Below are 144,179 nucleotides of genomic sequence, written 5' to 3'. Positions count from 1 at the left end.
CGTAAATATACTATATACATACAATATAGTATATATACACATTTATATATATACATGTATGTATATATTTTTATATATTGTATGTATATACAGACATGTATAGAGAGAATAGAACTGAGTTTGTATCTCTGAGTAGAATGTCCCTAGGTTCACTCCCTAGTACCCCCCCAAAAATGTTTTTATATTGTTTTCAAATAGTTTTTGTGGCTGGACATGGTGGCGCACACTTGTAATCCCAGTACTTGGGAGACCAAGACAGGAGGATTACAAGTTCAAAGCCAGCTTTGCCAATATAGTGAGGGTCTCAGAAACCTAGGGAGACCGGTTTCCAAATAAAAAAATAAAATTGGGCTGGGGGTGCAGCTTGGAGGTAGAATGCCTCTGGGTTCAATCCCCAGTACCACACATACACACACAAAAAAAGATGGAAAACCATTAGTATGAACTCAATTACCTATGTTTGTGTTTATGTGTATATCAGAGCGGGGGAAGGAAAATACATCAAATGACAGTTCTTTCTGGAACAGATTGTAGAATATGAGTTCTTTTTTTCTCCAGGTTTTCTATAATGAACATATATAAAAAAAATATTTTTTGGTACTAGGAGTTGAACCCACTCTACCTCCAAGCTACATCCTAGTCTTTTCTATCTTTCTTTCTATCTTTCCTTCCTTCCTTCCTTCCTTCCATTTATTTTTACAGTACTGGGGATGGAATCCAGGGCCATTCTACCTCTGAGCTACACCCCCAGCCCTATTTTTTTATTCTTTATTTTGAAATAGGGTCTCACTAAGTTGCAAAGGGCCTCACTAAACAGCTGAGGCTGGCCATGAACCTGAACCTTTGATTCTCCAAGAATGTGCCATTTCTCCCAGTTGAAAAAAGTTTTTGAAAAAGATAATTTTGAGCCAGGTCTGGTTATAAAATTGCAAATCACTCACATGGAGTTAATGGCTAAAGTCATGGAAATAGATCCAATTGCATAGAGTGAAAACAGGATGCTGGACCTGGCTAAGGCAAACATCTGCATTTATGAGGGGGAAAAAAAGAGAGAATATAGAGAACTGCATAGTCACATGGAGAAAACCAAAGGAAAGGAAGAACCAGAAAAGTTGTTCACTAAAAGCCGGGCATGGTGATGCACGCTTGTAATCCCAGTACTTGAGAGGCTAAGACAGGAGGATCATGGTACTTGGCCAACCTCAGCTACTTAGGCCCTCCACAACTTAGTGACACCCTGTTTTAAAAATAAAAGAGTACGTGGTGGCGCACACTTGTAATCCCTGCACTTGGGAGGCGGAGACAGGAGGATCACTCAGGTTCAAAGCCAGCCGTGCTGGCTTAAGAGACCCTGTTTCCAAATTTAAAAAGTATAAAAATAGATCTGGGAGTGTAGCCCAAAGGTAGAAGGGCTTCTAGGAACCCCAGTACCACCAAAAAATAAAAAATAAAAAAATAAAGGCCGGGCGTGGTGGCACACGCTTGTAATCCCAGCATTTGGGAGGCTGAGACTGGAGGATCACGGTTCACAGTCAGCCTCAGCTACTTAGTGAGGCTCTCTGCAACTCAGTGAGACCCTGTTTCAAAATAAAGAATAAAAAAATGGGCAGGGGTGTAGCTCGGAGGTCAAATGCCTCTGAGTTCCATCCCCAGACCTGCAAAAAATAAAAAAATAAAAATAAAAAATAAAAAATAAATAAAATAAATAAAAGAGTAAAATAGGGCTGGGGATGTAGCTCAGAGGTAGAATGCCCCTGCATTCAATCTCCAGTTCCACAAAAATAAATAAATAAATAAATAAATAAATAATAAGAAAGAGAAAGAGAAAGAAAAAGAAAAAGAAAAGTTGTTCATTTCATCAAATATTGCCAAGTGGTAACCGGAAGACAATGATGAGGCCATTGGAAGTAAATCAAAGGATACTATGCCTGAATCAAAAGGTTTCCTCTAGCGCTAGAGATAAGATCCAAATCTGAGTACATGATACCTGTTTAGTAAAATTGACAATGAGGAAACAGTCCTGAGGCATTAGTTTGAATTTCCATTTATCAAAAAAAAAAAAAAAAAAAAAAGGCCGGGCGTGGTGGCGCACGCTTGTAATCCCCGCGCTTGGGAGGCAGAGACAGGAGGATCGCGCAGGTTCGAAGCCAGCCGCGCGCGCTGGCTTAGGAGACCCTGTTTCCAAATAAAAAAGTATAAAAAATAGGTCTGGGAGTGTAGCCCGGAGGTAGAAGGGCTTTCAGGAACCCCAGTACCACCAAAAAAAAAAAAAAAAAAAATATGTATATATATATATACATATATGGATGATGGCTGGGACTGGGCTGTAGCTCAATGGTAGAGCTCTTGCCTAGCATGTGTGAGGCTGTGCAAAGAAAAAAAAATTGGTAGTACTTTAGTGTGCAAGACAAAATACCTTTTAGGGATTATAAGTTTTCTGTATCATTAACTCTGGAATACATATGGGAAAAAGCTCCACACAAAAATGTTGCATCTTTAAGATGAAAGTAAGCCGGTCGTGGTGGCACACATTTGTAATCCCTGCATTTCGGAGGCTGAGACAGGAGGATCTTGGTTCAAGGCCAGCCTCAGCTACTTAGTGAGGCCTTTTGCAACTCAGTGAGAACCTGTTTCAAAATAAAGAATAAAATATAAGGCTGGGGTGTAGCTTGGAGGTAGAATGCCCCTGGGTTCCACAAGGGGAAAAAAAAAAGTTTGAGGCCAATTTAGTCTACTTAATGAAATTCTGTATTAAAACAAAAAAAAGTCAGGGCATGATAAAGCATGCTTGTAAGCCCAGTATTTGGGAGGCTAAGATAGAAGGATCATGGTTCATGGAAAGCCTCAGCTACTACTTTGTGAGGCCCTTTGCCACTCAGTGAAACCCTGTTTCAAAATAAAGAATAAAAAATATAAGGCTGGGGGTGTGGATCAGAGGTAGAATGCTCCTGGGTTCCATCCCCAGTACAGCAAAAAAAAAAAAAAAAAAAAAGTCTGGGATGTAGCTCAATGATAGAGCACCCCTGGAATCCAATCCTCAGAAGGAAGAAAGAAAAGAAAAGAAAAGAAAAGGAAAAGGAAAAGAAAAGAAAGAAAGGGCTTTAAAAAAAATTAAAAATGTAAAATTCCATAGTATCATGGTAACATCTTATGAATGTATTTGTGAAGTTTCTAATTTTTTTTTGTGTGTGTGGTACTAGCGGTAGAACCCAGAGGCTTTCTACCTCCGGGCTATATTCCCAGACCTATTTTATATTTTATTTGGAAACAGGGTCTCACTAAGTTGCTGAGAGCCTCACTAAGTAGCTGAAGCTGGCTTTAAACCTGTGTGATCCTCCTGTCTCAGCCTCCCAAGTTGGGGGGGGGGGGATTACAAGTGTGCCCCACCACGCCCGCCCGGCATTCTAAAATATTTTTAAGCATCAGGAAATCATTTAACATGTTGAATAATGGATTGCTTGTTGGGTCAGACCTCATCTTTCTTATGAAAAGAGGTTTGCATTAACACAATAATTGAATCTCCAGGGTTTTGCATACAGATTCATCAGTATGGTCCTACCATGAATACCATTTACCACAGAAGCTCAACTTCACAATTAAGTAGAAATTACTCTTTTTTTTTTTTTTCGGTATTGGGGATGAAACCCAGGGGCATTATACCTTTGAGCTACAGCCCTATTTTTGTCTTTTTTTTTTTTTTTTTTAAACTGGGTCTCAGTGAGTTGCAAAGGGCCTCTCACTAAGTAGCTAAGGCTGTCACAAACCTCAATTTATTTATTGTTATTTATTTATTTATTTATTTATTTATTTATTTATTTGCAGGTCTGGGGATGAAACCCAGGAGGATTTGACCTCTGAGCTAAACCCTCTGCCCTATTTTTTATTCTTTATTTTGAAACAGGGTCTCACTGAGTTGTTGGGCCTCATTAAGTAGCTGAGGCTGTCCACTAACCGCCAATCCTCCTGTCTCAGCCTCCGGAATGCTGTAATTACAAGAATGCGCCACCACGCCCGGCTACAAACCTCGATTTATTTATTTTATTTTGTGTGTGTGTGTGGTACTGGGGGTGGAACCTAGGGGCGTGTTCTATCTCTGGGCTACACTCCAAGACCTATTTTCTACTTTATTTGGGAACAAGGTCTCACTAAGTTGCAGAGAGCCTCACTCAGTAGCCGAGGCTGGCTTTGAAACTGTGAGATCCTCCAGTCTCAGCCTCCCAAGTGCTGGGATTACAAGCGCCTGCCACCACCGGCTACAAACCTCAATTTAAAAGCACTGGTTTGCTATAATGAACCTTGAGAGGATATATTAAGTAATTTAGCCTCACCTTGAGATTACTGTATACAACCTAAAATTAAGTTCTTTAAATTGGGCGTTGAGGTGCATGCTTGTAATCCCATCATTTGGGAGGCTGAGACAGAAGGATCTGGACAACCTCAGCTACTTAGTGAGGCCTTTCACAACTCAGGGAGACACTGTTTCAAAATAAAGAATAAAAAATAGGGCTGGGGGTGTATCTTGGAGGTAGAATGCCCCTGGGATCGATCCATCCCCAGTACTGCAAAAAATTAATTAAGTACTTTATTTATTTAATTTATTTAATTAAGAACTTTATAAAGCAAAATAATAAATAAAATTTTGTACTTTAACTTTCTGTCAGTGAAAGACCATAGCAACCTCAAAAAAAAAACCAACCTTTTCTTATGGAAATTATGATTTAGGAACTAAGTTATGCATTTTACTATTTGTAAAAGGGTGCAACTCCAATGCAAATGAGAGTCATCTATTTTATAGTACAGGGAATTAAGACAGCTTGAAAACTAGTTTCACTGTCAACTTAAATAATAACAAATTCAATATGTGGCCAGCTGACCATTCATGATAAAAGTATCTAATGATCTTAATAGACACATTTGTGTGTGTGTGTGTGTGTGTGTGTGTGTGTGTGTGTGTGTGGTACTGGGGACTGAACCCAGGGGCATTCTATCTCTGAGCTACACCTCTTTAATCTTTATTCTGACACAAAGTCTCACTAAGTTGTGGAGGGCCTCACTAAATTACTGAGGCTGACCCTCCTTTTTCAGCCTCCCAAATTCTGGGATTACAAAATGTGCCACCGCACTTTCAACATTCTTTTGTGCCTCTGTGTGTCTTTGATGAATGTCCTGGTAAAGAGGCTCTAAGTACATTACAATTAATTGGTGAAAAATAGCAAAGGAAAGCCAAGAATTTTAAATCTTTAACAGAAACAGTACGTAAAATTATACTTGGAAACAGTCTAAGAAAACAAAGCATCATTGTAGAGACCAAAAATACATGCAACTAAACCAGGCATGATGGCGCAGGCTTGTAATCCAGCATTTGGGAGGCTGAGACAAGAGGATCGCGGTTCCCAGACAGCCTCAGCTACTACTTAGTGAGGCCCTTTGCAAGTCAGTGAGACTCTGTCTCAAAATAAAGAATAAAAAAATAGGGCTGGGGGTGTGGCTTGGAGGTAGAATGCCTCTGGGTTCCTTCCTCAGTACTGCAAAAATAAAAAATAAACCACGCAACTATAGCTGCTGACTTTCCATAAATTTCTGGAGGAGACCTCTTTCCTGGAGTATAAACAGAAGGAAAAGAGATAAGCAATGTCAAAGAAATGTGTTCACCAAATGCCATGGCTCATTCCCAAATGAACCAACTACAATATGTATTATTAACTCAAAACCTCTACTTTAAGCCGGGCCTGGTAGCGCACACTTGTAATCCCCGCGCTTGGGAGGCTGAGACAGGAGGATAGCACAGATTCGAAGCCAGCCTCAGATACTTAGTGAGGCTCTCAGCAACTTAGTGAGACCCTGTTTCCAAATAAAATAGAAAATGGGTCTGGGAGTATAGCCCAGAGGTAGAAAGCCTCTGGGTTCTACCCCCAGTACCACCAAAAAATTTAAAAAAATAAAAATAAAAATAAAAAGCCTGAAGTTAGGGGAGTGGTGAGTTGGCCCGGACCACCCTCCCCCCTCATGCCATTTTGGCATGGGGCTGTAATTATTTTCTGTATTTCTATTTTCTGTATTTCTATCTTTTTAATAAACTTTTTTAAATCTTCAAAAAAGAGACTTCCGGGAAGATGGCGAACGAGAAAAGCGGGGCTTAAGAGTCCCGCTAACAACCAATCTCCATTACCACAAAAAGAGCGACTTTCATAGCCAGAAAACACCATCACCAGAAAAACAAAAAAAACCACCAGGCTCCAGAGAGAAAGCGGACTGAGAACAGAGCTCAGGGCCACAGAAGAGACACACGCGCCCGAGGACGCGGCAGCAGCGCCATACTGCCGGCGGCAGCGGCGAACTCAACGGACGGCTACAGCAAGCCAGGAGAGCCGCTGCGGAACAGCCAGGCGGGATCTTTCGGCGCAGACAGCATTTAAAGCTCCCAGTGGCTGAGCTCAGCACACGCTGCAGGGATTCAGAGTGGAAATCAAAACCAGAGAAGAAAAAATACGCCAGCCTCATGGCCGAGGGCGTGGCAGAGGCGCCAATATTGCCACCGGCGGCGGCAGCAGCAGTGAATTCACCGAGTCCAGTACAGCTACATCTGCGTACTCAAGAACAGTGAGTCAAATTGCGGGCCACAGAGGAGAAATCGCAGTATTGGGCCTCCTGGGACTTGACCCAGTGAGGGAGTGGTGGTGGCAGAGATATCACACCATAGGAGAACGTGCAACCTGGCACCCCCCATAGTTTAAAGCAGCCTCTATCGACTCCCTGGGTCGGAGACTCTGTGATACAACCCAGTAAAGGAGTAGTGGGGTCTGAGATAATACAGACTCGAGATCCAGAGCACCTTAAGTGAAGCCATAGTGACCCAAGGGAAGAACCCAGAGAAGGCACAAACCTCCGAAATCATGGGAAAGAGGAATAACACTGGAGCAATGAATGTGCACAACCCCACAACATCAGAACCTGATAAAACAGAAAATCAGAGATTTCTAGAAGATCAAATCAGGAAAATAACTGTAGAAATAATAGAGGTGCTTCGAAAAGAACTCAGAGAGAGCCAAAAAGAGATAAAGGATGCAATTAATGAAGTAAAGGCCTCAATTCAAAGCACAAACAACCGATTAGACCACATGGGGAACAGAATCTCGCTCTTAGAAGATGAGCAATCCAAAAATGAATGCATAGTTTCTAATCTAGAAAAAAATATCCGACAGCAGGAATCTGATATTGAAGAAATATGGGCCCGTTTTAAGAGAGCTAACCTAAGAATAATTGGAATAGAGGAGGGAAAAGAAAGTGATACCAAAGGGATCAACAATCTCTTCAAGGAAGTAATAGCAGAAAATTTTCCAAATATAGAGCAGGAGGTTGATGCACAGATCCAGGAAACTTATAGAACTCCCTTTAGACAGGATCCGAGAAGAGGATCCCCACTCCATATAATTGTCAAAATGACCAATGTGGAAGCCAAGCAGAGAATCTTAAAGGCAACAAAAACAAAGGGCCAACTGACATTCAGAGGCAAACCAATTAGAATCACTCCAGACTTCCCAAACCAAGTCATGAGAGCCAGAAGGGCTTGGAGTAACATATTCCAAACTCTGAAAGAAAACAACTTCCAGCCAAAAATTTCCTACCCAGCAAAACTTTCTATCAAATTAGATGGAGAAATAAGAAGCTTCCATGACAAACAGAAACTGAAGGAATTTATGTCTTCAAAACCAGCGCTAGAGAAAATACTCAAAGAGATTAACTACAAAGAAGAAATAGGTAACACTCACCAGAACCAGAGAAACAAGAGTTTCCATCCAACAGACAACTAAGATTGGTTATCTGTGGAGATTCATTATTTATGTTAGTCTTTTACCTATCTCTAAGTTGTATTGTTTGCCTTTATTGTTGTTAATTTTTAGGATTTCTAGTTGGAATATTAATATACCTTCAGATATAGCATTTGGAAATATTTTATCCAATTCTATTAGTAACTTTTAACTCTGTTTACATTGTCTTTGGATATACAATATTTTCTTTTATTTTTTAGGGAGTTTGTATATTCTTCTGTTGCCTGTGCCATTGAAATCATATCCAAGAAATCACTGCCAATTTCAATGTTGTGAGGTTTTATGACCCAGATTTTCTTCTAAAAGTTTATAGTCTTAAGATTTATATTTAGGTCTTTTATCTATTTTGAGTTAATACTTGTATATGGGATTAGGTAAAGGTCCAATTTTATTCTTTTCCATGTAATTATTATTTTTCAACAATATTTAGTTAAAAGATTATTATTTCCACCACCAAATGTTCGTGGAAACCTTGTCAAAAATAACTTGACAATATAGGGAAGAATTTAGCTCTAGGCTTGTATTTAACTCCAATGGTCTGTATATCTGCCTTTAGAACAGTACTACACTGTTTCAATTATTGTAGCTTTATATGGTTTGAAATCAGAAAATATATATCTGCTAGCTTTGTTCTTTTTCAAGATCGTTTTGGGTATCTAGAGTCCATATTCCATATTAGGATAGATTTTTTTCTGAAAAATAAATATATAAATATATGATAGTTTCACCTAAAAAAACAGAAAAAAATATGCTCTAGTAAGAAAGAAAGCAAAAAGAAATATTGAAATGCTATCTTTAAATCATCAAACGCTTGGTATCAGACAAATGAAACTGTTATGTGAGATTATCATTTTTAATTTTGGATAAATTGCTATAATACTAGATGTCAACCACTAAGCCAAGCATGGGAAGGAGGGATGGGGAGAGAATGGGGTGGGGATCGGGTGGGGGCTGACTGGGCGATGTGTGCATATATGTCTACAAAAGTTTGTATCCCACTATGATGTATGAATACAGTGCACCAATAAAATAAAATTAAAAAAAAAAATCTTCAAAAAAGAAAAAAGCCTGAAGTTATATTAAGAACATTCAAGGACACTATAAACTTCAGATCTTTAAAACTGCAAAGAATCTTCAAACACTTGAACCCTTTCTCTCTCTTTCTCTCTCTTCTTTTCTTTTCTTTCTTTCTTTCTTTCTTTCTTTTTCTTTCTTTTTTTTTTTTGCAGTATTGGGGATGGAACCCAGGGGCATTCTACCTCTGAGCTACACATTCAGCCCTATTTTTTATTCTTTTATTTTGAAACAGGGTCTTGCTGAGTTGCAAAGGGCCCCACTAAGTAGTAGCTGAGGTTGTCCACGAACCATGATCTTCTGTCTCTGCCTCCCGAATGCTGGGATTACAAGCGTGCGCCACCATGCTCGGCTGACCCTTTCTTCCTAGCCCATATACCTACATTATTTCTTCCACCCATTTTCCTGGTGCTGGAAATTGAACTCAGGGCTCATATATGCTAAGCATGAATTCTACTTCTGACCTACACTCCTAGCCAAAAAAGACATTTTGAGGGCACTTTAGCAGGGAAAAAAATCTGTCACCAAGATATGCTGGTAATAAATAGAACTGTTTTCACATCTGAAGCTTTCTCTTCCTAGAATTATTAAATTAAAATTCGGCCCCACCTTTAACCAGAGTCGGGAACAAAGCTTGGATGTACCAAATTAAACAAAGTTATACAATGAGGTAATTTTTACAAAATGGCCCTATTTTGCTAGTGTTGCCAGTATACTGATCTCTTCCCAGATCCTCTCCAGTTCAGGGACTACCTGATAACACTTCCCAGCCTAATATATTAACTGTGAAAATAGCTCCATCAACTCTTAGCTGCCACAAAAGGAAAGACACAATTTAACCCCACCTTCAAAAGGCCAAGATGGTGGAAGACAAGGTAAGAAATACGAGTGATACAAATATAGGTACTGAAGAGAACCATGCACTATTACTCAAATGTTTTTGTTATGTTGTTAGTGGTTTTTGTTTGTTTGTTTTTAAGGAAAACCAGAAGATACAATTTTTTTCTATCTATTTTTCTATTTTTTTCTGTACTCCTACATCCTGGAATGACCTCTAGTATAGAACTGACATCACTTAAATTATAGTGTATCTATGGTTCTACCTAACTAATTTGATTTTAAGCTCTTTTAGGTGGAAATGTTTGAAACTTTGAATCTATAGAATTGACACAAGAGGCACTCAATAAATACTTTGCTCAAAAAATGAGCCAGATGCCAGGCATGGTGGCGCACACTTGTAATCAGAATGCTTGGGAGGCAGAGACAGGAGGATCGTGCAGGTTTGAAGCCAGCCTCGTTGGCATAAGAGACCCTGTTTCCAAATTAAAATATATTTTAAAAAATGGATCTGAGAGTGTAGCTGGAGGTAGAAGGGTTTCGAGGAAGCCCAGTACCACCAAAAAAAAAAAAAAAAAAGAGCCAGGCATGGTGGCACACGTCTGTAATCCCAGTACTTAGGAGGCTGAGATAGGAGGATTGCAGATTCAAGGACAGCTTCAGCAAGTAGTGAGACTCTCATCAACCTAGCAAGACCCTGTTTCAAAATAAAAAATAAGCTGGGCATGGTAGTGCACACTTGTAATCCCAGTACTTGAGAGGCTGAAATAGGAGGATCGCAGGTTCGAAGCCAGCCTCAGCAACTTGGCAAAGCCCTCTGAAACTTAGTGAGAATGTTTCTAAGTAAGAAATAAAATCATAGCCGGGCGTGGTGCTGCACGCTTGTAATCCCTGCGCTTGGGAGGCGGAGACAGGAGGATCACGCAGATTCGAAACTAGTTGTGCTGGCTTAAGAGACCCTGTTTCCAAATTTAAAAAAAAAGTATAAAATAGGTCTGGGAGCATAGCCTGGAGGCAGAAGGGTTTCCAGGAACCCCAGTACCACCAATAAATAAATAAATAAATAAATAAATAAATAAATAAAATAATAATGATAATAATAATAATAAAGTATAAATAAAATCAGGCTGGGTATATAACTTGGAGGTAGAATGCCTATGGGTTCAATCCCCAATACCAAAGATAAATAAATAAATAAGCCGGGTGTGGTGGCACACACTTGTAATCCCCGTGCTTGGGAGGATGAAACAGGAGGATCAAAGCCGGCCTCAGCTACTTAGTGAGGCTCTCAGCAACGTATTGAGACCCTGTTTCCAAATAAAATATAAAATAGGTCTGTGAGTATAGCCCGGAGGTAGAAAGCCTCTGGGTTCAACCCCAAGTACCACCAAAAAATAAATAAATAAATATAATAAAATAGAGCTCAGAGGTAGAATTCCCCTAAATTCAATACCTAGTACCACAAAAAAATTACTAAAGTAATTACCTAGTACCACATTATTTGTTCCTAGCAATGTAAGATTCTCTTTCTCCCTCCCTCCCTCTCTGTATACATGCCTTTTAAAGAAACTTTTTCTTCTAGCAACTTTATAACTCTTGGAAGGTCTACCTAAACATGATCATCCTTCATTCAGGCTCCACAGGAATTTAAAAAATGTTTGTGAAGGGGATGGTGGTGCATGCTTGTAATCCCAGCATTTGGGAAACTGAGACTGGAGGATCACTGTTTGCGGACAGCCTCAGCTACTTAGTGAGACCATTGCAACTCCAGTGAGACCCTGTTTCACAATAAAGAATAAAAAATAGGGCTGGGGGTGTAGCTCCGAGGTAGAATGCCTCTGGGTTCAACCCCTAGTATCGCAAAATAAAATAAAATAAAATAAGAAAAAAGAAAAAAGAGAGAGAGAGAGAGAGAGAGAGAGAGAGAGAGAGAGAGAGAGAGAGAGAGAGAGAGAGAGAGAGAGAAAGGAAGAAAGAAATCCAGGCGTGGTGGCACGCTTGTAATCCCCGCGCTTGGGAGGCGGCTTGGGAGGTGGAGACAGGAGGATTGCACAGGTTTGAAGCCAGCCTCGCTGGTTTAAGAGACCCTGTTTCCCAATAAAAATATAAAAAATAGGTCTGGGAGTGTGGCCCGGAGGTAGAAGGCTTTCCAGGAACCCCAGTACCACCAAAAAATAAAAAAAGGAAGAAAGAAAAAAGAAAATGTTTGTTAAGGGTCATCTTTTGTATCTACGTGAGATATCAGAAGAAAGTGTAATTTCATCATTCCTGAAATATTTATCATTTGTGAATAGGATTCGTAACTATGTAGATTAAAAAGTATTCCATTTCACTATTTAAAGTGAAAGACTAATACAAACTAAGACCTCTCCCCCCAAAAGGAGCACTGTCTTTAAAACTGATAACTCCCTTTGACTAACTTGAAAAGTCAACTCAATAGAACCATCTGGATTAGGCAGATTTTGAAAGCTGGAATCAGGTGCAAGACAAGAGTAGTTTAATATCTCTCACTCGGATCTGTTAAACTTGTGAACACCAATAAAGGAGGTTAGGAAGCGTGCCAGATGGTTCGCTCCTAGCACCCACAACTTCAAACTTGAGTATGTGTAGCCAGGAGGGTACAATTACCGTATATTAACCCCTACATATGTGGGCGACCGCTGCCAGCATATGTACAGAATAGCGACTTGAGAATGAGAGATCAGCTGCAACGACTGCTGTATTCTCCACATACCTCAAAAGGGCGTGAGATCTTAAACCCAGATCAGGATATTGGAAGGGGGGGGGGCGAAGAGAGGGAGAATGGCTGAAAAATGAAGAAGGAAAAGGCGCAGTTGGATATTAGAGTATTTCTCGGGGAGCATATTTTGACTTGTGATGGGCTGCCACCTTACTCATAACCAAAAAAAATAAAATAAAATAAAAAGGTTGCGTTAGAAAGGAGTGTTCCCGAAGGAAGATAAGGGGGTCCTAAGAACTCCCGCCCCAGGCAGCAGAGACTGAGCCGCGTGGGATCACTCCACCCGCCGCGCGACGCCCAGACGCGAGGCGCGCCGAGGACGGGGACTCGGACCCTGACTTCCAGGCGAGCTCGCGCTTCTTCGCCCTCCCCTCGCCTCAGAACTCCGAAGTCGCGGGAGAAACAGGGTATGGAGGGAGGTCGGGGTCTCCGCGCACGCTCGGGCTGTGGAGGATGTGGAGCGAGAAGGCCCTTACCTGCCTAAAAGCCGTCAGCTCTCTGCACAGCCCCGCCGCGGGTCCCGGGCGCTCTGCCTGGCGCACCTGTCGCCACCCAGCCGCAACACCTACAGCTCCTGCGGCCCCGCCCCGGTCCGGCTCTGAGCCCCGCCCCGGACTCCGCCCATCGCCGCGAGTGCGCGCACGCACGCCCGCCTCCTGCACGGCCTGGGGCGAGCGTGCGCGCCGCCGGCTGCGTGCGCGGAGCTCGCGGCTGCTGCGGCGCCGGGCGCGCCGGCGTTGCGAGGGGCGTGGCCTTGCCTGAGGCCCGGCCCCCGAGTCGGGCTGCGCGGCTTTAGCCTTATCCTCCCTGACTCATGGGTACCACACTGTTGGACTCAGAGGTTTGGCCTAAACTCGGCTGTAGGTCACCTAGGTTCCTGGTGCCGTCAGGGTAAGTTCTGTGCAGGGAGGATGTTTTTTTTAGGTGGTACTGGGGGTGGAACCCAGAGGCTTTCTACCTCTGGGCTATACTCCCAGAGCTATTTTTTTTTTTATATTTTTATTTGGAAACAGGGTCTCACTAAGTTGCTGAAAGCCTCACTGAGTAGCTGAGGCTGGCTTCGAACCCGTGCGATCCTCCCAAGCGCAGGGATTACAAGCGTGCGCCACCACGCCCGGCTAGGAAGGCCGTGTGGTGTAGCGGAAGGAGCTTATAAATGAATCCTGCCTCTTCCTCCTGAACGAGTGAGTTGGACAAGAGCAGATAATGCCTAAGTTCTCAAACAGCTCTGTGTTTGTTTGATTGATTTTTTTTCCCTTTGTGATGCTGAGGATTGAACTCAGGGGCATTCTACCTCCGACCTACACCTCCAGCCTGATTTATTCTTTTTCTTTTTTTGATGTTGTTGCTCTTTATTTTGAAACAGGGTGTCACTGAGTTATGAAGGGCCTCACTTAGTAGCTGAGGCTGGCCACCAACCCGGAACCTCCTGTTTCAGCTTCCCAAGTACTGGGATTACAAGGGTGTGCCACCACACCTGGTTTATTTTCTTTTTTCTTTTTTTGGTGGTACTGGGGTTCCTGGAAGCCCTTCTACCTCCGGGCTACACTCCCAGACCTATTTTATACTTTTTTTTTTTTTAATTTGGAAACAGGGTCTCTTAAGCCAGCACAACTGGCTTCGAACCTGCGCGATCCTCCTGTCTCCTCCTCCCAAGCATGGGGATTACAAGTGTGCACCACCACACCCGACTTCCGGTTTATTTTCTGTTTTGTGTGTCTCTGCACAACTCCTCTTTCATCGTAATCAATAGTAACCATAAGCCAGGCATGTACTTGTAATACTAGTACTGGTAGGCTGAGACAAAACAATTACAGGTTTAGCCTCGGCAACTTAATGATCCACTCAGCAACCTAGTTAGACTCTGATTCCAAATAAATAAAATTGGATATTGTGGCACACACCTGTAATCCCAGGATTTGGGAGGCTGAGACAAGAGAATCACAGATTCAAAGCTAGTCTCAGCAACTTAGTGAGGTTGTTAGCAACTTGGCAAGACTGTGTTTCCAAATAAATAAAATATGGCTGGGGATGTAACTCGAAGATAGAATGTCCCTGGGCTCAACCCCCAGCACTACAAATAAAAAAAAAAAGAGCCATCATGTTCATCCAATTAAAATAGAAGTACATGCCCATATTCCTGAGAAAGGGATTTAGGGTTACAGAGAGAACACTGAGCCTCAAAAGAGAAACATTCATATGCCCGAATGCAGAATAAAAGTAAGCAAACCATCTGGTGTCCTTATGAATGTGTCCTTGCCACAGTTTGCCCTATTGGCTGATGAAAAACCACAAAACTGCACTGCATTGAAGACTCTTTGGTGTCCAAGAGATGATCCTAGGCTCATAATAGTAAGATGCACTCCCCTGCATGTAAATTTAAGATGTTAATGAGATACGAAGTAACAGGATCAGAACATTCAAAGATAATGTGCAATCCCAAAGAAAACTGAGGTAAACTGCAGAACACTGCCCTGACTCCATCTTCTAGTTCAGTCCCTTCAGTCCCTTAGCTACTGTCCCCCAAAAAATGTTAAAACCCCACACCAGCTGGGCAAGGTGGCGCATGCCTATAGTCCTAGTACTTGGGAGGCTGAGACAGGAGGATCACAGGTATGCAGCCAACTTCAGCTACTTATGCCTTCTATAGCTCAGTGAGACTCTGTTTCAGAGTAAAGAATTTAAAAAGTAGGGCTGAGAGCCAGGCGTGGTGGCGCATGCTTGTAATCCTAGCATTTGGAAGTCTGAGACTGGAGGATTGTGGTTCATGGACAGCCTCAGCTACTTACTGAGGCCCTTTGCAACTCAGTGAGACCCTGTTTCAAAAAAGTAAAAAATAAGCCGGGCGTGGTGTCACACACTTGTAATTCCAGCATTCAGGAGGCTGAGACCAGAGGATCGAGGTTTGCAGACAACTTCAGCTGCTTAGTGAGGCTTTCTGCAGCTTAGTTAGACCAAGTTTCAAAATAAGTAAAAAATAGGGCAGGGAGTGTAGCTTGGAGGTTGAATGCCCCTGGGTTCCATCCCCAGACCCGCAAAAAATATATAAAATGCCTGGCGTGATAGCACACGCTTGTAATCCCAGTACTTGGGAGGCCGAGACAGGTGGATCACACAGGTTCGAAGTCAGCCTCAGCTACTTAGTGAGGCTCTTGGCAACTTAGTGAGACCCTGTTTCAAAATAAAATATAAGGAGACTTCCGGGAAGATGGCGACGGAGAAAAGCGGGGCTTATGAGCCCCGCTAACAACCAATCTCTATTGCCACAAAACCAGCGCCTTTCATAGCCAGAAAACACCATCAGCAGAGAAACAAAAAATATAATTACAAGGGACAGAGAAAAAGAGGGCTGGAAAAACGAGACACCAGAAAGAAACCAGACCGCAGTGCTGTGGCCGGAGCCACGGCGTGGAACGGCGTGAGCGCCATCTTCCCTTGCAGCACCAGGCCCCAGAGAGGAGGGGGGACTCAAAACGGAGCTCAGAGCCAGAGAGGAGATACGCCGGCCTCACGGCCGAGGACACAGCAGCAGTGCCATACTGCCAGCAGCAGCGGCGAGTTCACCGGACGGCACCAGACCAACGCACTCAACAGCCCAACAAGCTCCAGAGAGGAGCAGCGGACAGCGAGCCGAGGTGAGCCACTGCAGAACAGCCGGGAGGGATTCAGCAGATTTTTCGGCACAGGGAGCATCTAAAGCTCCCAGTGGCTGAGCTCAGCACACCCTGCAGGGACTCAGAGCAGAGCTCAAAACCAGAGAAGAAATACGCCAGCCTCACGGCCAAGGGCGTGGCAGTGGTGCCATATTGCCACCAGCAGCAACAGCAGTGAATTCACCGAGTCCACTACAGCTCCATCGGCACACTCAACAACAGTGAGTCAAATTGCGGCCCCTAGAGAAGAAATCCCAGTACAGCATTCCCAGGTACTTGACCCAGTGGGGGAGTGGTGGTGGCAGAGATGTCACACTATAGGAGAACACACAACCTGGCACCCCCCCATGGTCTAAAGCAGCCTTGATTGACTCCCTGGGTCTGAGACTCTGCGATACAACCTAGTAAAGGAGTAGTGGGGACCGAGATACCACAGACTCGAGATTCAGCACCTTAAGTGAAGTCTTAGTGACCCAAGGGAAGAACCCAGAGAAGGCACAAACTCCTGAAATCATGGGAAAGAGGAATAACAATGGAGCAATGAATGCCCACAACCTCACAGCATCAGAACCCTATAAAACAGAAATTCAGAGGTTTCTAGAAGATCAAATCAGGAAAATAACTGTAGAAATAATAGAGGTGTTTCGAAAAGAATTCAGAGAGAGCCAAAAAGAGATAAAGGATGCAATTAATGAAGTAAAGGCCTCAAAAGTACAAACAACCGATTAGACCACATGGAGAATAGAACCTCGCTCTTAGAAGATGAGCACTCCAAAAATGAACGCATAGTTTCTAATCTAGGAAAAAATATCCGACAGCAGGAATCTGACATTGAATAAATATGGGCCCATTTTAAGAGAGCTAACCTAAGAATAATTGGAATAGAGGAGGGAAAAGAAGGTGAAACCAAAGGGATCAACAATCTCTTCAAGGACGTAATAGCAGAAAATTTTCCAAACATAGAGCAAGAGGTTGATACACAGGTCCAGGAAACTTATAAAACTCCCTTTAGACAGGATCGGAGAAGAGGATCCCCACGCCACATAATTGTCAAAATGACCAATGTGGAAGCCGAGCAGAGAATCTTAAAGGCAACAAAAACAAAGGGCCAAGTGACATTCAGAGGCAAACCATTAGAATCACTCCAGACTTCCTAAACCAAGTCATGAGAGCCAGAAGGGCTTGGAGTAACATATTCCAAACTCTAAAAGAAAACAACTTCCAGCCAAAAATGTCCTACCCAGCAAAACTTTCTATCAAATTAGATGGAGAAATAAGAAGCTTCCATGAGAAACAGAAACTGAAGGAATTTATGTCTTCAAAACCAGCACTAGAGAAAATACTCAAAGAGATTAACTACAAAGAAGAAATAGGTAACACACACCAGAACCAGAGAAACAAGATTTCCATCCAACAGACAACTAAGATTGGTTATCTGTGGAGATTCATTACTTATGTTAGTCTTTTACCTATCTCTAAATTGTATTGTTTGCTTTTATTGTTGCTAATTTTTAGGATTTCTAGTTGGAATGTTAATATACCTTCAGATATAACATTTGGAAATATTTTATCCCATTCTATCAGTAACTTTTAACTCTGTTTATATTGTCTTTGGATATATTTTTTTATTTTTTAGGGAGTTTGTAGACCCTTCTGTTGCCTGTGCCATTGAAATCATACCCAAGAAATCACTGCCAATTGCAATGTTGTGAGGTTTTATGACCCAGATTTTCTTCTAAAAGTTTATAGTTAAGAATTATATTTAGGTCTTCTATCTATTTTGAGTTAATATTTGTATATGGTGTTAGGTAAGGGTCCAATTTTATTCTTTTTCATGTAATTATTATTTTTCAACAATATTTAGTTAAAAGATTATTTCCTCCACCAAATGTTTGTGGAAACCTTGTCAAAAATAACTTGACAATATATGGAAGAATTTATCTCTAGGCTTTTATTTAACTCCAATGGTTTATATATCTGCCTTTAAAACAGTACTACACCATTTCAGTTATTGTAGCTTTATGTGGTTTGAAATCAGAAAATATACATCTTCTAGCTTTTTTCTTTTTCGAGATCGTTTTGGGTATCTAGAGTCCATATTCCATATTAGGATAGATTTTTTCTGAAAAATAAATAAATAAATATATGATAGTTTCACCTAAAATAAAGAAAAAAATATTCTCTGGTAAGAAAGAAAGCAAAAAGAAATATTGAAATGTTATCTTTAAGTCATCAAAAGCTTGGTATCAGACAAAGGAAACTGTTATGTGAGATTATCATTGTTAATTTTAGATAAATTGCCATAATACTAGATGTCAATTACTAAGCCAAACATGGGAGGGAGGGTTAGGAAGAGAATGGGGTGGGGATTGGGTGGGGGCTGACTGGGAAAAGTGTGCATGTATGTCTACAAAAGTATGTATCCTACTATGATGTATGAATACAGTGCACCAATTAAAAAAAAATAGAAAAAAAAAGAAAGTAAGAAGCTATTTTATTATCTTTCTCCATGAAAATGTTTTAATTCTTATCACCAAAATTTCTATACCATAAGGAAATATTTATTTATATACTTATATATTTAATTATTTTAAGGAAGTGATATGTGAAATCAGAGCCTTTTCTCCCCTTCTTTTACTGAAATCAAGATTTTTTTTCTTCTTCAGTACTGGGGATGGAACCCAGGGGCATTCAACCTCTGAGGTACACCCCCAGCCCTATTTTTTATTTTTATTTGAAACAGAGCCTAAGTTGCAAAAGGGCTCAATAATTAGTTGAGGCTGGCCACGAACCTTCGATCCTCCTGTCTCAGCCTCCCGAGTACTGGGATTACAAACCTGTGACACCAGGCCCAGCTGAAACCAGAACTTTGTGTGTGTGTGTGTGTGTGTGTGTGTGTGTGTGTGTGTGGTACTGGGGGTGGAACTCAAAGGCTTTCTACCTCCAGGCTATACTCCCAGCCCTATTTTATTGTTAATTTTGGATAAATTGCTATAATACTAGATGTCAACCACTAAGCCAAGCATGGGAAGGAGGGATAGGGAGGGAACGGGGTGAGAATCGGGTACACACACACACACACACACACACACACACACACACACAGGACAGTCTCAGCAAGTACTGAGACTCTCATCAACCTAGTCAGACTCTGTTTCCAAATAAAAATAATAGGGCTGGGGGTGTAGTTCAGAGGTAAATGCCCCTGGGTTCCAACCCTAGTACCACAAAAAATAAAATAGAGCTGGTGGTGTAGCTTGAGCCTGGGCTCAATTTTCAGTACTACACACACACACACATGAACATGAGCCAGGTATGGTAGTGCATATCTGTGATCTCAGTACCTTGGAGGCTGAGAAAGTAGGACCACAGGTTCAAGGATATCCTCAGCAAGTAGTGAGATTCTCATCAACCTAGCAAGACCCTATTTCAAAATAAAAATAAAATAGGGCTGGTGGTATAACTTGGAGTTAGACTGCCCCTGAGTTCAATCTCCAGTACCACAAAAAAATAATAAATAAAAAGGTCTGGGGTGTTACTTAGGGATAGAATGCCCCTGGGTCTCATTCCCAGTATCACACAAACACACAGACACACAGTTTCTAAAATTCAATATTTATAGCCAGGTGTGGTGGCACACCCATGTAATCCCAGCATTCGGGAGGCTGAGACTGGAGTATCATGGTTTGAGGACAGCTTCAGCTACATAGTGAGGTCCTCTGCAACTCAGTGAGACCCGGTTTCAAATTAAAAGAATAAAAAATAGGGCAGGGGGTGTGGCTCGGAGGTCGAATGCCCCTGGGTTCCATCCCCAGACCCACACATACCAAAAAAATTCAATATTATTTATTTATTTATTTATTTATTTATTTATTTATTTATTTTGTGAGTCTGGGATAGAACCCAGGGGCATTACACCTCCAAGCTACATCCCCTGCCCTATTTTTATTCTTTATTTTGAAGCAGGGTCTCACTAAGTTGCAGAGGGCCTCACTAAGTAGCTGAGGCTGTCCGCGAACCATGATCCTCTTGTAATTCCAGCCTCCTGAATGCTGGGATTACAAGAGTGCACAACCATGCCTGGCATTTGTGTGTGTGTGTGGGGGGGGGGTACTGGGGATGGAACCCAGGAGCATCCTACCTCTGAGCTACAACCCCAGCCCTATTATTTTATTCTTTATTTTGAAACAAGGTCTCACTGAGTTGCAAAGGGCCTCACTAAGTAGTAACTAAGGCTGTCTTCAAACTGCGATCCTCCTGTCTTAGCCTCCCAAATGCTGGGATTACAAGCGTTGGCCACCACACCAAACTAGCCCAATTTTTTATTCTTTATTTTGAAACAAGGTCTGACTAAATTGTGGGGGCCTCACTAGCTGAGGCTGGCTGCAAACCTGTGATCCTCCTGTCTCAGCTTCCAAGTACTGGGATTACAAGCATGTGCCACTGTGCCTGGCTCAAACTACTTCTATTTATGTATGTATGTATGTATGTATGTATGTATGTATGTATGTATGTATTTAAGCAGGGTTTCACTTAGTTGCTAAGGTTCTCACTAAATGCTGAGGTTGGCCTCAAACCTGTGATCCTCCTGTCTCAGCCCCACAGATACTGGGATAACAGACTTGTACCACCCTACTTTTTATTATTTTGAAACCGGTCTCACTAAGTAGCTAGCTGAGGCTGTCCACAAACCACGATCCTCAGATCTCAGCCTCCCAAATGCTGGGATTACAAGCATGTGCCGCCATGCCTGGCTTTATTATTTATTTTGAAATAGGGTCTCACTAAGTTGTGGAGGGCCTCACTAAGTAGCTGAGGCTGGCTGGGAACCTGGATCCTCCTATTTTAGCCTCCCAAGTACTGGAATTACAAGCGTGCGCCACTGAGCCTGGCTAGTAATGAATATTTGAAAGTGAATTTAATTGCATTTTGTTCTAACAAGTGGGAAAGAAGATGGGAGTGGCTACAAATTTGTTAGAAAATGTTTTTTTTTTCTTTTTTATTTATTTCTTTTTTTTTTTTTTCTGTAGTACAGGGGGCATTCTACGTCTGAGCTACACCCCGCCCTATTTATTTTTTTCTTTTCTTTTCTTTTCTTTTTTTGGTGGTACTGGGGATGGAACCCAGGGGCCTTCTACCTCCGGGCTATACTCCCAGACCCATTTTATATTTTATTTGGAAACAGGGTCTCTTAAGCCAGCTGAGGCTGGCTTCGAACCTGCGTGATCCTCCTGTCTCAGCCTCCCAAGTGCTGGGATTACAAGTGTGTGCCACCACGCCCGGCTTTATTCTTTATTTTAAAACAGGGTCTCTCTGAGTTGCAAAGGGCCTCACTAAGTAGTTGCTGAGGCTGTTTGCAAACCATGATCCTCCTGTTTTAGGCTCCCAAATGCTGGGATTACAAGCTTGCACCACCACACCCAGCAGGAAATGTTCCTTAAGTCATCATTTAGCACTAAGTTATCAATTGCAACTCAATATCTGAAATAAAACAAGCCAATAATTTAAAAATTTTCTGGATAGAATTCATTCTACTTATCATTCCAATTAAAATGAGGCTGAATTAGAAGTTGTAGCCAAACTGTGTGTGTGTGTGTGTGTGTGTGTGTGTGTGTGTGTGTGTGTGTGTTACTAGGAGTTGAACCCCAGGGGCATTCTACCTATTAGCAACACCCCTAGTTCCTGTTTTTATTCTTTATTTTGAAACAGGGTCTCACTAAGTAGTTGAGGCTAGCCGCCAACCTGCAATCCTCTTGTCTCAGTCTCCCAAATACATGCCCAGCTAGCTGAAATATTTGAAATTGATTTGATTAAAATTGAATTTAGGGGTGGGCAGGCGCTGGTGGGGCACTCTTCGGCAACCCCCTCTCCACCCGGAAAGACCCTGTGGTCCGGGTCTCTGGCCCCGACCCTGGGAGGCTGGGCAGGCGCTGGCGGGGCACCCCTAGGCGACCCCCTCCCCACCTGGAAGGACCCTATGGTCCGGGCCTCTGGCCCCAACCCTGGGCGGGTGGGCAGGTGCTGGTGGGGCACCCGTAGGCAACCCCCTTTCCACCTGGAAGGACCCTGTAAAAAAGGAAAAGAAAAATTAAAAAGGAAAATATCAGAGAGGGGTCAAGGAGGCCGTGGCAGATGCCAGGATACTGGAGATGCAGACAAAACTTATCCAAATGAACTGGAATTATTGGAAAAATTCCCCGTTAAGGAGGACTGCTTCTTCTCTACATTGTTAAGAATCTTGGACATCACCTGTAAGGAGAGAGACTTTAGCAGAGACCAAGGAGAAAGGCGGTGCTGAGAGCGGTCTCCGCGTTGGCGGTGGAGACTTGTATTCAGGAGAAGCAGAAATCGGATCCTACCAACCTTATTTTCTTTTGGAGAAATTACACCAAAGGTTGAATGCTACCGTCGCGCATGCTTAGGAACACTGGACAACATTCAGAGTGGAAAAAGAGCTTGGGAAAGATTTGAAATGATGGAGGCAGTGGCAATGGCAGTGGCCAGTACTCAGGGGAGGCAGAGATCTGATGCATTACACCTGGAACCTTTGAAGTAATGACACCAGAGGCAGAAGGCTATCACCACGCACCCTCGAGAACGTGGGACAATGGGCGAAGAGGGTGCTCGGATTAGAGCCTGCCGAGGGATGAGGCCGGCGACGGACACAGCAAAGCTGGGATTGGAGCCTGCTGTGAGGCAAGGCTGGTGCTGGAGCCTCCAAGGTCGGGATTGGAGCCTGCCGAGGGGTTAAGCCGGTGCCGGGGCCAATGGCCAGCATCGGAGCCAGCTGTGAGGCAAGGCCGCTACTTGGGCCTCCAAGGCTGGGATCAGAGCCTGCTGAGAGGTTAGGCCGGTGCTGAGCCCAGCAGCCGGCATCGGAGCCTTCTGTGAGGCAAGGCCGCTATTGAGGCCTCTGAGGCTGGGATCGGAGCCTGCTTAGGGGTTAGGCCGGTGCTGGGGCCAGCGAGGCTGGGATCGGAGCCTGCCGTGAGGCAAGGCCAGTGCTGGGGCCTCCAAAGCCGGGATCGGAGCCTGCCGAGGGGTCAGGCCGGTGCCAGGGCCAGCATGGCTGGGATTGGAGCCTGCCATGAGGCAAGGCCGGTGTGGGGCCTCCGAGGCCAGGATCAGAGCCTGCTGAGGGGTTAGGCCAGTGCCAGGGCCAGCGGCAGACATCGGAGCCTTCCGTGAGGCAAGGCCGCTCTGGAGGCCTCCGAGGCCAGGATCGGAGCCTGCCGAGGGGTTAGGCCGGTGCTGGAGCTAGCGAGGCTGGCATCGGAGCCTTCCATGAGGCAAGGCCGCTATTGAGGCCTCCGAGGCCAGGATCAGAGCCTGCCGTGAGACAAGGCCGGTGCTGGGGCCTCCGAGGCCGGGATCGGAGCCAGCTGAGGGGTTAGGCCAGTCTCAGGGCCAGTGAGACCAGAATCGGGGCCTCCCATGAGGCAAGGCCGCTGCTTGAGCCAGCGAGGTCTGGATCAGTCCACCGGGTAGCCAGGCCACAACTGAGGCCGTCAAGAGTGGGATCGGTACTTGCAATGCAGCATGCACAGAGAAATATCGCAGAAAATTAAAACCATATGCTTCCCCTAATCAGCAATAACTAGGAGGAAAGGGGCAACAGGAAGTGGTTGAGCTATAGAAAGGGCCCTATAGTGAAGCAAATAAGGTGACCAATCAGAGGTTATGGAATAGGGGAGTATGGAGCCTCTTTAAAAAGCAGGAAGTACATAAACAAATGTATCAAAGTTAATCACCAAACAAGCATGGGATCGAGGGAGGGGGAGGGAATGGGATGGGGGCTGGATGAGGGCTAATTGGATGATGTGTGCTTGTATATCCTCTCAAGTCTTGTATTCCAATGTGATGTATGATTACAATGCGCCAATAAAAATAAATTTTAAAAAATAAAAATAAAATTGAATTTATTAAAAGTGGCCAAGTTGAACATGAGATTCTCATCAACCAATAGAGGCCCTGTTTCAAAATAAAAATAAAGCCTGGCATGGTGGCACATGCTTGTAATCCCAGCATTTGGGAGGCTGAGACAGGAGGATCAGGGTTCATGGACAGCCTCAGCTACTTAGTGAGGCCCTTTGCAACCAGTGAGACCCTGTTTCAAAATAAAGAATAAAAAATAGGGTTGGGGGTATAGCTCAAAGGTAGAATGTCCCCAGCTTCCATACTCAGTACCACACACAAAAAAGTAGGGATTGTGTAGCTAAGAAGTAGAATGCACTGGGTTCAATCCCCAACAGGCAAAAAAAGATCAATAGCATGTAGTTTGTTAGTTTGTGAACTGCCTCTGTCATATGGCATATATTATGCATATAATAAATACATTGTACGTGCATTTTCCTCATCTTTTTTTTTGGGGGGGGTTTACTGGGGTTTCTGGAAGCCCTTCTACCTCTGGGCTACACTCCCAGACCTATTTTTTATATTTTTATTTGGAACCAGGGTCTCTTAAGCCAACGCGGCTGGCTTCGAACCTGCGTGATCCTCCTGTCTCTGCCTCCCAAGCACGGGGATTACAAGTGTGCGCCACCACGGCTTTCCTCGTATTTTAAAATTCTGGTTTGGCAAAGAGATCAGCTAACATTAATTTCTTAGGAGATCTTTTTATTTTCCCTTAATACTGAAAACTGAACCAAGAGGCATTCCACCTCCTAGCTATACTCCCTGCCCTTTTTTTGTTGTTATGAAAAAATTCTCACTAAATTGCTGAGAATGGCCTTGAACCTCCTGTTTTAGCCTTCCAAGTACTGGCATTACAAGTGTTGCACCACCATAACCAGCTTCTCCCCCTCCACTTTGGGTACTAGGGATTGAACCCAGGGGTATTCTACCTTTGAGCTATACCCCCAGTCCTTTTTTTTTTTTTTTTTTTGAAACAAGGTTTGAGACAGACATGGTGATACACACTTGTAATCCCAGCATTTGGAAGGCTGACAGGAGGATTGCAGTTCGCGGACTGCCTCAGCTACTTAGTGAGGCCTTTTGCAACTCAGTGAGACCCTGTTTCAAAATAAAAGAATAGGGCTGAGGGTGTAGCTCAGAGACAGAATGCCCCTAGTTTCCATCCCCAGTACCAAAAAAAAAAAAAAAAAAAAGCTAGACATGGTGGCACATGCTTGTAATCCCAGTACTTGGGAGACTGAGACAAGAAGATCGTGCTGGTTCGAAGCCAACCTCAGCTACTTAGGCTCTCAGCAAATTAGTGAGATTCTGTTTCCAAATAAAATATAAAATAAGTTTTGGAGTGTAGCCTGGAGATAGAGAAAGCCCCTGGGTTCTATTTATTGGTACTAATAAATGAATGAATGAATGAATGAATAAATAAATAAATAAAACAGGGTCTCACTAAGACTGTATAATGCTAGACTCAACCCTGCGATTTTTCTGTCTCAGCCTCCCAAGTATTGGGATTACAAGTGTACACCACCCTGCCTGGCTAAGATCTTGCTTCAATATTGGATTTTCTTCAATAATTTTCATATCTGTATGGGTACACATTGTAAACCCATCCTTTGGGAGGCTGAGAGAGGAGGATCACTGATTTGAGGCCAGCCTGAACAATTTAGTGAGACCCTGTTTCAAAATAAGAAAATAAAAAGAACTGAGAGTGTATCTTGGAAGTAGAATGCCCTTGGGTTCAACCCCTAGTGGGCAGGGGAGGAAAAAAAATTAATTTTCATTACTTTTGTGTTGTATTTGAGAAAATCTAACATTCAGAAAATAGAAAAATCAATCAAATACACCACAAAAGCTATGAAAAACTTAAAAATTAGTATTATAAAATATAAATCTCAAATCAAATATTTAATTAAGTTACACATTCCACTTAATAAAAAAAATGTAAAGCTCTGTCTAGAATTCTGTTACTAAAAGTAATAAATTTATGTGTTATTAGGAATAAGGCTAGCCAGGCATGGTGGTGCATGCTTATAATCCAAGTACTTGGAAGGCTGAGACAGGAAGATCCAGGTTCATAGCCAGCCTCAACTACTTAGTGAGGCCCTCTGCAACTTAGTGAGACCCTGTTTCAAAATAAAGAATAAAAGCTGGGCGTGGTGACACACACTTGTAATCCCAGCATTTGGGGGGCTGACACAGGAGGATATCGATTCGCAGAGAGACTCAGCTATTTAGTGAGGCCCTTTGCAACTCAGTGAGACCCTGTTTCAAAATAAAGAATAAAAAATAGGGCTGTTAGGTCTGGGGGTATAGCCCAGAGGCAGACTGCCCTTGGGTTTCATCCCCAGTACTGCCACAACAACAACAAAAAGAATAAAATATAGGGCTGGGGGTGTAGCTTGGAGGTAGAACGTCCTTGGGTTAAATGCCTGACACCACAAAAGAAAAAAAAAAGGAATGAAGTTTTTGTTTTTGTACTGAGGATTCAACCAAGGGGCATTCTATATCTGAGCTACACATCCAACCCGATTTTTTATTTTTATTTTGAAATAATAGAGTCACACTACTTTCTAAGACTGTCCTCAAACCTGAAATCCTCTTGTCTCGACCTCCCCAGTACTGGGATTACAGGCGTGTGCCACCACACTCAGCTTGTTTTTTCTTTTTTAGGTACTGGGAATAGAACCCAGGCCTCATTTGTTCTAGTCAAGCCCTCTACCACTGAGTCACATTCCTGTCCTGAATAGTGGTTTTATATATTTATTTATTTATTTATTTATTTATTTATTTATTTGTGTGGTACTGGAGATTGAACCTAGAAGCATTCTACTCCAAGCCACACCCCCCAGCCTGATTTTGTTTCTTATTTGGAAACAAGGTCTTGCTAGGTTGCTGAAAGCCTCACTAAATTGCTGAGGATGGCTGTGAACCTCTGGATCCTCCTGTCTCAGCCTCCCAAGTACTGGGATTACAAGCATGCACCACCATGCCTGGCTTCCTATATATTTTTTAAATTATTTATTCTAAAAAAGTGTCTTCCCACCGGGCGTAGTGGCGCACGCTAGTAATCCCAGCATTTGGGAGGCTGAGACCAGAGGAATGGCGGTTCGCGGACAGCCTCAGCTACTTAGTGAGGCCCTCTGCAACTCAGTGAGACCCTGTTTCAAAATAAAGAATAAAAAATTGGGCAGGAGGTGTAGCTTGGAGGTCAAATGCCTCTGGGTTGCATCCCCAGAAATGCAAACAAACAAACAAACAAACAAAAAACACTGTCTTACTAAGTTGCAGAGGATGTCACTAAGTAGCTGAGGCTGGCTCCACCTGTCTCAGCCTCCCAAATACTGGAATTAAATAATGCGCCACCACAACTGGCTCACCTACGTGAAATTTTAAACTATGAAATTAATTTTGTGTGTGGGGGGGTCTGGGGATGGGACCCAGGGGCATTCGACCTCTGAGCTACAACCCCTGCCCTATTTTTTATTCTTTATTTTGAAACAGGATCTCACTGAGTTTCAGAGAGCCTCATTAAGTATCTGAGGCTGTTCACGAACCACCATCCTCCTGTCTCAGCCTCCCGAATGCTGGGATTACAAGCGTGCGCTACCACGCCCGGCTACTATGAAATTAATTTGAATGATTTTCAGGTTTTTATAGATAATGTAAAATCAATGTTACAATCACTGCAACTATGCAAAAAGTTTAAAAATGTGTTTCTTTAATCAGTGCTAAAGCTAGAAAGTTTTCATTTTAATGAATTTGTGTGAGGATAAGAAATAGTAGCTTAATAATAGAGTTAATGACAAGTAATATGGTGAAAAAAAGTTTTTTTTTGGTACTGGGGAATGAACCCAGAGGCATTCTATCTCCAAGCTACACTCCTAGCCTAGTTTTATTTCTTATTTGGAAACAGGGTCTCACTAGGTGCTGAGAGCCTGGCTAAGTTGCTGAGGCTAGCTTTGAACCTGATCTCCTTCTATCTTACCCTCTCAGTTACTAGGATTACAAGCATGCACTACCATGCCTGGCTGAAAAATCTTAAAAATTAGAATTGTCTAATGCTGATTGAATTGCAAGCAAAGTTGGCTGTAGTTAGAAGAATTCAGAAAAATCACTGAAAGTATGTGGAATCAATTGGCTGTGGAACTGTGGAAATTACCAGAGTATATTTATTATTTCTTTGTGTGTGTGTGTGTGTGTGTGTGTGTGTGTGTGTGTGTGAGTGATACTGGGGATTGAACCCAGGGGTATTCTACTTCTGTGCTAGACCCCCAGCCCTATTTATTTTTATTCTTTATTTTAGAACAGGTTATAACTAAGTGATGGAGGGCCTCACAAAGTAGCTGAGGCTGGCCACGAATCTGCAGTCCTCTTGTCTCAGCCTCCCAAGTGCTGGGACTACAAGCGTGCACCACCACACCCAGCTTTTGAATATATTTATTATTCCTAAGGTATATGTTACACACACTTTATATCAGTAAATTTTTTGTAGCCGGGCATGGTGGCGCACGCTTGTAATCCCCGCGCTTGGGAGGCAGAGACAGGAGGATCGCGCAGGTTCGAAGCCAGCCGCGCGCGCTGGCTTAGGAGACCCTGTTTCCAAGTAAAAATGTAAAAATAGGTATGGGAGTGTAGCCCCGAGGTAGAAGGGCTTCCAGGAACCCCAGTACCACCAAAAAAAAAATTTTTTTTGTAAATATATGTATGTGTAAATACACATTATCTCTCTGGAGAGCTGGTTGTCAGCCCACCCATGAGTAGTATATATTTTTATATGTCTATAACTAGGGATATGGCTCAGTGGTAGAGCACTTGCACAGCATCCGCGGGGCCTTTGGTTCTGTCCCCCCAAAATAAACACTTGATATTGCATATTACAGAGTTGATACATGTTGATTCTGAGGGGATAGGTATGTAGCTCACTCAGCAACCCCCCTTCCAAAAAAAAAATCTGTTCTTTTTCTTTTTCTTCTTCTTCTTCTTTTTTTTTTTTTGCCTTAGTACAGATTGAGTGCAGACCTACACCCCCAGCCCTATTTTTTATTCTTTATTTTGAAATAAGGTCTCACTAAGTTGTAGAGGGCATTATGAAGTAGCTGAGGCTGGCTGCTAATCTGTGATTCTCCTATCTCAGCCTCCCAAGTACTGGGATTACAGATCTGGGCCGCCACACCCGGCTTTTTTTTTTTTTTTTTAAACAAGATCTCATTAAACTGCTGAGGGCCTCGCTAAATTGCTGAGGCTGGCCTCAATCTTTCTGTTTCAGCCTCCCAAGAACTGGGGTTACATGCACCACCACACTTGGTTTAATTTGGCACATTTTTGACACATTTGACAATGTGTACAACAGTGAAATCACCACCACAATCCTGATATAGTTGTCATTCCCCAAACTCCTTTTTACCCGTTTACCATCTTCTCCCCCAGTCCTTCTCCCTAACCCAGGTACGCACTGATCTGTTTTCTGTTCTTATAATTTTTGTATAAATTTCATATAAATACATGTTATTTTTGTTCTGTGTTTTTGCTTGTTTTTTCAAAATGGAGTTTCACTGTGTTGCCCAAGACTGGTCTTGGACTTGGACTCTTGGGTTCTAGCCATCCTCTTGCCTTAGCCTCCTGAGTATGGGAACCATAGGCACATACCACCATGCCTGGCTTTCATATAAATATAGTTGATACTTTGTGCCTGGCTCTTTTTTTCACTTAGCATTATCCATGTTATTATATGTATCAGTAGTTCATCTCGTGTGTGTGTGTGTGTGTGTGTGTGTGTGTGTGTGTGTGTGTGCACATGCACCACATGCATATGCATGGTTTTGGGGATTAAACCCAAGTTTTCTACCACTGAGCTATAACCCAGCCCTTTTTTTGTGTGTGTGTGTGGGGGGGTGGGTCTGGGGATGGAACGCAGGGACATTCGACCTTTGCGTTACACTTCTGTCCTATTTTGTATTCTTTATTTTGAAACAGGGTCTCACTGAGTTGCAGAGGGCCTCACTAAGTAGATGAGGCTGGTGGCGACTGTGATCCTCCTGTCTCAGCCTCCCAAATGCTGGGATTACAAGTGTGCGCCACCACGCCCAGCTTGTTCATTCTTCTATTAGTGGTACTGGGGTTTAAACCCAGGGGCATCCTACCTTGAGCTATACCTCCAGACCTATGTTATTTTATTTTGGTACTGGGGTTAAACCCAGTGGCGTTCTACTTCTGAGCTACCACTACCCCCACCCTGCTGCCCTAATTTATTTTTATTTTGAAATGGTCTCACTAGACTTGCTGAGGCTGTCCTTGAAACTGAGATCTCCTGTCTCAGCCTCCCAAGTACTGGGATTACAAGTGTGCACTACCACACCTAGTTCTATTTTAGTTTTTATTTTGAAACAGGATATCACTAAGTTGCAGATGGCCTCACTAAACTCCTGAGGCTGGCCATGATCCTGCAATTCTCCCGATTCAGCCTCCCAAGTACTGAGATTAGAGGTATGCACCACCATGCCAGGCTTGTCCATTCCTTTTGTGTGTGTGTGTGTGGGGGTACTGGGAGTGTAACCCAGGGGCCTTTTCTACCTCTGGGCTATATACTTCCAGACTTATTTTTTTATATTTGGAAACAGGGTCTCACTAAATTGCTGAGAGCCTCACTAAGTAGCTGAGGCTGGCTTTGAACCTGTATGATCCTCCTGTCTCAGCCTCCCAAGGGCAGGGATTACAAGCATGCGCCACCATTTTTAATGCTAACTTGTATATTCCATTGTGTGGACATAGCATAATTTGTCAGCTCACTAGTTGATAGACATTTGGTTTGTTTTGGGTTGTTTCTCTCTTTAGGTAACTTCCCAGTTAAGCTGTTATGAACATTTACATTACAGTCTTCATAAAGACATGTTTTCATTTCTCTTGGGTAAATATTTAGGAATGAGTTTGCTGGGTTGCTATGATATTGTGCTTTTTTTTTTTTTTTTTTTTTTTTTTTTTTTTTTTTTTGCTGTGAAGACGTTTATTTAGTGGGGGGGGGGGGCTCGGTCCTTCTTGGCCGCCGCTTTCCTCATGGCGGCCAGGACGCTGCTCAGCTCCTCCTGCTTCCTCTTGGCGCGGATGTGTGTGCCCACCCTTTTCTTGATGAACTTGAGGGTCCGCTTGTCCTTGGAGACCTTGAGCAGCTCCATGGCGCGGCGCTCATAGGGTGCAAAGCCGCACACCTCGCGGATCATGTCCCCGCACGAACTTGGTGTGCTTGGGGAGACGCCCGCGGGCGGCCGTGCCTCGGCCGGCTCACGTTCTTGGTCACCTTGTGGCCCTTGTTGAGGCCCACGGCCGTGGGGTAGCGCAGAGCCATGGCTGCCGCTCGTCAATGGCTGCTGGGGCGGAAGCGATATTGTGCTTTTAACTTTAAAAAAAAAAAAAAAAACACCGAAAAACTTTTCAGAAGTGGGTCTACTGTTTTTGCATTCCCATCAGTAATGTATGAGAGTTCTGTTTAGTTGCTCCTAATACTACTGAGTGGTTATTGCAGGTTTTTACATTTTCCACCTGCCGTTCTAGCAGGTGCCATGATATCTCTTTGTGGTTAATTTGCATTTTTTCTAATAACTAATGATGTTCCAATTTCAGTGTCTCTGCCTTCTTTTCTATAGTTTATCTTTCTAATTTTGTTAATATTCTAAACAAATGTTAGACTCATGCTTTTTATTTCTTATTTTCAAAGTAAATTCTCTAAAGCCGGGCGTGGTGGCGCACGCTTGTAATCCCCGCGCTTGGGAGGCAGAGACAGGAGGATCGCGCAGGTTCGAAGCCAGCCGCGCGCGCTGGCTTAGGAGACCCTGTTTCCAAATATAAAAATGTAAAAAGAGGTCTGGGAGTGTAGCCCGGAGGTAGAAGGGCTTCCAGGAACCCCAGTACCACCAAGAAAAAAAAAAAAAAAAAGTAAATTCTCTAAGTTGTTTACTGTAAAAACTAATGATGTATATATATTGATGTACATATATATACATATACATATACATATACATATACATATACATATACATATACATATACATATACATATACATTTCAGTACTGGGGATGGAACCCAGAGCCATTCTACCTCCAGTCTACACTTCCAGACCTATTTTTTAGTCTTTATTTTGAAACAGGGCTTCACCTAGTTGCAAAGGGGCTTTGTAGTAGCTGAGGCTACCCAGGAACTGCGATCCTTCTGTCTCAGCCTCCCGAATGCTGGGATTACAATTGTGTGCCACCACACCCGGCACTGTTGTACATATTTTCTTTTCCTTTTTTTTTTTTGTGGGTCTGGAGGTGGAACCCAGGGGCATTCAACCTCTGAGCTACACCCCCCCTGCCCTATATTTTTTTTATTCTTTACTTTGAAACAGGGTCTCACTGAGTTGCAGAGGGCCTCACTAAGTAGCTGAGGCTGTCTGCGAACCGTGATCCTCCAGTCTTAGCCTCCCGAATGCTGGGATTACAAGTGTGTGCCACCACGCCCGGCTTATATTTTCATGTGTTTATTTGCCTTTCATATGTCTTCTTTAGAGTATCTGTTCAAATTTTTTTCATTTATTAATTGGATTATTTGATTTATTATAGATTTATAAAAAGTTTGTATAATCTGAGCCAGGTGTGGTGACACACACTTGTAATTCCAGTACTTGGGAAGCTGAGAGAGAAAGACGTTGGTCCGTCTCTTCTTCCTTATATTTTAATTAGGAACTCATGGCTATAAATGTCTCTCTATATTGTCCCAATCAGATATTAAACCAAAATCTGATGTCTGGGGTTTCTCAGAGGAATACCTGTTCTATTTGGCCGCTGCCAGCTATTGTTGCTGCGGCCGCCGCCATCTTCCTGTCCATCTGAAGTTTTACAGTTTTAAGCCAGGGATGATGCTATACTCCTGTAATCCTAGTACTCAGGAGGATGAGACAGCAGGATTGCAGGTTTGAGGCCAGCCTCAACAATTTAGCAAGCCCCTCAGCAACTTAGTGAGACCCTGTTTCAAAAATTTTTAAAAATAAAATAACCAGCCGTGGTGGCTCACGCATGTAATCCCAGTCCCTGGGTTCCACTCCCAGTACCACCAATAAAATAAATAAATAAATAAATAAATAAATAAATAAATAAATAAATAAATAGGGCTGGGAGTGTAGCTCAGAGATGGAATACTCCTGGGTTCAGTCCTCAGTATCACACACACAGATGCCTAGAAATTTTATAATTTGTTTTTTATTGTTGGGGTTGTTGAGCTATACCTTCAGCCCTTTTCATTTTTATTTTATTTTTCTTAAACAGGGTCTCTCTAAATTGCTGATACTATGATCTTCGTGTTTCAGTCTCCCAATTACAGGTGTGTGCCACCATGCCCAGGAGAAATTTTATAGTTTTACCTCTTACCTATAGGCCTATGATCCATTTCAAATTAATTTTCGGTTCATGGTGTGAGACAGGGATCAAGTTTTTTCTATGTTGATATCCAGTTGTTTTAGCACCATTTGTTGAAAGGCTATCATTCCCTTCATTGAATACACTGATAATTTTTTTTCTTTTTTGCAATACTGGGGATGGAACCCAGGGACATTGCATCCCTGAGCTATACCCCCAGCCCTATTTTTTTAGTCTCTTTATTTTTTATTTTATTTATTTATTTATTTATTTATTTATTTATTTATTTTGTGGTATTTGGGGTGGAACCCAGGGGCTTTTGTACCTCCGGGCTATACTCCTAGACCTTTTTTATGCTTTATTTAGAAAGTCTCACTAAGTTGCTGAGAGCCTCACTAAGTAGCTGAAGCTGGTTTCAAACCTGTGCCATCCTCCTGTCTCAGCCTCCCAAGGCTGGGATTACAAGTGTGTGCCACCACGCCCAGTTTACACAGTTAATAAAAATAATTTATTTTAGTTAAAAAAGAAAATTCAGCTGGGCATGGTTATAATCCCAGTACTTGGGAGGCTGAGACAGGAGGATTGTAAGTTCGTGGCCAGTCTTAGCTACTTAGTGAGGCACTCCACAACTTAGTGAGACTCTGTTTCAAATATAAAGAATAAACCATAGGGCTGGGGGTGTAGCTTGGAGGTAGAATGCCTCTGGGTTCAGTCCTCAGCACCACACACACAAAAACTTCAGGCTATTTTTGGATATTATAAAAAAAGGGATGAATTTTTGTTGCTAAAAATGTATGAAACTTTTTTTGTGTGTGGTACTGGGGGTAGATCCCAGAGGCTTTCTACCTCCAGGCTATACTCCCAGACCTATTTTATATTTTATTTGGAAACAGGGTCTCACTAAGTTGCTGAGAGCCTCACTAAATAGCTGAGGCTGGCTTCAAACCTGTGCAATCCTCCTGTCTCAGCCTTCAAAGTGCTGGAATTATAACCATGCTTATTTATTATTATTATTATTATTATTATTATTATTATTATATTTTATTTTATTAAAATATTGCATAAAATATTACATAAAATATTAAATAAAATATTACACAGTATCACAAAATATTAAATAAAAAATAAAATAAAATAAAAAGGAGCCAGGCATGGTGGTGCACGCTTGTAATCCCAGCATTTGGGAGGCTGAGACAGGAGGATTAAGGTTCAAGGACAGCCTCAGCTACTTAGTGAAGCCCTCTACAACTCATTGAGACCCTGTTTCAAAATAAAGAATATAAAATAGGGCTGGGGGTATAGCTCAAAGGTAGAATGCCCCTGGGTTTCATTCCCAGTACCTCAAAACAAATAAGTAAATAAAAATAAATAAAAAGTGCTGGGGATAGCTGTGTGGTGGCCTACGTTTGTAATTCCAGTACATGGGAGGCTGAGACAGGAGGATCACAGTTCATGGCCAGCCTCAGCTACTTAGTGAGGCCCTATGCAGCATAGTGAGCCCCTGTTTCAAAATAAAGAATAAAAAGTCAGGCTGGAGGTATAGCTTGGAGGTAGCGTGTACCACGATGCCTGGCTAAAAAATAAATTCTTCTAATGTAGAAACTTTTAAAGTAACCAAAACTATGTTCTATTAAAGAAAAATGAAAAAAATGTTGAAAATTTCAAAGGGCAAAACATAAAAATTCTGTTCTTTGGGTAAAACAACCACATAAATACCACAAGTAAAGCCGGGTGTGGTGGAATATACTTGTAATCTCAGTACTTGGAAGGTTGAGGCAGGAGGATTGAAGGTTCTCAGCCAGCCTCAGCTACTTAGTGAGGCCCTCTGCAACTTAGTGAGACCCTGTTGCAAAATAAAGAATAAAAAGTAGGGCAGGGGGTATAGCTCGAGGTTGAATGCCCCTGGGTTCCATCCCTAGACCGGCAAACAAACAAACAAACAAATTGTAAACTAGGCGTGGTGGCACATGCTTGTAATCCCAGCATTCTGGATGCTGAGACCAGAGGATCACCTCAGCTACTTAGGCTCTTTGCCACTCAGTGAGACCCTGTTTCAAAATAAAGAATAAAAAATAGGACTGGGGGTGTCACTCAGAGGTAGAATGCCCCTATATTCGTTCCTCAGTACTGAAAAAAAATCTAATTGTTGGCAAGATTAATGTACTTCCTTTCACTTTTATGATTTTTTAAAATTATTTTTGTTTTGTTTTGTTTTGCGGGTCTGGGGATGGAACCCAGGGGCATTCGACCTCCGAGCTACACCCCCTGCCCTATTTTTTATTCTTTATTTTGAAACCGAGTCTCACTGAGTTGCAGAGGGCCTCAGTAAGTAGCTGAGGCTGTCCGTGAACCGCAATCCTCTGGTCTCAGCCTCCAAAATGCTGGGATTACAAGCGTGCGCCACCACGCCCGGCTCACTTTTAGAATTTTTTTTTTTTTTTTTTTTTTTTTGTGGTACTGGGGTTCCTGGAAGCCCTTCGGGCTACACTCCCAGACCTATTTTTACATTTTTATTTGGAAACAGGGTCTCATAAACCAGCGCGCGCGGCTGGCTTCGAACCTGCGCGATCCTCCTGTCTCTGCCTCCCAAGCGCGGGGATTACAAGCGTGCGCCACCACGCCCGGCCACTCTTAGGATTTTAAAGATGTGTATACTAATATTCCTGCAGGTCAATAAACCATTGTTTGAGATTTTTCAGATTCTGAATATGCAGAATTTTTATTATTATTTTTTTTTTAGTAAAAAGTTACCCTTGTATTGTGGAAATGATACCAAGCCAAAGTGACGGTGCATTACTAACAAAGATAAACATTCGGAAGCCAGGCATGGTGGCACAGACTTGTAATCCCAGTACTTGGGACGTTGAGACTAGAGGCTCACAGGTTTGCAGCCAGCCTCAGCAACTTGATGAGGCCCTCTGCAATTTAGTGAGACCCTATTTCTTTTCACTGGGGATGGAACTCATGATTGTTCTATCTCCGGGCTACACTCCCAGACCGATTTTATATTTTTTATTTGGAAACAGTGTCTCTTAAGCCAGCGGAGGCTAGCTTCGAACCTGAGTGATCCTCTTGTCTCAGCCTCCCAAGCATGGGGATTACAAGCATGCACCACCACACATGGCTAGTGAGAGCTTCCTTCCTTCCTTCCTTCCTTCCTTCCTTCCTTCCTTCCTTCCTTCCTTCCTTCCTCCCTCCCTCCCTCCCTCCCTCCCTCCCTCTCTTTCTTTCTTTCTTTCTTTCTTTTTTTTCTTTTTGGTGGTACTGAGGTTCCTGGAAGCCCTTCTACCTCCGGGCTAGACTTCTAGACCTATTTTTTTTTTTTATATTTTTATTTGGAAGCAGGGTCTCTTAAGCCAGCTCGGCTGGATTCAAACCTGTGCGATCCTCCTGTCTCCGCCTCCCAAGTGCGGGGACAATAAGCGGGAGCCACCGTGCCTGGGGAGACCTTATTTCTAAATAAAACAACAAAATAGGACTGGGAGTGTAATTTGGAGGTAGAGAGCCCATGGGTTCCCTCTCCAGTACCACCCCCCCCATACACAAAGAAAGAAAGATTTAGGCATAAACACTTACTGGGAGGACCCTTACTCTGGTAGAATAAGCCTAAGTTTTGAAATCAGAATTCATTTGCATTCTGTATCTTGGACTTCTAAACCATGAGTTAAAGGGCAAGTTTCTTGGCTTCTCTAAGCCTTAGCTTCTTCCTTGGCAATTATAATACTAGGTTGACAAGTATTATCATGAGAATTAAATTCAATGACACCCACTACTCTGCTTAGCTTATAGTAAACACTTAGTAAATAAAGATTTCTTTCTCACTTCTCCCAGGCTAAAGTTTTCTGGAGGTAAATTTCATGCCTCACAGCAGAAGCTGATCAGTTAGTTCTTCCTCATTCTTTTTAGTAACAGAATGATAGAAGTTTGAAAGGTACTGGAGAACAGAACACCTGAGCTCAGGGATCAGACTCGAGGATAAGAAACTAGTTCAGCAGGAAGAGTGCACTGTCAGCCCTCAAGGATCATATGCTCAAGGTGTCCAATCCCCTCTCACATGTTTAATACCTCAAATGTCACTTGATGGTGGAAGGCTCTCTGGGGAACTCTCTGAGAACAGTACCCACCTGTAGTAGAAGGCTGACCTGAGAGCACCTTTTAGTCTTTCTCTATCCCTCTTTGTCCTCATGTAATTTAATTATGTCCTCTCTTGCTACAGGTTTTAAATTCAAAGACACTTATTATTAGTGTCTGTCACCTTAAATTACCAGATTCTGGCCCTCTTCACCTCCTTCTACCTTTATCCTGTGAAAATGACAGTGGTACTAATTTAAGTTGCTTCTGGTTCTTCCCCCCATTTCTCCAATGCACCTATGCCCCTTCAAGATTGATTTTATTAAAAAAAAAAAAAAAAAAAAAAAGGAGCTTGGCGTGGTGGCGCACGCTTGTATTCCCAGCATTCGGGAGGCTGAGACCAGAGGATCGCGGTTCGCGGACAGCCTCAGCTACTTAGTGAGGCCCTCTGCAACTCAGTGAGACCTGGTTTCAAAATAAAGAATAAAAAATAGGGCTGGGGATGTAGTTCAGAGGTAGAATGTCCCTGCGTTCCATCCCCAGTACCGGAAAAAAAAATAAATAAATAAAAAGGGCTGATGGGGGGAGTGTAGCTCAGAGGTAGAATCCGCCTGAGATCCCCAGTACCACAAAAAGAGAACACCCCAGAACCAAGTTCATTGGATAAGAGGATTGTGTGGAACATTGGATCCTATTTTTTTTTTTTTTTTTGGTGGTACTGGGGTTCCTGGAAGCCCTTCTACCTCCGGGCTACACTCCCAGACCTCTTTTTACATTTTATATTTGGAAACAGGGTCTCCTAAGCCAGCGCGCGGGGCTGGCTTCGAACCTGCGCGATCCTCCTGTCTCTGCCTCCCAAGCGCGGGGATTACAAGCGTGTGCCACCACTCCCGGCATATTGGATCCTATTAAAGCATGCTGGAGCCGGGCGTGGTGGCGCACGCTTGTAATCCCCGCACTTGGGAGGCTGAAACAAGAGGATCGCACAGGTTCGAAGCCAGCCTCAACTACTTAGTGAGGCTTTTAGCAACTTAGTGAGACCTTGTTTCCAAATAAAATATAAAAAAGGTCTGGGAGTATAGCCCAGAGGTAGAACGCCACCCCCAGTACCACAAATAAAATAAATAAATAAATAATAAAGCATGCTGGAGTAAATATGTATGATCCCTTTCCAAGGAGTTGAGAAAAAAGGTCAGCAATCTCACCCAACCCATATCCTATGGGAACTGACTTCATCTGAAAGGCAGACTGTTTATTCCAATAATTTAGTTGGGATAGAAGTTTGTGGTAATCGTACTTGGGTAGATAGGGTTTTGTTTTATTTTGTTTTGCAGTACTGGGGATTGAACCCAAGGGCATTTTGAAATAAGGTCTCACTAAGTTGCAAAGGGCCTCACCGAATAGTTGAGGCTGTCCTCAAACCACGATCCTCCTGTCTCAGCCTCCCAAATACTGGGATTACGAGAGTATGCCACCATCCCTGGCTCAGGTAAATAGTTTTGTTGTCGTTGTTGTTTTGCGGTACTAGGGATTGACAACAAGGACATTCTACCTCCTTGCTACATACCCCCAGCCCTATTTTTTATTCTTTTTTGTTGTTGGTGGTGTTGTACTGAGGATGGAACCCAGGGGCTTTCTAACTCCGGGCTATACTCCCAGACCTATTTTATATTTTATTTGGAAACAGGGTCTCACTAAATTTTTCTCACTAAGTTGCTCAGGCTGGCTTTGAACCTGTGTGATTCTCCTGTCTCAGACCCCCAAGTACTAGGATTACAAGTGTGTGCCACCACACCGACTTATTCTTTTATTCTTTATTTCGAAACAGGGTCTCACTGAGTTGCAAAGGGCCTTACTACCTGGCCTAGGCTGCCTGGGAACCATGATTCTCCTATCTCAGCCTCCAAAATGCTGAGATTACAAGCGTGTGCCACCACGCACAGCTCTGGGTAAATAGTTTTAAAATAAGCTGAGCGTGGTGGCGCACACTTGTAATCTCAGCATTCGGGAGGCTGAGACAGAAGGATGACGGTTTGCGGACAGCCTCAGCTACTTAGTGAGGCCTTCCGCAACGCAGTGAGACCCTGTTTCAAAATAAAGAATAAAAAATAGGGCAGGGATGTAGCTCGGAGGTCAAATGCCCCTGGGTTCCATCCCTAGACCTGCAAAAAAATTAAAAAATAGTTTTAAAATAGTCATCTGTAGATGTTTTTTGTCCTGAAAGGAGTCTCAGATGTGTTCAAGTTATCTCTTTTCTCAAAAAATTTGGAATTAGATTAAAGGGAAGCATAGTACTATGCTTTAATGTTGCTTGATTGCTTTTTGGTTTTTGTTTGTTTAGGGTTTTTTTCTTCTTTTTGTTACTGGAGATAGAACGCAGGGGCGTTCTACTTCCAAGCCACACCCCAGCCCTATTTTTTATTTTTTATTTTGAAACAGGGTCTCACTGAGTTGCAAAGGTCCTCACTAAGTAGCTGAGGCTGGCCACGAACGGTGATCCTCCTCCTCTCAGCCTCCCAAATGCTAGGATTACAAATTTGCGCCACCACGCCCGGCTTGTTGTTGTTTTTTTAGGTGATAGGGATTGAGCATAGGAGTATTTTACCTCTGAACTACACCCCTGTCTTGTTTTTTAAAGTTTTATTTCAAACAGGATTTCCCTAAATTGCTGAGACTAGCCTTGAACATGTGATCCTTCTGTGTTAGCCTCCCAAGTACTGGGATTACAGGCATGTGCCACAATGCCCAGCTGTTTGTTTTTTAATATTAGATAATGCCAGAATCTTCTAAACCTGGGTGTTTGTAAAGCATGTGAACAGAATTAGAACTATGAACTCCATAGCTCATTTTTGTAGCCGAACTGGGAGTCAGGGCTTCAGTTTAAGCACTCATGTAATTATAAATTAGCATTTAAAAATAAATAAATTAACATTTTAACTAAAGGCTAGCCATAATTTAATATTGATTTTTATTAATTCATTTATTGAGCAGCTAAACTTGATAGTAAAGAAAGGAAGAAAAAATACAGTCTTCTATACATAGCTTTTATCCTAGTTGGAGATAATCACCACATACATGAAAGAAAGACTTAACACTTTTTACTTATCCTTAACATTTTACTTATTCTTAACATTTTTTACTTATTCTATCCTCTGCTGGAGGCTTGGATCAAGGCAAAACCCCTTTATCTCTCCTCCCCCAAATACCAAGTTCATATATTTATTTATTTATTTATTTTTGCGGGTTTCGTGATGGAACCCAGAGGCATTTGACCTCCAAGCTACACCCCCTGCCCTATTTTTTATTCTTTATTTTGAAACAGGGTCTCACTAAGTTGCAAAGGGTCTCACTAAGTAGCTGAGGCTGTCCGCGAACCGTGATCCTCCAGTCTCAGCCTCCCAAATGTTGGGATTACAAGCGTGCACCGCCACGCCCAGCTCAGATCTTTAAATTGTACTATGCCTTAAAGGTCTTTGCTTTCAAAGAAAATCCGGTAATTATGGAGCAGTCAGATTAGTGAGTAATGCTGACCGAGTGTAGTTTGTATAAAGTTGTGTGCATGTGTGCACATGCACAGAATTAAAAAACTTGCTCTTTGGTGTTTTTTGTTTGTTTGTTTGTTTTGTTTGTTTGATTTTTTTTTTCTTTTCTTTTTCTTTTTCTTTTTTTTTTTTTTTAGGTGGTACTAGAGATGGAACCCAGGGGCCTTCTACACTCCAGGCTACACTCCCAGACCTATTTTATATTTTTTTATTTGGAAACAGGCTCTCTTAAGCCAGCTGAGGCTGGCTTCGAACCTCTGTGATCCTCCTGTCTCAACCTCCAAGTGCAGGGATTACAAGCGTGTGCCACCATGACTGGCTTTTATTCTTTATTTTGAAACAGGGTCTCACTGAGTTGCAGAGGGCCTCACTAAGTAGCTGAGGCTGTTGGTGAACCTGCCCATCTCGGTCTCAGCCTCCCAAGTACTGGGATTATGAGCTCACCACCACGTCTGGCTCCTATTTTTTTTTTTTTAAATTTGAAATGAGCCTCACTAAATTGCTGAGGGCCTTGCTAAGTTACTGAAACTGGCCTCAAAATTATCATCCTCTCTCAGTCTTCCAATACTGGAATTACAGGCTTGCACCACCATGCCCGCTCCCTTCGTGTGTATATGAGGGCGGGAAGTGCACTGGAAGTACACTGGGCATTGAACCCAGGGGTATTCTACCTTTCAGCTACGCCAGTAGCCCTATTTTTAAATTTTATTTTGCTTATTTATTTTGGTACTGGGAATTGAGCCTAAGGACATTCTTTTTTTTTTTTTTTTTTTTTTTTTTTCAGTACTGGAGCTGGAACCCAGGGCATTCTACTTCCAAGTGACACCTCCAGCTCTATTTTTTATACTTTAGTTTGAAACAGGGTCTCTTAGATGCAAAGGGCCTCACTAAGTAGCTGAGGCTATCCGCAAACAGAGATTCTCCTGTCTCAGCCTCCCAAATCCTGGGATTACAAGTGTGTACCACCACATCCAGCTCTTTTCTTTTCTTTTCTTTTCTTTTTTCTTTTCTTTTTTCTTCTTCTTCTTCTTCTTCTTCTTCTTCTTCTTCTTCTTCTTCTTCTTCTTCTTCTTCTTCTTCTTCTTCTTCTTCTTCTTCTTTTTTTCCTGTACTGGGGATAGAATCCCAGGGCATTTTCCTATTTTTTATTCTTTATTTATTTTTTCTTTCTTTCTTTTTTTTTTTGCAGTACTGGGGATTGAACCTCAGGGGCATTCTACCTCTGAGTTACACTGGTAGCCCTATTTTTTATTTTAATTTTAAATTTTTATTTTTTGGTACTGGAGTTGAACTCAGAGGCATTCTATCTCCAAGTTATACCCTTAGCCCAATTTTATTCCTTACTTAGAAACAGGTTCTTACTAAATTGCTGAGTGCCCCACTGAATTACTGAGGCTGGCTTCAAACCTGCAATCCTCCTAGCTCAGCCTCCCAAGTACTGGGATTACAAGTGTGCACCACTATACGTAGCTTATTTTTTTATTTTGAAGCAGGGCCCAAGTTACAGATGTCCTCACTAAGTTTCTGAAGCTGGCTGCAAACCTGCAATAATCCTATCTAAGCCTCCCAAGTATTGTAAATTTGTGCCACCATGCCTGGTTAGCGCTTTTTTTTTTAATCTTTTTTTTTGGGGGGGGGTGTACTCAAGGTGGAACCCAAGGGCATTCTACTTCCAAGCTACACGCCCAGCCCTATTTTTTATTCTTTATATTGAAACAGGGTCTCAATGAGTTGCAAAGAGCCTCACTAAGTAACTGAAGCTGTCCTCGAACTGTGATCCTCCTGTCTCAGCTTTTTCTTTCTTTTTTTTTTTTTGGGGGGGGGGGATTGTACTGGGGATGAAGCCCAGGGACATTCTACCTCCAAGCTACACTCCCAGCCCTATTTTTTAAATTGTTTTTTATTTTGAAACAGGGTCTCACTGAGTTGCAAAGAGCCTCACTAAGTAGCTGAGGCTGTCTGCTAATCGCGATTCTCCTGTCTCAGCCTCCCAAATGCTGGGATTACAAGTGTATGCCACCATGCCCTGCTAACCTTATCTTTTTTTTTTTTTTTTTTTTTGGTGGGTCTGAAGTCTGGGGATGGAACCCAGGGGCATTCTACCTCCAAGCTACACCCCTGCCCTATTTTGTATTTTTATTGTTTTATTTTATTGCAGGTCGGGGATGGAGCCCAGAGGATTTTGACCTCTGAGCTACATCCCTTGCCCTATTTTTTATTCTTTACTTTGAAACCAGGTCTCACTAAGTTGCAGAGAGCCTCACTAAGTAACTGAGGTGTCTGCGAATCGCGATCCTCCAGTCTCAGCCTCCCAAATGCTGGGATTACAAGTGTGCGCCACCACACCCAACTTTGTATTTTTATTTATTTATTTATTTATTTATTTATTTATTTATTTATTTGTGTTTGTTTGTTTATTTGTTTTTGGTGGCACTGGGGTTCCTGGAAGCCCTTCCACCTCCGGGCTACACTCCCAGACCTATTTTTTATATTTTTATTTGGAAACAAGGTCTCTTAAGCCAGCGAGGATGGCTTCGAACCTGCGCGATCCTCCTGTCTCCGCCTCCCAAGCGTGGGGATTACAAGCGTGCGTCACCATGCCCGGCCTTTTATTTTTATTTTGAAACAGGATCTCACTAAGTTGCAGAGGGCCTCACTAAGTAGCTGAGGATGTTCTCGAACCGCAATCTTCTGGTCTCAGCCTTCCAAATGCTGGGATTATAGACGTGTGTCACCACACCTGGCTTTAGCCTGTGTGTGTGTGTGTGTGTGTGTGTGTGTGTGTGTGTGTGTGGTACTGGGGATGGAACCCAGGGGCATTCTATCTCTGGGCTACACTCCTAGACCTATTTTTTTTTTATATTTTATTTGGAAACAGGGTCTCACTAGGTTGCTGAGAGCCTCACTAAGTAGCTGAGGCTGACTTTGAACCTACGTGACCTCCTGCCTCATCCTCCCAAGTACTGAGATTACAAGCCTGCACCACCACTCCTGGCTTATTTTTTAATTAAAAAAATTTTTGTGCGTGTGTGTGTGTGTATGTGTGTGTTACTAAGAGTTAAATCCAGGGGAGTTCCCCAACCGTATTTTATTTTTTAGTTTGAAACAGGGTCTTGTCAGGTTGCTGAGTCTCGCTATATTGTCATGGCTGTTCTCTAACCTTCAATCCTCCTGTGTCAGCCTCCCAAGTGCTGGGATTACAAACGTGTGCTGCCAGGCCTGGCTAATCTTTTAATTTTTCTTGGTGCTTCTTATTTGCATCTGCCATACATTTTCTACCAACTGTTGTTGTTGTTGACTCAGATCTCATTCCATGAGACAGAAACACAGATGTGTATGCACAGAGTTTATTGAAGACCACCCTTGGGATTAACAATGGTGACAAAGTGAAAGGAGGTTTGGACAGAAGGAGCAGCTGAACTGCAGCTCTGCTGTATTGGTAAATGTGTAACAAACAGTACTCAGGGGAAAACCTTTGATTTGTAACATTCAATAATTTCCAGTGTGTAAAGACTTCCATCATGACATACATACATACACACACACACACACACTATATATATATATATATATATATATATATATATATATATATTTTTTTTTTTTTTTTTTTTTTTTTTCGGTACTGGGGATGGAACCCAGGGGCATTGTAGCTCTGAGCTACACTCCTATCACTATTTTTAAGTCTTTTTTTTTTTTTTTTTTTGGTGGTACTGGGGTTCCTGGAAGCCCTTCTATCTCCGGACTACACTCCCAGACCTATTTTTACTTTTTTATTTGGAAACAGGGTCTCCTAAACCAGCGCACACGGCTGGCTTCGAACCTGCGCGATCCTCCTGTCTCTGCCTCCCAAGCGCGGGGATTACAAGCGTGCGCCACCACGCCCGGCAAGTCTTTTTTTTTTTATTAAAAAAAATTTTTTTATTTGGTGGTACTGGGGATGGAACCCAGGGGCCTTCTACCTCCGGGCTACACTCTCAGACCTATTTTATATATTTTTATTTGGAAACAGGGTCTCTTAAACCAGCTGAGGCCGGCTTCGAACCTGCGCGATCCTCCTGTCTCAGCCTCCCAAGTGTGGGGATTACAAGCGTGCGCCACCACGCCTGGCATTAAGTCTTTTTATTTTTGAAACCGGGTCTCACTGAGTTGGGAAGGGCCTCGCTAAGTAGCTGAAGCTGTCCGGGAACTGTGATCATCAGGTCTCCGCCTCCCAAATGCTGGGATTAGAAGCGTGTACCATCACACCCGGGCATCATGATTAATATTAAACTAGCAACATGACATACTCTGCATGGAGCAGCCATTCAGATATGACAGACATGGCTTCTGGAACACAGATAAGCAGTAAAGGTTGGGAAGTGATAAATGTTTATTGCATTGATTTTCTTTTTCTTTTTCTTTTTTCTTTTTTTTTTTTTTTTTTTTTTTTTGTGGTACTGGGGGTGGAACCCAGAGGCTTTCTACCTCCGGGCTATACTTCCAGACCTATTTTCTATTTTATTTGGAAACAGGGTCTCACTAAGTTGCTGAGAGCCTCACTAAGTAGCTGAGGCTGGCTTGGAACCTGTGTGATCCTCCTGTTTCAGCCTCCCAAGCGTGGGGATTACAAGTGTGCGCCACCACGCTTGGCTCTACATTGATTTTCAATATAATTTTCCTTCCTTCCTTCCTTCCTTCCTTCCTTCCTTCCTTCCTTCCTTCCCTTGCAGTACTGGGGATGAAAGCCTAGAGTGTTCTAATTCTGAGCTACATACCCAGCCCAATTTTTAAAAATAATTTATTTATTTATTTATTTATTTAATTTGTAGTACTGGGGATGGGACCCAGGGACATTCTATCTCCGAGCTACAACCCCAGTCTTATTTTTTATTTATTTTTTGTATTTTTTTTTTGTTTTTTTGGTGGTACTGGGGTTCCTGGAAACCCTTCTCTGGGCTACACTCCCAGATCTATTTTATATATTTTTTAATTTTGGAAACAGGTTCTCTTAAGCCAGCAAGGCTGGCTTCGAACCAGCGTGATCCTCCCTGACTCCCAAGCTCGGGGATTACAAGTGTGCGCCACCATGCCCGGCTTTATTTGTTATTTTGAAACAGGGTCTCACTGAGCTGCAAAAGGCTTCACTAAGTAGCTGAGGCTATCCACGAACCATGACCCTCCTGTCTCAGCCTCCCAAGTACTGAGATTACAAGCATGTGCCACCACACCCGGAATTTTTTTTTTTTTTTTTTTAGATAGGGTCTCAGTAAATTGTGGAGGGCCTCACTAAGTTGCTGAGGCTGGCAACAAACTTGAGATCCTCCTGTCACAGCTTCTCAAGTACTAGGATTATAGGCTTATGCCACCATCCCGGCTGGTTGTTGTTGTTGTTGTTATTATTATTACTATTGCAGTACTAGGGATTGAGCCCAAGGGCTCTACCTCCAAGCTCCCCTCCCAGTCCTATTTTTTATTTTGAAACAGGGTCTCACTAGGTTGATGAGAGTCTCACTAGTTGCTGAAGCTGTCCTCGAACCTGCCTGTCTCAGCCTCCAAGTACTGAGATTACAAGTGTGCATCACCACCCCGGATATCTAGGTTAATTTTAATAGTGGCCACAGATTCCTTGCAAAGTTCCTAAGAAATTTAACAGATGGCTTTCACAGGCCAGTAGGAGCCAAGTCCCATACACCACTGGTCAAGGTACACTTGCAACAAAGGTCTCCACGCATCTGAGAAGCTCTGAAGTCAGGTTGGTCCTTCCAAGATGTCTACCTCTTGGCAAGGGCTTCTGTTTCCTGGCATGGGCCAGTCAGTTTTGTAGGTGAACCTTTGGGGAAGGGTGGAACCTTGGGTGAGGAGGTTCTCTTTGGCTCAAAGAAATTCCCAGAGAAGGATTCTGCTACCAACATGACCAGTAACTAGGGCATGAGAGCTTCCGCTTTCTGGGAAGCACATCAGAGAATTCTCCACAGTGCTGAAACTTGTAGTTTTGTCTTTATTTCTGCTTCCGAACGGGAGTTTTTCATGTTTTTATCTGTTATAACTTGTGGTTCTTCTCTTTCTTTCTTTCTTTCTTTCTTTCTTTCTTTCTTTCCTTCTTTCTTTCTTTCTTTCTTTCTTTCTTTCTTTCTTTTTTCAGTACTGGGGATTAAACCTGAGGCATTCTACCTCTGAGATACACCCAGCCCTATTTTTGTTCTTTTTTTTTTTGGGGGGGGGGTACTAGGGGTGGAACCCAGAGGCTTTCTACCTCCGGGCTATACTCCCAGGCGTTTTTGTATATTTTATTTGGAAACAAGGTCTTGCTAAGTTGCTGAGAGCCTCACTCAGTAGCTGAGGCCGGCTTCGAACCCGCGCCATCCTCCTGTCTCAGCCTCCCAACGCGGGGATTACAAGCGTGCGCCACCACGCCCGGCTTGTTCTATCTTTTGACACAGGGTCTCGCTGAGTTACAAAAGGCCTCACTGCGTAGCTGAGGCTGCCCGCGAGCCACGAACCTCCCGTCTCAGCCTCCCGAATGCTGCGATTATGAGTGTGCGCCGCCACGCCCGGCTTTTACTGTGGTTCTTGTTTCTGTGATTTTTTTCCTAATAGGGACTTTGAGTGGACACTGATGTTTTTGTTGTTATTGTTATTCATATTTGAGTATGTTGGATTTTTCTGGCCCAGCTTTTAACAGATCTTTTCGAGAAAATGGAGATGGTATTGAGGGTCTTTCCTGGATTTATAGCTCAAGAGCGCCCTCTTCTGTTGTTATGTTGAAGAGTTTTCTTAGTTAATGGTGTGCTTTTCTTTTTATGTAATTATGTGATTCTGTATTTATATAATTGTGTGTGTATGTATGTATGTATGTATGTATGTATGTATGTATGTATTTACTTATTTATTGTGGTTCTTGGGATTGAACCCACAGGCATCTACCTCTTAGTTGAATTCCCAGCCATATTTTTTTTTATTTTTTATTTGGAAACAGGGTCTTACTAAGTTGTGGAGGACCTAAGTAGCTGAGGCTGAGGCTGGCCTCCAACCTGAGATCCTCCTGTCTTTTTTTTTCGGGCCTGGGGATGGAACCCAGGGGCATTCAACCTCCGAGTTACACCCGCTGCCCTATTTTTTATTCTTTATTTTGAAACCGGGTCTCACTGAGTTGCAGAGGGCCTTACTAAGTAGCTGAGGCTGTCCGCGAACAGTGATCAGCCTCCCAAATGCTGGGATTACAAGCGTGACCCACCATGCCTGGCTATGGGGTTCTTTTCTTGTTTTTATTTATTTATTTTATTTATTTATGTGGGGGGTACTGGAGGGGCTTTTCTACCTCCGGGTTATACTCACAGACTTATTTTATTTTATTTTGGTGGTACTGGTGTTCCTGGAAACCCTTTTTACCTCTGGTCTACACTCCCAGGCCTATTTTCTTTTTTTTTTTTTCTTTTTTTTTGGTTTTTGTTTGTTTGTTTGTTTGTTTGTTTGTTTGTTTTTTGGTGGTACTGGGAATGGAACCCAGGGGCCTTCTACCTCCAGGCTACACTTCCAGACCTATTTTATTTATTTATTTTTCTTATTTGGAAACAGGGTCTCTTAAACCAGCTGAGGCTGGCTTTGAACCTGCTCAATCCTCCTGTCTCAGCCTCCCAAGCACAGGGATTACAAGCGTGTGCCACCACGCCCAGCTCCAGACCTATTTTCTATTTTTATTTGGAAACAGGGTCTCTTAAGCCAGCGAGGCTATCTTCGAACTTGCGCTATCCTCCTGTCTCTGCCTCCCAAGTGTGGGGCTTACAAGCATGCACCACCACTCCCGGCTCAGACCTATTTTATATTTTATTTGGAAACAGGTTCTCACTAACTTGCTGAGAGCCTCACTCAGTAGCTGAGGCTGGCTTTGAACCCGTGAGATCCTTCTGTCTCAGCCCACCAAGTGCTGGGATTACAAGCGTGCACTACCACGCTCGGCTCATTTTCTTGTATTTAAACTTCCAGATCTCTTTTTTCAGTGGGATTTGTGAGTGTGTGTGTGTGTGTGAGTGTGTGAGTGTGTGTGTGTGTGTGTGTGCATGCGCACAATGAGGATTGAAGTCATAGGTGTTCTATTTCTGAGGTAGAACCCCTAGTTTTATTTTATTAATTAATTGATTTATTTATTAATTTATTTATTTTATTGCAGTACTGGGGATGGAACCCAGGGGCATTCTACCTCTGAATTACACTATACCTTTTTTTTTTTTTTTTTTCAGTACTGAGGATGGGGTGTTGCTCGGAGATAGAATGCCTCTGGGTTCCATCCCCAGTACCAAAAAAATTAAAAAATAAAAAATAAAGAAGCCGGGCATGGTGGTGCAAGCTTGTAATCCCAGCATTTGGGAGGCTGAGACAGGAGGATCACAGTTCATGGACAGCCTCAGCTACTTAGTGGAGGCCCTTTGCAACTCAGTGAGACTCTGTTTCAAAATAATAAAAAGTTCAGTTGGGGGTGTAGCTCGGAGGTAGAATGCTCCAGGGTCAACCCCAGTACTGCAAAAATAAACAAACAAACAAACAAACAAACAAATAAGGCTGGGGATGTAGCTGAGAGCTAGAACTCCCTGGGTTCAGTCCCTAGCACCCCCCTCCAAAAAAAGAAAAAGAAAATTTCCTGAATCAAACAGATATCCTTGTACATTTTCTTCCCTGAGCATCACAGTTTTATTTTTCCATTCATATCTTTAATCCACATAAAGTTCATCTTGTATTTAGAGTATTAGAAGGATGTAACTTGATTTTTCTTCACATTACGAACCAGTTTTATCAACACAATTTCTAAACAATGTCCCTTTCTCATAAAGATGGCTTTGCCCCCGCCCGCCTTATGGTGCCATGTTGGGTTCTGTGTTTCATGATCTATTCCTGAACTTTGCGTTTGTTTACTTGTCCTTGTGTCTGTCTAGTGGTTTTTGTTTTGTTTTACAGTGTTGTGGATGAAACCTCGGCCTTGAGCATGCCTGGCAAGCTCTAAACTATATCCCCAGACCTAGGTTTTTGGTTTAATTTTTTATTTTTTGTTTTTTGGGGTGTGTGTGTGTGTGTGTGTGTGTGTGTGTGTGTGTGTGTTACTAAGGATTGAACCCAGGGATTGTGTGGTACGGAGGATTGAACTCACCTACATCCCCAGCCCTTTTTTATTTTATTATCTGGAAATAGGGTCTCAGTAAGTTTGCTGATAGCCTCACTAAATTTCTGATGCTGGCGTTGCTTCGAACTTGTGATCCCTGTTTTAGCCTCCCAAATACTGGGATTACAATTGTGCACCACCACGCCCACCTTCGTGTGTGTGTGTGTGTGTGTGTGTGTGTGTGTGTGTGTGTGTATGTGGCAGTAGGGATTGAGCATTCTACCCCAACCCTATTTTTTTAATTTATTTTGAAACAGGGTCTCAATAAATTGCTGAGGGTGTCACTAAGTTACTGAGGCTGGCTGCAAACCTGTGATCCTCCTGTGTCAGCCCCACTCCACTCAGTTGTTTGTTTGTTTGGTACTAGGGATTGAACCCAGGGCATTTTACCTCTGATCTCAAGACTCACTAAGTTTCTAAAGCTGGGCTTGAACCTGTAATCCTCCTGTTTTAGCCTCCCACATACTCAGATTTCAAGCATGCAGCACCACACACATTCCTCACATTGACTGCATATATGTGTGTGAGTGTGTGTGTGTGTGTGTGTGTGTGTGTGTGTGTATGTATGTATGTATATATATATAGCGGGTCTGGGGATGGAACCCAGGGGCATTCACCTCCCATCTACACCCCCTGCCCTATTTTTTATTCTTTATTTTGAAACAGGGTCTCCCTAATTTACGGAGGGCCTCACTAAGTAGCTGAGACTGTCCACGAACTGCAATCCTCCGGTCTCAGCCTCCCAAATGCTGGGATTACAAGGGTGCGCCACCACACCTGGATTCTAAATACATTTTTTTCTTTTTTTTTTAAATTTATTTATTTTTATTGGTGCACTGTATTCATACATCATAGTAGGATACATACTTTTGTAGACATACATGCACACTTTTCCCAGTCAGCCCCCACCCAATCCCCACCCCATTCTCTCCCTATCCCTCCCTCCCATGCTTGGCTTAGTAGTTGACATCTAGTATTATGGCAATTTATCTAAAATTAAAAATGATAATCTCACATAACAGTTTCATTTGTCTGATACCAAGCTTTTGATGACTTAAAGATAACATTTCAATATTTCTTTTTGCTTTCTTTCTTACCAGAGAATATTTTTTTTCTATTTTTTAGGTGAAACTATCATATATTTATATATTTATTTTTCAGAAAAAAATCTATCCTAATATGGAATATGGACTCTAGGTACCCAAAACGATCTTGAAAAAGAACAAAGCTAGGAGATATATATTTTCTGATTTCAAACCATATAAAGCTACAATAATTGAAACAGTGTAGTACTATTCTAAAGGCAGATATATAAACCATTGGAGTTAAATAAAAGCCTAGAGCTAAATTCTTCCCTATATTGTCAAGTTATTTTTGACAAGGTTTCCACGAACATTTGGTGGTGGAAATAATAATCTTTTAACTAAATATTGTTAAAAATAATAATTACATGGAAAAGAATAAAATTGGACCCTTACCTAATCCCATATACAAATATTAACTCAAAATAGATAATAGACCTAAATATAAATCTTAAGACTATAAACTTTTAGGAGAAAATCTGGGTCATAAAACCTCACAACATTGAAATTGGCAGTGATTTCTTGGTTATGATTTCAAAGGCACAGGCAACAGAGGAGTATACAAACTCCCTAAAAAAAAAAATTGTATATCCAAAGACAATGTACACAGAGTTAACAGTTACTAATAGAATGGGATAAAATATTTCCAAATGCTATATCTGAAGGTATATTAATATTCCAACTAGGAATCCTAAAAATTAACAACAATAAAGGCAAACAATACCCTTTAGAGATAGGTAAAAGACTAACATAAATAATGAATCTCCACAGATAACCAATCTTAGTTGTTTGTTGGATGGAAAATCTTGTTTCTCTAGTTCTGGAGTGTGTTACCTATTTCTTCTTTGTAGTTAATCTCTTTGAGTATTTTCTCTAGCTCTGGTTTTGAAGACATAAATTCCTTCAGTTTCTGTTTGTCATGGAAGCTTCTTATTTCTCCTTCTAATTTGATAGAAAGTTTTGCTGGGTAGGAAATTTTTGGCTGGAAGTTGTTTTCTTTCAGAGTTTGGAATATGTTACTCCAAGCCCTTCTGGCTCTCATAACTTGGTTTGGGAAGTCTGGAGTGATTCTAATTGGTTTGTCTCTGAATGTCACTTGGCCCTTTGCTTTTGTTGCCTTTAAGATTCTCTGCTTGGCTTCCACATTGGTCATTTTGACAATTATGTGGCGTGGGGATCCTCTTCTCCGATCCTGTCTAAAGGGAGTTCTATAAGTTTCCTGGACCTGTGTATCGACCTCTTGCTCTATGTCTGGAAAATTTTCTGCTATTACTTCCTTGAAGAGATTGTTGATCCCTTTGGTTTCACTTTCTTTTCCCTCCTCTATTCCAATTATTCTTAGGTTAGCTCTCTTAAAATGGGCCCATATTTCTTCAATATCAGATTCCTGCTGTCAGATATTTTTTTCTAGATTAGAAACTATGCGTTCATTTTTGGATTGCTCATCTTCTAAGAGCGAGATTCTGTTCTCCATGTGTTCTAATCGGTAGTTTGTGCTTTGAATTGAGGCCTTTACTTCATTAATTGCATCCTTTATCTCTTTTTGGCTCTCTCTGAGTTCTTTTCGAAGCACCTCTATTATTTCTACAGTTATTTTCCTGATTTGATCTTCTAGAAATCTCTGATTTTCAGTTTTATCGGGTTCTGATGTTGTGGGGTTGTGGGCATTTATTGCTCCAGTATTATTCCTCTTTCCCATGATTTCGGATGTTTGTGCCTTCTCTGGGTTCTTCCCTTGGGTCACTATGACTTCACTTAAGGTGCTCTGGATCTCGAGTCAGTAGTATCTCAGAGCCCACTACACCTTTACTGGGTTGTATCACAGAGTCTCTGACCCAGAGAGTCGATAGAGGCTGCTTTAGACTGTGGGGGGGTGCCAGGTTGCACGTTCTCCTATGGTGTGATATCTCTGCCACCGCCCCTCCCACACTGGATCAAGTCCCAGGGAGTACAGTACTGGGATTTCTCCTCTGTGGCCCGCAATTTGACTCACTGTTCTTGAGTACGCAGATGGAGCTGTACTGAACTCGTTGAATTCTCTGCTGCTGCCGCCGGTGGCAATATGGCGCCGCTGCTACGCCCTCGGCTGTGGGGCTGGTGTTTTTCTTCTTGGTTTTGGTTTCCACTCTGAATCCCTGCAGCGTGTGCTGAGCTCGGCCACTGGGAACTTTAGATGCTCTCTGCGCGGAGAAATCCCGCCTGGCTGTTCCGCAGTGGCTCACCTCGGCTTGCTGTAGCCGTCCCGTGAATTCGCCAGCAGTATGGCGCTGCTGCCGCCGCGTCTGCCGCGTCCTCGGGCGATAGGCCGGTTATCTCCTCTGTGGCTCTGTTCTCAGTCCGCTTTCTCTCTGGAGCCTGGTGATTTTTTGTTTCACTGGTGATGGTGTTTTCTGGCTATGAAAGGCGCTGATTTTGTGGTAATGGAGGTTTGTTGTTAGCGGGGCTCTTAAGCCCCGCTTTTCTCGGTCCAACATTTTTTAAATTTATTTGGTCATAGGAAATTGAACCTAGGGTCTACCCCTGAGATACAACCCCAGCCCTATTTTATTTTTTATTCTGTAACAGGTCTCACTAAGTTGCTGAGGCTGGCAGAAAACCTATCATCTTCTTGTCTCAGCCTCCCAAATACTGGGATTACAAGTGTGTACCACTACACCTGACATATTTCTTTTTTTCCTTTTTATTTTTCTAGGTGGAGAAACGGAAAATGGAGCCAAGTGTGGTGACCCACACTTGTAATCCCAGTACTTGGGAAGCTGAGACAGGAAGATTGCAGGTTCGAGGACAACCTCAGCAAGTAGAGAGACTCGCATCAACCTAGCAAGACCCTTTTTCAAAATAAAAATAAAATAGGGCTGAGAGGGTAGCTCAGAGGTAGAATGCCTCTGGCTTCAATCTCCAATGCCACACACACACACACACACTGAAAACTGGGATAAATGATATGAGAGAGAATGTGCAATTACTGAAGCTGTGTCCTTGAATTGAAGAAATGGGATCTAGTGGCAAGTAGAGAAACTGCTATCACCTGAGAGTCAGACAGCTCATCCGGGTAACAGGAGGAGTAGAAATACATGGATACAGTGCAGGTATGCTAACGAGATGTTGAGATGTATGTGTAGTTAATAATGATTGCTTCCAATGCAATAAAGAGATAAGTCTTAGCCAGGAATAAAGATGGAAGAGGTCTTAGATTGTTAAGGAGACAGGAGAAAATGCGAAAAGTCAGTGAGTAGATTAGAGAAATAAAGTATGTTTTCCAGGCAGCATTCTGGGGCCAAGAGAGGTTAGTGATTACTTAAAGGGAGACCAGAGCTGGGTGTGGCAGCACACCCCTGTAATTCCAGTACTTGAGAGACTGGGACAGGAAGATTGCAGGTGAGTTTTTTTTTGTTGTTGTTTGTTTGTTTTTGTGCAGTACTGGGGATTGAACCCAGGGGCATTCTACCTCCCAGTTACACCCCCAGCCCCCCCTTTTTTTAAAAAAAAAAAAAACAAGGTCTCACTAAGTTGTGAAAGACCTAAGTAGCTGAGTAGCTGAGGCTGGCTGCGAACTTGCCATCCTCCTGTCTCAGCCTCCCAAGTACTGGGATTACAACTGTGTGCCACCATGCCTGGCACAGCAGGGCGTGGTGATGATGCATGCTTGTAATCCCAATACTTGGGAGGCTGAGCCAGGAGAATCACAAGTTTGTAGACAGCCTCAGCTACTTAATGAGGCTCTCCACAATTTAGAGAGACCCTGTTTCAAAATAAGATAAAAATCGCCAGGCATGGTGGCCCACGCTTGTGATCCCAGCATTCGGGAGGCTGAGACAGAGGATCGCGGTTTGCAGACAGCCTCAGCTACTTAGCGAGGCCCTTCACAACTCAGTGAGACCCTGTTTCAAAAATAAAATGAAAAAAGAAGACTAAAAACTAGGGCTAGGGATGTAGCCCTACCCCAGGGTTTGATGAAGTGGTTGGTTGTTTTCATAATCTAGAGCAGAAGATACTCTTTTTTGAGTTGTCACAGACGTAGTATGGAAATGAAGAACTATAAGCAGTATATAAAGACAAAGAATAAAAGCCGGGCGAGGTGGCGCAGGTTTGTAATCCCTGCGCTTGAGAGACTGAGACAGGAAGATCACACAGGTTCGAAGCCAGCCTCAGCTACTTAGTAAGGCTCTCAGTAATTTAGCGAGACCCTGTTTCCAAATAAAATATAAAGCTGGGCATGGTGGCGCATGCTTGTAATTCCAGCATTCGGGAGGCTGAGACCAGAGGATCGCTGTTCGCATACAGCCTCAAGTATTTAGTGAGGCCCTCTGCTATTTAATGAGACCCTGTTTCAAAATAAAGAATAAAAAATAGGGCAGGGGGTATAGCTCGGAGGTAGAATGCCTCTGTCTGGGTTCCATTCCAAGACTCGCAAAAAAAAAAAATATATATATATATATACTATATATATATATGTCTGGGAGTATAGCCTGGAGGTAGAAAGCCCTTGGGTTCCATCCCCAGTACCACCAATAAATAAATAAATAAAAGCAAAGAACAGCCAAGTATGGCAGCATATACCTGTAATCCTAATTTCTTGGGAAGCTGAGGCAGGAGGATTTTAAATTCAAGATCAACTTCGGCAACTTAGTGAGATCTTATCTCAATATTTAAAATAAGAAAGGTCAGCCAAGCATGGTGGCACATGCTTGTAATCCCAGCATTTGGGAGGCTGAGCCAGGAGGATCACAATTCGAAGACAGCCTCGGCTACTTAGTGAGGCCCTTTGCAACTCAGTGAAACTCTGTTTCAAATAAAAAATAAAAAATAGAGCTGGAGGTGTAGCTCGGAGGTAGAATGCCCCTGGGTTCCATCCCTAGTACCTCAAAACAAAAAAAATTGTACCTCAGTGGTAAAGCACCCTTGGGTTTCATTCCCAGTACTGAAAAAAAAAAATAAAAATAAAAAAGCAAACAATAGAAAAACAATGTGTATCCATGGAAAGAAGTAAAATAGACATTTGCTAAAACATTGAAATTTACTTTTACAATAGGCATGATTTAATTTTACAGTCACTTGGGAATCTTCTTAGACCTGGGAATGAGACAAGAAAATTAATTATATTACAAAATGCTCCTAACTGTGGATTTCAAGATAAATCATAGGATAAAGGAGAGCTTCCTGAAGTCACAAACTAGCAAATTCAATATGTAACTCATCATATATATATATATATATATATATATATATATATATATATATACACATTTTTTTTTGTACTGGGGGTGGAACCCAGGGGCTTTCTACCTCCGGGCTATACTCCCAGACCTATTCTATACTTTATTTGGAAACAGGGTCTCACTAAGTAGCTGAGAGCCTCACTAAGTAGCTGATTCTGGCTTTGAACCTGTGTGATCCTCCTGTCTTGGCCACCCAAGCACTGGGATTACAAGCGTGCGCCACCACGCCCGGCCTGTAGCTCATATTTGTAAAAGTCACATTAAAGAGGCAGAATTTCTCCCATAACCAAAGTTAGAGTAGGGTAACAGCTTATTACTTATTGGACAGTATTTTTTGGGGGTACTGGGGATTGAACCCAGGGGCATTACACCTCCAAGCTATTCCTCTATTTTTCTTTCTTTGAAACAGTCTTGCTAGGTTGGTGAGAGTCTCATTACTTTGCTGGGGCTATAATGGAACCTGTGATCCTCCTGTCTCAGCCTCCAAAGTCCCAGAATTACAATTGTGCTCCACAACACCTGGCTGCCCAAGCCTTTTTTTTTTTTTTTTTTTTTTTTGCGGGTCTGGGGATGGAACCCAAGGGCATTTGACTTCTGAGCGACACCCCCTGCCCTTTTTTTTCTTTACTTTGAGAGATAGGTTCTCACTAAGTTGTAGAGTGCTTCACTAAGTAGCTGAGGCTGTCCGTGAACCGCGATCCTCCAATCTCAGCCTCCCAAGCACTGGGATTACAAGCATGCGCTACAACGCCTTTCTTTCTTTCTTTCTTTCTTTCTTTCTTTCTTTCTTTCTTTCTTTCTTTCTTTCTTTCTTTCTTTCTTTCTTTCTGTGGTGCTAAGGATTGAACCCAAGAGCATTCTACCACAGCCCCATTTTCGTTATTCTTTATTTTGAAACAGGGTCTCACTAAGTTGCAGAGGGCTCACTAAGTATCTAGGATTGGCCATGAACCCAAATCCTTCTGTCTCAGCCTCCCAAATAATGGGATTACAAGCATACACCACCACGCCCAGACTCTATTTTTTATTCTTTATTTTGAAGCAGGGTCTCATTGAGTTGCAGAGGGCCTCACTAAGTAGCTGAGGCTGGCCACAAACCTGTGATCCTCCTGTCTCAGCCTCCCAAGTAATGGGATTACAAGCATGTACCACCATGCTCAGCTCCCTTTCTATTTTTTGTTTTGAAGCAGTCTCCCTAAATTGCTGAGAATCTTGCTACATTGCTGAGGCTGGCCTTGAACCTTTGCTCCTCTTGTCTCAGCCTCCCAAATGCTGAGGTTACAGATATGTAACACCATGCTCCAGCTAGAAATTGCTTAAACATTGAGAGTGGTTATTATTTCTGGGGATGGGCTAGCCTATAGTTTCCAAATTTTCTTTTTCTTTTTCTTTTTTTTTTTTTTTTGTGAGTCTGGGGGTAGAACCCAGGGGCATTCTACCTTCGAGCTACACCCCCTGCCCTATTTTTTATTCTTTATTTTGAAACCAGGTCTCACTGAAATTGCAGAGGGCCTCACTAAGTAGCTGAGGCTATCCGCAAACCATGATCCTCTAGTCTCAGCCTCCCGAATGCTGGGATTACAAGCGTGCGCCACAACGCCTGGCTCCAAATTTTCTAATGAACATTATTTTTGTAATTGGCATAATAAATATGTATTAATTTTTTTTGTTTTTTGTTGTTTTTTTTTTTGCAGGTCTGGGAATGGAACCCAGGGGCATTCAACCTCCGAGCTACACCCCTTGCCCTATTTTTTATTCTTTATTTTGAAACAGGGTCTCACCAAGTTGGGGAGGGCCTTACTAAGTAGTTGAGGCTGTTCATGAACCATGGTCCTCTGGTCTCAGCCTCCCAAATGCTGGGATTACAAGCCTGCGCCACCACACCCGGCTCATAACCTCTGCCTTAACTTCTGATGAAAGAATGGGATCATATCTTAAAGGTCGCCCAAGAACGGGCCAACCAGGTCCATTTGACTAACTCTGCCCTCCCTATTGTAGCAACTTGGTACCTTCTGAAGATCCCTACTGGAATTACCAGAACAGCCCTCAGACCCCTATTCAAGATTTGGTAAACGTGGCATTTAAAGTTCTTAATTCCTGAGAGGGACAGGCAGAAGTGGAGCATATATTCCAGCTCTGCGGAAAGGCAGATTTGTAAGCCCTCGCCTCGGTAGCCCTCTAGACAATGAGCACCACCTAGAGGTAGAGAACAGCAATGACAACTACCTCTAAGAGCCTGCTTCAAGGGAGGCAAGGACACTGGGATAAGCACTGCCCTCAGCCATGCCCACCAACCCGACCATGCCCGGTGTGCAGCCAGGAGGGCCACTGGAGAAATGATTGCCCTTGGAAAAGCAGTGAGTCCCAGGTGCCTCAACACAGGGGTACCACCCTTCCATATCAGGCTCCGCCACTGGCCCTACTCGGCCTGGCTGAAGACTGACGGCTTCCAGACTCATCGATCCCCACCATCCTTACAGAGCCCAGGGTAACTCTCAAGGTGGTAGGTAAGCCAATCTCCTTTATGGTTGATATGGAAGCTATCTATTCTGTCATTCCACTTTTTGGGTCCCAGTTTTCCTTCTCCAATCTCAGTAGAGGGGATTGATGGTAAACCCTCTTGCCTATGGCTTATGATACAGAACAAAATTGCCCTACCTGAGGCTCAGGCCAAAGCAGTCTTTAACCTAATACATAATCCCTACACAAGCTGGGTGTGGTGGTGCACGCTTGTAATCCTAGCATTTGGGAAGCTGAGACTAGAGGATCATGGTTCACAGACAGCCTCAGCTATTTAGTGAGGACCTTTGCAACTTAGTGAGACCCTGTTCCAAAATAAAGAGTAAAACATAGGGCAGGGGTGTAGCTCGGAGGTTGAATGTCCCTGGGTTCCATCCCCAGACCTGCAAAAAAAGAAGGAAGAGGAGGAGATTAAGAGGAGGAGGAGGAATTCCCTACACATTGAGCTTATGGCACTTAAAATATTTCCTAAACCCCTTGCTTTATTCTCCCTTCCTGCAACAGCTGATTAGTAAAGTCAGTGCCTTCTGTTCTACTTGCACTGCCATTTCTCCCCAAGGAGGCCTATGTCCCCTTTTTCTCCCCACCAAATGAGAGGACATTTGCCAGGACAGGACTAGCAAATTGATTTTACTCATATGCTTTCTCATAAAAAACTAAAATATCTTCTTACCATGGTCAACACCCTAACAGGTTGGGTAGAGGCTCTCCCCTCAAAGGATGAGACAGCCAACATGGTGGCCAATGCTCTATGCTTGGACATCATCCCTTGGTTTGGAGTCCCTAATTCCTTACAGTCTGATAATGGACCAGCTTTTATTTCTAAGGTTACTCAACAGGTGGCATAGGCCCTTGGCATTTCTTGGATGCTATTTTCTTTCTTTCTTTCTTTCTTTCTTTCTTTCTTTCTTTCTTTCTTTCTTTTTTTTTTTTTTTGTGGTACTGGGGGTGGAACCCAGAGGCTTTCTACCTCCGGGCTATACTCCCAGACCATTTTATATTTTATTTGGAAACTGGGTCTCACTAAGTTGCTGAGAGCCTCACTAAGTAGCTGAGGCTGGCTTCAAACCTGTGCAATCCTCCTGTCTCAGTCTCCCAAGCGTGGGGATTACAAATGTGCGCCACTACGCCCGGTGGCCCTTGGCATTTCTTGGAAGCTCCATATTCCATATTGACCGCAGTCATCAGGAAAAACACCTCCTTCAGGAACACACTGACCGATATCTTCCCCAACCTGGGACCGAAGAAGTGGTTTCACACCCAGCAGCCAAGGCCCTTATGCTGGGAGATCAAATCCTCCTCAAGTCACTTCAACCAAAACATCTCCAACTATGGTGCACTGGGCCCTCTACAGTGATCCTCACCACACCTACTGCAGCCAAACAGCTGGGTGACCCTAACTGGCATCACCTTACTTGGATAAAAAGGGCTCCATTACAATAGCCCGATGTCAAATTCTCCTGTACAGTGTTGAGGCCCACTAAACTCCATTTTTCTCAGCATAATTCTCTTTAATGCCTTTATTTCAGCAGGCCCACCTGTTTATGTCTGGAAATTTACCATGCAGGAGACCTATTTGTCCCCTCCACAAAACCAACCACATTGGACCAACCACAAGGTGGGATCAGTGCAGTGCTCTCTCTCTCTCTCTGGATGCCAGACAGCCATAAGTATTGAACTCTCTTTCTAAATTCTGTTACTGATGCTCCTGAGTCAATAGCATTTTTTTGGTGTGTGTGTGGTACTGGGGTTGGAACCCAGGGGCTTTTCTGCTTCTGGGCTAAACTCCCAGACCTATTTTATACTTTATTTGGAATCAGGGTCTCATTAAGTTGCTGAGAGCCTCACTGAGTAGCTGAGGCTGGCTTCGAACCTGTGTGATCCTCCTGTCAGCCTCCCAAGCACAGGGATTACAAGCGTGCAACATCAAACCCGGCTCAGTAGCATGTTTTCTATTTGACCAGACTGACCCATATTGCCTAACTCAAGTATAGGCGACTCTTAGTGGCTCTCAAATCTACAATCTCCTCTTTGGCCTCCCTTCAGTGACAAATTATCTCCCTTGCTAGGGTAGCCATCCAAAATAGACAGGCTTTGGATTTACTCACTGCTGAAAAGAGTGGTATTTGTCTCTTTCTCAGGGAAAAATGTTGCTATTACATTAATGAATTTGGTCTAGTGGAGGAAAATGTCCAAATTCTGACCAGGTTAAACAAGGATCTAAAAACATGATATCTGTCCCGGGCGTGGTGGCGCACGCTTGTAATCCCCGCGCTTGGGAGGCGGAGACAGGAGGATTGCACAGGTTCGAAGCCAGCCGCGCTGGCGTAAGAGACCCTGTTTCAAAAATATAAAATAGGTCTGGGAGTGTAGCCCGGAGGTAGAAGGGCTTCCAGGAACCCCAGTACCACCAAAAAAAATTAAAAAATAAAAACAATAAAAACACGATATCGACAGTCTACCTCATATCTGGAATGGTTCCTCCTAGAGCCAGTAGCTGCTTGGCTCCTTCCCCTCCTGAGACTTATTATCATGATTTGCCTTTTCTTTTTGATAGCTCCTTGTATGCTAAAGTGTATTCAGATGTGCATTATTGGTCGGGTGTGGTGGCACACGCTTGTAATCCCAGCAATTGGGAGGCTAAGACAAGAGGATCGTGGTTCACAGCCAGCCTAAGCTACTTAGTGAGGGATTTATCAACTCAGTAAGACCCTGTTTCAAAATAAGAATAAAATATAGGGCTGGGGGTGTAGCGAGGAAGTAGAATGCCCCTGAGTTCCTTTCCCAGCAAAAAAATAAAAAATAAATAAAAAAGAAAAAGAAAAAGTGCATTACCGTGCTGTCCAGGGTTACCTTCAATCAACTTCTGCAGCAGCTTTATTACCACTTGCCCATTTCCGAATGACCAGACCTTTCCTGGCCAAGGGGCTCCTATAACAATGTCTCCTCTAACATCAGGAAGTCGTTATTGACTTGGTAGTCGACCAGTATCACCAAAAGGCTGGGATGTTAGGTCATGTCCCTCCCCTTCCCCTCATGGGCAGCTGGGACAGGAGGCAGAACCTCAAAAGCCAGAAGAGGAGATGGGACAGATTCCAGATGTTGCAAGAGGACCAGATGTTGCAGGGCAGACTCCAGATGTAGCGAGAGGACTGGCATTCCCCCGCCTTGCTAGCCCCACCCCAAGACCCTGGCTACATATATACCTTCACTTCTTCTCTGTGGCGTGACTCTGCTGACCAATAGCTCCCGCCCCAATATAGGTTCACAGACCTCAACCAGGAGCGATAGACCATTAAGAAAAGGGGCCTGGTGCCAGGCATGGTGGCGCACGCTTGTAATCCCCGCACTTGGGAGGCGGAGACAGGAGGATCACGCAGGTTCAAAGCCAGCCACGCTGGCTTAAGAGACCCTGTTTCCAAATAAAAAAAAACATTTAAAAAAATAGGTCTGGGAATGTAGCCCGGAAGCAGAAGGGCTTCCAGGAACCCCAGTACCACTAAAAAAAAAAAAAAAGGGGGGGGGGCCTGGTATCACACTCCTTTGCTGGATTTTGCCTCCTTTTTGACCCTCGACTCAATTTCAATGTTACAAGGAGGATCACGGGTTTATAGCCAACCTCATCAACTTGTGAGGCCTTCTGCAATGTAATGAGACTCTCTCTCTCTCTCTCTTTTTTTTTTTTTGCAGTTCTATCTCTTAGCCACACCCTCAGCCCTATATTTTATTCCCTTTATTTTGAAATAGGTGAGACTCTGTTTCAAAATAAATAAAGCTGGGCATGGTGGCGCACACTTGTAATCCCAGCATTTGAGAGGCTGAGACAGAGGATCGTTGTTCATGGACCAGTCTCAGCTACTACTTAGTAAGGTCCTCTGCAATTCAGTGAGACCCTGTTTCAAAAGAAAGAATAAAAAATAGGACTGGGGTTATAACTCATAGGTAGAATGCCGCTGGGTTCAATCCTCAGTAATGGAAAAAAACCCAAGACAACACTACAATTATATATTCTTGTGTGTGTGTGTGTGTGTGTGTGTGTGTGTGTGTGTGTGTGTATCTGAGAATGGAGCCAAGAGGCATTCGACCTCCAAGCTACACCCCTGCCCAATTTTTTATTCTTTATTTTGAAACAGGGCCTCACTGAATTGCAGAGGACCTTACTAAGTAGTAGCTGAGGCTGTCCGCGAACCACTATCCTCTGGTCTCAGCCTCCCAAATGCTGGGATTACAAGCGTGCGCCACCACGACCGGCTCAATTATATATTCTTATGTACATATATATGTAAACATACATATGTGTGTAGGCTTAGCTACATTGGAAATGAATGACAGCAATGATAAAGAAAACAAAAAGAGGATTGTTTTGTTATCTTGCAATATAATATTTGAAATTGAACTTAGGTTAGTTGTAAATATGTTGCAAACTTTGGAATAACCAGTACAAAGGTACAAAAAAAAAAAAAAAAGAAGTACAACTGATATGCTGGGAAAGGAGAGAAGATGGAATATAACCCTCAATTAAAACAAGATGGTTGTCATGGCACATGCTTGTTATCTCAAATATTTAGAAGGCTGAGGCAGGGGGATTTCAAGTTCAAGGGCAGACTCAGCAATTTAGCAAGACCCTGTTTTAAAATTAAAAAGGGGCCAAGGGTAGTACACACCTGTAATCCCAGTATTATGAACCTGAGACAGCAAGATCACAGGTTTGAGACCAGCCTCAGCAACTTAGTGAGACCCTGTTTCTCTCCTTCCTTCCTTCCTTCCTTTCTCCCTTCCTTTCTTCCTCTCTTTCTTTCTTTCTTTCTTTCCTTCTTTCTTTCTTCATTTTTAGTATTGGGGATGGAACCCAGCGGCATTCTACCTTCAAACTACACCCCCACCCCTATTTTTTATTCTTTATTTTTGAAAGAGAATCTCACTAAGTTGCAGAGAGCCTCACTAAGTAGCCAAGGGTGGCCTTAAACCTGCAAACCTCTGTCTCAGCCTCCCAAGTACTGGTATTACAAGTGTGTGCCACCATACCCAACTTGCAACCCTGTTTCAACATTAAAAATAAAAAGAGCTGGGGATGCAGCCCTAAGGTAGAATGTTCTTGGGTCAATCCTCAGTACCAAAATATAAAATAAAAAATAAAAAAGGAGCCAGGCAATGATGGTGCACACTCGTAATCCCAGCATTTGGGAGGCTGAGACATGCTTTTTGGGAGTCTGAGACAGAAGGATCATGGTTCGCAGACAGCCTCAGCTACTTTGTGAGGCCCTTTGCAACTCAGTGAGACCCTGTTTCAAAATAAAGAATTAAAAATAGGGCTGGAGGTATAGCTCAGAGGTAGAATGCCCCTGGGTTCTATCCCCAGTACTGCAGTAAATAAATAAATACATAAATAAATAAATAAATAAGGGCTACAGATATAGCTCAATGATAAATCACCCCTGGGTTCTATCTACAGTGTTATTAAAAATAAATAAATAAAAACACTAACAGATATGATAGACATTAATCTAACTATACCAATAATGTGTGTGAACATCAGTGATGTAGATCCGATAAGAAAAGCCAAGCCGAGCGTGGTGGCGCATGCTTGTAATCCCAGCATTCGGGAGGCTGAGACCATAAGATCACAGTTGACAGACAGCCTCAGCTACTTAGTGAGGCCCTTTGCAACTCAGTGAGACTCTGTTTCAAAATAAAAAAATAAAGCCCGGCGTGGTGGTGCACGCTTGTAATCCCCACGCTTGGGAGGCGGAGACAGGAGGATCGCGCAGGTTCGAAGCCAGCCGTGCTGGCTTAAGAGACCCTGTTTCCAAATGAAAATATAAAAAATAGTCTGGGAGCGTAGCCCGGAAGTAGAAGGGCTTCCAGGAACACCAGTACCACAATAAATAAATAAATAAATAAATAAATAAATAAATAAATAAATAAGGCTTGAGGTGTAGCTCAGAGGTCGAATGCCCCTGGGTTCCATCCTCAGACCCACAAAAAAAAAAAAGAGTAAAGCTAAAAATGGTGGCCCATTCCTGTAATCCCAGTCATAGGGAGCTGAGACAGGAGGATTACAGGTTCAAGGCCAGCCTTAGCAACTGAGTGAGGTCCTCAGCAACTTAGACCCTGTTTCAAAATAAAAATAAAATTGGGCTAAGTGTATAGCCTGGTTGTAGAATGCTTTGGGTTCAATTCCTAGTACAATAAAAAAAAAAAAAAAAAAAAAAGCTGGGCATGGTGGTGCATGCTTGTAATCCCAGCATTTGGGAGGCTGAGACAGGAGGATCAGGGTTCCCAGACAGCCTCAGCTACTTAGTGAAGCCTTTTGCAACTCAGTGAGACGCTGTTTCAAAATAATTAGCTGGGTGTGGTGGCACACGCTTGTAATCCCAGCATTTGGGAGGCTGAGACAGGATTGCACAGGTTCAAAGCCAGGCTCAGCCACTTAGTGAGGCCCTTTGCAATTCAGTGAGACCCTGTTTCAAAATAAAGAATAAAAAATAGGGCTGGGGGTGTTGCTCGGAGGTAGAATGTCCTTTAGTTCCACTCCCAATACCGCAAAAATAAATAGATAAATAAAATAATATAAATAATTTAAAAAATAGGGCTGGGGTAGCTCAGAGGTAGAATGCTCCTGGGTTTTATTTCCCAGTAAAACACACACACACACACACACACACACAGACAAGAGATTAGGCCAGGCTAGGCATTGTGGCCCATGCTTTAATCTGAGTACTTGGAAGGCTGAAATAGGAGGAATAACAGGTTTGCAGCCAGCCTGTTATTTAGTGAGGCTCTTGGCAACTTAGTGAGAATCTTTTTTTCTCTTTCTTTTCTTTTCTTTCTTTCTTTTTTTTTTTTGGTGGTACTGGGGTTCCTGGAAACCCTTCTACCTCCGGGCTACACTCCCAGAGCTTTTTATATTTTTATTTGGAAATGGGGTCTCTTAAACCAGCAAGGCTGGCTTCGAACCTACACAATCCTCCTGTCTCCACCTCCCAGGCAAGGGAATTACAAGCGTGCGCCACCACGCCTGGCCCCCCACCCTATTTTTTATTCTTTATTTTGAAACAGGGTCTCACTGAGTTGCAAAGGGCCTCACTAAGTAGCTGAGGCTGTCAGTCAACCGGGATTCTACTGTCTCAGCCTCCCAAATGCGGGATTACAAGTGTGTGCCACCACACCCAGCTCTGAGACTCTATTTCAAAATTAAAATAAAATAGGACTAGGAGTGTCATTTAGAGGTAGAATGATACCGATTTCAATCCTTAGTACTGCAAAAAAAAAAAAAAACCAAACAAACAAACAAACAAAAAAAGAGATTAGGCCAGGCATGGTGGCGCACACCTGAACCTAATACTTGAGAGTTGCTGAGACTAGAGGATCACAGGTTTGAGGCTAAACACAGCAACTTAGTGAAACCCTCAGCACTGTGTGTGTGTGTGTGTGTGTGTGTGTGTGTGTGTGTGTGTGTGTGGTATTGGGGGTGGAACCCAAGTACTTTCTACCTCTGAGCTATCCCCCTACCTCTATTTATTTATTTATTTATTTATTTATTTATTTTGGTGGTACTGGAGTTCCTGGAAGCCCTTCTACCTCTGGGATACACTCCCACGGGCTACACTCCCAGACCTATTTTTTAACTTTTTTTTTTTTTTATGTGGAAACAGGGTCTCTTAAGCCAGCGAGGCTGGCTCCAAACCAGCGCGATCCTCCTGTCTCCGCCTCCCAAGCGTGGGGATTACAAGCGTGTGCCACCACGCCCGGCCCCCCCTACCTCTATTTTATGTCTTATTTTTGAAACAGGGTCTTGCTAGGTTGCTGAGAGTTTCACTTCATTCTCAAGACTGTCCTTGAAACTGTGATCCTCCTGTCTCAGCCTTCCAAGTACTAGGTTTACAGGCACGAGCCACAATACCCAGCTTGTATGCTTTATTTCTTAATTTTCATGGTATGCATTTTGCTGTTTCCTATTACTATTCTTTTTGTTGTCTGAAATAACTTATATTTAAATTTTTTTCAATATACCTTTAGAAAAGCCAGAGAATTGGCTGGGCGTGGTGGCACACACTTGTAATCCTATTACTTGGGAAGCTGAGACAGGAGGATCGCAGGTTCAAGGATAGCCTCAGAAAATAGTGAGATTTTTATCAACCTAGTGAAATCCTGTTTCAAAATAAAAATAGGGCTGGGGGTGTAGTTTGGAGGTAAAATGCCCTTGGGTTCAATCCCCAGTGCCACACACAAAGAGGCTGGGGTTGCTGCTCAGTGGTTCTCCTGTGAACCTCTTGGGTTCTCCTGAGTTCAATCTTCAGTACCACAATAATATATAAAAAAAAAGTAAAAATAAAAATTAAAAAGGGCTGGGGAAGGGCTGGGATGTGGCTCAGTTGCAAAGCTCCTGCTTTGCAGGTGTGGCACTCTGGGTTCCATTCCCTGTTACAATGACAAAAAAAAAAAAAAAAAAAAAAAACCTTTAAAAGGGCTGGGGATATAGCTCAGAGTTAGTCTGCCCTTGGGTTCTAGCCCCATACTAAAATAAATAAATAAATAAGTGGATGGTAAGACAGCTAACAAAGCTAGAAGTGGAGTGGAGGTAAGGGAGAAATATATATATATCTTGTCCTAAGCACCATAATAATTAAGTTAATAGTTATCCCTCAGATAGTCTTAAATAAACTGGGCATGGTGGCGCTCACTTGTAATCCCAGCATTTGGGAGGCTGAGACAAGGAGGATTGCAGTTCGAGGACAGCCTCAGCTACTACTTAGTGAGGCCCTTTGCAACTCAGTGAGACCTTGTTTCAAAATAAATAAAAAGCCGGGTGTGGTGGCGCACGCTTGTAATCCCCGCGCTTGGGAGGCAGAGACAGGAGGATCGCGCAGGTTCGAAGCCAGCCGCATGCGCTGGCTTAGGAGACCCTGTTTCCAAAGAAAAAAAATGTAAAAATGGGTCTGGGAGTGTAGCCCGGAGGTAGAAGGGCTCCCAGGAAACCCAGTACCACCAAAAAAATAAATAAATAAATAAATAGATAGATACTTCCGGGAAGATGGCGACCGAGAAAAGCGGGGCTTAAGAGTCCCACTAACAACCAATCTCCATTACCACAAAAAGAGCGCCTTTCATAGCCAGAAAACACCATCACCAGAAAAACAAAAAAAACCACCAGGCTCCAGAGAGAAAGCGGACTGAGAACAGAGCTCAGGGCCACAGAGGAGACACACGCGCCCGAGGACGCGGCAGCAGCGCCATACTGCCGGCGGCAGCGGCGAACTCAACGGACGGCTACAGCAAGCCAGGTGAGCCGCTGCGGAACAGCCAGGTGGGATCTTTCGGCGCAGACAGCATTTAAAGCTCCCAGTGGCTGAGCTCAGCACACGCTGCAGGGATTCAGAGTGGAAATCAAAACCAGAGAAGAAAAAATACGCCAGCCTCATGGCTGAGGGCGTGGCAGAGGCGCCATATTGCCACCGGCAGCGGCAGCTGCAGTGAATTCACCGAGTCCAGTACAGCTACATCTGCGTACTCAAGAACAGTGAGTCAAATTGCGGGCCACAGAGGAGAAATCGCAGTATTGTGCCTCCTGGGACTTGACCCAGTGAGGGAGTGGTGGTGGCAGAGATATCACACCATAGGAGAACGTGCAACCTGGCACCCCCCATAGTTTAAAGCAGCCTCTATCGACTCCCTGGGTCGGAGACTCTGTGATACAACCCAGTAAAGGAGTAGTGGGGTCTGAGATAATACAGACTCGAGATCCAGAGCACCTTAAGTGAAGCCATAGTGACCCAAGGGAAGAACCCAGAGAAGGCACAAACCTCCGAAATCATGGGAAAGAGGAATAACACTGGAGTAATGAATGTGCACAACCCCACAACATCTGAACCTGATAAAACAGAAAATCAGAGATTTCTAGAAGATCAAATCAGGAAAATAACTGTAGAAATAATAGAGGTGCTTCGAAAAGAACTCAGAGAGAGCCAAAAAGAGATAAAGGATGCAATTAATGAAGTAAAGGCCTCAATTCAAAGCACAAACAACCGATTAGACCACATGGAGAACAGAATCTCGCTCTTAGAAGATGAGCAATCCAAAAATGAATGCATAGTTTCTAATCTAGAAAAAAATATCCAACAGCAGGAATCTGACATTGAAGAAATATGGGCCCATCTTAAGAGAGCTAACCTAAGAATAATTGGAATAGAGGAGGGAAAAGAAAGTGATACCAAAGGGATCAACAATCTCTTCAAGGAAGTAATAGCAGAAAATTTTCCAAATATAGAGCAAGAGGTTGATACACAGATCCAGGAAACTTATAGAACTCCCTTTAGACAGGATCGGAGAAGAGGATCCCCACGCCATATAATTGTCAAAATGACCAATGTGGAAGCCAAGCAGAGAATCTTAAAGGCAACAAAAACAAAGGGCCAACTGACATTCAGAGGCAAACCAATTAGAATCACTCCAGACTTCCCAAACCAAGTCATGAGAGCCAGAAGGGCTTGGAGTAACATATTCCAAACTCTGAAAGAAAACAACTTCCAGCCAAAAATTTCCTATCCAGCAAAACTTTCTATCAAATTAGATGGAGAAATAAGAAGCTTCCATGACAAACAGAAACTGAAGGAATTTATGTCTTCAAAACCAGCGCTAGAGAAAATACTCAAAGAGATTAACTACAAAGAAGAAATAGGTAACACTCACCAGAACCAGAGAAACAAGAGTTTCCATCCAACAGACAACTAAGATTGGTTATCTGTGGAGATTCATTATTTATGTTAGTCTTTTACCTATCTCTAAGTTGTATTGTTTGCCTTTATTGTTGTTAATTTTTAGGATTTCTAGTTGGAATATTAATATACCTTCAGATATAGCATTTGGAAATATTTTATCCAATTCTATTAGTAACTTTTAATTCTGTTTACATTGTCTTTGGATATACAATATTTTCTTTTATTTTTTAGGGAGTTTGTATATTCTTCTGTTGCCTGTGCCATTGAAATCATATCCGAGAAATCACTGCCAATTTCAATGTTGTGAGGTTTTATGACCCAGATTTTCTCCTAAAAGTTTATAGTCTTAAGATTTATATTTAGGTCTTTTATCTATTTTGAGTTAATACTTGTATATGGGATTAGGTAAAGGTCCAATTTTATTCTTTTCCATGTAATTATTATTTTTCAACAATATTTAGTTAAAAGATTATTATTTCCACCACCAAATGTTCGTGGAAACCTTGTCAAAAATAACTTGACAATATAGGGAAGAATTTAGCTCTAGGCTTGTATTTAACTCCAATGGTCTATATATCTGCCTTTAGAACAGTACTACACTGTTTCAATTATTGTAGCTTTATATGGTTTAAATCAGAAAATATATATCTGCTAGCTTTGTTCTTTTTCAAGATTGTTTTGGGTATCTAGAATTCATATTCCATATTAGGATAGATTTTTTTCTGAAAAATAAATATATAAATATATGATAGTTTCACCTAAAAAAACAGAAAAAAATATGCTCTAGTAAGAAAGAAAGCAAAAAGAAATATTGAAATGCTATCTTTAAATCATCAAACGCTTGGTATCAGACAAATGAAACTGTTATGTGAGATTATCATTTTTAATTTTGGATAAATTGCTATAATACTAGATGTCAACCACTAAGCCAAGCATGGGAAGGAGGGATGGGGAGAGAATGGGGTGGGGATCGGGTGGGGGCTGACTGGGCGATGTGTGCATGTATGTCTACAAAAGTTTGTATCCCACTATGATGTATGAATACAGTGCACCAATAAAATAAAATTAAAAAATAAAAAAAATAAAAAATAAAAAATAAATAAATAAATAATAAAAAATAGGGCTGGGGGTGTCGCTCGGAGGTAGAATACTCTTGGGTTCCATCCCTAGTACCACAAATAAATAAATAAATAATAAATAATAAAATAATCTTAAATAAGCCTGACATGGTGACACATGCTTATAATTTCAGTACTTGGGAGGGTAAGACAGAAGGATCATGGGTTTGCGGATCGCCTCAGCTACTTAGTGAGTCCTTTTTTCAAAATAAAGAATAAAAAATAGGGCTGGGTTGTGCTTGAGGTAGAATACCCCTGATGGTAGAATACCATCTCCAATACTTAAAAAAAAAAATCTTAAATTCATTAACAGTCACTTTGTGTGTGTGGTACTGGGAATTGAACCTAGGGGCATTCTACCTCCAAGCTACCTCCCCAACCCTATTTTATTTTTATTTTGAAACAGGATCTTGCTCTTGCTAGGTTAATGGAATGGTTGAAGCTGTCCTTGAATCTGGGATCCTCCTATCTCAGTCTCCCAAATAGTGGGATTGCTGGTATGTGCCACCCTGCCTGGCTTATTTAAGATTATTTAATTTATTTATTTTGCAGTACTGGGGATGGAACCCAAGGGTATTCTACCTCTGAGCGACATCCCAACCCCTATATTTTATTCTTTATTTTGAAACAGGATCTCACTAAGTTGTAAAGGGCCTCACTAAGTAGCTGAGGTTGGCTGCGAACCACAATCCTCCTGTCTCAGTCTCCCAAATGCTGGGATTATGAGCATGTGTCACCACACCTGGCTTGACTTTATTATTTATTTATTTATTTATTTATTTATTTATTTATTTATTTTGTGGTACTGGGGATGGAACCCAGGGGCATTCTACCTCCAAGTTACACCCCCTGCCCTTTTTTTTTTTTTTTTTGGTGGTACTGGGGTTTCTAGAAATCCTTCTACCTCCGGGCTGCACTCCCAGACACCTATTTTTTATATTTTTATTTGGAAACAGGGTCTCTTAAGCTAGCGAGGCTAGCTTCGAACCTGTGCGATCCTCCTGTCTCACCTCCCAAGCGCGGGGATTACAAGCTTGTGCCACCATGCCCGCCCCCCGCCTTTTTTTTTTTTTTTTTTTTTTTTTGGTGGTACTGGGGGTGGAACCCAGAGGCTTTCTACCTCCGGGCTATACTCCCAGACCTATTTTATATTTTATTTGGAAACAGGGTCTCACTACGTTGCTGAAAGCCTCACTAAGTAGCTGAGGCTGGGTTCGAACCCGTGCAATCCTCCTGTCTCAGCCTCCCAAGCATGGGGATTACAAGCGTGCACCACCACACCCGGCTCCCCTGCCCTATTTTTTATTCTTTATTTTGAAACAGGGTCTCACTGAGTTGCAAAGGGGCCTCACTAAGTAGTAGCTGAGGCTGTCCTCAAACTGCGATCCTCCTGTCTCAACCTCCCAAATTCTGGGATTACAAGCATTGTGTCACCACACCCAGCTGACTTTATTTTTTATTTTGAAACAGGGTCTAAGTTGTAGAGAGCCTCAGTAAGTAGCTGAGGGTATCCACATACTGATGATCCTCCTGCCTCAGCCTCCCAAATACTGGGATTGCAAGTGTGCCCCATCATGCCTAACTAAGTTAACACTTACTCCAGGACTTGGATTTCACAAAAATACACCGCTCTTATGTGCTCTCACAGGTCAACAAAAGTTCAATTTTCTAAATTCTTTCCTGAGAGAGGCAGTGCAAACCCCAAAGCTCTTCACTTTCACTGGTATGATTTCCAATGGCTTTCAGCAAAAATATGATTCAATAGAATTTTGAAATGTGGAACCAAATGATCACCCTACCTATTTTCTGTGTCTCCTCAGTGGATTCTGGGATATAAGCGCCCAATTTGCCTCCCATAGCTCTGCTTTTGAGAGGGCTTTCGCTGTGTGCCTTAAGCTGGTCTCAAGCTCTGAACCTGCTCATCTGCATCACACCCTGGAGCACAGGCATCTCAAAGAGGGTCTAGAGGTGACAAGATCATCTAATGTCAAGTCTAGAATCATAATGTGGATCAAAGCATTCTGTAAATCTTGCTGGTACTTCCAATAACAAATGCTTAAGGGTGGAATTCAAAGTGGTGGACCTAGCTAATGCTAAATTAAGTTTGTGGTACTATAACTGGTTTTAAAAATATTATGGAATGGTGGCATTTACAAGCCTATGAAGAAGCAAACCAACTAATGCTGAATTTAACTAATGCTTGTGGCTGGTAAATTTGCTGTCACCTCACACCAAATACTTTTGCTCCCCTTGTGCTACAGGGGAAAGTTAAGTTACAGAAACAAAGAGATAAGCCGGGCGTGGTGGTGCGCTTGTAATCCCAGCATTCGGGAGGCTGAGACGGGAGGATCATGGTTCGAGGACAGCCTCAGCTACTTAGTGAGGCCCTCTGCAACTCAGTGAGACCCTGCTTCAAAATAAAGAATAAAAAATTGGGCAGGGGGTATAGCTCGGAGGTCAAATGCCTCTGGGTTCCATCCCCAGCCCTGCAAAAAAAAAAAAAAAAAAAAAAAAAGAAAGAAAAAAAGAAAGAAACAAAGATATATGACCAAAGGCCCAATTACCCAGTTCTTTACTTACTGTGCTTGAATAGAAGCCAGAGATTTTCTGAAGGTAGACTGAATATCTAACTGGAGCAGCTTAGGAATGTCTGGGTACCCACCCAGCTGGGCCCAGAGTGAATGCATCGAGGTCTTCTCTGTTATCGGGTAGCTTGATGTGGACAGGTCAGCATTCCAGATGGCCTCCAGCTGATCCTGCCGTCTGCAGAATCAGAGAGCATTAAGTGGAAGTGCCAACCTCCTCTGAGCTCTGTCAATAATCAAGATATGAGTCTTAATTGCCCTTCTTTTCACCACTAGCTTGCCCCCCCCCCCCCCACTGAGGAGCATTAGCTGTGCCCACTTTTTTTTTTCTTGCGGGTCTGGTGATGGAACCCAGGGGCATTCTACCTCTGAGCTACACCCCCCTGCCCTATTTTTTATTCTTTATCTTGAAACCAGGTCTCACTGAGTTGCAGAGGACCTCACTAAGAAGCTGAGGTTGCCCACGAACTGCGATCCTCCGGTCTCAGCCTCCCGAATGCTGGGATTACAAGCGTGTGCCACCACCCTGGCTAGCTGTGCCCACTTTGACAGAGATGGATGAAAAAGCAGAATCTGAAGTAGCTACCAAAGCAGCATTTCCATGACTTTTCCTAGTAATCTATTTTAAAGCTACCTTCTTAGCTTTGAAATACACAGACCAAGCCAGGCGTGGTGGCGCACGCTTGTAATCCCAGCATTCGGGAGGCTGAGACTGGAGGATCGAGGTTCACGGACAACCTCAGCTACTTAGTGAGGCCCTCTGCAACTTAGTGAGACTCTGTTTCAAAAATAAAAATACAAAATAGGGCTGAGGGTATAGCTCTGATGTTGAATGCCCCTCAGTTCCATCCCCAGACACACACACACACACACACACACACACACACACACACACACTAAGAAATACACAAACCTTTTTCCCTTCCCAAAGCCTCTCTCTCTACAGTTCTGGGACCAAACTCAGGGCCTCACATATGCTAGAAAAGTGCTGTATCATAGAGTTACTACACCCCAAACCCAGCTCCTGCCTTCTTAAAAAAAAAAAAAAAAGAGGTGAGTCGTGGTGGTACATGCTTGTAATTCCAGCATTCGGAAGGTGGAGACTGGAGGATCACACACAGGGGTTAAGAGTGTGGCTAAGAAGTACTTCTCCCCATAATCCCCGCACTTGGGAGGCAGAGACAGGAGAATCACTCAGGTTTGAAGCCAGCCTTGCTGGTTTAAGAGACCCTGTTTCCAAATAAAATATAAAATAGGTCTGGGAGTATAGCCCAGAGGTAAAAGGGTTCCATCCCCAGTACCACCACCAAAAAAAAAAAAAAAAAAAAAAAGAGGGAGGAGAGAAAGTAAGAGACATAAAGAAATAGATGTGGAGGCACACACCTATAATCCCAGTACTGGGTAGGTTCACACCAGCTTCAACTTCTTAGTGAGGCCCTCCACAACTTAGTGGGACCTTGCTTAAAAATAAAGAATAAAAAAAAATGGCTGAGACCCCTGGAGAAACCAGGCCCAGTAAGATGCTGGGTTCTGGGCGGGGGTTGCGCGCAGGGTACGCCAGCTGGGGCCCGGGTCGCGGGACTCTGGGCCCTGGCCGAACTGCGCGTAGCACGCCAGGCCCCTGGAGAAACCAGGCCCAGTAAGACGCTGGGTTCTGGGAGGGGGTCGCGCGCAGGGCACGCCAGCTGGGGCCTGGGTCGCGGGACTCTGGGTCCCGGCCGAACTGCGCGTAGCACGCCAGACCCCTGGAGAAACCGGGCCCAGAACAGAAAAAGATAAAGAAAAATATCGGAGAGGAGGTAAGAAAGCCGTTATGGATGCCAGGACACTGGAGATGCAGACAAAACTTATCTAAATGCACTGGAACTTATGGAAAAATTCGCCGTGAAAGAGGACTGCTATTTCTCTATATTGTTAAGAATCTCAGACATCACATATAAGGAGAGAGTTTAGCGGAGACCAAGGAGAAATGCGGTGTTGAAAGAGTTCTCCGCGATGGTGGTGGAGACTTGTATTCAGGAGAAGCAGAAACTGGATCTTACCAACTTTATTTTTTTGGAGAAATTACACCAAATGTCGAATGCTACCATCACGCATGCTTAGGAACACTGGACAACATTCAGAGTGGAAAAAGAGCCTGGGAAGGATTTGAAACGGTGGAGGCAGTGGCAATGCCAGTGGCCAATACTCGGGGGAGGCAGAGATCTGATACATTACACCTGGAACCTTTGAAATAATAACCACAGAGACAGTGATCGGAACCTGCTGAGGGGTTAGGCGGGCGCCGGGGCCAGTGGCGGACATCGGAGCTTGCTGTGAGGCAAGGCCATTACTGAGGCCTCCGTGGCCGGGATTGGAACCTGCAGAGGGGTTAGACTGATGCTGGGGCCAGCGAGGCCGGCATTGGAGCCTGCCATGAGGCAAGGCTTGTGCTAGGGCCTCCGAGGTCGGGTCCGGAACTTGCTGAGGGGTTAGGCCGGTGCTGGGGTCAGCGAGGCTGGCATCGGAGCCTGCCGTGAGGCAAGGCCAGTGCTGGGGCCCCCGAGGACAGGACCGGAGCCTGCTGAGGGGTTAGGCCGGTGCTGGGGCCAGCGAGGCTGGCATCAGAGCCTGCCATGAGGCAAGGCCGGTACTGGGGCCTCCGAGGTCAGGATAAGAGCCTGCCCAGGGGTTAGGCCGGTGCTGGGGCCAGTGTGGCCGGCATTGGAGCCTACCATGAGGCAAAGCCGGTGCTGGGGCCTCCGAGGCCGGGATAAGAGCCTGCTGAGGGGTTAGGCCGGTGCTGGGGCCAGCGAGGCCGGCATCGGAGCCTGCCGTAAGGCAAGGCTGGTGCTGGGGCCTCCGAGGCCGGCATCAGCCTGCCTTGAGGCAAGGCCGGTACTGGGGCATCCGAGGCCGGGATAAGAGTCTGCCGAGGGATTAGGCCAGTGCTGGGGCCAGCGAGGCCGGCATCGGAGCCTGCCGTGAGGCAAGGCCGGTACTGGGGCCTCCGAGGCCAGGATAAGAGCCTGCCGAGCGGTTAGGCCGGTGCTGGGGCCAGCGAGGCCGGCATTGGAGCCTGCCTTGAGGCATGACCAGTGCTGGGGACTTCAAGGCCGGGATCGGAGCCTGCCGAGGGGTTAGGCCGGTGCTGGGGCCAGTGAGGCCGGCATCGGAGCCTGCCTTGAGGCAAGGCTGGTACTGGGGCCTCCGAGGCCAGGATAAGAGCCTGCCAAGGGGTTAGGTCAGTGCTGGAGGCAGCGAGGCCGGCATCGGAGCCTGCCGTGAGGCATGACCAGTGCTGGGGCCTCCGAGGCCGGGATCGGAGCCTGCCGAGGGGTTAGGCCGGTGCTGGGCCAGTGAGGCCGGCATCGGAGCCTGCTGTAAGGCAAGGCTGGTGCTGGGGCCTCCGAGGCCGGCATCAGCCTGCCTTGAGGCAAGGCCGGTACTGGGGCATCCGAGGCCGGGATAAGAGTCTGCCAAGGGATTAGGCCAGTGCTGGGGCCAGCGAGGCCGGCATCGGAGCCTGCCGTGAGGCAAGGCTGGTACTGGGGCCTCCGAGGCCTGGATAAGAGCCTGCCGAGGGGTTAGGCCGGTGCTGGGGCCAGCGAGGCCGGCATTGGAGCTTGCCTTGAGGCATGACCAGTGCTGGGGCCTTCAAGGCCGGGATCGGAGCCTGCCGAGGGGTTAGGCCGGTGCTGGGGCCAGTGAGGCCGGCATCGGAGCCTGCCTTGAGGCAAGGCCGGTACTGGGGCCTCCGAGGCCAGGATAAGAGCCTGCCAAGGGGTTAGGCCAGTGCTGGAGGCAGCGAGGCCGGCATCGGAGCCTGCCGTGAGGCATGACCAGTCCTGGGGCCTCCGAGGCCGGGATCGGAGCCTGCCGAGGGGTTAGGCCGGTGCTGGGCCAGTGAGGCTGGCATCGAAGCCTGCCGTGAGGCAAGGCCGGTACTGGGGCCTCCGAGGCCAGGATAAGAGCCTGCCAAGGGGTTAGGCCAGTGCTGGGGGCAGCGAGGCCGGCATCGGAGCCTGCCGTGAGGCATGACCAGTGCTGGGGCCTCCGAGGCCTGGATCGGAGCCTGCCGAGGGGTTAGGCCAGTGCTGGGGCCAGTGAGGCCGGCATCGGAGCCTGCCGTGAGGCATGACCAGTGCTGGGGCCTCCGAGGCCGGGATCGGAGCCTGCCGAGGGGTTAGGCCGGTGCTGGGGCCAGTGAGGCCGGCATCGGAGCCTGCCTTGAGGCAAGGCCGGTACTGGGGCCTCCGAGGCCAGGATAAGAGCCTGCCCAGGGGTTATGCCGGTGCTGGGGCCAGTGAGGCCGGCATCGGAGCCTGCCGTGAGGCATGACCAGTGCTGGGGCCTCCAAAGCCAGGAATGGAGCCTGCCGAGGTGCTGGGGCCAGTGAGGCCGGCATCGGAGCCTGCCTTGAGGCAAGGCCGGTACTGGGGCCTCGAGGCCAGGATAAGAGCCTGCCGAGGGGTTAGGCCGGTGCTGGGGCCAGCGAGGCCAGCATCGGAGCCTGCCGTGTGGCAAGGCCGGTACTGGGGCCTCCGAGGCCGGGAATGGAGCCTGCCGAGGGGTTAGGCCATTGCTGGGGCCAGTGAGGCCGGCATTGGAGCCTGCCTTGAGGCATGACCAGTGCTGGGGCCTCCAAGGCCGGGATCGGAGCCTGCCGAGGGGTTAGGCCGGTGCTGGGGCTAGTGAGGCTGACATCGGAGCCTGCCTTGAGGCAAGGCCGGTACTGGGGCCTCGAGGCCAGGATAAGAGCCTGCCGAGGGGTTAGGCCGGTGCTGGGGCCAGCGAGGCCGGCATCGGAGCCTGCCGTGAGACATGGCCAGTGCTGGGGCCTCCTAACCCGGGAACGGAACCTGCCGAGGGGTTAGGCCGGTGCTGGGGCCAACGAGGCTGGCATTGGAGCCTGCCGTGAGGCTAGGCTGGTGCTGGGGCCTCCGAGGCCGGGATTGGAATCCTGCCAAGGGGTTAGACCGGTGCAGGGGCCAATGGCCAGCATTGGAGTCTAGCGTGAGGCAAGTTCACTCCTGCGGCCTCCAAGGCCGGGACCAAAGCCAGCTTAGGGGTTAGACCGGTGCAGGGGCTAGCGAGACCAGAACTGGGGCCTCCCATGAGGCAAGGCCGCTGCTTGAGCCAGCGAGGTCTGGATCAGTCCACTGAGTAGCCAGGCCACTACTGGGACCATCAAGAGTGGGATCGGTACTTGCAACGCAGCATGCACAGAGAAATATCGCAGAAAATATAAATCAGACACTTCTCTTAATCAGCAATAACTAGGAGGAAAAGGGCAACAGGAAGAGGTTGAGCTATAGAAAGGGCCCTATAGTGAAGCAACTAATGTGACCAATCAGAGGGTATGTAATGCTGGAGGACGGAGCCTCTTTAAAACGCAGGAGGTACATAAACAAATGTATCAAAGTAAATCACCAAAGAAGCGTGGGATGGAGGGAGGGGGAGGGAATGGGATGGGGGCTGGAGGAGGGCTAATTGGATGATGTGTGCTTGTATATCCTCTCAAGTCTTGTACTCCAATGTGATTGATATATGACTACAATGCACCAATTTAAAAAATAAATTAATAAAAAAAAAAAAGGCTGCAGGTGTAGCCTGCAGAATGTAGAATGCCTCTGGGTTCAAACCTCAGTTCTGGGGGAAAAAAGGGAAGGCCTATTGGTGTAGCTTGGAGGTAGGATACTCCTGGGTCCTGGGTTCAATTCCTAGTAGAAAGAGAAAGGAAGGAAAGAAAGAGGAAGGAAGGAAGGAAGGAAGGAAGGGAGGGAGGGAGGAAGGAAGGAAGGAAGGGAGGAAGGGAAGGAGGCAGGTGCAATGGTTCATTCCTATTATCCTAGCTATTCAGGAGACTTAGGCAAGAGGTTTGCAAGTTCAAGGCCAGCCTGGACAGCTTAGCAAAATTCTGTCTCAAAATAAAAAAAATAAAGCTCAAGATGTAGTTAGTAGTAGAGTATTCCTGGGGAGGAAGAAGAAATAGGAAGAGGAGGAGGAAGAGGAGATGGCCTTCTGTTTCCTTATTAGATTTGTGGGGGGGGTATTGGGGACTGAACCTGGGACCATTCACCCCTAGCCCTATTTAATTTTTTTTTTCGGTACTGGGGATGGAACCCATGGGCATTTTACCTCCAAGCTACACCCCCAGCCCTATTTTTTATTCTTTATTTTGAAACGGTCTCACTGAGTTGTAAAGAACCTCACTAAGTAGTAGCTGAGGCTCGTCTCAAACCCAGATCCTCCTGTCTCAGCCTCCCAAATGCTGGAATTACAAGCATGCGCCACCACACCCGGCTTTATTTTATTTTATTTTTCTTGAAGCAGGGTCTTGCTAGGTTGATGAGAATCTCACTATTTGTTAAGGCTATCCGCGAACCTGTGATTCTTCTGTCTCAGCCTCCCAGGTACTGGGATTACAGGTGTGTACCACCAAGCCAGGCTAGATATTCTTAAAGTAATTAGTAAGAGGGAATTGGCTTCAATTTTTAAAGATATTCAAAATTAGACATTAAGTATTTAGGTAGAAATATATGTAAATAAATCTCTTTGCTAAATTAGTTAAAGATATCAGTACAACTGTAGACTCTCCGCTGCACCATATCATAACCATGGCAGAGGGGAAGCTCTTAGGCAAAACTAAAAATAAGCAGCCAAGTGTGTCGGTGCACGCTCGTAATCCCAGTATTTGGGAGGCTGAGAAAGAAGAATCACAGGTTTGAGGACGGTCTCAGCAATTTAGGCCCTCTGTAACTTAGTGAGACCCTGTCTGTTCCAAGTAAAAAATAAAATAGGTCTGAGGGTGTGGCTAAGAGTTGGAATGCCTCTGGGTTCAATCCCCAGTACCATAGATAGATAGATAGATAGATAGATAGATAGATAGATAGATAGATAGATAGATATGCATATCTTTGTGATACTGGGAATGAAACCCCAGCCCTATTTTTTTATTCTTTATTTTGAAACAGGGTCTCACTGAATTGTAAAGGGCCTCACTAAATAGATGAGGCTTTTCGTGAACCCGTCTGAGTTCAAATCAGCTTTGCCAGAGACTAAGCTAAGTGACTGTTATAGTTAGATGTAGAATGTTTAGATAACTTGAGTTTTATGTAAGACAGGGATAATAGTGCTTACCTCATAAGATTGTTCTAAATACCAAATGAACTGATATATGCAACGTACTTATCTCAGTACCTGGCATTCAGTAAAATGTTAGCTATCAATGACATTTGCATAGGATTACAAGCATGTGCCACTATGCCCGGCATAAATAAATTTTAAAAAAGCATTAGGTACCACATATCATCCAAGCAAAATTTAATGTCAATATTTCTACAACATACCTAAATTTCTTGAAAATATCAGATTTTTTGTCCTCTTCCATTAGTAACTGTAGCAATGGCCGTTGAACAAATCTGGGAGAGGAAGGTATCTGCTTTTTGCCAATGATCAAGGGGATAGGTTGACTAAGATTCAGTCCATACATCTCTTGAAGCTAAAAACAAACAAACATACAAATAAGAAAAAAGAAATCACCTTATTAATTCTTTTTTTTTTTTTTTTTTTTTGCCGAGATCAAGTATTAAAAGCGGAAATCATGAAAGAAAGAAAAAAGGTCCAGATTTTTAGGAATGTCTCCCAAATTTACCCCAGACTAAACTATGACGCTTTCTTTTCTATGGATTTTCTAACCCTCTCCCTCCTTTCCCACCCCCACATACACAATTTCAGAGATGGCAACTATGCTCTACAAAAACCTTGTCCTAGTTGGGCATGGTGGCGCACACTTGTGACCAAGTATTTGGGAGGCTGAAACAGGAGGATCACAGGTTCAAGGACCACCTGGGCAAATAGTGAGACTCTCATCACCTAGGGAAACTCTGTTTCGAAATGAAAATAAAGTAGGGCCGGGGGTGTAGCTCAGAGGTAGATTGCCCCTGGGCTCACTCCCCAGTACTGCACACACAAAAGGAAAAAACCCAACCTTGGCCTACTTAAGCTCCAGTCCTAGTCTCTCTCCTTCAGTAACTTAATTTATCTGCACCTCTTTTTCCTCATTTGTAAAACAGGGATAATAACATGGAATTTGTTGTGAGAATTTATGATATACATGGAAATACTTTATAAATTGTGAAGCACTATGCAAAGGTCATTGATAGCTAACATTTGCTGAATGCCAAATACTGAGATAAATACTTTGCATATATCAGCTCCTTTGATATTTATAACAATCTTATGAGGTAAGTACTGTTATTATCCCTGTCTTACATAAAACTCAAGTTGTCTAAACATTCTATATCTAACTATAATAGTCACTTAACTAGTTTCTGGCAAAGCTGATTTGAACTCAATCTTGGTTCCCACAATGACCTATACCACCCCTCACTAAGTAGCTGAGGCTGTCCTCAAACCATGATCCTCCTATCTCAGCCTCCCAAATGCTAGGATTACAAGCGTGTGCCACCACGCCAGGCTTCCTCTTTTTTCTTGGAAAGCATCTCTGCTCGCCACTATACTATCACGGCTAACTCCTCCCTCTTGACACCTTGACATTCATACCTCATCGCCTGAATTCTGACTTTCCTGACTCCCTCCCTTATTCATACTCTGGACTGCCCAATACACTGCGATTCCTGTTAGAAAGCTTACGCCATTGCCAACCCTCTTGCTTTACTCTGTCTACAGTGACCATATTTGGCAAATCAAAAACTGAAATATAAGCCAGGCATGGTGGTGCACTCCCAGAAATTGGGAGGCTGAGACAGGAGTATCACAGGCCTGCCTCAGCAAGCTAAGACATCAAGTTTGTGGCGATTTGTTACAGCAGTTCCAGGAAAGTACTATACATGGGCTCTTTGGGAAAACGTGGGTTTCTTCTTCTTCTTTTTTTTTTTTGGTGGTACTGTGGGTGGAACCAGAGGCTTCCTACTTCCGGGCTATACTCCCAGCCCTATTTTATATTTTATTTGGAAACAGGGTCTCACTAAGTTGCTGAGGCTGGCTTTGAACCTGTGCGATCCTTCTGCCTCAGCCTCCCAAGCACAGGGATTACAAGCGTACGCCACCACCACCGGCTTTGGGAAAACGTGGTTTCTAAAGCTTACTATTTGTATTATTTATAATACACTGGAGAGAGAGAATGGCAAACAGGTTACCTGGCTAAATAAGTGTGTCATTTTCCTCAGGCACTGATTTCGCTTCTGTTCTAGAGACTTCTGTTTCTCAGTCCAGATTCGCATCACCTTTTTCTGGTAGTCATCAAGTCTACTCAGCATGATGTAGAGGTTCCTGGTTTCATAACCTTTCCCAGTGTTTTGGATAGCTTTTAATCGTTTGATTATGTTATTTCTTGAAAAAAAATTAATAAGAGTTACATGATATAATTACCGAGCCTAACTCAGCAAACCTACCTCTAAGCTACATCCCAGCCCTATTATTTATTTATTTATTTATTTATTTATTTATTTATTTATTTTTGCGGTACTGGGGATGGAACCCAGGAGCATCTACCTCCGAGCTACACCCTCCAGCCCTATTTTTTATTTTTTATTTTGAAACAGGGTCTCACTGAGTTGCAAAGGGTCCCACTAAGTAGCTGAGGCTGTCCACGAACCTTATTCCTCCTGTCTCAGCCTTCCAAATACTGGGATTACAAGCGTGCACCACATGCCCGGTTCTGCTACACCAAGCTTTAAAAAAAAAAAAAAAAAGAAAGAAAAGAAAAACTTTTTTGTTTACTTTTGTGTTTGTGTGGTATTAGGAAATTAAACCCAGAGGCATCCTCTGTGATGTATCCCAGCTCTATTTTACTTTTTACTTTGAAACAGGGTCTAAGTTGATAAGGCTGGCTGTGAACCTGTGATCCTCCTGTCCCAACCTCCTAAATACTAGAATTATAGGCGTGCACCACTGCACCCATCTGTTGACTAATTTTTATACTGGAGATTAAGGAGCCTGGCATGGTGGCACACACTTGTAATCTCAGCACTTGGGAGGCTTAGACAGGAGAATTGCGCACATTCAAAGCCAGCCTCAGCCGGGTGTGGTGGCACACACTTGTAATCCCCGTCCTTGGGAGGCTGAGACAGGAGGATCGCACGGGTTCGAAGCCAGCCTCAGCTACTTAGTGAGACTCAGCAACTTAGTGAGACCCTGTTTCCAAATAAAATATAAAAAAGGTCTGGGAGTATAGCCCAGAGGTAGAAAGCCTCTGGGTTCCACCCCAAGTACCACCAAAAAAATTCAAAAAACAAAAAACAAAAAAAAACAAAGCCAGCTTCAGCTACTTAGTGAGGCTCTCAGCAACTTAGTGAGACCCTATTTCCAAATACGGTATCAGCATTTGGGAGGCTGAGACAGGAGAATCTGGGTTCGAGGACAGCCTCAGCTACATAGTGAGGCCTTTTGCAACTCAGTGAGACCCTGTTTGAAAAATAAGGCTGGGGGTGTAGCTTGGAGGTAGAACACCCCTGGGCTCCATCCCCAGTACTGAAAAAAAAATTTTTTTAACTACTTTGGGGCTGGGATGTAGCTCAGTGGCAAAGTGCCTGCTTTGCAGGTATGGCGCTCTGGGTTTGATCACTGGTTCCAAAAAGACAAAAAAAATAAATAAAAATAAAACCTTAAAAAAAATAAGCTAGCTGAGCATGGTGGCACACGCTTGTAATCCCCACACTTGGGAGGTGGAGACAGGAGGCTCACACAGGTTCGAAGCCAGCAATGCTGGCTTAAGAGACCCTGTTTCCAAAAATAAAATAGGTCTGGGAGTGTAGCCTGGAGGTAGAAGGGCTTCCAGGAACCTCAGTACCACCAAAACTAATTAGCTAAATAAATAAATAAATAAATAAATAAATAAATAAATAGCTAGGCAGGCATAGTGGCGTATGCTTGAAATCCCCACGCTTGGGAGGCGGAGGCAGGAGTATCGCACTGGTTCAAAGCCAGCCTCCCTGGTTTAAGAGACCCTGTTTTCAAATAAAAATATAAAAATAGGTCTGGATGTGTAGCCCAGAGGCAAAAGGGTTTCCAGGAACCCCAGTACCACCAAAAAATTAAAAATTAAAAATTAAATAAATAAAGTATAAAAAATAGAGCTGGGAGTGTAGCTCAAAGGTAGAATGACCCTGGGTTGCATCTCCCCATTTCCACAGAAAAAGAAAGAAAAAAAAATAAAGAAAACAGTGTCCTTGCCTTCAAAGAATTCACAATCTAGAATAAAATAATAGTAAATTAAATATAAGAATGTGCCAAGTGTAGTGGCACACACCTGTAATCCCAGTACTTGGGAGGCTGAGACAGGAGGATCACAGATATAGCCAGCCTCGGCAACTTAGTGAGGCCCTGTTTCAAAATAAAAAATAAACTAGGAGCTAGCCATGGTGGTGTACTCTTGTAATCCCAGCATTTGGGAGGTTGAGACAGGAGGATCGTGGTTTAAGGACAGCCTCAGCTACTACCTAGTGAGGCCCTTTGCAAGTCAATGAGACCCTGTTTCAAAATAAAGACTAAAAAAAATAGGGCTGGGGGCGTCGCTCAGAGGTAGAGTCCCTGGGTTCCATCCCCAGTACCGGAAATAAATAAATAAATAAATAAATAAATAAATAAAAGGGCTTGGGGGTGTAGCTCAGAGGCAGAATACCCCGGGGTTCAGTCCTCAATGCCACAAAGAAAGGAAGAAAGGGGGAAAGGAAAACATTAGTATACTATATGAGCAAAAAAAAAAAGAAAAAAGAATTCTAATAGGTGTGTGTGTGTGTGTGTGTGTGTGTGTGTGTGTAACTCAGGGGCACTCTAACACTGAGCCTTTTTTATTTTTCTTTTGAAACAGGGTCTTTTAAATTGCCCAAGTAAGCCAGGCGTGGTGGTGCACGCTTGTAATCCCAGCATTTGGGAGGCTGAGACCAGAGAATCACGGTTTGCCGACAGCCTCAGATACTTAGTGAGGCCCTCTGCAACTCATTGAGATCCTGTTTCAAAATAAAGATTAAAAAAAAATAGGGCAGGGGGTGTAGCTCGGAGGTCAAATGCCCCTGGGTTCCATCCCCAGACCCATAAATAAATAAATAAATAAATAAATAAATAAATAAATAAATAACCCAAGTTGAGCTGGGCATGGTGGCACATGTTTGTAATCCCAGTACTTTGGAGGCTGAGACGAGAGGATTGCAGGTTCGGGGCCAGCCTCAGTTACTTAGTGAGACCCTCTGCAACTTAGTGAGATCCTGTTTCAAAATAAAGAATAAGCTGGGCGTGGTGGCGCACACTTGTAATCCCTGCGCTTGTGAGGCAGAGACAGGAGGATGGCGCAGGTTCGAAGCCAGCCATGCTGGCTTAAGAGACCCTGTTTCCAAAAATAAAAAAGTATAAAATAGGTCTGGGAGGATAGCCCAGAGGTAGAAGGGCTTCCAGGAACCCGAGTACCACCAAAAAAGGAAGAAAGAAAGAAATAATAAAATAGGGTTGGAGGTGTAGTTTAGAGGTGAATGTTTCTGGGTTCCATCTCCAAAACTACAAAACAGTAAAAAATAAAATAAAAAATAAATAAGTCGCTCAGGTTGGCCTGGAACTTGCCATCCTTCTGCCTCATCCCTCTGAGTAGCTGGGATTCCAGGTGTGAGCCATCATGTCTGGCTTGATAGGATCACGAGAACAGTCATAGAGAGTCTCTCTATCTTTCCCTCTCTGCTCTCCCCCTCTCTCCTTCTCCTATAATGTATACCATCATGTTTGCTGGTCCTAAAGTCCTAAACAGATGAATTATACTATCCCTATTATACAGAAAAGAGAACGGAATCACAACAAAATTAAGAAATTTTTTTAAAGTTGCATAATTGGTAAATAGACTTGGGAAGCAAGCCCAGATCTCTCTTTTCACAATACCAGTATTTCTCAAAGTGTGGACTCTGATGCCTAGACTAAATTATGTGAGGCTACTTGTTGAAAAGACAGATTTACAAATAAAATAATCAAGTCTCAGGATCAGAACTGGAAATTTGAGCCAAAGTCTCTTTCTAACTTCAGAGTCTATGTCTAATAAAAAGAATGATTAGGATTTGGACATAAAACTATTATAATTTCCTACTTCAAAGCAACACAATGTAATGCATAATAGGATATAAACTTTGGATGTGGGTTTTTAGTTCTAGGGATTGAATTTAGGGGCTTTCTTACCTCCGAGCTACACCCCCAGCTGCCGCCACCGCCTCCGCCTCCTTCTCCTCCTCCTCTTCCTCCTCCTCCTCCTCCTCCTCCTCCTCCTCCTCCTCCTCTTTCTTCTTATTTTTATTATTATTATAAAGCAAGGTCTCACTAAGTTGCTTAGGCTGGCCTCAAACCTGTAATTCTTCTGACTTAGTCTCCTAAATACTGGGATTACAGGTGTGAGCCACCACACACCCTGCTAAATACTTTTTTTTTCTTTTTGTGGTACTGGGAATTGAACTCAGGGGCAGTCTACCTCTGAACTATACTCCCAGACCTATTTTATTCTATTTTATTTTATATTTTGAAACAGAATCTTACTAAATTTCTGAGGACCAACCAGGCATGGTGATGCACACCTGAAATGCCAGTACTTGGGAGACTGAGACAGGAAGATTGCAGGCACAACCGTCTTAGCAATGTAGTTAGGGCCTCTGGAACTTAGCGAGATCCTGTTTCAAACAATAAAATAAAATAGTGTGGGAGGTATAGATCAGAGGTAGAATGCCCCTGGATTCAATACCCAGTACCAGATAGATAGATAGATAGATAGATAGACAGACAGACAGACAGACAGATAGATGATAGATAGATAGATAGATAGATAGATAAATAAATGGCATTGCTGAGGCTAGTCTTGAATTTTTTTTTTTCCTACTGGGAATGAAACCCAGGGGCATTCTACCTCCGAGCGACACCCTCAGCCCTACTTTTTATTCTTTATTTTTTTTGAAACAGGGTCTCACTGAGTTGCAAAAGGCCTCACTAAGTAGTGGAGGCTGTCTGCAAACCATGATCCTACTGCCTCAGCCTCCCAAATGCTGGGATTACAAACATGTGCCACCTTGCATGACCTGATCTGAGACAGGAGGATCGTGGTTTGAGGACAAAAAAAAATTTTTTTTTTTTGTGGTACTAAGGATGGAATCCAGGGGCATCCTACCTCTTAGCACAATCCCAGCCCTTTTTTTTTTTTAATTCTTTATTTTGAAACAGGGTCTCACTGAGTTGCAAAGGGCCTTACTAAGCTGAGGCTGTCCATGAACCATGATTCTCTGTCTCAGACTCCCAAATGCTGGGATTACAAGCATGAACCACCACACCCAGCTAATTTACACCTGGCTTTGATGTATTTAAAAATGTAAACAAAAATTTTTTTTTTTGCATGGTACCAGGGACATTCTATTTCCAAGCTATACTCCCAGACCTATTTTATTTATTTATTTTTATTTTGAAACAGGATCCTGCTAGGTTGATGAGAGTCTCACTACTTGCTGAGGCTGTCCTTGAACCTGCGATCCTCCTGTCTCAGCCTCCCAAGTACTGGGATTACAAGTGTGTGCTACCATGCCTAGTGAAATAAAAAATATCCTACAAACCAAAATTATGAGAAGTAGAATCAAAACACATGTTGGAGAAGCCAGGCATGAATCCTAGCACTTGGAAGGCTGAAGGTAGAAAAATCACAGGTCAAGGCCAGCCTCAGCAATTTAGCCAGGCCCTGAGCAACTTAGTGAAATCTTGTTTCAAAATAAAAATTGATGGATGTGAGGGCGATCTGGCTGCGACATCTGTCACCCCATTGATCGCCAGGGTTGATTCAGCTGATCTGGCTGGCTAGGCGGGTGTCCCCTTCCTCCCTCACCGCTCCATGTGCGTCCCTCCCGAAGCTGGAAGAGGACGACCTTCCCCGAATAGAGGAGGACCGGTCTTTGGTCAAGGGTATACGAGTAGCTGCACTCCCCTGCTAGAACCTCCAAACAAGCTCTCAAGGTCCATTTGTAGAACATAGGATAGTCAAGCTTCCAAGACTCCAGACACATCCAAATGAGGCGCTGCACGTGGCAGTCTGCCTTTCTAAATTAAAAAATAATAATAAATAATAAAAATAAAAATAATAAAAATTGAAAAGGACCAGGGGTATAGCTCAGAGGTAGAATGTCCTGGATTCAACCCCCAGTACCACAGAAAAACAAGGAAATACATACATACATACATACATACATACATACATACATACATAAAATGCTGGCCAGGTGTGGTGGTACATGCTTGTACTCCCAGTATTCAGGAGGCTGAGACAAGTGGATCACAGTTGAGGACAGTCTCAGCTACTACTTAGTGAGGCCCTTTGCAACTCAGTGAGACTGTTTTAAAATAAAGAAAAAGCTGGTCGTTGTGGCACACGCTTGTAATCCTAGCATTTTGAAGACTGAGACAGAAGGATGGTGGTTTGCAGACAGCCTCAGCTACTACTTAGTAAGACCATTTGCAATTCAGTGAGACCCTGTTTCAAAATAAAGAATAAAAGCCGGGCATGGTGCCACACACTTGTAATCCCAGTACTTGGAAGGCTGAGTCAGGAGGATCGCACAGGTTTGAAGCCAGCTTCAGCTACTTAGTGGAGCCCTTTGCAACTCAGTGAAACCCTGTTTCAAAATAAAGAATAAGGCTGGGCATAGTGGTGCATGCTTGTAGTCCATGTGCTTGGGGGTCTGAGAGAGGAGGATTGCACAGGTTCGAAGCCAGCCTCAGCTACTTAGTGAGGCTCTCAGCAACTTAGTGAGACCCTATTTCCAAATAAAGTATAAAATAGGTCTGGGAGTATAGCCCAGAGGTAGAAAAGCCCCTGGGCTACAACTCAAGTACCACAAAAAAATAAAATAAATAAAAATAAAATAAATAAATAAAGTATAAAAGCTGGGTATGGTGGCTCATGCTTGTAATCCCAGTACTTGGGAGGCTGAGACAGGAGGATCGCGCAGGTACAAAGCCAGCCTCAACTACTGAGTGAGGCTCTCAGCAACTTAGTGAGACCCTGTTTCCAAATAAAATAAAAAATAGGTCTGGGAGTATAGCCCAGAGGTAGAAAAGCCTCTGGGTTCCATCCCCAGTCTGACAAAATAAATAAATAATAAAAAATAGGGCTGGGAAGCCAGACATGGTGACACACCTGTCTCAGCACTTGGGAGACTGAAACAGGAGGGTCACAGTTTGCGGACAGCCTCAGGTACATAGTGAGGCCCTTTGCAACTCAGTGAGACCTTGTTTTAAAATAAAGAATTAAGCTGGGCATGGTGGTGCACGCTTGTAATCCCCACGCTTGAGAGGCTGAGACAGGAGGATCGCGCAGGTTCGAAGCCAGCTTCAACTGGCTTAAGAGACCCTGTTTCAAATAAAAAATATAAAATAGGTCTGGGAGTGTAGCCCAGAGGTAGAAGACTCCTGGGTTCCATCCCCGTACCACCAAAAATAAATAAATAAAAATAAATAAATAAATAAATAAATAAATAAATAAATAATGGCCGGGCGTGGTGGCACACGCTTGTAATCCCTGTGCTTGGGAGGCAGAGACAGGAAGATCACGCAGGTTCGAAGCCAGCCTTGCTGGCTTAAGAGACCCTGTTTCCAAATAAAAATATAAAAATAGGTCTGGGAGTGTAGCCCAGAGGTAGAAGGGCTTCCAGAAACCCAAGTATCACCTAAATAAATAAATAAATAAATAAATAAAGTATTAAGTCAGGCATGGTGGCCCATGCTTGTAATCCCAGTACTTGGGAGGCTGAGACAGGAGGATCGCACAGGTTCCAAGCCAGCCTCAGCTACTTAGTGAGGCTCTCAGCAACTTAGTGAGACCCTGTTTCCAAATAAAATAGAAAATAGGTCTGGGAGTATAGCCCAGAGGTAGAAAAGCCCCTGGGTTCCATCCCCAGTACCACACACAAATAAATAAATAAGTAAATAAATAAATAATTTTAAAAGGGCTGGGGGTGTATTTGAAGGCAGAATACCCCTGGGTTCCATCCCCAGTACTGAATAAAAAGGTGGGCTGGTGGTGTCATTTTGGAGGTAGAATGCCCCTGAGTTCCATCCCTAGTACCATACCAAATAAAAAATAAAGAAAAATAAAGAATAAAAAATATGGCTGTGGTGTAGCTTGGAGGTAGAATGCCCCGGGGTTCCATCCCCAGTACTGCAAAAATATAAAAAATAAAATAAAATACTGCATTTCATCTATCATATTATCCATAAACAAAAAGGTTGATAATTTCTCTTACTTATTTTGCTGTGGAGAAATACTCTATCATAATACTTATTAAAATATAAATTATTACATCTTATTTTGAGAACAATTTGACAAAAATTTATCAAAATTACTACAGCATAGCCGGGCGTGGTGGCGCACGCTTGTAATCCCAGCACTTGGGAGGCTGAGACAGGAGGATCGCACAGGTTCGAAGCCAGCCTCAGCTTCTTAGTGAGGCTCTCAGCAACTTAGTGAGACCCTGTTTCCTAATAAAGTATAAAGTAGGTCTGGGAGTAGAGCCCAGAGTAGAAAAGTGCCTGGGTTCCACCCCCAGTACCACACACACAAAAAAAATTACTACAGCATATGCTTATAATCCAGCTACTTAGGTGGCTAAGGCAGAAGGATTGCAAGTTTGAGGCTAGCATGAGCAATTTAGTGAGACTTTATCTCAAAGAAAAAATAAAAGAGACTGAGGGTTGATTCTGGGAATGTAGTTCAGTGATAGAGTGATTGCCTAGTATGTGCAAGGCCCTAGGTTCAATCCTTAGTACAGTGAAAGAAAAGAAGCTCTCTTTCATGTTTAGTGGCTCATACTTATAATTCTAGTACTTGGGAGGCTGAGACAGGAGGATCTAAGGTTAGAGGACACCTCAGCAATTTAGTGAGGCTCTTGACAACCTAGTGAGACTCTGTTTCCAAATAAATAAAATTGGTCTAGGGGTGTAGCTCGGAGATAGAATGCCTCTAGGTTCAATTTCCAGTACAGGAGGAGGAGGAAGTGGAGGAGGAGGAGCAACCTAATAAGACCCTGTTTCAAAACAAAAAGTAAAATTGGGCTGAGGGTGTAGCTCAGAGATAGAATGCCTCTGGGTTTAATACCTGGTACAAAAAAAAAAAAAGAAGAAAGAAAAGAAAGACAGACAGCCAGTCATACATCTTCTAGTGAACTGAACATAAAAAATTCATAGTAACTATCTAGCATCTCAACTAACTTTATAGGGGGGTATGGGAGTGGGACTTAAACTCAGGAATGTTCTACCTCTGAGTTACACCCTCAGCCCTTTTATTTCTTATTTTTAAACAAAGTCTCATTAAGTTCCTGAGGCTGACTTTACAACTTCAATCTTCCTGTCTCAGCTTCCCAAGCAGTGGGATTACAGGTATACATCACCATGCCTGGCTAAGCATTTAGAAACTTTTGAAGTTGATATTTTGGAGATCAATCATGATCTACAAAACAGACCTGAGTCTAGCCATGTTTGGTGGGGCATGTCTGTAGTCCCAGTACTTAGAGGGTTGAGACAGGAGGACCATAGGTTTGAGGACAGCCTCAGCAAGTACTGAGACTCATCAACCTAGTGAAACCCTGTTTCAAAATAAAAATAAAACAAAGCTGGGGGTATAGCTCAGAAGTAGAATGCCTTTGGGTTCAATCCGCAATACCACAAAGAAGAAAAAAAGAATACCTTATTCTCTTTGCTAGATATATACATAGGTGAAATAGATCATTTTATTTTTCTTTATATGTTATATGTTTTTTCTCCTCCTTTTTTCCAGCACTAGGGATTGAGCCCAGGACTCATGCACTCATGCATGTCAGGCAAGCAGTGAGCTACATCCCCAGCCCTTTTTATTTATTATTATTATTATTATTATTATTATTATTATTATTATTATTATTTTGGTGGTACTGGGGTTTCTGGAAACCCTTCTACCTCCAGGCTACACTCCTAGACCTATTATATATATATATATATATTTTTTTTTTTTTAAACAGGGTCTCTTAAGCCAGCGTAGCTGGCCTCGAACCTGCGCGATCCTCCTGTCTCTGCCTCCCAAGCTCAGGATTACAAGCGAGCGCCACCACGCCTGGCCTATCTTTTTATTTTGAGACAAGGTCTTGCTAAATTTCCCAGGCTGGCCTTGAACCTACAATCCTCTGATCCTCCTGCCTCAGCATCCAGAGCAGCTGGGATTACAGGCATGGGCCACCATGCCCAGCTATCTGTCATTTCTCATTTCTAGAAAATATACCTCCTTTTGCTCTCTTAAGCAAGCTTCCATCCATAGACCTCCTATAAGAGAAAGTTTTAAATTTATTTATTTATTTATTTAGTGAAACTGGGAATCAAAGTCAGGGGCATTCTACTTCTGAGCTACACCCCCAGCCCTATATTTTATTCTTTATGTGAAAACAGGGTCTCACTAAGTTGAGGATGTCCTCACAAGTTGCTAAGGCTGGCCATGGACTTGGCAATCCTCCTGTCTCAGCCTCTCAAGTACTGGGATTGCAAGTGTGTGCTACCACATCCAGCTTGTTTTATATTTTAAAGCATATGATCTAACAAATATGAATAATTGCAATGAGGTAGAGTGTTTGAAATCAGGAGTATATCAGAAAATGAGACATAAAATGATTATATCTACCTGGCACGCTGGATCAGCCTATAGGCAATGTATTTTCGGAACAGGTATCCCAGACGAACGGTATCCATATGAAGTGTCTCAATTATGAGATTCCTAGCAGTTAAGTGATGCTGCAAAGGGAGTCTTGAAGTTTTTATGGCCTGACTTAGCAGTATCAGGTTCTTCCTCTGAGCCTCCACATCAACAAAATACCTCTTCTCTTCAAGATCTTGGGGAGAGGAAGGAGGCACCATCATAGGTTTCTTCATACCTGAAACTGAAGGCAGTATCCAGGGCTTGTCTATAGGTGGGAACCAGGATTTTCCTTCCCGTTCAGAAGGCAAGATCTGTGGTATTTTGGGTTGTTGAATAATAAGAGAAGGTAGTGATGTTTTAGGCTTCATGGGAGTATAAAAGGCCTCCCCACGAATGTAAGGAGTTTGTGATACTCTTGTCCTGTAATCAGTGGGATAGGACTGAACCCCTTCGGTTGCTTCCATGGCAAAAGTATCTCGGAGCATCTGGGTTTCCTCAGAGGCATCAGAGACTTCTGATATTTGGACCTTCTTAGGGATAAAAGGAGCTTGAAATACCTTTAAATCTGGACTTGGATGGACCAATGCTGGTTTAGATTTCAGAGAGGAAATAATTTCCAGTTTTTCCTGAGTGACAGAAGAGGGCAAACCTCTCTGGGGCTTCCCAGAGGCTGGGGGGGCCCACTGTGTGGAGGGATGCCTAGGGATGGGACCAACCTCTAGTGGAGGAGATTGCCCAGGAAGGAGCCATGGTGATTGAGGCGGCCCAGGGGCAGAAGGGGTCTGACGATAGGATGTCTGCTCAGGGGTAGCAGGAGGCTGGAAAGCCTCAGGCTGCTCAGCAAAGGCTAAGGATCTATATTCCAGGAGCTCCCCAGTGATGGAAGAGTCTCCAGGAACAAAAGGCTTCCCAGGAGACAGAGGAGCCCAGAGTCTGGAAATCTGTCCAGAGGTAGATGGGGCTGTAGATACAAGAGGTTTTCTAGGAGTGAGAGGGGTCTGTGATATCAGAGGTGGCTGGGGAGCAAGAGGGAACCTAGGTATGACGAGCCGCCTGGAGCTAAGGGCCTCCAGTTCAAGGGGCTGCCCTGCTGTGGGAGAGGCCCCAAATATTGGGAGCTGCCCAGGGGTGGGAGGGATCTCTGGTGTTAAGGACTGCTCAGGAATGGGCTGACCTTCACCTACCAGGATCTGTCTAGAGGCAGGAAGGATCTGTGGTGACAGGAGCTTCCCTGGGTCAGACAGAATATCTATTTCTGGGTGTTTCCCAGGAGCAAAGGGGGCTTGGGTGAGAGAAAGACAGGATTTCTGCAAAGGAGTCACAGAGATCCCAAATATGGGCTTCTCAGCAGTAGGAGCAAATGATGGCAGTGACTGCCTATGGCTTGAAGAAAATTTTGATGTAGTGGATTGCCCAACGGGGAGAGAAGCCAATTCCTGAAATGGTCTGAGAGTGAAAGGAGCCCAGGTGGCAGGCTTTTCCAGGGTAAGAGAAGTGCTGAGTGTCCGAGCCTGCTGATGGGGGGGAGTGACTTCCAGTGCATGGAACCGTTTAGGGCTAAGAGTGTTTGAAGTTCCTTGAAACTTTTCTGGAGTAACTGAAATCCCCAACTTCCAGGCCTGTTCTTCAGTGAGAGGGATTTTTAATGCCTGTGCCTGCTCACGGCTAAGGGTGATACCCAGTGCCCGAGCTTGTTCATGGGTGAGTGTGATACTTGGAGTATGGGCTTTCTCAGGAGTAACACTGAACATTAATTCCTGTGCCTGGTCTGGAGCAAAATGGTCCTGCAATGACTGAATCCGCCCAGAAGTAAGAGGAGGCCACAATGCCTCAACCTGTTCTTGAGTGACAGTGGTGCCAAATGCCTGGGCCTGCTGGGGGGTGAGAGTGATCCCTTGAGTGTAGCCCTGCTGGGGGGTGAGAGTGATCCTCAGCTCTCGGGCCTGTTGGGGAGTGGGCGTGATCCCCAGTTCCCGGGCCTGCTGGGGGGTAAGAGTGATCCCTGACTCCTGGGCCTGCTGAGGGGTAAGAGTGATCCCCAACTCCTGGGCCTGCTGGGGGGTGAGAGTGATCCCTAACTCCTGGGCCTGCTGAGAGGTAAGAGTGATCCCTTGAGTTTGAGCCTGCTGAGGGGTAAGAGTGATCCCCAGCTCCTGGGCATGTTGAGGGGTAAGAGTGATCCATTGAGTTTGAGCCTGCTGAGGGGTAAGAGTGATCCCCAACTCCTGGGCTTGCTGGGGGGTGGGAGTGATCCCTTGAATTTGAGCCTGCTGAGGGGTAAGAGTGATCTCCAACTCCTGGGCTTGCTGGGGGGTGGGAGTGATCCCTTGAATTTGAGCCTGCTGAGGGGTAAGAGTGATCCCCAACTCCTGGGCATGTTGAGGGGTAAGAGTGATCCCTTGAGTTTGAGGCTGCTGACGAGTAAGAGTGATCCCCAACTCCTGAGCCTGCTGGGGAGTAAGAGTGATCCCTTGAGTTTGAGCTTGCTGAGGGGTAAGAGTGATCCCCAACTCCTGGGCTTGCTGGGGGGTGGGAGTGATCCCTTGAATTTGAGCCTGCTGAGGGGTAAGAGTGATCCCCAACTCCTGGGCCTGTTGAGGGGTAAGAGTGATCCCTTGAGTTTGAGGCTGCTGAGGAGTAAGAGTGATCCCCAACTCCTGAGCCTGCTGGGGGGTAAGAGAGATCCCTTGAGTTTGAGCCTGCTGAGGAGTAAGAGTGATCCCCAACTCCTGGGCCTGCTGGGGGGTGAGAATGATCCCCAACTCCTGAGCCTGCTGGGGGGTAAGAGTGATCCCTTGAGTTTGAGCCTGCTGGGGGGTAAGAGTGATCCCCAACTCATGGGACTTTTGAGGGGTAAGAGTGATCCCTTGAGTTTGAGCCTGCTGGGGGGTAAGAGTGACCCCCAACTCATGGGCCTGCTGGGGGGTAAGAGTGATCCCTTGAGTTTGAGGCTGCTGAGGAGTGAGAGTGATCCCCAACTCCTGGGCCTGCTGGGGGGTAAGAGTGATCCCTTGAGTTTGAGGCTGCTGAGGAGTGAGAGTAATCCCCAAGTCCTGAGCCTGCTGGGGGGTAAGAGTGACCCCCAACTCATGGGCCTGTTGAGGGGTAAGAATTATCCCCTGAGTTTGAGGCTGCTGAGGTGTGAGAGTGATCCCCAACTTCTGGGCCTGCTGCGGGGTAAGAGTGATCCCTTGAGTTTGAGGCTGCTGAGGGGTAAGAGTGATCCCCAACTCCTGGGCCTGCTGGGGGGTAAGAGTGATCCCTAACTCCTGGGCCTGCTGAGGGGTAAGAGTGTTTCCCAACTCTTGGCCCTGCTGAGGTGTAAAAGTGATCCCCAACTCCTGGGCTTGCTGAGGGGTGAGAGTGATCCCTTGAATTTGAGCCTGCTGAGGGGTAAGAGTGATTCCCAACTCCTGGGCCTGCTGAGGGGTAAGAGTGATCCCCAAATCCTGGGGCTGCTGGGGGTTGAGAGTGATCCCCAGCTCCTGGGCCTGTTGAGGGGTGAGAGTGATTCCCAACTCCTGGGGCTGCTGAGGAGTGAGAGTGATCCCCAACTCCTGGGCCTGCTTGGGGGTGAGAGTGATCCCCAACTCCTGGGCCTGCTTGGGGGTGAGAGTGATTCCTTGAGTTTGGGCCTGCTTAGGTGTGAGAGTGATCCCCGGCTCCTGGGCTTGCTGGGGGGTAAAAGTGATCCCCGACTCCTGGGGCTGCTGAGGAGTGAGAGTGATCCCCAACTCCTGGGCCTGCTTGGGGGTGAGAGTGATCCCCAACTCCTGGGCCTGCTTGGGGGTGAGAGTGATTCCTTGAGTTTGGGCCTGCTTAGGTGTGAGAGTGATCCCCGGCTCCTGGGCCTGCTTAGGGGTAAAAGTTATTCCCAGGTCCGGGGCCTGCTGGGCAGTTAGATTGATATTTAGGGACTGCAGCCCTTCTTGGGTACTAGGGATTCCTAATATCTGTGTCTGTTTAGCCATTGGTGGGATCTGCATTCCCTCAGTTTTTTCTAATGTGGCAAGTTTCCTTAGTGGCGGTGCCTGCTGAAGCATAATGGGGACTCTTGGTGCTTGCACTTGTTCCCGAGTGAGGGTGGTCTCTAATTTCTGGGCCTCCTTTGGTGTGAAAGGGATGGGCAATTTTGCAATATGTTCTGGAGTGAGAGAAGCCCTCAAAGCCTGTGTCTGTTCAGGAGTGACAGTTACTTCCAAACTCTGAGACCTCTTGGATATAGAGGGGATCCCAATTGCCTGAACCTGCTTAGGGATAGGAGTGATCCCCGGTGCCTGTGCCTGCTCAGGAGTGACCCTGGGGTACTCTCTGAGTGGCTCTTCAGAAACAGGAATGGCCCTGGACAGGGGGGAGGGCCGTGTGGAGGTGGGAGGAGTGACTGGTGTGATGTGCTTTCTGTCCAGAAGACTCTTTAACTTCTTAATATTTCTTTGAGTCTTTGTTCTTTGGGATAACTTGGGATCATATTTCAATAAACTCTTCCTTCTGGGAGCTAATGTAATAGGACTTTGGGTGACCATTTTTGCTAGGTCTTCTGTTTTATTCTCCTTTGTCTTCATCTGATCCTTTGCTTTGATCTGTCTCTGCTTTTTGAGATCCTCTATCCCTTTCTCTGGCTTCTGCTTCTCTTCATCTTTGTCCCCTGTCATTTCCAGGTCCCGAAGTCTCAATTCCTTCGGGACCTGCCTCATCATCTCTTCACTCTCCTTGGAGGGCAGTCCTTGTTCTCTCACTATTTGCTTCCTTTCTTCCAGCTGCTGCCGCCTGGTCTTCGGCTGTTCTTCCTCCCTTCCCCTCTGCTTGTGCTTCTTGTCTTGCTTGACCCATATTTGAATCCTCTGATCGTCTTCATTCCATGTCTTTTCTTCCTGCCATTGATCCCGCTTCTGTTCTTCTTGCTTTCTCTCCTTCATCTGATGTGATACCTTCTTCTCTCCCAAATACTTATTTCTCATCTCATAGCTCTCTTTACTGAGATGTTCTTCTTGCATCTGGTGTTTGAGACTCATGCTAGATACTTCTTCTGGACTTTCTTGCAGGTATGCCTTCTGCTTCCTTTTTTCCTTCTTGTGGCCTTTTTCATCTCTTTCACTTTCATCCAAGATCATTTGTATTAAATTGTTAACTACTGGGTCTGTGCCCTCATTTAAGAGGAAGGAGCTGAATTTAGATTTTGGACTAACTGATGGCCTCTGAAAAGGCAACTCTGGAATAAGTGAGGTTATCTTTTCTTGTTTCAAAAGTTTCTCTCCAAATTGGTCTTCATTTTTTAAATCTTTGTATTTTCTCAAGGCTTTAATAACAGCTTCAGCCACTTTTTGGAAATATTCCTCTGTTTTTGCCTTTATGGTTTCTAATTTTTGAATTTCTGCTGTTTTTAATAACTCCTCTTCCTTTAGCACACTCTCTTTATCCAAAGGCCTTCCTATGCTATCAATCTTACTTTTTAGGAAAGCCAGTATGGCTTTTTGAAATAATTCTAATTTAACCTGCTCACTTTTGACATCTGGACTTACATAAGAGTCTTTAGCAATCCTTGAGTGTGATTTCATAAGCAGATGAGGCTGGACTTGTTTGGTGATGGATAACATTTCTTTCTCCTCAGTTGTTCCTCCTTTGCTTGTTCCTGGAAAGACTTGGTGTTTCCTTCCTTTTATTTCAACTTTCTGTGGCTCAGAGGTGGAAACAGGTTGGGTTGTCTGGAATGGCTCCTCTGGGCTGCCCATTTTGCCTTTTGTCTCTGTGCCCACCGACTCAGTGGTGGGTTCCAATGGAGTTGTACGTCTTCCAAGTAAATACATAGGTTTAATCTTCTTGGTTCGCTCCCACAAACTACTTATTTCACCTTTGCCGTCTTGACTCTTCACTTCAGTAGAAAAGGAATGTGTGCTTTTTGAGTCAATGGCGGCCTTCACCTTGATTTCAGAAATTGGTTTCATTTCTTTCCTCTTCTTTTCCAGGGCTTGTAGCTCAGAGTATTGACTAGGTTTGGCTTCTAAGACTTTCTGTTCACCTTTGCCGATACTCAGCCTTGGTTCAGAGGTCTCATGTGGATGTGGACCTTTTGTATGCCTTCTTTTCTGGAATCGATACTGGCCAGCCACATCTTTGTGGTAGGCATCATCTTTTTGTGGTGCCATCTTATCCCCAGTAACATCTTTAGAAGCCTGTTCAGTTATACCTGGAGTCATTTCCCCTTGGGCTGTGTATGAAACAGCTGAGTCCCATTTTATCACAGTGCTTTTGATCCCTTTTCTTTGGGTTTCATCTACATTTTCAAATTCTTTAGCTAAAATATTCTCCATACTGTCTGTGTCACCAGCTTTGGCCATGGATGGCTGTGGGGAAGATCCGCCTGTTAAAGTTATAAATGTAGGCACTAGCTGTCCTGTAACAAGTTTGGATCGAAGAATTTGTTCAAATTTTTCTTCTGCATCTTGAAGTTTCTGCTGAAGCATCTCATTTTGTTCACTGAGATCTTGCATTATCTTCAGGGAGAGCTCTTTATCTGCTTTGGCTGTTTCATCCACACATGTGTTGGAACTTTGTAAGTTGATAACTTTTAATTCATCATTTAGCATGATCAAGGCTTTATAAAGGTTTAATACTGTTGATGATATATATTTAATAGCATTGTTTTCCAGTTTATTGAACATTGTCGTGCCTGTGAGTTCCTGTAGCATATCTTGAATTTCGGAAACCTTTGTATTTGTTGTAAATTGATCACTAATCATCTGATCTGGTCTTAAAGCATGGGCTGTTGCAGGTCGCTTTATAACTCTGTCTTTCCAAGATTTCCATAGAGTGCCTCTAGATACTGGAAACAAAAAAGCATAAAACAAAACAATGAAATTGCATTGCTTCTTTGTTATGCTCTGTGTTTAAGCCTAAAAAATTTAGTCTAAATTAATGCATAATCATAAGATAAAGATTCATCATAAAATTTAAGCCCCCAAATAAGAAGTATTTATACAGAAAGAATAATTCTCTTCCCACAATCACTTATAGCTTTTACTTCTGGGGTTTAGGAAATTAACTCAGCTGTGATCTCAACTCATCTTCAGTCACAACTTTGGAATTAGATAAAATGTAAGCCGAAATTTTCTTCTGGCTCTGATTAGGCTTAGTGGTTTCCATCTTCTTTCTAGGGTTCCTGTCTTTTTTTTTTTTTTCCTTCTGGGTAGTAGGAGTTGAACCCAGGGTCATTCTACTTCTGAGCAAGACCGCCCCAGCCCCATTTTATTTTTTGTTTGTTTGTTTGTTTATTGCAGTACTTGAGATGGAACCCAGGGTCATTCTACCTCTGAGCGACACCCCCATCCCTATTTATTTTTATTCTTTATTTTGAAACAGGGTCTCACTGAGTTGCAAAGGGCCTCACTAAGTAGTAGCTGAGGCTGTCTTCGAACCGCAATCCTCCTGTCTCAGCCTCCCAAATGCTGGGATTACAAGTGTGCACCACCACGCCTGGCTTATATTTATTTATTTTATTTTGGTATTGGCATTGAACCTGGAGCATTCTACCTCTGAGCTACACCTCCAGCTCTATTTTTCATTCTTTACTTTGAAAGGGTCTCACTAAGTTGTGGAGGGCCTCACTAAGTAGCTGAGGCTGGCTGAGAACCTGAGATTCTCCTGTCTCAACCACCCAAGTACAGCTGGGTGTGGTGGTGTATGCTTGTAATCCCAGAATTTGGGAGGTTGAGACAGGAGGATTGCAAAGGTTCAAAGCTAGCCTCAGCTACTTAGTGAGGTCCTTTGCAACTCAGTGAGACCCTACTTAAAAATAAAGAATAAAAAATAGGTCTGGGGATATTGCTTGGAGGTAGAATGCCCATGAGTTCCATCCCCAGTACTGCAATAAACAAACAAACAAATAAATAAATAAATAAATAAGGCTGGAAGTTGGGCATGGTGGCGCAAGCTCGTAATCCCAGCATTTAGGAGGCTGAGACAGGAGGATTGTGGTTCAAGGACAGCCTCAGCTACTGCTTAATGAGGCCCTTTGCAACTTACTGAGACCCTGTTCCAAAATAAAGAATAAAAAAATGGGGTTGGGGGTGTAGCTCAGAAGTAGAATGCCCTTGGTATCCATCCCCAGTACCACACACACACACACAAAAAGTGGAAATAAACCAATGTTCATCAACTGGTGAATGGATCAGCAAAATCCATTAGCAATAGAAAGGAAGAGACCACCAATATGTCCTATAACATGGCTGAGTCTCTATAAAGTGTTAATTTAACTAAAAGCATAAACTACAAAATACAATATGATTCTGTTTACATGAAATATCCGGGAAAAGCAATTTTATTGGGACAACAAAATAGATTAGTGGTTGTCCAGGTGATGGGTAGGAATGAAGATAGATGGCAAATGAGTAAAAAGGAACTTTTGGGAATAACAGAAATGATCTGTAATTGATTATGGTGATCATTACGCAACTCTGTAAATTTACTGAAAATAATTTAATTTTGCAGTTAACATGTATACATTTTCAGGTATGCAAATTTACCTCAATAAAACTGTACTTTTAGAAAAAATCAAACTCTATTTCCAAAGTCATAAAACACCCTTACATATTTTTTTCTTTTGTTTCTTCTTTTCTTCGAGGAAAGATGTGCTAGTTTTACACAGTATCTTGACATTGGCCTCGATAGCTTTCAGTGTATCTGGCAATAGCTCCATTTGCGCTATCCAGTGGTGGTGTTCATCAATATCAATTGCAGTTATCTCAGACAAAATGGCATCTTGAAGAAAGTGAAAAAAGTTATGCAGAAAAATAAATAATTATAGCCATATAAGTGGATAATATTGGGTAATTACTCAATATAATAGTAGTAGGAAATATAGCTATTGTTATTCTGAGCCTGTTCACTATGAAGAAATTAAAAGGAGACTTGGAACAGAAAGATGAGCAGTAAATCTTAAACATGAAAATCTGAATCAGAGCACCTGGTGTGGCGGTACATGCTTATAATCCAGTACCTGGGAGGCTGAGACAGGAAGATCGAGGGTTTGCAGAGAGACAGGAAGATCGAGGGTTTGCAGACAGCCTCAGCTACTTAGTGAGACCCTCTGCTTTTGGGTAAGATCTTGTTTCATAATAAAGAATAAAAAATAGGGCTAGGGGTGTAGCTCAGAGGTAGAATGCTCCTGCATTCTATTCCCAGTACCACAAAGAAAAAAAGAGAAAAGAAAATCTGAATCAGAGCTGGGCACAGTGGCACACACTTCTAATCCCAGTATTTGGGAGGCTGAGACAGGAAGGATTGCATGTTCATGGTCAGTCTCAGCAAGCAGTGAGACTATCATCAACCTAGAAAGACCATGTTTCAAAATAAAAATTAAAAAATAGGGCTGGAGATATAGCTCATGGTAATTCCTTGGGTTCAATCCCAAATACTAATACTAATACTAATACTAATACTACTAATAATAAATTTTTAAAAATCTGAATCAGGTTGAAAAATATCTATTTGATCTGGGTATGGTTGTACACACTTGTAATCCCAGTACTTGAGAGGTTGAAACAGGAATATCACAGGTTTGAAGGCAACAGTCTCTCAGCGACTTAGCGAGACCCTGTTTCCAAATAAAAAATAGAACAGAGCTGGAGATGTAGCTCAGAGGTAGAATGCCTCTGAGTTCAATCCCTAGAAACACACACACACACACACACACACACACACACACACACACACACACACCAAAATCTATTTGCACCTAGGCATGGTTGTGCAAGTTTGTAATCCCAGCTTTGAGGTAGGAGAGTCAAAGGTTTGAACTCAAGCCAGGCATGTTCCACATGCCTGTAATCCCACTACTTGAAAGACTGAAACAAGAGGATCACAGGTTCCAGGACAGCCTCGGCAAGTAGCGAGATTTATCAACCTAGCCTGACCCTGTTTCAAAATAAAATTACATAGCGCTAAGGATGTAGCTTGGAGGTAGAATGCCCCTGGGTTCAACCCCAGTAACACACACAAACACACACACACACACACACACACACACACACACACACACACACAGTTTGAACCCACCCTGAGAAATTTAGTGAGATCCCATGATGCATGGTTATAATCCCAGCATTTAGGAGGCTGAGACAGGAGGATAGTAGTTCACAGCCAGCCTCAGTTTCTTAGTGAGGCCCTTTGCAACTCAGTGAGACCCTGTTTCAAAAGAAAGAATAAAAAAGTAGGGATGGGCATGTAGCTCAGCGGTAGAATGCCCCTGGACATCTATCCCTAGTATCACAAATATATATATTTGGCTGGACATGGTGGTGCATGCCTATAATCTTAGTACTTGGGAGGCTGAGACAGTAGGATAGTAGGTTCATAGCCAGCCTTAGCAACTTAGTAAGACTTTCAGCAATTTAGGCCTTGTTTCCAAATTAAAAAAAAAAATAAAATAGGGCTGGAGTATAGATTAGAGGTAGAATTCCACTGGGCTCAATTCCCCAGCATCACTAAATAAATAAATAATAAACCAAACATGGTGGCACATACCTCTAATCCCAGTGCTTAGGAGGCTGAGAGAGGAGATTCATAGGTTCAGAACTATCCTTAGAGCCAGGCATGGTGGCGCACACTTGTAATTCCAGCGCTTGAGAGGCTGAGACAGGAGGATCACACAGGTTTGAAGCCAGCCTCAGCTACTTAGTGAGGCTCTTAGCAACTTTAGTGAGACCCTGTTTCCAAATAAAGTATAAAAATAGGTCTGGGAGTATAGCCCGGAGGTAGAAAAGCCCCCTGGGTTCTACCCTCAGTCACACACACACACACACACACACACACACACACACACACACACACAACTAGCCTTAGCAGTTTAGTAAGGCCATATTTCAAAATAAAAAAGAAATAGGGCTGGACAACATAGCAAGACCCTACTTCAAAATAAGAAACAAAATAGGGCTGGGGTGTAGCTTGGAGGCAGAATGCCACTGAGTTCAATTCCCAGTACTAAAATAAACAAATTAACTATTTAGAAATAGCAGTAATGACAAGAAAAAAGGTTGAGGTTGTAGCTCATTTTTAGAGTGCCCTGGGCTCAATTCCCTGTACCACAAAAAATCAAAAACATTTAGGCATGTTCCTTGTAATCATCTAAAAAGGTATCTGGGTGTGCATCTTAATGGTAAAGTGCTTGCATGGCATGTGCAAGGCCTTGCATCCCATACCCCAGTACCACAAAAAAAAAAAAAAAAAAAAAAGGAAGGAAGGAAGGAAGGAAGGAAGGAAGGAAGGAAGGAAAGATAAAGAGGCTAGCTGGGTGTGGTGACCCACGCTTGTAATCCCTATGCTTGGGAGACCAGGTTCGCTCAGATTTGAAGCCATCCTCAGCTGGCTTAAGAGACCCTGCTTCCAAATAAAATATAAAATAGGTCTGGGAGTGTAGCCCGGAGGGGTAGAAGGCCCCTGGGTTCCATCCCCAGTACCACGAGAGAGAGAGAGAGAGAGAGAGAGAGAGAGAGAGAGAGAGAGAGAGAGAGAGAGAGAGAGAGAGAGAGAGAGAGGCTGCAACAGCAAGCACTAACTGAATAAACCTATATTTTTCTTGTTTTGTTCTTATTAGAATGGAGGGTCACTGTTTCTCTCTCTCTCTCTCTCTCTCTCTCTCTCTCTCTCTCTCTCTCTGTATTACTGGGGATTGAACGCAGTGGTATTCTACCTCTGAGCTACACTCTCAGCCCTATTTTATTTTTTATTTGAAACAGGGTCTCACTAGACTGATAATAGTCTAACTACTTGCTGGGGCTGTCCTTGAACCTGTGATCCTCCGGGCTCAGCTTCCCAAGTACTGAGAGAGATTACAGGTATGCACCACCATACCCAGCAGGGGCAACCATTCTCTGAGTAACTTCCTTAGTCTTTCTTCTTTAGTGTGATTAGTCCTTCAAAATTATGCATACATTTCTTCTTTTTCATTAACCATGTGGGTTTTCTCTGAACCATTTAGAGAAACTTACTCCATTCTTCGAACCAGGCGAGAATGTGGGCAAGAGTCTTTTCTCTAATGTCCATAGCCTTAGCATGAGTAGCCATTTTCTCCAAAAAAATGCTTCTCCGTTTCTTCTTATATTCTATAAGGGAGCTCTTTCTTGCAGAGGTTGAGGTAATATCAACAAAATTATAGCGATTTATTACCCGACGTACATTGTTCATGATGCTATTCAGCTGCATATTAATTTCCTATACAATAAAAAGAGCAATATATTAATAAATTCATGGAGGATTTTTTGTTGTTGGTTTTTGGTACTGGGGATTGAACCCTGGGACATTCTACCTTTAAGCTATCCCCCCCAGCCCTATTTTTTTAGTTTTTGAGACAGGGTCTCACTAAGTTGCTGAGTCTACTGAAATTGCTGAGGCTGTCCTCTAACCTGTGATCTTAACTGTCTCAACCTCCCTAGTACTAGAATTAAGGGCATGAGCCACTACACCCTGTTTAGGCTTCGTGTGTGTGTGTGTGTGTGTGTGTGTGTGTGTGTGTGTGTGTGTTACTGGGGATTGAAATAGACATTGTACCTCCAAGCTACAACCTAGCCCTTTTCCAAACTACACCCTCAGCCCTATTTTTCGCTCTTTATTTGGAAACAAGGTCTCACTAAGTTGTGGAGGGTCTCACTAAATAGCTGAGGCTGTCCGAGAACCTGTGATCCTTCTATCTCAGCCTCCCAAGTACTGGGATTACAAGTATGCCACCACGCCCGGCTCCCCCAGCCCTTTTTAATTTTTGTTGGAAACAGGGTCTTTCTAGGTTGCTGAGAGCCTCACTTTATTTCTGAGGCTGTCCTCAGACCTGTGATCCTTCTCTTTTCTTAGCCTCCTAAATACTGGGATTATTGGTGTGTACCACCACGTCTGACTAAATTGGTGCATTGTAATTGTATATCATGTTGAGATTCATATATGCACTGTTCCTTTTTACACTATAATTATTTAGTTGATTAATATATATATATATATATATATATATATATATATATATTTTTTTTTTTTTGTGGTACTGGGGGTGGAACCCAGAGGCTTTCTACCTCTGGGCTATACTCCCAGACCTATTTTATATTTTATTTGGAAACAGGGTCTCACTAAGTTGCTGAGAGCCTCACTCAGTAGCTGAGGCTGGCTTCGAACCCGTGCAATCCTCCCGTCTCAGCCTCCCAAGTGCTGGGATTACAAGCGTGCGCCACCACGCCTGGCTAGTTGATCTTATAATTTTCTCCTTTTGTTAACAAGATGAACTGTACCAGGCGCAATAGTGCACACTTGTAATCCCAGCACTTGGAAGGCTGAGACAGGAAGATTGTGGTTCGTGGACTGCCTCAGCTACTACTTAGTAAGGCCCTTTGCAACTCAGTGAGACCCTGTTTCAAAATAAAGAATAAAAAATAGGGCTGGGGGTGGGCCAGGCATGGTGTCCGACGCTTGTAATTCCAAGTAGGAGAAAACAGTACATGTCATTTGCAGAAGCTGAGAGCCCAGTTCCCTAGCAGCAATGGATTTTTATCTCCCCACTGAAAGCAGTCTCACAGCCTCACCATGGAGAGCAGAGTCCACTGCTCCAAGCACACCCTGACCCTCAGTGCAGTGCAGAGGAGTGCAGCAGCCATGAACTGAGGTCTCCTGGGACACTCGGCACAGCAAATCAGCCCAGCAATATGGGCGGGGCTCCCTCCGACTTGTCATGGACATTTTTCTTACATAGTCTGTTGTCAAGAATTCCTACACATGTGTGGCAAGCGCAGTCTACTTTTGGGGAGATATTTTAAAAATCAAGGTGGACTGGATTGGATCTGTCAGCCTCTCCCGAATACTGGCTGCCACTGCTACTGCCATTTTGGTCCATCTCTGCAAAACTTTTTCTTACATAGTATGTTGTTCAGAGTTCCTGAGCATGTGGGGCAGGAACAGTCTATTATTGGAGAGTTTTCTTCAAAAATTCAAGGTGGATTTGGCTGGATCTGTCTGCCTCTCCTGAATATTGGCCGCCACTGCCACGTTCTTGGTCGCTCCTAGAGTGTGTTGTTGTTAAGTATTCCTGTGCTTCTGTGGCAGGAGCAGTCTGCTTTTTGATCTCTTCTGGGATATCCCTCCAAAAATCACTTTTCTTGCAGTGGTGGGTGCCTCACTGCAGTCTTGCCTCTAATTCCGCCATTTTCCACTCTCTCTCCTATATTTCAGATAGGAAGTCATGACTGGAAATGTTTCTGTGTGTTGTCCCAATCAGCTATTAAATTAAAATCTGTTGTCCAGGGTTTCTCAGGGGGATGCATATCCTATTGACTGCTGCTAACCTTCACTGCTGCATCCGTGGTTGCCACTTCACTGCAACTGCAGGCACCGCCATCTTCCTCCCTCATATATATATATATATATATATATATATATATATATATATATATATATATATATATATTTTCCTCTGGGCTACCCTCCCAGACCTATTTTTATACTTTTTAAATTTGGAAACAGGGTCTCTTAAGCCAGCACGACTGGCTTTGAACCTGCGCGATCCTCCTGTCTCCGCCTCCCAAGCGCGGGGATTACAAGCGTGCGCCACTATGCCTGGCTTCAATATTTTTTAATAAAAGAAAACAGTATATGTCTTTTGCAGGAGTTGGGGGCCCAAGTACTTAGTAGTGATGTGTTATACCTCTCTTCCAAGAGCGGAGGCCCACAGCTTCACCATGGAGAGTGGGTTCTGCTGCTCTGAGCACACCCAACCCCAGTGCTGCGCAGAGGAGCGCGGTGGCCAGGAGTGCCCTTGGCTCCTGGGACACGTGGCGCCAGTTGACCTGATTGTGTGGGGCTCCATCTGATGCGCCCAAACATTTTTCTTACATAGTATGTTGTCCAGAGTTCCTGAGTATGTGGGGCAGGTGCAGTCTATTTTCAGGGAGATTTCCTAAAAAGTTCAGGGTAGATTAGAATGAATCTACCTGCCTCTCCCTGATACTGGCCGTTGCCACTGCCACCACCATCTTGGCCCTCCTCCTAAGCATTTTTCTTACATAGTATGTTGTCCAGAATTTCCGACCATGTTGGGCAGAAGCAGTCTTTTTTTGGGGAGATTTCTCCAACAGTTCAAGGCAGGTTGGATTGGATTTATCTAGCTCTCCCGAATACTGGCCACCACCACTGTCTCTGTCATCTTTGTCCATCTCTTCTCTCTTATATTTTAGGTAGAAAGTCATGGCTATAAATGTCTCTATATATTGTCCCAATAAGATATTAAACCAAAATCTGATGTCCAGGGTTTCTCAGAGGAATATCTGTCTTATTTGGCCACTGCCAGCTATTGTTGCTGCAGCCGCGGTCGCCACTGCGACCATGGCTGCCGCCATCTTCAAATCCTTCCTCTCACTTGAGATCCTATTACAAAATAAAGAATAAAAAAATAGGGCAAGGGGGTGTAGCTCAGAGGTCAAATGCCCCTGGGTTCCATCCCCAGACCTGTAAAAAAGAAAAAAAAATAGATAAATAAATAAAATAAAAATAAATAAATAAAAACAGGGCTGGGGGTATAGCTCAAAGGTAGAATGCCCTGTATTCAACCCCCAGCACAACAAAAGAAAACAAAACAATGAGATAATAAATTTTGCAATAGCTAAGATCTAAAGACTAGCATGTTGTCAGAGCAACTGTCAGCAATTGAAAGTGTCATATAAGCCAGACATAGTGGCTCAGGCTTGTAATCCCAATGCTTGGGAGGCTGAGACAGAAGGATCCCAGGTTCAAGGCTAGCTTCAGCAACTTAGTGAGGCACTCTGCAATTTAGTGAAACCCTGTTTCAAAATAAAAAATAAAAAATGAAATAGGGATGGGGATATAGCTTGGAGATAGAATGCCTCTGAGTTCAATCTCTGAGTTCAATTCCAAGTACCACCAAAAAAAACCATATATGTTATATATACTGCTCAGAGGAATGCAAAATAGCATAACTATTTTCAAAAACAACTTGGTAATTTATTATATTTTATACTAGGAACTGAACACATGGCATTCTACCTTTGGGCTATACCCCCACCCCTTTAAAATTATTTACTTTGAAACAGGGTCTTGCTAAATTGCAGAGGTCCTAGCAACACGAATCTGTATACCACCATGCCCAGCTTGGTAGTTTACTTTAAAATCTGAAACCAAGCATAGGTGCATATGCCTATAATCCCAGTACTTGGGAAACTGAGATAGATCACAGGTTTGAGGCTAGCCACAGCAACATAGCAAGACCCTCAGAAACTTAGTGAGACTCTTTCAAAATAAAAGATAGAACCAGGCATGGTGGGGCATGCTTGTAATCCCAGTATTTAGGAGGCTGAGATAGGAGGATTGCAGGTTCGAAAGCCTGCCTCGACAATGTAGTGAAGCTCTTCACAACTTAGTGAGACCCTCAACTTAGTGAGACCCTGTTTCCAAATAAGAAATAAAATCGGATTGGGGGTTTAACTCAGAGACAAAATGCCTCCGGGTTCAATCCCTGGTATAAATAAATAAATAAATAAACAAATAAACAAATAAAGCAAGCAAGCAAGCCAGGTGTGGTTGCACAGGCTTGTAATCCTAGTACTTGGGAGGCTGAGACAGGAGGATCCCTGGTTCAAGGTTAGCCTCAGCTACTTAGTGAGGCCCTCTGCAACTCAGTGAGATCCTCTTTCAAAATAAAGGATTAAGAAAGTGCTCGGGTGACAGCTCAGAGGTAGAATGCCCCTGGATTCAATCCCTAGTATTACAAAAGCAATAAAATAAAATAAAAGACAGAAAAGGGCTGGAGGTGTAGCCCAGTGCAGAATATCCCAAGGTTCAATTCTCAGTACCAAAAGAAAAAGAAAGAAAGAAAAAACACTGGCCAGGCATTGTGGTGCATACCTGTAATCCCAGGTACTCTTAGAGGCTGAAGCAGGAGGATTGCAAATTCAAGGCCAGCCTGGGAAATTGAAGGAGACCCTGTCCCAATATGAACAATTTTTTTTTGGTGGTACTGGGGGTGGAACCCAGAGGCTTTCTACCTCCGGGCTATACTCCCAGACCTTTTTTATATTTTATTTGGAAACAGGGTCTCACTAAGTTGCTGAAAGCCTCACTAAGTAGCTGAGGCTGGCTTTGAACCTGAGTGATCCTCCTGTCTCAGCCTCCCAAGCGCAGGGATTACAAGTGTGTACCACCACGCCCGGCTCCCAATATTAAATTTTTAAGTCTGGGATTTAGCTCAGTAGTAGAGTGCTTGCCTATCAAGCAGGAAACTCTGGATTCATTCCCTAGGTACAATAAATTTTATTGTTTCTAGTTGGAATTGGTAAAATTCTCTGAGGTGAGAAAGTACCAATATTTACTTCCCCCTCTCCCTTTCTTTTGTTTTATTTTACTTTATGCTATGTTATTTGTGGTGTGTTAGAGATTGAACTCCGGGCCCTGAGTATGCTAGACAAACACTCCACCACTAAGCTACACCCCAGCCTAGATTTAATTTCTTTCTTTCTTTTTTTCGTGGTGCTAGGGATTGAACACAGGGGCATTCTACTTCCGAGCTACACCGCCAGCCTATTTTATTTTATTTTATTTTATTATTTATTTATTTATTTTTGGCAGTACTGGGGATGGAACCCAGGGGCATCCTACCTCTGAGCTACACCCCCAGCCCTATTTTTTATTCTTTATTTTGGAACAGGGTCTCACTGAGTTGCAAAGGGCCTCACTAAGTAGTAGCTGAGGCTGTCCTTGAACCACAATCCTCCTGTCTCAGCCTCCTAAATAAGCTTACGCCACCATGCCCTGGCTTTTTATTTATTATTTTGAAACAAGGTCTCACCAAGTTGCAAGTGGCCTTACTAAGTAGCTGAGGCTGGTTGCCTACCCAGATCCTCCTATATCAGCCTCCCCAATACTAGGATTACAAGCGTGCTCGACACCCGGCTCCTACCTCTATTTTTTTTTTTTTTTTTTTTTTTTTGCGGGTCTTGGGGTGGAACCCAGGGGCATTCAACCTCCGAGCTATACCTCTTGCCCTATTTTTTTCTTTATTTTGAAACCGGGTCTCACTGAGTTGCAGAGGGCCTCACTAAGTAGCTGAGGCTGTCTGCAAACCATGATCCTCTTGTCTCAGCCTCCCAAATGCTGGGATTACAAGCGTGTGCCACCACGCCCGGCTTCCACCTCTATTTTTTATTCCTTATTTAGAAACAATATAATACTGAGTTGCTGAGGGCATCACTAATAGCCCTATTTTTTATTCTTTATTTTGAATCAAGGTTTCTCTAAGTTGCTGAGGGCCTCACTAAGTAGTTGAGACTGGCCGCAAATCCGCCATCTTTTTTCTCTCAGCTTCCCAAGTATTGGATTACAGGCATGCGCCATCACGGCTGGCTTGGTATATTTTTTCTGTAGGAGTGTCTCTTATAAATCATGTAATTTGTGTGTATATTCTGGATACTGAGTCTTTGTTATTTACAGGTATGCAAGCGATCTTTCAGTTTTATGGTTTTTCTTTTTGTGGTATTAGGGATTAAACCCAAGCTATACCCCCAGCCCTATTTTTTATTCTTTATTTTTAAACAGGGTCTCACTAAGTTGTGGAGGTCCTAAGTAGCTGAGGCTGGCCATGAACCCGGATCCTTCTGTCTCAGCCTCCCAAATCCCGGGATTACAAGCGTGTGCCACCACGCACGGTTTATTCTTTACTTTAAAACTGGGTCTCAGCCGAGCGTGGTGGCGCACGCTTGTAATCCCAGCATTCGGGAGGCTGAGACCAGAGGATCGCGGTTCACGGACAGCCTCAGCTAATTAGTGAAGCCTTCTGCAACTCAGTGAGACCCAGTTTCAAAATAAAGAATAAAAAATAGGGCAGGGGCTGTAGCTCGGAGGTCAAATGCCCCTGGGTTCCATCCTCAGACCCGCAAAAATAAATAAATAAAACAGGGTCTCAATGAGTTGCAGAGGGCCTCACTAAGTAGCTGAGGCTGGCCTCAAACCTGTGATCCTCCTGTCTCAGCCTCCCAAGTACTGGCCAAGTGTGATGGCACAGGCTTGTAGTCTCAGTACTTGGGAGGCTGAGACAGGAGGATCACAGGTTCAAAGCCAGCTTCAGCAATTTTTTTTTAATGGTACTGGTTATGAAACCCAGGACATTCTACCTTCGAGTGACACCCCTAGCCATACACCATACACAGTAAGTGTGTGTGTATGTATGTGTGTGTGTGTGTGTGTGTGTGTGTGTGTATATATATATATATATATATATATATTTCATTTTATTTTTGAAACAGAGTCTCACTCAGTTGTTGAAGGGCCTCGCTTAGTAGCTGAGGCTGTCCACAAACCAAGATTCTCCAGTCTCAGCCTCCCGAATGCTGTGATTACAAGTGTGTGCCACCATGCCCGGCTCAGCTTCAGCAATTTAATGAGGCTCTCAGCAACTTAGCAAGACCCTGTTTCCAAATAAAAAATTAAATAGGTCTGGGAGTGTAGCCCAGAGATAAAAATTCCCTGGGTTCTATACCCAGTAACACACACACACACACACACACACACACACACACACACACACACGGGATTAATATCAAATTGGAGCTTGTTATCCACAGAAACAGGTGAAAGTCTCATTTGAAGTCAAAATCTTCTCAAATAGAGTAAAATATCATGGACACAAAATGAATACTAAAAAATAATACCTGGTCATGGAAATTTTTGAAAAACAATTTGCAATTTATAAACTTCTAATTTAATACTTACCTCTCTGGCTCTAGAGAGCTGTGCTTGCTCAATCCTAGTGATGACTGCCTTTACTGACAATGGGACTTCCAGTTTAGGAGATATGGGAATATCTAGAGCATTCTTGAGCTTTCTTCCCATCATGGTGGTGGGATTCAGGGCTTCTGTGTCTGAGTCAGAGTCACTGTCTGAGTCGTTTTTCACTTTGACAAACATTTTAAAATTTGGGGTGTTTTACTTTTATTTCTTTTTTTTTTTTCACCTAATGTAGGCCAGTGCTAATAAGTATCCACTAGGAAGCTAGAAGCCTGCTTTCAGGGTTGTGGCTTACCCTGCTACCAACTGGTTCCTAACCATGATGTTCCAGTCCAGATGATGTCATGATAGGCCACTGTGACATTCTCATTGACTCAGACATTCAGAATGCATACTGTATGCAGAGAATTAGGCATTCTATATGCTATGTTGGTAGAAGGGTGAAGGGGGGAGAGAGAGAAGGAAAAATAGACAACGGGAAACTTAAAAGAAATAAAGACATAGCCTGGCTGAAATGAACTTAAATTCTAGATGTTATTTTTTTCTTTTTTCTTGTGATACTAGGGATGGAACCCAGGGGCTTTTCTACCTCCCAGACTTATTTTATATTTTATTTGGAAACAGGGTCTCACTAAGTTGCTGAGAGCCCAAGTATCTGAGGCTGGCTTCGAACCTGCGTGATCCTCCTGTCTCAGCCTCCCAAGCACAGGGATAAGAAGTGTGCACCACTATGCCTGGATAAGATTGAAGTGTTAGAATTTAAATTCCAAAGCCAGGATTGATCCCAGTATTTGGGAGGCTGAAACAGGAGGATTGCAGATTCAAATTTATAATTAAAAAATTACTACTTACTGAATCAAATTGCAGATTCAGTAAGTAGTAATTTTCTCATCAACCTAGTGGGACTCTCTTTCCAAATAAATTTTAAAAATTAGGGCTAGGAGCATATCTTAAAGATAGAATGCCCTTGTTTTATTCTCAGTACCATAAAAAAAGAATTTAAATTTCAGTGTATCAAATGTAAATATTTTGTGTGGGGGGCAGGTACTAGGGATTGAACTCAGGGACATGTTACCCTTGAGCTATACCCCCATCCATATTTATTCATTTATTTTTAATTTCAAAGCAAACAGGGTCTCACTAAGTTGTGGAAGGCCGACTAAGTTGCTGTGGCTGGCCGCAAACTTGTGATCCTTCTGTTTTAGCCTCCCAAGTACTGAGATTACAAGTGTGTGTCACCACGCCTGGCACCAAATGTAATTCTTGGTTCTTCTCTCTTCCTGGGTTTTGCTTAAATTTGTGTGTGTGTGTGTGCGTTATGTGTGGTGGTGCTGAGGATTGGACCCAGGGGCATTCTAACTCTGAGCTACACTCCCTGCCCTACTTTGTTTTTTATTTGGAAACACGATCTAAGTTGCTGAGTGCCTCACTAAATTACTGAGACCGGCTGTGAACCTGTGATCCTTCTGTTTCAGTCTCCCAAGTACTGGTATTACAAGTATGCACCACCACACCTGGCTTCTTTAAATATTTTTAAGCTTGTACTATAGTAGTGTGTTACAACTTTCTCTGCTGTTCCTTAACTTTTTCTAGACATGCAGTAACTTGGAAGGTGTTATGTGGATGAATATCACACTCTTTGCACTGTCTATTGTTCTTTTACTGAAGAAGGCTTCAAAGTTCCATACTTGGTTCAAGAAACTGAAAAGAACTCTAGAGGTTCCTTTCTACGTGAGAAGAGGAGTGCTTTGGGCAGCTCCTTTTTCTTTTTTTTTTTTTTTTTCAGACTAGGTATTGAACCCAGAGGCATTCCTACCTCCAAGCTACACCATAACTTGTGGAGGGCCTTACTAAGTAGCTGAGGCTGGCTATGATCTCCTGTCTCAGATTATCAAGAATTGGGACAGCAAGCTTGCACCACCACACCCCGGAGGAATTTTTTTGTTTTGTTTTTTGTGGGCATAGAACCCAGGGACTTTCTACCTCCGGGCTACACTCCCAGACCAAATTTTTATATTTTATTTGAAAACAGGGTCTCACTAAGTTGCTGTGAGCCTCACTAAGTAGCTGAGGCTGGCTTCGAACCTGTGCAGTCCTCCTGTCTCAGCCTTCCAAGTGCTGGGATTGGGTCGGCTTTAGCTCAGCGGTTACTTCCTCAGATGGTTTCCAAGTGCTGGGATTACAAGCATGCGCCACCACGTCCGGAATATTTTTTAAAATAACAGAATAGAAAAAAAACCCATTGGAAAATATGATATATTTTGCCAGGAGTGGTGGCGCATGCTTGTAATCCCTGCACTTGGGAGGTGGAGCCAGGAGGATTGCACAGGTTTGAAGCAAGCTGCGCTGGTTTAAGAGACCCTGTTTCCAAATAAAAAGTATAAAAATAGGTCTTGGATTGTAGTCTGAAAGTAGAAGGGTTTCCAGAAACCCCAGTACCACCAAAAAAAAAATTATATATAATTATATATGTGTATATATAATTATATATGATATATATGATATGATTGTATATGAGATGATATATCTGATATATCTATGATATATATGATACACACACACACACATATATTTCAAAAGACATGTTTTAGGCTGGGCGTGGTGGCGCATGCTTTTAATCCCTGGCTTGGGAGGCGGAGACAGGAGGATCTCGCAGGTTCGAAGCCAGCCTCACTGACTTAAGAGACCCTCTTTCCAAATCAAAAATATAAAAATAGGTCTGGCCGGGCGTGGTGGCCCACGCTTGTAATCCCCGCGCTTGGGAGGCGGAGACAGGAGGATCGCGCAGGTTCGAAGCCAGCCGTGCTGGTTTAAGAGACCCTGTTTTGAAATAAAAATATAAAAAATAGGTCTGGGAGTGTAGCCCGGAGGTAGAAGGGCTTCTAGGAACCCCAGAACCACCAAAACAAACAAACAAACAAACAAACAAACAACCACAAAAAAAAAACATGTTCTAGCTGGGCATGGTGGTACACACTTGTAATTCCAGTAATTGGGAGGATGAGAGGAGGATCCAGGTTCGCCAACAGTCTCAGCTACTTAGTGAGGCCCTCTGCAGGTTGGAGCATAGCCTCAGCAAATAAACTCTCATACACCCTGTTTTAAAATGAAAATAAAAGCTGGGCGTGGTGGTGCACACTTGTAATCCCCACGCTTGGGAGGCTGAGACAGGAGGATCGCACAGGTTCAAAGCCAGCCTCAGCTACTTAGTGAGGCTCTCAGTAACTTAGTGAGACCCTGTTTCCAAATAAAGTATAAAATAGGTCTGGGAGTATAGCCCGGAGGTAGAAAGCCTCTGGGTTCTACTCCCAGTGCCATCAAAAATAAAAAAATTTAAAAATTAAAAAAAAAATAAAATGAAAATAAAAGTCAGGCATGGACACATGCTTGTAATCCCAGTACTTGGGAGGCTGAGACAGGAGGATCACTGGTTCGAAGCCAGCCTCAGCAACTTAGTCAGGCTCTCAACAATTTAGACCTTGTTTCCAAATAAAATAGGTCTGGAGCTGTAGCATGGAGGTAGAAGGCCCCTGGATTCCACCCCCAGTATCACACACACACACGGGGGAAAAAAAAAAAAGAAAAAGAAAGAAAAGAAAAGAAGGGTGGGAGTGTATGTAGACTGAAGGTAAAATGCCCTAGGGTTCACTCCCCAGTACTACCAAAATAATAAAAATAAAGGAGCCAGGCATGGTAGCCTACACTTGTAATCCTAGTTTTGGGAGGCTGAGACAGGAGGATCATAAGCTCTCAACCACCCTTAGTTAATTAGTGAGGCCCTCTGCAACTTAATGAGAATCTTTAAAATAAATATTTTTAAAAAATAAAGTATAAGGACCGGTGTGGTGGAGCACGCTTGTAATCCCTGCACTTGGGAGGTGGAGAAAGGAGGATCGCGCAGGTTCAAAGCTGTGCTGGCTTAAGAGACCCTGTTTCCAAATAAAAAGTATAAAATAGGTCTGGGAGTGTAGCCCGGAGGTAGAAGGGCTTCCAGGAGCCCCAGTATCACCAAAATAAATAAATAAATAAATAAATAAATAAATAAATAAATAATAAGGCTCGGATGTAGCTTGGAGGTAAAATACTCCTGGGCTCAATCCACAGTACTACAAAATAAGTAAAAATAAAGATCCGTCCAAGGGAATCCCACCACAGGACTCCTTGAACTGTAAAATCTGGAATGATAACATTTATTGCATTGGGTTGTTTTAAGATTAATTTACACAAAAAATTATGTCAAGCACATAAGTACTTAATATACAGTATTAAAATTGTACCTCTGCTGGGTGTGGTGGCACACGCATGAAATCCCAGCATCTGAGAGGCTGAGACAGGAGGGTCGCAGTTCGCGGACAGCCTCAACTTCTTAGTGAGACCCTGTTTCAAAATAAAAGCATTAAAAAATAGGGCTGGGGTTGGAGCTCCGAGTCCCTCTGCCTTTTTCCTCTGCGAGCCACCACGTTTTCAGCAGGGTTGGGAGTTTTGAGTAGTACACTTCACCTCAGATCTAGATTTTGAACTATGGAAAACGCGGAATTACGAGGGCTGGGGTAGCTATCTGCGTGGCAAGTGACAAAACGCATCGATAACATTCTTTACACGACCCTCTGGCACAGAATGGAGTCTCCTTTCCGTCAGGCTCCTCCACCCCCACGCAGAGCACAGCGCATTCCACACAGCGGCTGGGCAAGCAGTGCCGAAGTCCAGCGCGCCCCGGGCTGCCGCTGCTCCCGGAAGCAGTTCTCCAGCACCGGAAGGAGTTGCTGTTTCAAGGGAGGCGGGACCAGGCGGGTCGGCCGCAGCGGCTGACGGCGGGGGAGGAGTCGGGTCCACTGCCGGGTGGAAGGGCCGGGCGAGTGTCCTTATCCTAGCGCTTGGGGCTCGGGCCTCTGAGCCAGTTGGAGTCGCGGCGGCGGGAACGATCGGGCCGAGCGGAGGGAGACATGTTGCTCTTCGTGGAGGTGGGTAGACTCGGGCGCCTCGTCCTGCTCTGTGGAGAGCCGGAGCGTGGAGGCGCCGGCCGGTCCCGCTGCCATGTGACTTTCCAGGCCGAACACGCCGCGGAACCGGCAGACAGGCTGACACAGCACCTGGGCCGTGCAGGCCTGCAGCCCCACGCCGCGCGCGCCTCACACCTCGGAAGCCGGGGCGGGAGGCCGGCGGTGGGGGAAGAGGAGGGAGAAGGTGGAGTGGCGAGGGCTCGTCGGGCGGCGAGCGGATCCGAGGACGGGGACGCTTCCCATATGGACCTCCCAAAGAAGGCTGCCAAAGAAGGCCCCCGGGCGGGCGGGGGCTCGGGCGCCCGTCAGGTGGGCGCGCTCCGGGGGGCGCGGCGCGGCCCGCCGGGAGGGAGGCGAGCAACATGTGGGACCGCGGAGGGAGGAGGTGGAGCGCGGCTCAAGATGGTTTTGTTGTTGTTTTGTTTGTTGTTTCAAGACACTTAGTGCCTTGAAAGGAAAATCGAAGGCTCTTTTGCAGCTTCACCGAATACCGCTCGGTCCCCGTCCCTAGGTCTCTGGAACGTTCTGTGGGTGAAAGCGAGTTACTGCTAACTTCGGGGAAGCCAGTAGGGGCTGGAAGCCTTGAAAGGCACCGCTTTGACCTTTTGTAAAAGTTACTCAGGCAGCCGCTGCGTGATGCGGCTTGGTTCTGTGAACCGACGAAACTCTTTACAAGGAAAATTAAGAATGAGAGAAACGAAGTCTGGGAAAGGCCAACTTTTTGTGATATTTTTTAGGCAGTAGAAATAGTTTAATTACTTGAACTGGAACATCTGCTCTGGGCCTGTTTTAGGTTTAGAAGTTGTAATACCTGCCTTACACAAGTACGAAGTTTGATTGCTCTCTTTTCTGTCCTTCTGTTGTGCGAGCATCAGCTGACTGCCTGTCTAATGCTTTGAGTAGATTCCAGATTATATTGTTCTTACATTGTGAAAACGTCAAACCAGCAAAGCTGTAACTTCGCAACTTGGCATTTGTTAGCTATGCCCGGAAAAAGAATCTTTTCAATGAGGGAAGGAATTTAAAAGTCGTATAATGGACTTGGGAGCTGGTGCCAGCCTGTTGGGGGGTGTTTTGGGGGAGAAGGAAGCTGGGAGGGGAATTTCACTCCGAATTTGTCCAGCATAAAGTGATTTTACTTTTGTCATTAATTTCATATTGAGTAGTTGAGGTACTTGATCTTTAAGTTGGTTTAACTCTGGTACTTGGAATATATCCAACAATTAAAATAAACATTCATTGGAATATTTCTAAGCATATTATTAAAAGTTTTAGCCGGGCATGGTGGCGCACGCTTGTAATTCCAGCATTTGGGAGCCTGAGACCGGAGGATCGCGGTTCTCAGACAGCCTCGGCTACTTAGGTCCTCCGCAACTCATTGAGATCCTCTTTCAAAATAAAGATTACAAAAAGTAGGGCAAGGGGTGCAGCTCGGAGGTAGAATGCCCCTGGGTTCCGTCCCCAGTACCTCAAAAAAAAAAAAAAAAGTTTAAAAACTGCTGAACTTGTTCTTTTTGCTCATCTTATTTGTTTGTTTGTTTAAAAATTAAAAAAATACCACTATATATATTATTTTTCCCCCTGTACTGGGGATGGAATTAAGGAGCATTCTACCTTAGAGGGTACATCCCAGCCCTATTTTTATTTATTTATTTGTTTTTTGCGGTATGAGGGTGGAACCCAGGGGCATTCTACCTCTGAGTTACACCCCCAGCCCTATTTTTTATTCAATATTTTGAAACAGGGTCTCACTGAGTTGCAAAGGGCCTCACTAAGTAGCTGAGACTGTCTGCAAACCATGAGCCTCCTGTCTCAGCCTCCCAAATGCTAGGATTACAAGCTTGCGCCACAACGCCGGCTTTTCGCCGGCTTTTGTATTTGTTTTGAAACAGGTTCTCACTAAGTTGCTGAGAGTTTCTTAGTTGCTGAGGCTGCCCTTGAAACTTCCATCTTATTGTTTCAGCCTCCTAGGTACTGGGATTATAGGCCTTCACTCGCCACTTCTGGCTCTGTTCATCCTTTTTAAGTCCTCATTGTTTTCCCTTCTGCAGAATAAGAAATCTGATTTTATTTTAACAAGTGCTAGTTTGTTTGAGGAATGTTATGCAATGCAAATACTGCAGGTTTTAAGTGTACATGTGTTTTGCCAGGTAAAAAAAAGATTGTGAAGTTGATTTATATGAGCATAAATTCCAAAAAAAATTTATTTTGGGAGGCGGGTCTGGGGATGGAACCCAGGGGCATTCTACCTCTGAGCTACACCCCCTGCCCTATTTTTTATTCTTTATTTTGAAGCAGGGTCTCACTGAGTCACAGAGGGCCTCACTAAGTAGCTGAGGCTGACCGCGAACTGCGATCCTCTGGCTCTCAGCCTCCCGAATGCTGGGATTTCAAGCGTGCGCCACCACGCCCGGCTAAATTCCAAAATTTTTGAGTTTCAAATTGATGCCTTTGACTTGATTAAAATTCGAACCTTAGTAATATGTACATTTATTGAGTGTTTAAGCTAGGTCCTCTTCTATCTCTGAAGTAAAATTGTAGCCGTTTACAGAGGAGGAAACTGAGGTAGAGAGAGCAATTTAATACAAGTAAACCAGAAGCTGGGTCTAGTTCTTGGAAGACTCAGCAATTTGGAGAGACCCTCAGCAACCTAGTGAGACCCTGTTCCAAAATAAAATAAGTTAGGGATTTAGCTCAGAGGTAGAATGCCCCTGGGTCCCATCCCCAGGGGTGTGTGTGTGTGTGTGTAGGGGGGGAATTGGGAATTGACCTGGTGTCATTCTGCCTCTGATCTAAACGTCCAGTCTTTTTTTTTTTTTTATTTTGAAACAGGATCTTAAGTTTTAGAGGGCCTCCTTAAGTTGTGGAGTCTGGCCTTGAAACCTTGATCCTCCTCTGTCAGCCTCTAAATTGTTGAAGCTGACCTTAATCCTTTATCCTCTTGTCTCAGCCTTCCAAGTACTGGGATCACAAGCTTGTGCCACCATTATTTTTTATTTTTGAAACAAGGTCTTCCAGAATTGCTGAGGATGGCCCTAAATCTGTAATCTTCCTGTCTCAGCCTCCCAAGTACTGGAATTACAGACATGTGCCACTATATCCAGCCCCATTTCTTTGTGATTCAGTATGTTCTCTATCTTTCTCATATGAGTTAATGAAAATTAACATTGTCATTAAATATTTGAGACTGAATATATGTGTTAATATCAGTCAAAAACAACAAATTGGTAATTTGGTATCATGTGTAGTAGTAGTAGTGGTGATGGTGGTGTGTAAGTAACTCGGGATTTGACACAGGGGTGTTCTCCCTCTGAGCTACAAACCAGCCCTATTTGTTTTGAAACAGGGTCTCACTTGATCCTCCTGGCTAGCTTCTCAGCCTCCAGGATTACATGTGTGTAGTAGTAGTGGTGGTGATGGTGGTGTGTAAGTAACTCGGGATTTGACACAGGGGTGTTCTACTTCTGAGCTACAGCCCAGCCCTATTTATTTGTTTTGAAATAGGGTCTCACTTGATCCTCCTGGCTAGCTTCTCAGCCTCCAGGATTACATGTGTGTGCTTCCATGCCTAGCTAATATTTGATTCTTATAACCTCATGATAAAGGGATTATTCTCAATGAAGGAGCCAAATCTCAGAAGTCATTCAAGTACAAATAACGTGGGGACTAAAGTCTGAAGTCTGGTTTCTAAAACACAAGTCCCTAGCTCCAAAATTTATTTGGAGTCCTTAAGGCAAGGGTTTTTCATTTAGGTTCTTGGGTTCTTGGATAGAATTGAAAAGGTACCTAAGGCCGGGCGTGGTAGCGCAGGCTTGTAATCCCAGCACTTGGGAGCCGGAGACAGGAGGATTGCGCTGATTCGAAGCGGCTCGAAGCCAGCCGCGCTGGTTTAAGAGACCCAGTTTCCAAATAAAAAAAAGTATAAAATAGGTCTGGGAGTATAGCCCGGAGGTAGAAGGGCTTCCAGGAACCCCAGTACCACCAAAAAAAAAAAAAAAAAAAGGTACCTAAGCTTGGTTGAGGGGGAAAAAAAAACACCCTACCCGTTTGTTTTCCCTACCTTCTCACAAATCTAGATGGAAAAGAATTGAAACTTTTTTTTCCCCTGGTGGTAATGGGAATTGAACCCAAGGACATCCTACCTGTTAGCTACACTCCCAGTGCTATTTTATTTTTTATTTTGAAACAGAATCTCACTGAATTGCAGAGTTTGTCTTGGAACCTGTGATCCTCCTGTGTCAGCCTCCCAAATAATGGGATTATATATAAGAATTTAATTTCTTAGCTTAGAGGTAGAATGTCCCTGGGTTCCATCCCCAATACTGTAAAAAAATTTTTTTTTGAAATTTTTTTTTTTTTTTTTTAGGTACTGGGGATGGAACCCAGGGGCATTCTACCTCAGAGCTACACACCCAGCCCTATTTATTCTTTATTTTGAAACAAGGTCTCACTGAGTTACAAAGGGTCTCACTTAAGTAGTTGCTGAGTCTGTCCTTGAACCAACAATCCTCCTGTGTCAGCCTCCCAAATGCTGGGATTACAAGGGTGCGCCACCATGCCTGGCTGAAAATTCCTTAAACATCAGTGGAAGCAACAGGGTTTATGACTTTGTCACCAAGAGAAATGGCTTTTTAAAAATCATAATTATTGGGGAATTGAACCCAGAGGCATTCAACCTCCAAGCTATACCCCCAGTCTGATTTTATTTTGTATCTGGAAACAGGGTCTCACTACCTTGCTGAGAGCCTTGCTAAATTTCAGAGGCTGGCTTTGAATTTGTGATACTCTTCTCTCAGCCTCCCTGGTACTGGGATTACAAGTGTAAGCCACCATGCCCAGCTGAGAAATGACATTTTAATATTACAGGTTTTGCTTCAAATATCTTGAAATACTGCTTATACACATTATTCTTAATATGTTAGAAGTTTTGCTCAATGTATTAAAGCACATTTGTTACCATTTTAAAAGTTAATTTTTTTTTTCTTTGTGGTACCTGGGGATGGAACCCAGGGCATTCTACCTCCAAGCTACTTCCCCAGCCCTATTTTTTATTCTTTATTTTGAAACAGGGTTACACTGAGTTGCAAAGGGGCCTCTCTAAGTAGCTAAGGCTGTCCATGAACCTTGATCCTCCTGTCTCAGCCTCCTGAATGTTGGGATTACAAGCGTTGGCCACCACGCCTGGCTAAAAAAAAAAAATATATATATATATATATATATATATATATATATATAAATATATATATATATATATATATATATATAAATATATATATATATATCTGTGTGTGTGTGGGTCTGGAGATGGAACCCAGAGGCATTCGACCTCTGAGCTATACCCTCTGCCCTATTTTTTATTCTTTATTTTGAAACAGGGTCACACTGAGTTGCAAAGGGGCCTCTCTAAGTAGCTAAGGCTGTCCATGAACCTTGATCCTTCTGTCTCAGCCTCCTGAATGTTGGGATTACAAGCGTTGGCCACCACGCCTGGCTAAAAAAAAAAATATATATATATATATATATATAACTGTGTGTGTGTGGGTCTGGAGATGGAACCCAGAGGCATTCGATCTCTGAGCTATACCCTCTGCCCAATTTTTTATTCTTTATTTTGAAACAGGGTCTCACTGAATTGTGGAGGGCCTCACTAAGTAGCTGAGGCTGGCTGCGAACCGCAATCCTCCAGTCTCAGCCTCCCAATTGCTGGGATTACAAACGTACACCACACCCGGCTGGCTAAAATATTTTGATAACTATATTTCAGTATAATTGGTTTATATTGCTTTCCTGTATATTTCATATAGTATTTTAAAACCTTCTGAGACCAGATCTATGGATTGATTCAGCTAAAGAGATCTGTGGCCCCAAAGAAGTTAAGAACCACTTTACTAAATCAAGTTGCATCCTATTGATCATCTTTGACAAAGTTAATCTGGAACCCATGACTCCTCCTCTGTAGTTAGTTAAATTTTTTTTTTTTTTTGTATTAGGGATGGAACCCAGGGGCATTGTACCTCTGAGCTATACCCCCAGACCTATTTTTTAGTCTTTTTATTTGGAACAGGGTCTCATTGAGTTGCACAGGGACTTGCTGAGTAGCTAAGGTTGTCTATGAACCACAATCCTTTGGTTTCAGCCTCCTGGATACTGAAATTACAAGCATGCGCCACCATGCCTGGATCCAAAATTTTTGATTCATGAATTTTTGGAGAGACCTCAGCTTAGTTTATACCTGGAATCAGTGGGATAGATAATAGTAATGATAACTATTATGACTTTTTTTTTTTTTTTTTTTTTTTTTTAAATTTTATTTTATTGGTGCACTGTATTCATACATCATATTGGGATACAAACTTTTGTAGACATACATGCACACATCGCCCAGTCAGCCCCCACCCGATCCCCACCCCATTCTCTCCCCATCCCTCCCTCCCATGCTTGGCTTAGTGGTTGACATCTAGTATTATAGCAATTTATCCAAAATTAAAAATGATAATCTCACATAACAGTTTCATTTGTCTGATACCAAGCTTTTGATGTCTTAAAGATAACATTTCAATATTTCTTTTTGCTTTCTTTCTTACCAGAGAATATTTTTTTCTTTTTTTTAGGTGAAACTATCATATATTTATTTTTCAGAAAAAAATCTATCCTGATATGGAATATGGACTCTAGATACCCAAAACAATCTCGAAGCAAAAACAAAGCTAGAAGATGTATATTTTCTGATTTCAAACCATATAAAGCTACAATAATTGAAACAGTGTAGTACTGTTCTAAAGGCAGATATATAGACCATTGGAGTTAAATACAAGCCTAGAGCTAACTTCTTCCCTATATTGTCAAGTTATTTTTGACAAGGTTTCCACGAAGATTTGGTGGTGGAAATAATAATCTTTTAACTAAATATTGTTGAAAAATAATAATTACATGGAAAAGAATAAAATTGGACCCTTACCTAATCCCACATACAAGTATTAACTCAAACTAGATAAAAGACCTAAATATAAATCTTAAGACTATAAACTTTTAGGAGAAAATCTGGGTCATAAAACCTCACAACATTGAAATTGGCAGTGATTTCTTGGATATGATTTCAATGGCACAGGCAACAGAAGAATATACAAACTCCCTAAAAAATAAAAGAAAATATTGTATATCCAAAGACAATGTAAACAGAGTTAAAAGTTACTAATAGAATTGGATAAAATATTTCCAAATGCTATATCTGAAGGTATATTAATATTCCAACTAGAAATCCTAAAAATTAACAACAATAAAGGCAAATAATACAATTTAGAGATAGGTAAAAGACTAACATAAATAATGAATCTCCACAGATAACCAATCTTAGTTGTCTGTTGGATGGAAACTCTTGTTTCTCTGGTTCTGGTGAGTGTTACCTATTTCTTCTTTGTAGTTAATCTCTTTGAGTATTTTCTCTAGCGCTGGTTTTGAAGACATAAATTCCTTCAGTTTCTGTTTGTCATGGAAGCTTCTTATTTCTCCATCTAATTTGATAGAAAGTTTTGCTGGGTAGGAAATTTTTGGCTGGAAGTTGTTTTCTTTCAGAGTTTGGAATATGTTACTCCAAGCCCTTCTGGCTCTCATGACTTGGTTTGGGAAGTCTGGAGTGATTCTAATTGGTTTGCCTCTGAATGTCACTTGGCCCTTTGTTTTTGTTGCCTTTAAGATTCTCTGCTTGGCTTCCACATTGGTCATTTTGACAATTATATGGCGTGGGGATCCTCTTTTCGGATCCTGTCTAAAGGGAGTTCTATAAGTTTCCTGGATCTGTGTATCAACCTCTTGCTCTATGTTTGGAAAATTTTCTGCTATTACTTCCTTGAAGAGATTGTTGATCCCTTTGGTATCACTTTCTTTTCCCTCCTCTATTCCAATTATTCTTAGGTTAGCTCTCTTAAAATGGGCCCATATTTCTTCAATGTCAGATTCCTGCTGTCGGATATCTTTTTCTAGATTAGAAACTATGCATTCATTTTTGGATTGCTCATCTTCTAAGAGCGAGATTCTGTTCTCCATGTGGTCTAATCGGTTGTTTGTGCTTTGAATTGAGGCCTTTACTTCATTAATTGCATCCTTTATCTCTTTTTGGCTCTCTCTGAGTTCTTTTCGAAGCACCTCTATTATTTCTACAGTTATTTTCCTGATTTGATCTTCTAGAAATCTCTGATTTTCTGTTTTATCAGGTTCTGATGTTGTGGGGTTGTGCACATTCATTACTCCAGTGTTATTCCTCTTTCCCATGATTTCGGAGGTTTGTGCCTTTCTGGGTTCTTCCCTTGGGTCACTATGGCTTCACTTAAGGTGCTCTGGATCTCGAGTCTGTATTATCTCAGACCCTACTACTCCTTTACTGGGTTGTATCACAGAGTCTCCGACCCAGGGAATCGATAGAGGCTGCTTTAAACTAAAGGGGGTGCCAGGTTGCACGCTCTCCTATGGTGTGATATCTCTGCCACCACCACTCCCTCACTGGGTCAAGTCCCAGGAGGCACAATACTGGGATTTCTCCTCTGTGGCCCGCAATTTGACTCACTGTTCTTGAGTACGCAGATGTAGCTGTACTGGACTCGGTGAATTCACTGCTGCTGCCGCCGCCGGTGGCAATATGGCGCCTCTGCCACGCCCTCGGCCATGAGGCTGGCGTATTTTTTCTTCTCTGGTTTTGATTTCCACTCTGAATCCCTGCAGCGTGTGCTGAGCTCAGCCACTGGGAGCTTTAAATGCTGTCTGCGCCGAAAGATCCCGCCTGGCTGTTCCGCATCGGCTCACCTCGGCTTGCTGTAGCCGTCCGCTGAGTTCGCAGCTGCCGCTGGCAGTATGGCGCTGCTGCCGCGTCCTCGGGCGCGTGTGTCTCCTCTGTGGCCCTGAGCTCTGTTCTCAGTCCGCTTTCTCTCTGGAGCCTGGTGGTTTTTTTGTTTTTCTGGTGATGGTGTTTTCTGGCTATGAAAGGCGCTCTTTTTGTGGTAATGGAGATTGGTTGTTAGCGGGACTCTTAAGCCCCGCTTTTCTCGGTCGCCATCTTCCCGGAAGTCCACTTTTTTTGGGGGGTACTGGTACTGTGAACTCAGTGGCATTCTACATCTAAGCTATACCTCCAACTTTTATTTATTTATTAATTTATTTTGCGAGTCTGCAGATGGAACCCAGGGCATTTGACCTCCGAGCTACACCCCCTGCCCTATTTTTTTTCTTTATTTTGAACCTGGGTCTCACTGAGTTGAAGAGGGTCTCATTAAGGAGCTGAGGCTGTCTGCGAGTCTCAGCCTCCTGAATGCTGGGATTACAAGCGTGTGCCACCACGCCTGGCAATAGTTTGTTTTGAAACAGGGCCTTGCTAGGTTGCTGTTTTTTTTTTTTTTTTTAAATTAATTAATTTTTTTGATGTACTGGGGATTGAACCCAGGGGCATTCTACCTTCGAGCTACAACCCCTAGCCTTATTTTTAAAAATTGTTTATTTCATTTATTTATTTATTTATTTTATTTATTTATTTTTTTTTTTTATTTTTTTGGTGGTACTGGGGTTCCTGGAAGCCCTTCTTCCTCCGGGCTACACTCCCAGACCTATTTTATATTTTTGAAACAGGGTCTCTTACGCCAGCACGGCTGGCTTCGAACCTGCGCGATCCTCCTGTCTCCGCCTCCCAAGCCCGGGGATTACAAGCGTGCGCCACCACGCCCGGCTTCATGTATTTATTTATTTGGTACTGGGGATGGAATCCAGGGGCCTTCTACCTCTGGACTATGCTCCCAGACCTATTTTTTTAATATTTTATTTTGAAACAGGGTTTCACCTTTAAGTTGCTGAGAGCCTCACTAAGTAGCTGAAGTTGTCCTCAAACTACAGTCCTCCTGTCTCAGCCTCCCAGGTACTGTGATTACAAGCCACCACGCCTGCCTGGGTTGCTGAGTTTTGCTATATTGCTGAGGCTTTCTTGGAACCTGTAGTCCTCCTGTATCGGCCTCCCAAGTATTTGGAGTTTTTCCTTTACATGTCAGGCAACAAAAACTGTTAGTAATAATACACATATGAATAGCACTTTGTCTAAGGCCCAAGAGATATGTTAGCACATGCACACACAACACATACTGGCTTAAGCCTCAGCCATCTCCTCTTAGACATAAGGAAAGTTAGAACTAGGAAACTGTCTAGTTACATTATAATAGGTGTCTGCAGACTTGGAATCTTTTTTTTTTTTTTTTTGCATACTCTGGATGGAACCCAGGGACATTTTACCTCTGAGCCATGCCCCAGCCTTTTTTTGGTGGTACGGGGGATGGAACCTAGGGGCCTTCTTCTACCTATACACTCCCAACTCCCAGACCCATTTTATATTTTATTTGGAAACAGGGTCTCTTAAGCCAGTTAAGGCTGGCTTCGAACTGGCATGATCCTTCTGTCTCAGCCTCCCAAGTGCGGGGATTATAAGCATGCGCCACCACACCTGGCCCTATTTTTTTATTCTTTATTTTTTGAAGCAGGGTCTCACTGAATGGCAAAGGGCCTTACTAAGTAATATCTGAGGCTGTCCCTCGAACTGTGATCCTCCTTTCTCAGCCTCCCAAATGCTGGGATTATAAGCCTGGTGGAACCCAGGGGCATTCTACCTCAGAGCTACACCCCCAGCCCTATTTTTTATTTTTTATTTTGAAGCAGGGTCTCACTGAGTTACATACTATACCAAGCCTACCTTTTATTCTTTATTTTGAAACAGGGTCTTACTAAGTTGCTGAGGCTGGTTAGGAACCTGGGGTTCTCCTGTCTTAGCCACCCAAGTACTGGGATTATAAACCTGTGCCACCACATCCAGTTTTGGAATCCTATTTTAAATAATACTTAGGCTGGGCTTGGTGGTGCACGCCTGTAGTCCCAGTTCTTGGGAGGCGAGACAGAAGGATCATACAGGTTTGAAGCCAGCCTCAGCTACTGAGTGAGGCTTTCAGCAACTTAGTTTCCAAATAAAGTATAAAATAGGTCTGGGAGTATAGCCCAGAGGTAGAAAAGCCCCTGGGTTCCACCCCTAGTACCACATGCACACACACACAAAAATACTTAGGATATGACTTTTTTTCCACACGATCTTTAGTGGTTTATTGTGGGTTACTTTATATTGTTGTAACCTCTGTTTTGAAAGAGAACAATATTCCTTTCAGGGAAGAGATATAAAAGTTTTTTAATTCACAAATTTGTCAAAAATGACCTTATTTAGATTTTTTTTGTATTATTAAGGATTGAACCCAGAGGCATTCTACCTTTGAGCCGTACCTCCAGCCCTATATTTATTTTGAAATAAGGTCTCATTAAATTGTTGAGGCTAGCCTCAAACCTGGCTTTCTTTCTCAGCCTCCCAGTACTGGGATTACCAGTGTGAGCCATCATGCCCAGCAAGCCTGCCTCTTTTTTTTGTAAATAAAAGTTGTTTTGAGTTGGGCATGGTGGCGCGCACTTATTAACCCAGTAATTGGGAGGCTGAGACAGGATGATCATGGTTCCTGACCAGCTTCAGCTAGTTGGTGAGGCCCTTTGCAACTCAGTGATACCCTGTTTCAAAATAAAGAATAAAAATAATAGGGCTCTGGCTCAGAGGTAGAATGCCCCTGGGTTCCATCCCCAGTACTGGAAAAAAAAAAAAAAGAAAAGAATGTTTTTTTACTTTATGCGACATCTCCAGTGATAGAAAAATTCACACTCAATGCCCGGCGTGGTGGCTCACTCTTGTAATCCCCGCACTTGGGAGGCTGAGACAGGAGGATCGCACAGGTTCAAAGCCAGCCTCAGCTACTTAGTGAGGCTCTCAGCAACTTAGTGAGACCCTATTTCCAAATAAAATATAAAATAGGTTTGGTAGTACAGCCCAGAGGTAGAAAAGCCTCTGGGTTCCACCCCCAGTGCCATGAAAGAAGGAAAGAACAAAAGAAAGAAAGAGAGAGAGAAAGAAAGAAGGAAAAATTTATACTCAGATCTTTATCACCACATAGATGGCAGTAAAAATAATATACTCTGGAAAATTGCTGTAAATAACTCAAAAATTGCTCTGGAAGCACAAACACTATTTCAAAGGTAAGTGAATAGTTTGACTAAATCTTTTGGTATTTCTAAGTGTGTTGGGGCAAAGAAGTATTATAACAGTTTTATAGAGATCATTATTTTATTATAGTTAGCCAGTTTTCATACAGATATAAAATTTATTATTTTAAAAGGTTTACCTTTTTTTTTTTTTTTTGAGTACTGAGGATTGAACCCAGAGGCATTCTACCTATACCCCCAGTCCTGTTTTTTTTTTTTTTTTTTTTTTTTTTTTTTTTTTTTTTTTTTTTTTTTGCGGGTCTAGGGATGGAACCCAGGGGCATTCTACCTCCGAGCTACACCCCCAGCCCTATTTTTTATTCTTCATTTTGAAACAGGGTCTCACTGAGTTGCAAAGGGCCTCACTAAGTAGCTGAGGCTGTCCTTGAACTGTGACCCTCCCCAGTACTAAGATTAAAAGTGTGCACCACCATGCCCGGCTTAAAAGTTTTACATTTTCAACTATTAAATTATGTATTATTTTGTCACATTTAATTGTTCGAAAGACTGTTTGTCTGTAACTCTTTGTTGTAATTTTAATTTCTTTAAATTTTACAAATAGAGCCTGGTATAGTGGAACATACCTGTAATCCCCATACTTGGAAATTTGAGATAAAAAAATCTTAGGTTTGAGGCCAGCCTCTGCAACTTAGTGAGACCCTGTTTCAAAATAAAAAATAGTGCTGGGGGTGTAGTTTGGAGTTTGAATGCTCCTGGGGTCAATTGCCAGTTTTACAAGGAAAGAAAGAAGAAAATTTACAAATAGACCTTTTGCTTATTTAGCAGGTAACATCTAAAGGCACTGGTTTAAATCCTAATGCCAAGGTATGGCAAGAAATTCCTCCTGGAACTCCTGATGCCACTGCTATAACTCATGGAAATGAAAGCTCTTGGCATGAAACAGCAGCCACATCAGGCTCTCATCCTGAGGGTAAGTCTTAAATATTTCATTGGAAAAAATACGTTTTTGCTAAATTTATAGCCAAACTTATAGAATATTGAAACACATCCTTTAATTATTGAAAAGATCCATTTATTTTGTGTGTGTGTGTGTGTGTGTGTGTGTGTGTGTGTGTGTGTGTGTGTGTTACTGGGGATGGAACCCAGGGGCATTCTACCTCAGAGCTACAACCCCAGTCCTATTTTGTTGTTGTTGTTGTACTGGGAATGGAACCCTTCTACCTCTGGGTACACTCCCAGACCTATTTTATATTTTATTTGGAAACCAGGTCTCTTAAGCCAGGGAGGCTGGCTTCGAACCTGTGTGATCATGTCTCTGCCTCCCAAACGCAGGGATTACAAGCATGCGCCACCACGCCCAGCCCAGCCCTTTTTTTTTATTCTTTATTTTGAAACAGGGTCTCACTGAGTTGCAAAGGGCCTCACTGAGTAGCTGAGGCTGTTTGCGAATCATGATCCTCCTGTCTCAGCCTCCCAAGTACTGGTATTAAAAGTGTGCTCCACCATACCTGGCTTCTGTTAGGTTGAAAATAGAGTTAGGGGGTTTAGGAGGGAGGCAAAAACACCAACTGGGTTATCAGAGACCGCTGTTTTATTTGGAACCCGGCACCCTCCAGAGAGTCAGCCTGCCATGGGGGAAGGGACCAATGGACCACAAGTCTGGAGAGTTGCACATATTCCTGATCTGCTGCCTGAGCCTGAGTCATGTGGTGGATTAGACGCACTGTTTTTTATAGGCATGCTGATTCTCACAATATCTGTAGCATTGCAATGTTTGGAATCTTGAGGCACCTGGAGACTTCTGGCTACCGCTTCCTATTCCGCTATGAGATCACGTGGAGGAGGGACCCAACTTATCAACTTCATCTATGATTTTTTTTTTTTTTTTGGTGGTGGTATTGGGGTTCCTGGAAACCCTTCTACCTCCCGGCTACACTCCCAAACACCTATTTTTTATATTTTTATTTGGAAATAGGGTTTCTTAAGCCAGCGAGGCTGGCATCGAACCTGCGCGATCCTCCTGTCTCCGCCTCCCAAGCGCAGAGATTACAAGCCACCATGCCTGGTGCATTTATGAATTTTAATATACAGTTTGCATATTTTTTTTTGCATGTGTGGTACTGGGATGGAACCCAGGGGTATTCTACCTCTGAGCCACCCCCAGCCCTCTGTTTTATTCTTTATTTTGAAATGATCTCGCTAACTTGCAGAGGGCCTGACTAAATAGCTAAGGCTATCTGCGAACCAGTGATCCTCCTGTCTCAATCTTCCAAAACTGGGATTGCAAGTGTATGCCACCACGCTTGGTTTTAATTTTTATTTATAGTGGCTTTGTTTAGGGGGGAAGATACTGGGAATTGAACCCAGAGATGTTCTACCACAGAGGTACATCCTCAGCCCTTTTGACTTTTTTCTTTTTGATGGTACTGGAAGCCCTTCTACCTCCAGGCTACACTCCCAGACTTATTTTATATTTTTTAATTTGGAAACAGGGTTTCTTAAGCCAGCGAGGCTGGCTCCGAACCAGCACGATCCTCCTATCTCTGCCTCCCAAGTGCGGGGATTACAAGCGTGCACCACCATGCCCGGCTCTTTTGACTTTATTTTGAGACAGGGTCTCAATAAGTTGCCCATGTTCATCCTGCCTCATCCTCTGCAGTACCTGGGATTGTAGGCGTGCACCACCAGGTTTGATCATAAATTGGCTTTGATCTTCCATCATTGGCCTAGCTATTTGTTTACTACTTAAATGTGGGCAGATGACTTCTCTTTCCTTATATGCAAAATACATTACAGAAATTGCCTACAGGCTAGGATTTTCTGAAAATTAAGTGAAAAAAGTACATGACATAGTCTGATACATAGTGCTATATAGGTGTTAGTGTTAATCATTTTAGCTATTTATAATGGCCAAAACTTAACTCCCTTGGGGAAATAATTTACTTAAAATCGTGAACAATTTCCAACTGGTAGAATTCCTTGAAATCTTGTTGTAGAGAATATACTGCCCAGAGCTCCTAAAGGCAGGACCTAAGCAGTTTCTAAGGCAGGTGTGATGGCACAGGCTTCTAATCCAAATACTTGGGAGGCTGAGACAAGAGGATCACAGGTTTGTGGCCAGCCTCAGCAACTTAGGGAGTCCCTTTGCAACTTAATGAGACCCTGTTTCAAAATAAAAAATTGGACTGGGAGTGTACCTCAGAGGTAGAATGTTCCTGGGTTCAATTCCTAGTATTACAACTTGGGGGGGGGGGAATTTCCATTTACTTTCAGTGTCATTTCTTTAATACAGGTAATACAGAGCTTTCAGAAGATTTGTGTAAGGAATATGAAGTAATGTATTCTCCTTCTTGTGAAACCACAAGAAATACTACAGGCATTGAAGAATCAACTGATGGAATGATTTTAGGACCCGATGATTTGAGTTATCAAATATATGATGCTTCTGGTAATCTTCATAGTTTTATTGCTAAAATAAGAATGCAGTAGATTAGCCTTCCCTGGTCATTGTTCTGATAAACACATGACATTAATCAGTTATTTATTTATTTATTTATTTATTTATTTATTTTTGCGGGTCTGGGAATGGAACCCAGGGGCATTCAACCTCTGAGCTACACCCCCTGCCCTATTTTTTTTTTATTCTTTATTTTGAAAAAGGTCTCACTAAGTTGTAGAGGGACTCACTAAGTAGCTGAGGCTCTACATGAAGTGAGATCCTCTGGTCTCAGCCTCCTGAATGCTGGGATTACCAGCATGCGCCACCAGGCCTGGATTTGTCTTTTCTTTTAAAATAAGCTTAGTTTGTTTAATGAAATAGAAATCAATGTTAAAAATACTGTTTGCTGGGCGGGGGATGGTGAGGTAGTGTGTAATTCCAGTACTTGGGAGGGTGATACAGGGAGGTCTTAAATTTGTAGCCAGTCTCAGCAACCTAATGAAACCCTGTTTCAAAATAAAGGAATAGCCAGGTGTGGTGGCACACCTTGTAATCCCTGCACTTGGGAGGTGGAGACAGGAGGATCGCGCAGGTTCGAAGCCAGCCTCACTTGTTTAAGAGACTGTTTCCAAATAAAAATATAAAAATGGGTCTGGGAGTATAGCCCAGAGGTAGAAGGGTTTCCAAAAATCCCCGTACCACCTAAATAAATAAATAAGTAAGTAAGTAAATAGGGCTGGGAATATATCTCAGAGGTAGACTGCCCGTTTTGCATACCTAGTACCACACAGAAAAAAAAAGAATTTAACTTTTTACTACAAGTAAAATAGATGTACTTATATTTATACTTTTTTATTTGGAAACAGGGTCTCTTAAAGCCAGCACACGTGGCTGGCTTCGAACCTGCGCGTTCCTTCTGTTTCCGTCTTTCAAGCGCGGGGGATTACATGCGTGCGCCACCACACCCAGCTAATTACCACTTTTTAAAAAAGTAGCTGGGGCTGTCCATGAATCACAATTCTCCTGTCTCCGCCTCCCAAATGTTGGGATTACAAGCCTGTGCCACCATGCCCTGCTTCTTAGACCTTTTTTATTTGGAAACAGGGTCTCACTAAATTGCTGAGTCTGGCTTTGAACTTGTGATATTTCTGTCTCATCTTCCCAAGTACTGGAATTATAATTATGTGGCACCACACCTGGCTCTTTGGATGCTTTTTGACTTCTGTATATTATTGCGTAAGTTTTAACTCCTATTATAACTTAATAATTACTTTTTTTTTTCTTCTTGTTTTCCATCACCAGGAGAAAGCACTTCAGCAATTTCTACAGAAGACCTAAAAGAATGTCTGAAGAAACAATTAGAATTCTGTTTCTCAAGGTACAGAATAATTTTTTGTTGACTTTTTATCTTCTTTATTTAATTTTATTTATTAATTTATTTTGAATACTGAGGATTGAATCTGGGGGCATTCTACCTCTAAGCTAAACTCCCAGCCTTTATTTTATTTTATTTTTATTTTTTTGCAGTACTGGGGATGGAACCCAGGGGCATTCTACCTTCAAGCTACACACCCAAACCTATTTTTTATTCTTTATTTTGAAACAGATTCTCACTGAGTTGCAGAGGGTCTCACTAAGTAGTTGAGGCTGTCAGTGAATTTCTATCCTCCTGTCTTAGCCTCCCAAGTACTGGGATTACAAGCATGTGCCATCATGCCTGGCTAGGTTTTATATTTTTATTTTATTTTATTTTTTGGTGGTATTAGGGGTGGAACTCAGGGGCTTTTCTACCTCCAGGCTACACTCCCAGACCTATTTTATATTTTATTTGGAAACAGGGTCTCACTAAGTCGCTGGGAGCCTCACTAAGTAGCTGAGGCTGGCTTCGCACCTGTGCGATCCTCCTGTCTCAGCCTCCCAAGTGCGGGGATTACAAGCGTGCACCACCATGCCCGGCGTTTTTTATTTTTTAAGTTGGTTTAAGTCATCTTCCTTTAAAATGTCATTCAGTGCCAGTATTTCTTTTTTTCTTTTTCTTTTTTTTTTTTTTTTTTTGCAGTACCAGGGCTAGAACTCAGGAACATTCTACTTCCGAGCTATTCCCCCAGCCCTATTTTTTATTCTTAATTTTGAAACAGGGACTCACTGAGTTGCAAAGGGCCTCACTAAGTAGCTGAGGCTGTCTAAGAACTGCCATCCTCCTATCTCAGCCTTCCAAATCCTGGGATTACAAGTGTGTGCCATCATGCCTGTTGGTATTTCTTAGCTACATATTAGCCTAAAATGATTATTTGAGTCTATTTACACAATTTTCTCTTTCCCTCTTTCTTTCTTTCATTCATTTCTTTTTTTTTTTTTTTTTCAGTACTAGGGATGGAACCAGGGGCATTCTACCTCCGAACTACACCCCTGGTCCTATTTTTTAGTATGTATGTATGTATTTATTTATTTTTGCGGATTTGGGGATGGAACCCAGGGGCATTTGACCTCTGAGCTACACCTCTGCCCTATTTTTTACTCTTTATTTTGAAACAGGGTCTAAATTGCGGAGTGCCTCACTAAATAGCTGAGGCTGTCTGCGAACTACAATCCCCTGGTCTCAGCCTCCCAAATGCTGAGATTACAAGTGTCTGCTACCACACCTGGCTCTTTTTTTATTTTTTCAAATAGGGTCTCACTGAGTTGCTAAGTATCTGAGGCTGTCTGAGAAATGGGATCATCTGGTTTCCGCCTAAGTGTGCACCAACACACCTGGCTACACAATTTTTTTATTTTGAAATAAGATCTCACTAAGTTGCTAAGGACTCACGAAATTGCTGAGGCTGCCCATGAACCTGTGATCCTCTGTCTCATCCTCCCAAGTATTGAGATTGTAGGTGTGTGCCACTATACCTTGCTCCATCTTTCTTCTTTTTTGTGTGTATGTTGTACTAGATATGGAACCCAGGAGCATAAATTGCTGAGGACTCCACTAAGCTGCTGAGGCTGGCTGCAAACCTGAGATCCTCATGTCAGCCTCCTAAGTACTGGGATTACAAGCATGTACCTTCACACCCTGCTCCATTTTCTTTTTTTTTTTCCATACTGGGGATTGAATTCAAGGGCATTCTACCTCCAAGATATACCCCCAGTTCTATTTTTTATTCTTTTTTTTTTTTTTTTTTTTTTTTTTTTGGTGGTATGGGGTTCCTGGAAACCTTTCTACTTCTGGGCTACACTCCCAGACCTATTTTTATATTTTTATTTGGAAACAGGGTCTCTTAAGCCAGAGAGGCTGGATTCGAACCTGCCTGATCCTCCTGTCTCCGCCTCCCAAGCGTGGGGTTTACAAGTGTGCGCCACCACGACTGGCTTATTTATTTTGAAACATGGTTTTACAGAGTAGTTGATTGCCTCACTAAATAAGTGAGGCTGGCCTTGAACCTGCAATCTTTCTCAGCCTCCCGAGTATTGGAATTCTAAGTATGTGCCACTGTGCCCAATGTGTCTTCCTTCTTAAAACTCAGGAAACATGGGGAGAATAATTTGTGTGTTGGGGCTCCCGTAGTTCCCAATTGATAATGCCAGTTCTTTGTATGTCCAGGATACATACATACCAAATAACTTCACACAACTGCATAATGATATGTTGGTTTCTCTTTCTCGGTCAAGTCTCCTTTTGTGTAAATGTATTTGGAAAGAAAAAAATATCAACTCTTTTTAGCATTTCAGTTGTTTTATCTTCTGGGCTTCCCCCATCTTTCATGTCTCTGAGAACATGATTTTTGTACTTTCTCAAAGCTTTCCTAGTTTTTATAATGGGAGCTCTTGTTTATTCTTTTTTTTTTTTTTTTTTTTTTTTTGGTGGTACTGGGGTTCCTGGAAGCCCTTCTACCTCCGGGCTACACTCCCAGACCTATTTTTACATTTTTATTTGGAAACAGGGTCTCCTAAGCCAGGGCGCGCGGCTGGCTTCGAACCTGCGCGATCCTCCTGTTTCTGCCTCCCAAGCGCGGGGATTACAAGCGTGCGCCACCACGCCCGGCTTCTTGTTTATTCTTAGAACTATAAATACAGTGTGAACCAGCCAGGCAATTGTCATTTGTAGCCAATCAAAATTACCATTAGTGTTTATCAGGTATTTATAGTGAATTTATAGTGAATATATAGTGAATATATAAGGCATAGATGTTATATCATTAATTTGCTTTACTTATGACATGGTATAGTTTCTTTAGCTACGATTTATTTATTTATTTATTTATTTATTTATTTATTTATTTATTTATTGGTGGTACTGGGGATGGAACCCGGGGGCCTTCTACTTCTGGGCTACACTCCCAGACATATTTTTTATTTGGAAACAGGGTCTTTTAAGTGCAGGCTGGCTTCGAACTTGCGCGATCCTCCTGTTAGCCTCCCAAGTGCAGGGATTACAAGCTTGTGCCACCATGTCTGGCAGGATTCTTATATATATATATATATATATATATATACATACATCTTTATTTTGTTGTGTTGGGGATAGAACTTAGGGACATTCTTCTCCAAGCTACAATCCAGTCCTATATTTTGTTTTTTATTTTGAAACAGGGTCTCACTGAATTGCAAAGGGCCTCACTAAGTAGCTGAGGCTATCCTCGAGCCACCATGTTCCTATCTTAGTCTTCTAAATGTCAGGATTAGAAGCATGCGATACCATGCCCAGTTTTTTTTTTTTTTTTTTTTTTTTTTTTTGAAACAGGGTCTCACTGAGTTGCAAAGGGCCTCACTAAGTAGCTAAGGCTGTTCGCAAACTGTGATCCTCCTGTCTCAGCCTCGCAAATGCTGGGATTACAAGCATGCACCACCACTCCCAGTTCTTATAAGCATATATCTTAATGGAGTATAACATAGCTAAGAGTTTTGATACCCTGATTTATTATAGTAGACCTGAGAAAGGTCAAATTTGGTTTAGGCTACAACTCTTTAGTTTTACAAAGATCGTATTTACAGATGTCTGATTTTCAAGTTATTAAGCAGTTCCTTGTTGGTTAGACTGCTATTTATATATATCCTTATTGAAATATGAGTTTAACTTTAATGATATCTTCTATTATCCTCTAACAGAAAACCCCTACCTGTTAACATTTGTAACCTTAAAGACAGTGATTATATATTCTAATAAAATTTGAGTATAGCTAGGCGTGGTGGTGCACACTTGTAATCCCAGCATTTGGGAGGCGGAGACTGGAGGATCACTGTTCGCCTTAGCTACTTAGGCCCCTTAGTTTCAGAGGGCTTCACTAAGTATTTTAGGCTGTCTGCGGTGAACCTTGGTCCACCTGTCTCAGCCTCACAAATGCTGGTATTACAAGCATGCGCCAAGGTCTTTATTTTTTATTTTGAAACCGAGTCTCACAAAGTTGCAGACGACCTCACTAAGTAGCTGAGGCTGGCCTTGAACCTGCAGTCCTCTTGTCTCAGCCTCCTAAGTACTGGGAGTATAACCGCATGCCACCACGCCTGGCTTATTTTTTTGTTTTTGAAACACGATATCCCTAAGTTGCTTAGGCTTTCCTCCAATTACAGGTATGGGCCACCATGCCTGGTTCTCATATGCTTTTTTTGGGGCGGGGGGCTGGTGATGGAACCCAAGGATATTGAATCTCTGAGTTACAACTGCAGTCCTTTTTATTATTCTTTATTTCGAAACAAGGTCTCACTAAGTTCCAGAAGGCCTCACTAAGTAGCTGAGGCTGTCCACGAACCCTGATCCTCCCAAATGCTGGGATTACAAGCATGCGCCTCCAGGCCTGGCTGGTAAAGTGTTTATAGGATAGAACTACACTCTGAAATACTTTGTAACTTGTTATTTAATATTAAGCCTGTATGGCCGGGCGTGGTGGCACACGCATGTAATCCCCACGCTTGGGAGGCGGAGACAGGGGGTTCGAAGCCAGCCGTGCTGGCGTAAGAGACCCTGTTTCAAAAATATAAAATAGGTCTGGGAGTGGAGCCCGGAGGTAGAAGGGCTTCCAGAAACCCCAGTACCACCAAAAAAAAAAAAAAAAAAAAAAAAAATATTAAGCCTGTATCCATATCAATATAATTCCATATTATCTCTTGTCCAGAACTATGAAACAAGGTATGTTTGGGACCCAGAACTTTGTAGAAGTGTTACTAATCATATTGGTTCTTTGAACTTCAGTTTTTTTTTTTTTTTTTAATTTTAAAAACTTCGTGTTATTCCTAATAGTGCAATTTTGTTTACCTAGACATAATAACTAGAGTTATTACTAAGGTACGTCTTTTCCTTAGCTGCTTTTTTAAGAATTGCTTTTATTTATTTATTTCAGAGAAAATCTGTCAAAGGATCTTTACTTGATCTCTCAGATGGATAGTGATCAGTTTGTCCCAATTTGGACAGTTGCCAACATGGAAGAAATTAAAAAGTTGACCACAGATCCTGATCTAATTCTTGAAGTATTGAGATGTATGTAAATAAGCTTATTTTTAAAACTTAAAAAATTAAATACTTTGGATTTCTGATAACTAGTAATGTTTTAACTGCTGGGTTTTCCCCCTATTTTGTTTCAGTGCTTTTATTTTTTTCTGGCTGTTGTGTTCTATATTTATGTGTGTATATAAAGATCCTATATCAATTCTATGTTTTATCTTGATGTTCACTTAGCAAGTATATGTGATCTCACACCCTAGAAACTATTTTAGGTTTTAATACTATGTAAAAAGAATATATCACAGCCAGTACACCCACCACATACATATACACAATTGAAATGTTAGTTTTATGAGTTAATACTACATTTTTTTTTTTACATGTGTAGTCCTGGGGGTTGAACCCAGGGGCATTCAACTTCTGAGCTACACTTCTAGGTCTATTTTTCATTTATTTTGAAACAGGTTTCGTGGTTACTGGTGATTGAACCTAGGACATTCTACCTCCCAGCTATACTACTTGCCCTATTTTTATTTTTATTTATTTATTTATTTATTTTTGGTGGTACCTGGGGTTCCTGGAAACCCTTCTACCTCTGGGCTATACTCCCAGACTTATTTTTATATATTTTTTATTTGAAAACAGGGTCTCTTAAGCCAGCGAGGATGGCTTCGAACCTGCGCGATCCTCCTTTCTCCGCCTCCCAAGTGCAGGGATTACAAGTGTGTGCCACCACGCCCGGCTTATTTTTATTTTTAAAACAGGGTCTCGCTAGGTTGACACGACTCTCACTACTTGCTGCTATCCTCAAGACTGATTCTACTCACACACATACACATGCGTGAGCAAAAGAAAAACCAATTAAGCAAAAGAAAAAAAGATTACCAAGATGCTTTAAAAACATTAGGGTAAGCTGGGTGTGGTGGCGCTCGCTTGTAATCCCAGCATTTGGGAGGCTGAGACTGGAGGATCCCAGTTCCCGGACAGCCTCAGCTATTTAGTGAGGCACTCTAACTTAGTGAGACTCTGTCTCAAAATAAAGAATAAAAAACAGGGCAGAAGGTCTAGCTCAGAGATCGAATGACCCCTGGGTTTCATCCCTAGTACTGCCAAAAAAAAAAAAAGACCGATCTCCTTCTATCTCAGCCTTCCAAGTACTAGGATTATAGGTCTGTGCCACCATGCCCATCTTGATAGTATGTGTTTGAAATGAACTTTTTTTTTCTTCTTTTTTTAAATTTTTGTGGCACTGGGAATTGAATCCAGGGGAATTCTATCTCCAAGTTACACCCTGAGCCCTGTATTTTATTCTTTATTTTGAAATAGGGTTTCACTAAGTTATGGAAAGCCTCACTAAGTAGCCAAGGTTCACCATGAACCTCTGCTCCTCCTATCTGAGCCTCCCAAGTACTAGGATTACAAATATGCACCACCATGTCTCGCTGAACTTATTTATTTTATCCTCATTTGATTTCACAGCCTATTGAGTTGTGACCTGCAGTTTGACAAATACTTCTGCAAAGTTCAGTAAAGATTTTATACTTTGTGATAAAGGTTCTAAAAATTTTTATTGATATTTATGTCTTATATTAAAACTCTTGGTAACTTCCCTTAATTGGAATTTGTTATCAAAGTACTTGATTGAATAAAGGCTGTATTTCACTTTTCCTATTAAATTTGTTCAAAATGTTTAAAAGTAAAATATAACTCCATGTACAGTGGTGCATGCCTATAATCCCAGTGACTCATGAGGCTGAGGCAGGAGGATTGCAAGTTTAAGGCCAGCCTTGGCAATTTAGGGAAAGCTTTTCTCAAAATAAAAAGGGCTGAGGATGTAGGTCAGTGTTACTGCACTCCAAGGTTCAATCCTTAGTACCTAAATAAATAAATAAATTAATGCTAAATATAGCAAGGGCAATAAGACTTATCAAAGTAAAGGATTTGCTTTCCCTGGTGACTATAATCATTTATGGAATTTGTAATTGGGTTATCTGTCTAGACATTGTTTCTTAAAATGACCAGTTTAGTCTACATAGACTATTAGCAAAGAGAGAAGCAGAGTACTTCCTCCTGTTTAAGTTGGAACATAGGACTTATTACATAAGCCTTCACAAATAATTTCATATTATTCTATTCATTGGGAAATATGGCATATTATCTGCTTGAAGTAATTAGAAATAAACATTTTGGCTGTGTGTTACTCCATTACTGTTTCCTGAAAATCAGCTTCTCAAAGAAGGCTTTCAGATTTTTTAAAATTTTTTAATTTTTTTGGTATTGGGGATGGAACCCAGGGGCAGGCATTCTATCTCTGAGCTACACCCTCAGCCCTATTTTTTATTCTTTATTTTGAAACAGGGTCTCACTGAGTTGTAAAGGGCCTCACTAAGTAGCTGAGGCTGTCTTCGAATAGCGATCATCCTGTCTCAGCCTCCCAAATGCTGGGATTACAAGCATACGCCACTACACCTGGCTTCAGATCTTTGTAGTAGTATGTAATAGTAAATATACTGGGGCAACACCCTGTGTCCAATTCCCAGCACTGTAGTGATTGACTGAATCATAAGTGTTGTATGCTCCTTGAAGACTTTGTGTACTCTAAATATTCAGTAAATAACATTAGGCATTGTTCCCATATAATCTTCAAAATTTTTTAATTTCTACTGTAATCTTGGCATATCAGCCTTGCGTGTGTGTGGGGGGGTACTGGGGATAGAACCTATGGGCATTTTAACTTCAAGCTGTAACCCAGCTCTATTTTTTTTCCTTCCTTCCTTCCTTCCTTCCTTTCATTTTTTTTTTTTTTTTTTTTTTGCGGGTCTGGGGATGAAACCCAGGGGCATTCGACCTCTGAGCTACACCCCCTGCCCTATTTTTTATTCTTTATTTTTAAACCGGGTCTCACTGAGTTGCAGAGGGCCTCACTAAGTAGCTGAGGCTGTCCGCGAACCGTGATCCTTAGGTCTCAGCCTCCTGAATGCTGGGATTACAAGTGTGCACCACCACGCCTGGCTTTTATTCTTTATTTTGAAACAGGGTCTCACTAAATTGCACGGGCCTCTTTAAGTAGCTGAGGCTGGCTGCGAACCTGCAATACTCCTTGTCTCAACCTCACAAATACAGGGATTACAAGTGTGCGCCACCATGCCCGGTTTATCCCCAACGTTTTTGTTGAAACAGGGTCTCTCTAGGTTGCTAGGAGTCTCACTGTTCTGCGGAAACTGGACTCAGATCTGTGATCCTCCTGTCACAGCTTCCCAATCTGAGATTACAGGTGTGGACCACTATGCCCCATGCCTGTTTTACTTTTTATTTTGAAGTAGGGTTTCACACCAGGCATAATGGTATATACCTGTAATCTCAGTACTAGGGGGCTGAGACAAGAGGATTGCAGATTTAAGACTAGCCTCATCAATTTAGATTCTCAGCAATTTAGCCAGACCCTGTTTCAAAACAAAAAAGTAGTTGGGTGTGGTGGTGTATGATTGTAATCCCAGTATTTGGGAGGCTGAGACAGGAGGATCACAGTTTGTGGACAGCTTCAGCTACTTAATGAGGTCCTTTGCAACTCAGTGAGACTCTGTCTCAAAATAAAGAATAAAAAAATAGAGCTAGGGGTATAGATGGAAAGTAGAATGCCCCTGGGTTCCATCTCCAGTAAATAAAAAAATAAAAAGCTGGGCATGGTGGTGCATACCTATAACCGAGTATTTGGAAAACTGATACATGAGGATTACAGGTTTTAGGATAGCTTCAGCAACATAGTGAGAATCTTAGTAACCTAGTGAGACCCTGTCTCAAAAAAAAACATGAAAAGTCAAAGGATATGGCTTGGAGGTAGTATGCCCCTATAAAAAGAAGGGAGTTTCACTAAGTTTCTGAGGGCCTTGCTATGTTGCTGAGTATATTCTCAGACCTGTGGTCCTCCTATTTTAACCTTCTAGTATTGGGATTATAGGCATGTGCTACCACTTCCAGTATCTAGCTTGTACTAATTTATTTGGAAATTGAAACGAATGTATTTTAATGGCATTTACTTTGTGTCACTATTAAATGAGACCCCTTCTTTTTAAACTTCAGCTTCTCCTATGGTACAAGTTGATGAGAAAGGTGAGAAGGTGAGACCAAGTCATAAGCGTTGTATTGTGATTCTCAGAGAGATTCCTGAAACAACACCAGTAGAGGTAAATCATTAATCATTGTTAAAGCTAAATGTTCTCTAACTGTTTAAATTGGAGGAGAAATACAGGCAAAATGTAAGTCAATTGGATAACTATTTGTTTTGTTAATTCTTTTTTTTTTTCTTTCTTTTTTTCTTCTTTTTTTCTTGGTACTGGGGATTGAACCCAGGGGCATTTTTTCTCTTAGTTATATTGCCAGCCCGTTTGAAACAGGGTCTCACTATAACTTATTGAGGCTAGCTTTGAACTTTTGGTC

The 144,179-nt window shown here is 43.2% G+C and overlaps 2 protein-coding genes and 1 pseudogene across 11 annotated transcripts in view; 1 reads left to right on the top strand and 2 right to left on the bottom strand.

Annotated features, from left to right (window-relative positions):
* Positions 1–31,048: 31,048 nt before the first annotated feature.
* On the bottom strand, positions 31,049–31,383 carry LOC308269531 (large ribosomal subunit protein eL36-like; annotated as a pseudogene). Its single transcript has one exon. The product of its transcript is annotated as a large ribosomal subunit protein eL36-like (transcript).
* Positions 31,384–31,395: 12 nt separating this feature from the next.
* On the bottom strand, positions 31,396–113,011 carry FAM186A (family with sequence similarity 186 member A; the record flags this gene model as incomplete). Its single annotated transcript, XM_080704891.1, has 11 exons — positions 31,396–31,434; positions 58,511–58,671; positions 61,831–61,943; positions 73,412–73,594; positions 80,748–80,899; positions 82,560–82,752; positions 93,062–98,945; positions 99,093–99,896; positions 101,660–101,830; positions 105,058–105,280; positions 112,817–113,011. 11 exons carry the CDS (start codon positions 113,009–113,011, stop codon positions 31,396–31,398), a joined length of 8,118 nt encoding a protein of 2,705 aa, XP_080561017.1.
* Positions 113,012–130,713: 17,702 nt separating this feature from the next.
* The window catches only part of LARP4 (La ribonucleoprotein 4), a gene marked incomplete at both ends in the record, with an annotated part of 46,668 nt that continues 33,202 nt past the window's right edge, over positions 130,714–144,179 (top strand). For 5 of the 9 annotated variants that reach the window (XM_080705946.1, XM_080705950.1, XM_080705948.1 and 2 more), the window contains 5 exons: positions 130,714–130,855; positions 133,178–133,333; positions 134,627–134,702; positions 139,642–139,778; positions 143,823–143,926. In XM_080705946.1, the coding sequence (XP_080562072.1) occupies positions 133,222–133,333; positions 134,627–134,702; positions 139,642–139,778; positions 143,823–143,926 (429 nt within the window). Of the gene's footprint in view, positions 130,856–133,158; positions 133,334–134,626; positions 134,703–139,641; positions 139,779–143,822; positions 143,927–144,179 lie in introns of those variants that run through there. The other 4 variants (XM_080705947.1, XM_080705944.1, XM_080705942.1 and 1 more) reach the window with 3 other exon arrangements.

Source organism: Muscardinus avellanarius (genome assembly GCF_963383645.1).
Source record: "Muscardinus avellanarius genome assembly, chromosome: 11".
Lineage (NCBI taxonomy): Eukaryota > Metazoa > Chordata > Mammalia > Rodentia > Gliridae > Muscardinus > Muscardinus avellanarius.
Note: the sequence above shows the minus strand (reverse complement) of the source record. Positions and strands in the feature narration are given on the sequence as shown.